Genomic DNA, 144179 nt, shown 5'->3' on the forward strand with positions numbered 1-144179 from the left:
TCATTAGAGACAAATAAGCATTCAAATATCTCCATGACTTCACTCAGAGCATTCTGTCATGGAGCCTTGTGGCCTTGTGAAATGGGTGGCAGAGGGATTACCTTTAATATTAACTTTCTAATTCTGTTAAAGTGCTAATTACTATAAAGCATTCACAACACCATTTATGCTGATTAATACAAAAGTCCACTTTTTCCAGTCAGATCCATAAAAGAACAATGAGAAAAACCTTACGTGGAGGAGCTTTCCTTCTGAATACCTGTATGAGTCAGCCTTCCAGTGGTGATAAACCAGTCCCAAATCTCAATATAACAATAAACTTTTCTTTCTTGCACAATTCTATGTTGGCAGCTGTACCTCATTGCTGTGGCTTAGCTCCATGTCCTTTCTCATATCAGGAACCAGACTAAAAGAGCAGCCCCATTTGGGACACAACATCATTACTGAGGCAGAGGGGAAAGGGTAAGAGACAGAGCCAAATCACACAACTGCCCTTTAATCTGTTGCTTGGATGTGGCATTAGCACTTCCACTGGCTAAGCTGACATGGTTGCAGGAAGTGTATTTTGCCCATAAGGTGGCTCTGCAAGTCACATGGCAATGGAGAGGCAATGGAAGTCATAATTATTCTACAAGGAAGGGAATGAGTCTGTGGGAACAATAGTGCAACCTTCCACAAACACAATCGTCTTAAGTGTATCCTTTTCCTCAATAGGCTACACCGAATTTTATAAGATTTGTGATTCTGAAGCCCCCTGTAGTTTTTAACTCCTTAGTTAAGTCCTTGATCCTGAGTTCAGTTCTTTGCCTCTGCTCAAGTCTGTTCTCCCAAGGAGTACAAGGATTTAATCCATCTTTGCTCTTATCTAGACCATACTACCAACCTACTAGGTATCACATCCTTTTGTCATCTTCTGTAATCCTCCCAGGAATCTCTGCGTATTCAAATGGAGTGTCTGAAAGGCTAAATGAAGTTGCCAAACTTCTTACTTCTAGAAATTAATATGTCCAGGATATGCATTCTATTGACTTTCTGATACCTCAATACCTACTATGTGGATTTGCCTTATCTAGGAATGGGAAAGGCCAGGTATGGGATGGGTAGAAGGGGTTTACAGGGTTATTTTAAGACCTTGGTAGGCACTGAGTTCTTTTACTATGGAGGCTCTACTCTGAATCATATAAAACATATATAAAAAAAAACCTTCATTCCACACTAAAGAAAATTTTTGGCTGTAAATTTTTTGAAAGGATGTTTATAATTTTACTTTTGAAATTATTTGGTTCTATGCAGGATTTGATTTATGGTTGGCTATCATTTGTCAGCTATTACCATGTGTAGTTAAGACATGTTTCAAAGTACGAAATTCCAACTTTCAAAATTATATTCACATGCAATGAAATTTGTATAAATACTAAATTTGACAATGAATACAGTTGACACCGTGTTATATTTGTAGGTTTTAATTAAGCACTCACTACTTTCAATTTTCCATTTTTCTTACATTATTTGGAGCCGATACATATTTTTTTCAGGACTCCAGCATTTTTGGGAGCCTCTGAAAAGCTCATAAGCTTCAGGCTTTGTGCCTATGCTGCCCAATGAATTAAATAACCCTGAAGATGCTTTATCCCAGAACTATCTATTCTGGGTGAGGAAAAAACACCTCCTCAAAACATGGAGCCCAGAGAAACTAAAATAACAAGTCAGGTATTGTCCAAAGGTCAGAGAGTAGATCCATGTGTGAGACTCCAGGGCAAGTGAGACATTTGAGATTAAGCCTGAAAATAAAATTGAATTGAAGGAAGGGTGGGACAGTGTGCCAGGCATTGGTGCCTCTATGGCCACTGTGGAGGTCGGAGCTGCTGAAAAACTGGCCTTAAGTATAGCACATTTTTTATGGTTGATCTTGGCAAAAAAAAAAAGTGATGTTCACTTACTAGCTCCAAATGACTACTCTCCTAGTCTCTAGAACTCCTTGCTGATGCCATTCTTGCCCTCTCCAGTTTTCTGAGAGATCCCTGTAGCTCCTCCATTAGATACTTTTTCTCCTGTGTGGCCCCAGGATCCTTCCCTTGGACATTTGGCTGTCCTGAACTTTCAATGAAGTGTCACTGACTCCAATCTCAGGAAAGCCTGTAACCTTTCTGATGTGTTGCTCTCTTGATTTGACATCTCTAATGGGAATTGTCCTTCTGCAGGAGAACTATATTTCTGCTCCCAAGATTCAGTGATTTCCATGTCCAGTTCTCACTCCCTTATACTTACTCTATTCCCCTTAGCAGTGGTTCTCAACCTTCCTAATGCCCCGACCCTTTAATACAGTTCCTCATGTTGTAGTGACTCCCAATTTCATTGTTACAAATTGAACATAATTAAAGCATAGTGATTAATCACAAAACAATATGTAATTATATATGTGTTTGCCGATGGTCTTAGGCGACCCCTGTGAAAGGGTCGTTCGACCCCCAAAGGGGTTGCGACCCACAGGTTGAGAACCGCTGCCTTAGAGTCATGCGGCCTTGATGATTAAAGGATTTGCGTGACTGATGGAGCATCTCAGCCCTCTGACTTCTTCCATTTCCCAATGAATTCCTGTTTCCAGGCTGAAGAGGACCACTAGGTTTCCAATTGATTTTGAATCAGAGATGATTGACATACCATCAGTAAAATTGTTTCCATAGCTTCTCTTTAATGATAAAAATCAGGTGTCTCTTTACCTAATCTCAGCAAAAGAACTTCTAGATTCTAATTCCTGTTTCTTTTTTGTTTAATAAAAATATTTTTCAAATTTAATAACGATGCCCTGATGAGGTCCAAGATTATGAGCCTGACCCCAGGCCTAATCTCATGAAATGTGAAGACAAGACATTTTGTCAAGTGAGCTTTTATGGAGATGTCTGTTCATAGTAGAGCTTTTCTGGAGAGAAGTAATATCAGAGGAAACATCCCAGGCAGATTTGGAGGGAGGTTAATGAGATGCAAGATAGCACATCATGAGTGAAGCTGGTGGTGAGAGAACCTGGAGCTGAGGATGTTCTGAATGGCCTGACCCACCAGCCAGACTTTAGTTAAGGTGTCTGAGTGACATGACAGTATCACTGAAACCTCTGGTGGCTGTGAGTGGTGTCCCCTGGAGTTATGTAGTTTGTACACTGTGGGCCTGACAAAGGGAACTGAGCCTGGTAGCTGAGAAATGGTGTTAAGAGTAGGACAATCTAGCAGAGGGCAGAGCCTCAGCTGTCCTGGATGTCAGAACAGGAGGAGCCATCCTCCGAGGTCTAGAAGTGCTCATGCAGTTCGAGACTTCATGAAAATAACTACTGCTGTATCGTCCAGAATGTAGCCACTAGCCACATGCCATTATTGATACTTGAAATGTGTCTAGTGTAACTGAGAAGCTAATTTGAAACTTTATTTAGTTGTGATTAATTTAACTTTAAAATTGATAATCAATTCAGTTATTGGGAAATTTTATGTGTGATTGGAATAATGGTATGTAAATGTAATTTTCAGCTATAAATTATATGAAATTTAAACACAAAAAATATTTCCTACAAAAATTAGTGTCCAAATTGAGATGGACTATAAGTGTAAAACACACACTGATTTCAAACACTAAGTATGGAAAATTTAAAATATATCAATTTTATATTTATTTCATGTTGATATAATAAATTTGTATTGGATTAAATAAAATCATCATTAATGTATTTTGTTATATAGATTAATATATTATTAAAACATTCATAAATTGATTTAAAATATATCTCAATATAAATATGATAAACATTTATATATTTTATGTAAAATATATAATTATATAAATTTGAAAAAAGTAATTTTAAAATACATTAATATACCATTATAATTAATTTTACCTATTTCTTTTTACTTTTTAAATCTGACTTCTAGGAATTTTAAAATTACTATGTGATTTATATTGTTATTGAACAGTGCTGCTCTCTTACATATTCATGTACATCCTCTAGATTTTTTAATAATATAATTTTAATGGTCAAATACAATACAAATAATTTAATAACCTTTTTCTACTTCTCAACATGCCAAGAACATTATATGAATAGATATTCATCCAGCTTTATAAGGATTAAAATAAATCAGATCCTTGTTTGTTGGGATAAGCTTCTTACTGAGCCAATTACATAACTTGAATCTCCATTTCTTAATTAAATTTTTCCTAAAATATCTAAGGCAGAAAGCTAGCAGGTAGGGAACTCTGGACCATTCAATGTATTTCCAGGAATCTGAGTAGAGACTTGGATGAAAGGAGTATGTATATATGAGCTAAACCTTTCATATTGCATTTGCCCTGGTTGCAGTAACAATAACAGACTATTGTCTGTCAATAGTATCTATGAGCTATTCTCTCATACAGGTTTATGATCAAGCAATAATACTATTTTTAGAAGGTGACTCTATATTGTTGACAAATCAGGTAGTAGCCACAGACTGCCTCTAAGCAACCAATACAAAACAGATGGATGGTCTTTCTGCATTTAAAGTCTTATAAGAGAAAAGGGAGTAATGAAGACTCAAAATAGATTTTTTATAAGAAAACTTAAATGTCAATTTTTGAAGTTCAACTCAAATATAGCAAATCTGGACTTCTCATACATAAGGGATAATTATTTTGTACGTATGCCTACATATACTGGCATAGAAAGAAAGACTAAATTACTTCACAAATTTCCAGATCCCAAAGCAATAGTTAATGGTCTCAATATTCCTTGCACAGTAAAAATTGTCCAGAGACAATATTCACTATTGCTTCTTCTTCTCAGAGAAGTATTACGGCACTGTATAAAAATCATGAGTTTCTAGTGCTTCGAAGATTGGCATTTAAATCCTAGATGAGCATTTACTGGTTGTGTGACCTTAGAATGTACTTTAACTTTCCTAAACCTCAGTTGAAAGGAAGAAATATACTATTGAATATACTTATGAAAGGAAGCAATAGTATATGCCTTGTACATCGATGTGAATATCAACTTTAGTATTGCATTCAATAGACCCTTTAAGCATTTATTATGTGCTACCCCATAATAGTAATATAAGATAAACCATCAGTAAATATTCTTTTTTTCTTCCTTTCCACCTTAGGTTACTTAAACATCTAACCTGGGTACATTAGAGAATATGGAAGTAAGAGAACAGAGATAATAAAAAAAATAGAAATAAAGCACAACACACTACCACAACAGGCTAATAAAACTATATATAGTTTTGGGGTTTTTTTTCTCATTTCACTTGCCTGGAATAATTTATTTTTAAAAGACATTTGAGAGGGAGTTTACTGAAATATATCATTTACTCTTTCCTTTAATTACACCGACATTGGTGGTCGTCTCAACATAACTGGAAATTGACGATTATTATTCCCACATTTTTAACCTTCATCTGTAGGGCTGCTATATGAAGACTTGACTCTCTACATTCAAGAGTTAAATAACAAAACAAGACTTAAGTATATATACTTATTTTGGAGGCTTTATTACACATCATATCAAACATTAAAATGCATGCATATTTCCAATTAAACAATTAGATGGATAGTTATAAGAACTGAAATTAGTTGACTAACTACATTGTTCTGTATTATAGATAGTTGATGAACTACTAATTTTGATTTAGTTTGGTACTTTCTTTTTGTGACTTGGAGATAACATTTTGTTTTTCAAATTACAAACCTTTTTTGTAGGCTTTCATAATCTTATGTCCCTGGGAAAGCACTCTATCTAGATTACTTAGCAGATAAAAGGCTGTCTGTATTGTATGGCAAGGTTTCTCCACCTTTCGGGAATCATCAGAATCCCCGCAAGGTTTGTTAAAGCAAAGATTGCTGGTCCCCACCCCTAGAATCTTTGACTCAGGAGGTCTGGGGTAGGATCTGAGAACTTGCATTTCTAACAAGTTCTCTGGTGATTCTCATATTCCTGGTCCATGGACTACACTTTGAGAGCCACAAATGTGTTTGCAACTACTAGAATCCAGAGGATCAAAAACACACCATTAGTGAGGGGAACTACACTTAAATAAGTCAGGGCGCAGGTAAATATACAGAAGATATTTGGTTTTTACCTCAAACTGCTTACTGTGTGGCAAGAGTTAGTGTCTGGAAGACATGGTGTTGGTGCCGAGAACAGTGGAGTTCCAGTTTTCCATTCGTTTGCAGAATTCTCAGGGGAAAGTCACTTCCCTTCTCTCTGGCCCTCAGTGCTGCCAGCATAGAATAGGTTTTGAGTATCAATGAATTATGAGATGCTAAGGCACTATATCAATGAAAGTTATTATGTTTATTAAGTGAGAAGTCAAATAAATGGGGAGCTTAATATCCTTGGAAGTAATATATGCAGTCTAAACACTAAAGCAAACGAAGAGGGGCAGGAAGGGTCTGGGTGAGAAAGAGCTGGTTTGGCAGAGTCCTTGGCTGAGGCTAAAAGGCCCTCGGTACCATCTACTCCATGAGAGCTTTAGAAAACAGTTGCTGAAAATCTGTGAGTGAACTAAAAGAGCTGCAACCTAACTACCCAAGCCAGGGTCCCAGCAAATTAGAGCAATGAACAACTGGCCCCTGGACTCTTCAGGGACTCACGCTCAACAGTGACACCACATGACAATGACTGACAATAGTGCTGAGGGACAGACAGGTTCTCTCTGATTCCCTTTGTATTAATATCCCTAGGGGTTACTGAATAATTTTTTGGAGAGGGGAGGCATCAGAAGAGAGATACTTGTTTAATGAAGGCAGTTAGATTTAAAGTGATTACACAGGAAAATACAAATAAGGGATCCATATTTGTACACTGAAATGGGTGAGTTGAGTCATGCCTGGAAAATAGTGTTTCTGCCATGGGGAGAACCATCCAGGTCCCAGTCTTCTGTATCTACACCTGTAGAGATACAGATAAATCATATAAGGAGCAGCTGTCACAGGTCTCACCCTATTGTATGTGTCTATGGATGCTAAGGACTGCTTGAATGATGTTAGGTATTAAGGATTTGCTGGATAGATTTCTGTTTCTGGGCAGTAGATAGTATTCTCCCACTAAAAACCTAGAAATTCTGGGTAAATATAGCCAACGTTCTTTAAAATGCATTATTGAACTCTCGAGAAAAAATGGCAGTTCCATAGGGCCTTCAAAGCAAAAGAAATTAAAACTACAGCTATGAATGCAAATAACGTGGAGGCTACCTGGAGGGAAGAGGATTTCCAGTCCTAGTAACCAAGAGTCTGAGGTCAATACCCACATGAGCACAGAATATGAAGTCCTGAAGCCAGAAGGTAGAGATGAATATAAGACCACCAAGCCATACCCCTGCCCCAATAAAGCCAGAATACTTGCTGTAACAAACTGCCAGTGAAAGGGTAAACCCAAAAAAATTCACTCACTAACTCAGGAGAAACAGTGTGGGTTGCCTGGATAGTAAAAACATTTCCTCTGGGATATATAGCCATAGGCTTTCCCATAAGCAGTTTGAGGTTTGAAATAGCATTGCTCGTGTAGTCTGGGAACCCCCAAAGCTGGGAAATTTATGTAAAAGTTAGTCCCAAGATGCTAAAGCAAATTGGAAACATTTTTAGAAGGCATATTCCCAAGCCAGGCTGTGGAGGATTTCCATAGATGAAGATGAGTTCACAATTCAAAATTATAAAACAAATATTAAAATAATCTTTCACAAGGGAACATTGGGGCACACACACACACACACACACACACACACACACACACAAATCACAAGAATTTTAGACCCCCCCCAAAAAAATTAACAGAAAGGAGCAACAGAATATCAGTTAGGGACGGAGGTGGGGGTAAGAAGTAGGTCTTTGCTCTAGGCACATGGTATCTGATGATGGTGGCTCCCCTGAGCTCTGAGTTGAGAGGATCTGAGGCCATGTCCAGGCTCAAAGGAAGAGCATAATTGTCATGTATAGTGTTGTCTTCCTATTGGCAAAGTTTGTTTATGTTCTCTCTCTGGACAAGGGATGCCAAGAGCTATCAGGCAGTTATTGATAAAGAAAAGTTTGTGTAAAAGAAAGAAGTAGCATTGAAATGTTAAGTCCTCTATAATGTCTTCCCCAACCTACTCCCTGTATCTGTTCCCATTGCATTTTGTACAGTCATTTATTATTATAACTTATCAGGGACCAAGATTGGAGCTTTACAAGTCTGCCTCCAGCACTAGGCAGTGAGCTCTTTGGAGGAAAGTAGAATGATGTTTTGTTCAAGTAGCTCTAGGGCCTATCAAAGCACTTGGCACATAGCATGAGTTTAATAAAAGTGTGCACAACTGAACTAAAGGACAGGAGTGAGAATTTAAAATCAGAAAATAGTATTATTTTTAATATAAGCAAGCACTTCATTCTTTATGTTGTCTTTTCAGACAAATGAAAACCATTCACTTTATCCAAAGCACTAAACAAAAAAATTGACATCACCTATTTATTTTTGTATCCCCCCCCACCCCGCCCTCCTCCAGCATCTGTCACTGTTCTTGGCATGTGACAGGTGCTCAGCAAATTCTGATAGATCAGCGTTTCTGAAACAAAGCTTCTTTAACTCTTGATTAAGCTACCTGTCTCCCCGGAATCCTAGAACCCATGGCCTGAGTAGTGGCACCAGCTGGTTGGGAGCATCAAAGACAGCCATCAGCCCCCAGAAGACAGTCCCGGTGGGGCACAGGAAGTGAACTAATGAAAGGGTTAGCAGCAGAACTGCCTCATATGCCTTCTAAAAGCCACTATTTTTACTCTTCACAAGATATTTTCCACTTCAAAATTGTTGCCCTTTTCGTCTTGATATATCTTTTACTTCTCAATTAAGTTTCAGGCTTTCTTTCTTCCAGTTTCAAACCAAAATTCCCTCCCCAGAGATATGTCTCCAAACATGGTTTTATGGGGAAGACTAACAGACCTGGACTGTAGAGTGTTAACGGCTCCTTTGATATGGATGGGAGCACAAACAGCCCTCTCACCTCCAGGGAGTGCTGCCAAACAGGCAACCACTTTAAATAGACAGAACTCAAGCCCTCCTCCCCTTCATTATACCCCACATCCGAAATCTCTATCCATCATTCACACTCCTGTTTGGTCTGGACAAGGGAGTAACTTTGGCGAGGTTCTCAGAATATTCTTCATGAACTCCGGCATTCCGCTTTGCGGTCTAGTCAACCACAGTGGATTATTTCAGTTTCCCCTTTTAACGGAATTTTAGGAGTTAGTGGACAAATTTAAAGACTCGTGCTGTTGAGAGATCAGATTACTTGGAGTATAGCAGAATGGAAAGGACAAAGAGAAAAAAGCTCCCCAGAAGAAATAGCATTTGAGCAAGACCTTGAGGGAAATGGGGGAAGACAGTTCATGGGGACAGGGAGGAACACACACAAAGATGGAGAAGAAGATGGGAGGTGCCCAGAGGGCACACCAAGACTCATGGTCTGACCAAAATGTAATAAATATAACAGGATGAATGGAGATGAGAAATTAAAAAATGATGTTAATACATTGGTTGGGATCAGATGGTGAATATAAAAGAACTCCAAGTCCTTCTGTGGCAATAACCAAAACCACAGCCATTTGAGTATCTACCATGTGCCAGGTTCTACCGTAGCTATGAGGTTACAAAGTCATCTCAGACACAGGCCTCAAAGTCCCCTCTAGGAACTCACAGTCTAGCGTCTAGCCACTAGACTCTTGAGAAACACACATAAAATAAGGGTATTTTACCATGTGACTTAACAGAGTGCCTTAGAAGACAGAAGCACAGGGGAAGAAATAGCAGGGGTTGGGAGAGCAAGTTCAAGGTCACTGCAGGAGAAACTGAATTTGCTTTGTTTTTACCTTTTGACCTCCTTCATCCATTTCCCCCACCCCCTACCTCTAGCAACCACCAATCTATTCTCTGTTTCTATGCGTTATTTTTTAAGATTCCATATAAAAGTAAGAACATTATTTATCTTTCTCTGTCTGACTTCTTTCACTTAGCATCATACCCTTAAGGACCATATTATAGCAAATGGCATTTTTTCCTTTTTATGGCTAAATGATATTCATTGCGTATATCACATTTTCTTTATCCATTTATCAATTAATGAACAGTTATATTGTTTTCATGTCTTGGCTATTGTAAATAATGCTGCAGAGAACATGGGAGTGCAAATGACTTTTTGAGATAGTGATTTCATTTCCTTTGGATATATATCCAAAAGTAGAATTGTTGGATCATATGGTAGTTCTTTTTTTAAATTTTGGAGAAACCCCCATACTATTTTCCACAGTGGCTGCACCAATTTACATTCTCACCAGCAGTGCACAAGCGTTCCCTTTACTCCACATCCTTGCCAACACTTGTTATCACTTGTCTTTTTACTGATAATCATACTACTAGGTATGAGGTGACATATCACTGTGGTTTTGGTTTGCATTTCCCTGATGATTAGTCATGTTGAGTACCTTTTTGTTTACCTGTTAGCCATTTGGATATCTTTTGGAAAAATTTCTATCCTTTGCCTATTTTTAAAGTGGATTATTATTATTATTTTGCTATTGAGTTGTATGAGTTCCTTATATATTTTAGATATGCAGTTTGCAAATATTTTCTCTCAATCTGTAGGTTGCTTTTTCATGTTGTTGATTATTTCTTTTGTTGTGCAGAAGCTTTTTAGTTTGATATAGTTCCACTTGCTTATTTTTGCTTTTGCTGTTTTGTCTTTTAAGTGTCATATAAGAGAAAAAAAACAAAAAACCACATTTCCAAGTCCAATGTTAAGAAGTTTTTTTCCTATGTTTTCTTCTAGGAGTTTCATGATTTCAGGTCTTACGTTTAAGTCTTTAATCCATTTTGAGTTAATTTTTGTGGGTGATGTAAGATAGGCATCTAGCTTCATTCTTTTGCACATGAATATTCAATTTTCCCATTACCATTTGTTGAAGAGACTGTCTTTTCTCTATTGTGTATTCTTGGCTCCCTTGACAAATATTGGTTAAACATGGGAGGAAGTGAATTTCAACTGGGCTTTGGAGAGTGAGATAATCTGAGGTTTGGGAATGGATGGGATGTGTGAGCAGGACAAGAGGTATTGTTAAAGGCCAAAGCAAGTGTATTTTGGATCAGTGGAGTACTGTAAGTATTTAACAACCAGCAGGAGTTAATGGACGGTCTTGGTTTGTAACAATAGAAGATTTCTATTGTAAATGCTTCTATGATAGCCAATTTCAAACTACCAAAGCAAAGTCAAGCAGCTTGCAAAATCTCTGGCAAATTATCAATGGGCTCTTATGAGCCCATAAAGCAGCGGTTCTCAACCTGTGGGTCGCGACCCCTTTGGCGGTCGAACGACCCTTTCACAGGGGTCACCTAAGACCATCCTGCATACCAGATATTTACATTACGATTCATAACAGTAGCAACATTACAGTTATGAAGTAGCAACGAAAATAATTTTATGGTTGGGTCACAACATGAGGAACTGTATTTAAAGGGCCAGAAGGTTGAGAACCACTGCAAAGGCTGCTGTATCCAGCATACCACTGCCTGGTGTGAACATGCCGAATTTGAGATGACTCTCAGACGCCTAGGTGACTAGAGAGAATTACAGGTGGGTTCCCATGAGAGGGTGAGCCAAAGCAGGGTCTTCAAAGTCCCAATGGTCTGATTTATTTGGGCAGAATGGCACTGAGAAGTTAAGTTCCAGGCCCCTAAAACAGCTCTGCTGTGAATCTTTTTTAGGCTTAAAAGGCAGGTACCACTTCGCCAGTTTAAAGGCACCAAGTAAGACAGTATTTCAGGTGATATACAAATTAAAAACTAACTTCAGATGAGCATGATGACCAATATGCTCTTGGAATTAGCTTTTCCAAACAGCCCTAAGTAAACCCCAAGGATTTCCACTGATGCCTGTTACAGTATTTCCCATAATCATTTACTGCCATCTGCTGGGTCAAGCGATGCAACACTCAAGGACAAATTGCAGCTCAAGAACCAATTGAACTCTAAATAGGTAGGCTCTTAGTCTTCTGCTGTCACTGTTATTAAAGCAAAGCCATGAAAATACACCCAACCAATTTTTGTCAGAAGTCTAAAAGTGACGCAATAGAGGAAGGGTAGCCTTTTCAACATGTGGTGTGGGATATGCAACTGGATATTCATAGACAAAACTATAAAACCTGCCCTAAACCTCACATTTTGTGCAAAAATTAATCCAAAATTTTGGGTCATAGAAAATGGAAAACATAAAACTATAAAACTTTTAGATGAAATTGCCAAAGAAAATATTCAGGATCTAAGGCTTGGTGAAGAGTTCTTAAACCTGGCACTAAAAGCATAATTTATAAAAGAAAAGGAAAGGATACATTAGATTTCATCAAATTAAAACACTTGTTCTTCACAAGACCCTGCTGAGAATGTAACTACAAGAACAGACTAGGGGAGAATATGTGCCAACCATGTATCTGATAAAGAACGCCTACCTGGAATTTATAAAGAATCCTCAAAATGCAAAACAGACAAACCCAAACTGTTTAATTATTAAAAAGGCAAAAAAAAAACACAAAACAACAAAACAACATGAAAAGGTTTTTCACCAAGGGACATATAGATAGCAAATAAGCAAGTGCAAACACATTGAACATCATTATCAAATAGGGAGATGAAATAAGATCATCCCCCCATCACACACCCATCAAAACAACAACAATGATTTATAATGACAACCCAGAATTCTGGGGAAAATTAGGAAAACCTGGGTCTTTCATACATTATGGATGGCGACATAAAATGACACAACCACTCTGAATAATAGTTTGGAAGTCTCTCAAAAAAATGAAACATACACTTACTAGACAACCCAGCAATCATCCTCCTGGGCATTTATCCAGAGAAATACAAACTTAGCTCCACACGTAAACCTGCACATGACTGTATATAGCAGTTTTATATACTAAAAGGAGCTAAAAACTGGAAATAACCAAAACACCCTATAAGAGGTGAATGTTTAAACAAACTATGTACATCTATAACAAGAATACAGCTCAGCAACTTAAAAAAGAAGAAGAACAAACTGTGATATATGCAACAACTTGGAAAGACCTCAAGGACACTGTATTGTGAAAAAAAAAAGCCAATTATCAACAACTCGCATACCATACGATTCCATTTATATAACACCCTTGAAATGATATAGGGATGGTGGAGGGAGGAAGTGGGTGTGGCCGTCTAGGGGTAGCACTGGAAGTCTTTGTGGTGATGATGTACTTTCTTTTACCCGTTGTCGAATTCCTGTTTCGAAGATGTAATACTTTTTGTAATACTTTAAGCAATAAAAAATAAATAAATAAATAAATAAAGCTTTGGCTTACAAGCTGTGTCACTGTTTCCTCATCCAGGCACAGTGATCCACCTAGTCCCAACTGTAAAAAAAAAAAAAGAAAAAAGATGCAATCACTAGGAAAGTGGGGTGAAGAATACATAGGACAATATGCACTATCACTGCAACTTCCTGTGAATCTGTAATTATTTCCAAATAAAAAGCTGTTTTTAAAAAATCCAACTAGAAAAAAAGAATGCTCTTTGACAATTAATGTACTTGTGTGCCCAAATATGATCAAATTAGCTCTTCGTAGTGACTTCTAAGGGTAGGATTCCAGTTTATTAATCATACTTCTGCTGAACCTCTTTACTACCTCCTCTATGCCTCAATTCTTGTACTCTAGTACATGGATGAATTCTGCCACAGTTAGAACTTTTATTGCATCTGATTTAAGGATTTAAATATCTAAGTCATTCTATTTGATGTCAAATATAGGTCCATACCAATGTCATTTTTTAAATATATATTTTTATTGATTTCAGAGAAGAAGGGAGAGGGAGAGAGACAGAAATATGTATGATGAGAGAGAATCATTGATCAGCTGCCTCCTGCACACCCCCTATTGGGGATTGAGCCCACAACCTGGGCATGTGCCCTGACCGGGAATTGAACCATGACTTCCTGGTTCATAGGTCGACGTTCAACCACTGAGCCACGCTGGCTGGGCAACATCATCATTTTTGAAATGTGTTTTTAGCAAAGTGCCTAGCATGTATTAGGGGTTAAATAAAGGTTGGTGAGTGCGTGAGCTATATACAAATAAACTGTACATTCATTTTAAGAAATAGAAGAATTAATGAGTAAATAATTTCAGAAAATAGCTATGGGAGTTTAGTGTTTCTACAGGAAATATTTTAGAGAATGAAAGCACCTTATCTTACAGAAACATGCAGTCCTCATTTCCTAAAGCCGAACAATTTCAAGATGGCCAGCAGGGGGAGAACTATTCCTTAGTTTATAATTGAAATCTAACTATCTGTGGCTACAGGAGTTTCCTATGTTTAATTTTATCCAAGGCTTACATTTATAGAACTAACAATGTTTCTAAAATGATGGTTGTTTTTGTTATTCTTACTGCTGTTATATTCATAAACTTGCAAATTCCCCATCTACCATCAGGACTTACCACCTATCCTGTCAATATGACCTTCCCCCTCCTCAATTATTTTTAAATTGCGGTAAAAACCAAATTTTAAGAGAACGTTATATTACATGCGTATACTATTATTACCATTTCTCTAATAAGAGTCAACCATTTAGACTGAGCATCACTGTATTTTCCTACATAGTAAATTGGCTTCTTCAGAATAAATCTCAAGAACTGAAATATGAGTCATGGTTTATGAACAATTTTTAGACCTTCGGAGCACAATTATCAAATTGCCTTTAGATATATCATAGCATCTTGTGCCACCAATCTCAGGGCATGACTGCCTATTAACACTGGAGATCTGCATCTTTTAATCCTTTCCCATATGGTAAGAACAAAAATGTCATTCGAAATTCTAGGATCTAATTAATGAGCTAAGACATTTTTATTCATGTTTGCTCTCTGCATTTCTTCCCTATGAATGTCTTAATCCAGATTTTTGCCCATTTTCCAATTGAGAGTTAACATTCGGGGGATGTTTTTTGTGCTTTTTTTATTGATGATATTTCATGCTATTAATACGCTACTAATACATTTATTTCAAGAACTGGTTTAGAATTCAACTACTGATGAAGTAAAACTTGATGAACTTGAACATTTTTAATTTTTTTTTATTTTATTGAATTTATTGGGGTGACCCTGGTTAACAAAATTATACAGGTTTCAGGTGCACAATTCCACAACACATCATCCGTACACTCTATTATGTGTTCACCAATCCAAGTCAAGTCTCTTTCCAGCACCATTTATACCTGCTATTCCCTTTTCCATCTCCCTCCACATCCTCCCCACCCCCACCCAAGCAACACACTGTTGTTTGTGTTCTTGAGTTTTTTTCTCTTTTGTTTTCTTTTCCATATGATCTCACTCATATGTGGAATCTAATGAACAAAATAAACTAACAAACACAAGAGAGCACTTGAACATGCCTAATCACTATTTAAGGAGGCAATATAATATACTGTTTTGAGTTTGCCAAGACCTTCGTTCAAATCCCTACAAGGGATAACCCACTAACCAGGGTTAGGATTAATATTTTCACATTACAGAATTGTTGAGTATATATATATATATATATTTTAACACAATGTCTGAAACAAAATAAGCAGCCAGTAAAAGTAGCTATTGTAATTATCACCACATTTGATCTAGTTTCAGAGATCTTTGTTATCACAGTAATATAACTGATTCATTAGGTACATGAAAATGTGAGTTTTTTCACTGTCAACTGTCATCAGACATCTGATGGATGGAATGAGTTCACTCACCTCTAACACTCCTTGTTCAACACATCTCCACCAATGCTAGATTCCATTGCCCTGGATTTCAAAGAGAGGAGGAAGGGGTAGGAAAATCTCTCTCCTCTTTGGTAAAGCGAAGTTGCCTGAAATGTGTTTGTTTCAGATGTTCCACCTGCTTATATCCTTCCAGGCTGACGTGCCTTTCCTCACAGCAGAAGGTTATCTGGAGTTGATGAACGTGAGAACTGAGATGCTCCTGTGCGTCTCCACCATTGCCAGCGAAGGTTTACAGCAGCAGCTTGTTGCTGGGGAAACACTACACACTTTGTAAAGAGGTTTTCATTTGAGATGTCAAAACTCTGAATAGGTCATTCTTTCCTGTTCACTTCATTAGGCAGCATACTCTCCACAGGATGCAGCCAGTGTAACAACTGTGAATGGCCCTTGAACGGCATTACTTGATCTCTATGTACTATTTTTTAAAATTCTGCCTTGTGCTCTAGGAAGATATCTGTAAATGAACTTCTTTTTAAACATCCCATTTGCATCCCCATCTGGCACTTAAAAACTAGGGATGCAAATAATAATTAGTTTCTGTGTGATTGTTCTAGTTGCCTTCCTGTCACCTGCGATTCCTTAGCTGTTTTAAATGGGTGTTTTGGTAGGATCATGTCCAGTGGTTCTCAACCTTGGCTGCACATTAGAATCACCTGGGAATCTTTTTAAAATCCTGATTTCTGGGCCTCATCCTCCGGAAATTCTGTTTCTTTGTTATGGGGTGGGGCCACAACATTAGTAACAAAGAAACAGAATTTCCAGAGGATGAGGCCCAGAAATCAGGATTTTAAAAAGATTCCCAGGTGATTCTAATGTGCAGCCAAGGTTGAGAACCACTGATCATATTGTTGGTTTTTACTCATCTGAACAGTGGTTTTTAATTGAGCAACTACTCTCTGCCTGGCATTGTGCTAGAAATAGGGATAGAAAGATGATTTCTGTTGTCAATGACAGATGACTTTGGAGACAAGGCAATAAACACATGAAAAGGAATCTACTGATTTGAGAAATATATTATACATGCCAAATGAGAGTTACCACCACTGGGGGGAAATATCCCACAGTATTGAATTATAGTCCTTGTGAAACAGCTGTCTTCACATCTCATCAAAGTTACAGTTTTGGGGAATAAGGCCAAAGGATACAGTCTCAGCAAACTTAACAGAACACGGGCTGGAAAACGTTTAGATAGTGCAGCTTCTTGGAACTTCTCAATTTCCTCATGAGGTTTGTGGTAATGTGTTCTCTTTAGGATACAATCTTGCCAGGTCCCTGGAAGCACCAAGTGGACACTAACAATCCTTTTATACCTATAACCACACCATCCTGAAATTATTTTCTTTCCTTGTATGGTTTCAGACTGCCTCTAGTAAGCACTGTATTTGGATCTAGCATCAAGGGTCTGGGTACTGTTGACATAAGAAATATCCACGCCTGTAGAGAATTTTATAAGATTTTATTTGAGCCAAATTGACGACATATGCTGGGGAGCAAGTTCTCAAATGATCGGGAGAATAAGAGGTTTGCAGCTTCTTTTATGCACGTGAAATTAAGGAAAGAAGGAGCAGAAGATTATCTGAAGGTGGGAGACATCAAATAATTGGGTCAGATTACAGGTTAACAAGATTAAGTGCTCTCTGGAGGATTAATACTCTCTTTGAGGGGTATTTCAACAATGTGTTAATTCAGATGCATAAGAACAATGGATAGGGCTAGTTTAAAATGTTTCACTAAAGAAGTTAACAAGATTATGTCCTCTTTTGAGGGTGGTTACACCTTCAAGGGGTCTAGAAAAGAGGACTGCTTCTGGCATTTAAAAGTGTTAACCCATAAGCACAAGGAAAATGAAAAGGGCTTGCTTAAAAAACATTTATTATACAAGTTATATGCCTGAGGTGTGACTACCCACCATTACCTGCCCAATACAAGGTTATGATCAGATCATTGCGTAAGATTATTTTTGGTCACCAAACTTGTATATATCCCTTTCCATCCACAATGAGCAAATATGAACTTAAATTTAAAATAGCCTCTGATGGCCCTAGCCAGTTTGGCTCAGTGGATAGAGCATTGACCTGTGAACTAAAGGGTCCCAGGTTCGATTCTGATCAAGGGCACATGCCTGGGTTGCGGGCTAGGTCCCTGATGGGGGGTGTGCAGGAGGCAGCCACTCAATGAACCTCATCATTGATGTTTCTTTCTCTCCCTCTCTCCCTTCCTCTCTGAAAGCAATAAAAATATATTTAAAATAAAATAAAATCTCCTCTGGTGGAATAGGACTTTTTTTATGTTGTTGTTTCTTTTTGGCATCCCATAGATACACAACCTATTCCAGAGATTATTTTTATTTCTAGTAGGCTAAAACATACTTTACTGCATCTATGGTTTCTGGTATGCATATGATTTCTAGTAAACATCTTTATTTTTTCTCCAATCACTATTTATGTACAATGGAGAGAATAGATGCAAAAATTTCATGTTGAAAAAAATATATGGAAGTCACAAGTTGGAAACTTTCCCTCTGGTTCCAAACCATTCTAAATACTGGAAGGATATTTATATATGCCTGTTTCTTGCTTTTACCTGGAAGTATGATTAAATGTAATTAAAATACCCAAAACAAGAATATAGGTCACAGATCAGAAAAGGATGTTTACTCTGTGTGCCTAGAGTGAACTTTGGATCTTTTTTCTCCTTCCAACAATATAGATGTGGTTTATTGTCTACAACCCTTGCCCCGGATAAACACCACCACCCATGCCCTGCCCCCACCCTCTAAACACACACACACACACACACACACACACACTCCACACAGGAAAGCAGCCAAGCTTCTGTATATACAACTTTTATTGGTACATCCACATTTCTTAGCTTAGAGACTCTTATATTCTGTAGATTATTTTTTCTACCCTACAATATGGACTGGCCAAAAAATCCAGGGAGAATGTCCTTAGACTGTAGCCATAAAATTTTACTTAATGCTCATGAGAGTGCCCACCCACCAATTCCTGTGATAGGCTTCAGCATGAAGTGTAATCATATTTAGTTTCAAAGTTCAAATGCCATGTTCTGTTATAGATAAGCACGTACCCACAGGACAGGGCAGGACAGTTATTGTAACAAATGAGAGAAAGATGTCCCAGAGGGTAAGAGCCTCTCCTGTAGGAGAAGGCGGTTCAGCTCCTTCCCTATCTGTCTTATCTCCTTAAACAGGACCAGGCCAACTGGCCTAATAGCCCTCTTATCTACTTACCCCACTGGACCCTGAACATTCCACTTCTTCCCCTAAGATCTGCCCTCTTTCCTCTGATATTTTAGCATATTGTTAAGTTCCACCTGGTTGTTTGCCTGCTGTGTATAAATTGACTAGCTATGCGATGTTATATGGAAGTTACCTCATTTCAAGAAATACTGACCAGAGGCATGGCAGTAAAATTAGGAATAAAATTTTTGCTTAGCATTTGAGAAGCAACGAATAGCCTTTGTTGAAGTAGAAGTGTTTCCATATATGGTCATATGAATTCACCATTCAAATTGGGAAAGTGGTAACTAGTTACATGCTTTAAATTGATGAAATAGTGAAAGGAGGGATCTCTTTCAAGAGACACAAGGAAAAAAGGAATACTCTATAAGAGCAACTGGGGGGTGGGGAAGCTAAGTAGAAAAAGATATGGATGCTGTTTCCTTTAATGAGTCAGCACAGAATTTATAGTCTGACATTTCCTTTAAGAACAGGAGATTATTATAACAAAGCAAGAAAAATAAAATAGTTGTATAAGTTGGTCACAGTGATACTTCTAAAAAATACTAGCAATAGCGGTAAATGGCAAAATGGCAAAAATATATCCATCCAAGGGAGGCTACAATGTCTATTTTTCATCCATTCACTCAAAGAGCTTCAGTTCATCCTTCAAGTCCCAGCCCCAATGTCACCACCTCTGGGAAGCCCCCCTGATACTGCCAAGCAGCACCTACTGCTTCCTTTGTGCTCCCTGGCACCTCTCCCCTAGCTCCATTATAACATTTACCACTTTTTAGGCGTCATTTACACTTTTGCTGCCTCTTCTCTCTCTCCACGATGCTAAGGATTGTAACTTTTCTTTGGATTCTGCTGTCTGGCAAGGTGAGAGACATCTGTCTATTTCATTAAGATCTGCTAAGATGTTTCACGTAGAGGAAATCATGAGCCTGCATGTATTTTGAAGAATAAAGATCAATGAGACACTTCTATGAAGAAGTAGATATCCTTCTGCTAAGTATAGATAAAAAGCTTGGTTATTATATATAAAACAGGAAGATTCTGAAAGGCAGAGAGAAGATAGACAGAGTACTTGGGACTCAAGGAACAAAACTGTGATGAGTTTCTGAGTTTTCTTGTTAGCTCACATATTCCAGACATGGAAGTGACTAAGTCAGCAACCTGGAAAAGCTGAGTACAGAAAAAAGATGCCCTTAAAATAGTCCATGCTCTCTCTCTAGCCAAAGGAGCAGAAGAAGAGAAGCCTAGCAAGAGAAAAAACAATAACTGCTCCCCCTTCAGCCAAACACCACAGAAAAGGTCATGACCCCACTCAGGCCAGCAAAGACAGAATGGGGAGCCTAGATTTCCACCCCCTCAGGCTGCGAATAGGTGCCCCAACTCTCCTGCATGGTCACGATAGAGGAGACTGAGTAGGGAACTGGTGATTTCCTTCCCACCTGGTGGTAATAAAGCTTCCCCTGCCAACCCAGCCCACAGTGTCAGTGGAGAGACCACATGGGGGCACCCTGCACATCCCAGCCAGGGAGGCATCAATGGAGGTCAAGCAGGGAGCTTAAGTCCCACCATGTCCAGTAGCAACAAGGGTGCCCACTCACCCCAAATATCAATGGAAACTGAAGAGGGAACACACCTATCAATAATGAGGCAGTGACCCCAATTTCCCTGCTAGGGTATTAGAGAAACTCAGCTCAAACAGGTTTAAAGAAAGTCCATAGTCATATAACATAATACCTAAAATATCCAGATTTCAATTGAAAATCAATATTGCACTGAAAAACAGGACAACCATTTTGAATGAAAAAAAGACAATAGATGCCAACATAAAGGTGACAGAGATGTCAGGATTATCTGACAAGGATTTCATAGCAGCCTTTATAAAAATGCTTCAATGAGCAATTACAAACATTCTTGAAACAAATGAAAAAATACAAAGTCTCAGCAAAGAAATAAAAGATACAAAGAAGAACCAAATAAAAATTTTAGAAATAATAATAATATAACTGAAATATATTTTTAAAAGATGAGCTCAACAGCATAATGGATTAGACAGAGAAAAGGATCAATGAACTTAAAGATAGAACAATAAAAATTACCCAATTTGAACAATAGAAAAAAAATAAAATTTTTTAAAATAAAAAATAATGTACTGAGCATCAGAGATCTGTGGGGTTAAAACAAAAACTCATGAAACTTTCTAAATTATTAAATAATTTTCAGATACAAATTGTATTATCTAAAGGCCTCTGTGGCCCCGAGGCTGTTGAAGAATAAATATCATCTGAAGGACAAATGCAAATCTTTGGTGCACTAATAGAACACCTAAACTCAGGGAACCTAAAAGTGAATGTAGCCTTCGAAGGTACACAGGTTGGCACTAAAGGATGTAGTCTATGCAGTGGATAAATCAAGTTCATTTATTGTGACCACCACGGAGATAGGAAGTGATGGTACCGTGTTCTCTTCAAATCTATGGAACTTCAAATAAACAGCTCAGTGCAGTATAGCTCTGCTGTTGGTGGAGTCATATTTATGTACAGAGGAAAACATTCCTACCATCTCGATGACAAATGCCACCTTGCATGTGCTGACAGGTTCTCTGAAGTTTCACCAAGAGAAGACATTTTTAACAGTCTAAACACATCACTTTTAGAGCTGTTTTTAACCTATGTTAATAACCAGTGAGCAGGATGGGAATATTTTTCTTTTTTGGTACAAATATAGAGTAAAATTTATAAAGATTGATGTACTCAATTCACAGATCTTCCTCAAAGTTTAACTTGTTAAAGCCTTTTAACCTGGAGAAGCCCAATCATAATTTTAAAAAAAACAACAACAGAGGATTACATATTTTGCCTTTTGAGAACCTCAGAAAAATTTTGTTTCCATTAATTTTTTTATTAAAACTAAAATAAATGAAATTTCAAAATCACTTTTTAAAAAACATCATGAATCGTTTTTAAAATCTTGTGAAGATACGAATGTAACATGGATTAGTCCAATCCTATTCATACTCCTGCTGTTGCCAGCTCCATAAAAGTTTATTCATGATAATAAGAGTCGAATATCTGGTATCCAGACAATGTTCACAGGCTACTTCTGCCTTTTAGAGAAGTAGAAGAGCAGTTTTAGGTTTGGTCTGTCTTTATTCCCAAATTTGAACTGTTACACATTCAAACATGTGCGAGACTCAATAGGAACACTTTCCTACTGCTATGCCGAGGCCACGCGTTTCCCTGAGATGGTCGTATCACAGAGGAGTCCCAGTTCTAACTGTGGTCGACAGTTTCCAAACAATGCAATCGTGTGAACAGAGGACTGTGTCAAACAGAAGGTTCTTTCAAAAAAATTTATGGTCTGTTTTTGGAATAAAAAAATATGTATCAGTCTTCTTGGTTAAAAGTTAGCAAATGTGTTTTCAACTTTAAAATGTCTGAAATTGGCTCTTTTCTTTCTTGATAGAAGCTGAGTCCAGTGATGTGTTCAACATCTGTGATCCGAGCTCTATGTAATTTCAACAACTCTTCCACCCATGAGGATTCATGCTTCCCGTGCTGTGAGGGTAGAAAATAAAGAAGAAAAGTCACTGGAAAACAGTTAGTTCACTTTCCCTACCAGCCTTCCATGTCCCCCATTGTAATCAGCTTTGACACTTTGGCTCCCAAATAGCAGATGCCACAAGATTTGTTAAACATAATCCCTGCTCTTGAGTAATTTACCATTTAATATATAGGATGCATGTTTGTTTAATCAGATGTATCAATTTTTGGAAAAGACAAGTATACCTGGATTAGATGCTCATTTATTGCATTGGTGCAAGAAATTTCAATGGTGTAGGGTTAAAAAATGTTGGAAAACAGAAGCAACATGGGACGGTAGAAAGAATGTGGGAATTAGCATAAAGAAACTTGGATTCAAATTTTGGTTCTACCATCACCTTATCAGATAAACTAAGGCAAGTTATTTAACATCTGAATCCTGATTCTCTTACCTTGCATCTTTCTTAGAGGGTTGTTTTGAGGATCCAATGCAATGATGTGTGCAAATGCACAATACAAACACTAGTTCTTATCAGAATCAGTTATGTACATATTTGCAATGAAGAAAAGGTTGAGGGAAGTGGTAAAACACAATCGTTTCTGGTGAGGTAGTAAAGTCTCAGCTGCTATGAGGTCAGTAAAGAATTAAAGACATATGATCTGCTCTGGCACATGGAAGCAGGCAGAGCTGGTAGCTGAAGCAGGTAATAGAGGTGGCAACTGCACATCTATGTATTAATGTAAATTTTTCTGAAAAAAGCTTTCAGAGAAGGTCAGATGAACAAAGTATCCATGGATTGGTGGGCTATGAGTGTACTTTAAAGCCATCCCTCAATAAGGTTCACATACCCTTAGGACATTATTATTGAAAACTAGAGGCCTGGTGCATGAAATTCTTGCACTGGGAGGGGTGTCCCTCAGTCCAGCCTGGACCCTCTCACAATCTGGGACCGCTGGCTCCTAACTGCTTGCCTGTCTGCCTGCCTGATTGCCCCTAACCAATCTGCCTGCCTGCCTGATCGCCCCTAACCACTCACCTGCCTGCCTGATCACCCGTAACTACTCCCCTGCCTGCCTGATTGCCCCTAACCACTCTGCATCCTGCCTGATCGCCCCTAATTGCCTCTGCCTCGGCCCCCGCCACCACGGCTTTGTCTGGAAGGACATCCAGAATGATGTCTGGAAGGTCGTTTGGCTGTCTGGTCAAATTAGCATATTACGCTTTTATTATAATAGATGATAAATATAGACTTTTCACATAAAAGGGAAATAGGCTAATCATTTCCATTTTCTCATTAGCCTCCAATCATCCACTACTTAATACTGCTCAGCCTGCTTCTCTGCAAATGTCTTCCTTCTGGCTCTCAAGGTAACAGCCCTGACTCAGTAGACTGCTTGGCCAGTAGATATTTTCCATCTGTTCCAATGTTTACAGGAATATATAAAAAGTACACATAAGGCATCTGTTCTGCTAGGCCAATATCCAGCCAAGCCTTAGTCACTACTTGTTTATGTTTAAGATATCGGTACAATAGCTTTTGGAAAAGTAGAAATGGAAAAGGAACTCAACACCTAACTCATGGCATTTAACATCATTTTGGTCAATGTGATGTAAGCATAAGTCTGTTGATGACTTTTTTTTTTTTTTTGATGTAGGGTCCAGCATTCAGACACAACACCTAGAGAAGTAGAAACCATCTTTAGCCCACACGGACCACATGCTAAGAACAGTGGCACAGAAAGACAGGAAGGTCTGGGTCCCTAATGGTGAAGCTGATCAGTGCACTGTCCCAAGACTGTCTACCTCTGGACTTTCTATAATATGAGGAACCTTGTATTTGCTCAGTCACTATAACTAGGTTCTCTGTTATTTGTTGCAGAACACAATACTAACTGATACATTAATGACTATTTAATCTCTCAAGGAAGAGAAAGCAATGAACAAGGAAATATTTGGTATGTGTCCAACAGCAGCCACAACACTGACCAGTTAGCAGTGTTAGATGCCCAACATACATCCAAATAGCTAGCATCTTATTATTCCATACTTAATTCTGAAGAATAAGGGGAAAAGATAACTTAATGAGAAATGTGTTCTAAAATGACTGGTCAATTGGTTCTGAAAGTTTATCAGAGAAACAATTAAAGCGAGACATATCCTCATTCATTTTAATGAATGATATAGAGAAAGACCACTAGGTCAGGGATGGCAAATGGGCCACTGTACTCTACTCATGGGCCCACCACAGAGCATTATCTGTTTTGTTCACTGCTATGTCCTCAGTTCCTAGAGTACCTGGCAACAAGTACTTATTAAAGGAAAGAATAACTGGACCAAAGAAGGCTTAAAAGAATGAGTGAAAGGGGTAAATGAATGAGTAACACAGCACTCTCTCCAGCCAAGCTCAGACTGGGCCTTGAGATCCTTTTGACCATAGGACTCTACATGTCAAAACCAATCCATTGAGACTGGTAGAAAAGCCAAATATATTTGCCAATTTAGGTCTAGACTTACTTTGTATAACTTCAATGGAAAAGAAGAAAAAAAGAAGAAGAAGAAAAAAAGAAAGAAAAGAAAAAACCAACTAGGATATCTTAGAAGTACTCTGAAAAAAACATTTTGACTCACCATAAGGAAAAGCTTCAAAATTGCTAAAATTTTAATGCAATCTTGATGCTCAAACACTACAGTTTAGATTTTTTAAATTCTGAGCAAATAAAAGAACATAAAACAATTATTTCTAAACATTTGAATGACAACAGAATAAGAAAAGATAATTAGGAACAAACATGATTTTTATAATAAAGTGATATATAGAAAATTAATTTGAAATGTTGTCTAACCAGGTCTCTCTGAAGATATGTCTGTTTATAGGATCAAATTTAAAATCATCCTATAATTTCAAAGTATATTCAAGTTACGTTCTCTCCCACAATAATGTTAGATATAAGACACACACGGATATATTTTCAATGTTTAAAGTAAATTAACAAAGGCTACTTACCACACAGCTCTCACTGTTATCAGTCCTGTGAGGCAAAATGAAAGCTAATGTATCTAAATTTTCACACTGTGAGGGAGTCTGGGATGTATTTTTACAACTTGTTAGCACAATGAAAAAGTGGGTTGGAATCAGAACTTCTTGATTACGGATGAGTCTGCTGTTTCTGTAAAACAAGACAATATTCACTTTCAGAAAGAAATAACGATCTTCCTTGTAACGAATATTTCAGTAAAGCATTTTTTCATACAATATTTCTAAAAATCAAATTCAGTCAAATAAGTAAGTATATTATAAGAAGTCAGTCATCATAACACTTCAGCCTATTCTGCCAGGTTGAGAGAGTGAGAACTAGAAGACAGTCAGATAAACTCAACCCAAATAATTTTTATTTTCTATAGAAATTTATTGAATTTGGAATGTTAGAAATTCTACTGTAACACACTGGAATTGAGACATAAATATTTTTTAATACCTACAACTAAGATACTAAAGCAATAGTCTTTTAAACTCTGTGTAGTTGTGGACAGACAGTGGACAGAGAGAGAACAGGGTTGAGATTTTTAAATTCTGGCTCCTGCAGAGAAGCCACGTTGCTGTGAATTCTGTTTTAACTGGATTTTCTTTTCTGTACCAATACCTTTATATTTTTTCATAGCAGCATATTCTCAAAGATATCCCAAGTTACACCTTTGCCTCATCTTAATTCTGTTTCCTTTGGTCTGAAAACTAGGTTAGTTTTGTTTTGTTTTTCCAGTATCTTTCAAAATTTAAGGTAGTGGTATCATTGTTTTCAAATACAATCTTATGTAGAACCATAATATATAAAACACATTAAACCAGAGAGCCCTGGCCCAACTGGCGTGGCTCAGTGGTTGAGCTTCGACCTAAGAACTAGGAGGTCACCATTCAATTCCCAGTCAGGGCACATTCCTAGGTTGCAGGCTCCATCCCCAGTAGGGGACATGCAGGAGGCAGCCAATCAATGATTCTCTCTCATCACTGATGTTTCTATTGCTCTCTCCCTCTCCCTTCCTCTCTGAAATCAAGAAAAAGATATTAAATAAATAAATAAACCAGAGAGCTCTGGTTAAAGCTGTGAATGGGAAAGGTATGAAATTGTTATCTTTACCCATTTTATTGCTGTGACTTATGAGGCACTTACAGGGGACCTTGATGCCTCAAGGGATATTAGTAAGAAATTGTGATTTCATAAATTAATAAGTGTGTAAACAGTAATCCCTAAATCAGCCTGCAAGAGACAGTCTCAGAAAGGACCTCAAGCTCAGCAGAGGGTTCAGTCCCTTTTTCTCAGAGCCTTAATAGCAAAATTACTCCAAAAAATCTTCGAGTTACTGTTTTAATAAAGACCAACCCATCTCTAAAATGTTCTCCACCTCTCCTCTATAGAAACAGCCCCAATGATGTTTCCTCAAGATGATCACTCTATCATTCCCCTCCAGCCAGAGTTGGGTAAAAGTTATGACATTCACTCCGGCCTACAGCTTTATTACCCTGGTGATTCCTAGACTCAGGATGCCTCTGCCCCATATGGTTCTTTATCTTCTAACTGGAAGTATGTTCATTAAGATAATATCCCAGCTACACATAGAGATTTTAAACACTGATGTTCTCTTCTTAGTATTGAATCTGAGCTCAAGAATTACTCATCTGAGCTAAGTGGTGGAGGAACACTACTTCTTCCAGCTAAAAAATGTTTCACTGCCCGGAACCAGCGTGACTCAGTGGTTGAGCATCAGCATGTGCCAGGAAATCAAGATTTGATTCTCGGACAGGGAACATGCCCGGGTTGCGGGCTCCATTCCCAGTACAGGTAGCGCAGGAGGCAGCCAATCAATGATTCTCTCTCATCATTGATGTTTCTATCTCTCTCTCTCCTTTCCTCTCTGAAATCAGTAAAAATATATATTTTTTAAATATACTTTATTGATTTTTTTACAGAGAGGAAGGGAGGAGGATAGAGAGCTAGAAACATCAATCAGCTGCCTCCCGTATACTCCCGACCAGGGATGTGCCTGCAACCAAGGTACATGCCCCCAGCCGGAATCGAACCCGAGACCCTTCAGTCCGCAGGCCGACGCTCTATCCACTGAGCCAAACCGGTCAGGGCAGTAAAAATATTTTTTAAATGTTTTACTGAACACTGAGCAAACAGTAAAACTAATCAGATATTTCAAGGGCTGTCAGTGTAATCAGACATGTCACAAACATAAATCTGAATCGTAAAGGTTCTGCTGACTCATCCAGAAGGTAATTCCACTCGATAGCTATTGTTCAGAGTTAATGAAATATGTTCTTACTGTTTCAGAGTCTCTGAGGCATCATAATGTCCATCGTAGTCAGAGTCAAACACAGGGCCACTGACAACATTGACGCCGTTTCTTTCTTCAGCATACCTTGGCAGTAGGGTGCCATGAAAGTAGCGCCATATCGCTGAAACAAGAAGGACAGTGCAGTTTCAAAAAAACAAGGAATCGTGCTGTCATGTAAGATAAATCCAACACCATGACTCAAAACTAGCATTTGTAGTAATTAGAGATAAAAGTCAAGTTTGGCTCCAGTCTTAGTGTGAGGCCAAAAATTCACTGTTCACCTTTGGCCTTTGGGAAAGACTAATACACAAATGTTATATTCAACTCTATTTCTGCCTTCCCTGGACCTGGGCAGCATCATGAACTTGTGGTCACATGTCATCACTAAGCATTAAAAAGAAATGACCAACAGGAACAAGACGGTCATTCAGATTTATTCTCAATATCTGAATATTCCCTTTGAAATATTCACAAGTATTCTAGATGTAAACTAGAATAAAAATCTATTTGTATGCTCTATATTTTGAATTCCCTATGTCACTTGAAGTACATTTATTCTTGTAAGAGTCAAATGCTGCAGTAATCAATCACGATATAAAATCTATTCATTTCAAGATTTAAAAAAAAATTATCAGGAACTTCCAAATAGTAACACAGACTGAAAGTTAATAGACAATGTTAGCTTGGTAACTTAGAAAAAAACATTACATACTTTTTATCACCAAAAACGTTTATAAACATTTAAGGAGAGAGCAGAATAATTATATTGGGATATACCATAATTCTAATACTGGTAAAATTTTTTGTATACTGGAATTCTCAATATCAAACAAACCAATAAGAATGTATTTGATATTCAGAGATTTCATTTAGAGCAGGTCTTATCACATAAATTATAGCTATTATATATAAACACAGAAATCCATTGAAATTATGAAATGTAGAGTTAAAAATTTTTACCTTGAAAACTTGGGTACATTGGTACTATGTTAGTGGTAAGCAATGCTTCAGAATATATTTTATTTGAACCTTTGTTTAGTTCTACAAAGAGAATAAAAAGAACAACTATTTCATTTTTCACAAATAACATTGGAAATTATACTTTCTCATAGGATGTATTTAAAAAAATAAGCTGAGTATTATCCCAAACCTATAAAACTTTCTCAGGTACTGGTTCAAGGGAGAAATTCAATGCATTTGGTCAAGTCCCTCAACAAAATAAAAATATTCAGATATGTTCTTCTTCAAAGAAAAAACTTTACAAAAACTTTAATAAGAAGGGCCCCAAATTAAACATTTTCATATTTTACCTTATTTGTCTTATTTCAACTAAAGCATATTGTGTTGACAATCTTCTGTCCTTAAACTCTTTCACGGTGAAAAGAAAAAACACAATATCTGGCTTCAGAACAACACCTACTACCAGAAAAAAACATCACAGGATGTCTGCCTGGAAAAGCTGTACAAGGCTTCTTTGTATGGATTTTCAGCTGGGACCTGGTCTATTTTTATAATGCAATGGCCAGGTTCTGACTTCAGACACTTACTCCAGGGACTGGACTGGCTATTAAGGGTATTTGAGCACCGAGAGCCTTCTGATTTGTGCCTCTTTAGGGCTGCCTCAAAATGTGTTCTCATTCACATACAAATCTGCCACTTTTAAAAACAGAACATTTAACTTAGAAAGAAAAAAGCCACTCACTAGGGGCTATGTATTGGTGAGAGAGCAAGAGCATTTAGGCTCTACCTTTACCTAATTCTTTGACAAATTAGATTTTTGCTTTCAAACAACAAAATGATATCTCCTTCTAAAAAAATCAGATGCATTTTTCTGACCTCACTGAGATTTCTCAAATTCTGGTTAGAAGAAATGCAGAAAAGTGAAGAGTGCCTCACCTACAATATCTGTACTGAATCAACTACCCTTTCGATCAAAAATAAAGTTTTCTAAATTTTACATTTGAGACCTAGTTTTAAAATTTTCCCTAGTAGTTGTATTTCTCACTCACAATTTTCATCAATCAGTAAATATGATGATGTACATTGTCCCACAAGAAAGGAAAGGAAGAGAGAAAGAGGATGGGGGAAGAGGAGGTCAGGGAAGAAGAAACTTACGTGGCGGAGAGAGGAACCCATAACTCATTTTAGCATTATTTTTATAAAATGAACATTTATGGACAGGACTAAGGGAAATTCGAAGATCCTCATAAAGGCAGTTGGAAAAGTCTTCTGTAGAGAAACTGTCCTGAAGATCAAAATGAAAAGCACCATCAGGTATCAGGTATGTAAAAGGAAGGAGATGACTTTGTAAGTAGCTAAAGGTGAACTGCATCATAAAATTACGGAGTTCTTGCTGTCTGTTCATGTCCTTTATCAGTTTTCCATTTCCTACTATGGTATTCATCTCTTTTCTATCTGAAGTGCACACTCTTTACAATATTAAGGACATTAATCATTTGTCATATATGTGCAAATAGTTTCCTACTATGGTGTGCTAATTTTGCTGAAAACAGGTGTTTGTTTTTTTTTTACTCGATTTCAAACTTTTATATAGGGAATTGCTGATCTGTAGAAATTTGAGACTACCTTCCATACTCAGTTACACAACCAAGAGTTTGGGGGTGGGCGCGTGTAAAAAAGCCGCTGCACAGCAATGTGCTGTGAAAACCCTGGGAGTAGTGATGACTCGGAAGTTTTGCAGCTTTGGTTACATAAGAGAGCTGATAATAAACAACCAAAACACCATAGCTGAGGTATTAAACAACAATAAATGGATGGGCACCGACAAAACTGTGTAGAATGCTACATAGTACAAAGTCAAGTTTAAAAAAAAATGTGAAAAGTGTTTACTGTGTTTGAATATAGTCTTCAAAATATATATATTTTTTTAATTCAAGTTTAAGGTTGAAATGTTATGTAAATATCTGAATGTGTGTGCACTATATATTTTTAAACACAGAAATTATATATATATATATATATATATATATATATATATATACACATACACACACCCTTATATTTTTATTTAGCTATCTCAGTGATATCAACAATAGTTTTATTTTTTAAGTTCAACTGATCTAAGCTCTCTATCTTTTAAGGACATCGCACAGCTTGCCAGATACTTTCAGTTTCTGAAAAGCTGGTCAGTCTAGTTTAAAACTTCCATCCCAAGTAAGATCTAAATCTCATCTCCACCCTTTGTTCTCTCTTTCAAAGCCCATCTCTGATTATTTCTCTTTCCACCACAGCCCCCAGGAGTGAGGAGGAATGGTGGTCTTATTCTGGGACATTTTCCCTCACTCCTCTCAAGGCCTGACTCCTCTGGTTTGGGGGGTGAACAGGACCCCCAGCTTCTCCCTGGTTTGGTTCAGGGGTCCTCCTGTGGGTGGATGGTACATGCAGGGAGGCGACTGAGCCTTCTCCATCAGTGAGAATCTGCTAAGAGTTGAGCAGTTGAGGGAAATCCGTGTACCCACATACTTATGCATTTAGAGGTGAATAATTGTGACTGATTGTAAAAATGATTTCATAAAATTATAAAGTAAAATCGTAAAGTATTTAAACCAAAGGCCAGAGAGAAGCCTTTACTGCACATCCCTCGTTTCACAGAAAACAAAATATTCTCCAAGTCTCAATGTCACGAGCTAGTTACTGGCAGAGCTGAGACCTAATTTTCCTGACTCCCAGTTCAGTGACCTAATTTGAGAAGTGATTACAGAGCCAAGATTAACAGTGATAAATAATGCTCTCAATGTTTTGCTTAGTGATAATTTGAAGTAACCACACAGAACTAAAAAGGTGGCAAATACTTGCATTTCTGTTCACGGTGTAGGATGACCAGAGGGGCATCTGGATGTCTTGGCTGTAACCACTCACGAACTGGTGCTGGTAGAGCAGACAGACAGTGCCGCTCTTCTGGAGAACTCTGGGTCTTCCGTAGGGTAAAGTGCCACGCCTAATAACCTTCTCTTGGGTCACAGGAGGAAGACAAAACCCCCTTTTCAATGTACTTAGAGTGCATTACATGATAATATATATGATACACTCATCTAATTCTTTCCCCTACTTAAAATACTGAAACAATAGTTTTTAACAAACAAAAAAATTCAAAGAGCAGCACCATAAACAATTAAGGAAACAAAAGGGATTCAGTAGCGCACTTTTTGTCCATGAAGATTCTAAAGAGCAATGTAATATGAAGATATCACAATAAACATGAAACTGCTAGAAATTTCAGCAATTTAGAAATTCCATTGCTAAAATTCTTTAACATTATTGCAATTCCTTCTTGTTCAGGATGGACTCCAGAAAGAAAATGCGTGTACTTGGAAAGCCAAAGTGCAGACCTGAAATTATGAGACTAAGCTGAATGAATCAGTAATAGTATAGACTGTTTTCTTGCCCTTTCCCCAAGTGTCATGTGCTTTGTAGAGTTCTTTGTAGACACCATCTAATTTAATTATTAAATAGCCCTATAAATTAAGGTTATATAACCATTTTACAGGTGAGGAAACAGCAGCTGGTAGGAAGTAAATACTTGTTTCCATGGACATAGTTTCTAAGCTCATATTCAAACCCAGTTCTACCCAAATTCCAAAGTGTCATTCTTTGCCACAACACTTTAACACCTTGGGATCACCAAAGGTTTTCTAACCTGAACATGTATAGAATTTTATACAGATAAGATCAAGTAAAGAACAGTGCAGAGTTCACCTTTTACTCCAGCAGGAAAATAACGTGAGACAAGTAATTTAATCTATTAGAGACTCTGTCAAATGTACCAGACACTGTATATTGAAGTGTCACTGAACATCCAAGTCGAACTAACAAATTTCATCAGATGTCTGCAGTCTTAATTTTCATTCACAGGTGATGAAGAAATAACTTTAGATAAGTGATTCAATTTATACTCTCTTGTAATTAACTAAGAACCCAGTGAGCTAGACATTTAACATGTATTTTAAGTGGAAATTGGAAGATTTATTATAAACTTATAAAAATCTTCAAAATCTCAAAAGATCTCTACTATGTTCATAAAGAGTGATTCAGTTTCCACTAAACATACTGCATACTGTTTCCACTATAAATATCCCTTCTTTCCTTATGATTAACCATCTAGACTGTCAAGCAAAGAAATCTCTATGTTTTATATCAGGTGGTCCTCCACTACTCCTTTTATTTTATTAACTATTCTAAAAATTGCCACCAAACAAGTTTTCTGTGATTCACACCACCGAGAAAAAGCCTGCTTCCCTATTCCAAGTTGAAGAGTAAACATGCCTTACCTTCTGCCATGGTGAGATTCAACTGTGTCTGAAAATCCATGACTGGAAACATCTATAGAGTTAATAATACTACTTTTAAGGAATGAAAGACATGTTTTAATTTTGTAACAAACAACATCTATAGATTAATTATTCCATTGTAGAACAAAGACACAATTTAAAACCATCTTGTACAAGTCAAAATTATTATTTTTTTTTTATGTTGAGGATAAAGGGATAAGGATGACAGTTGAAAAAAGACAAAATTGTTAGCACAAGCACACTACTATTGAAAGATGAGAATATAATTGCTACTTTAAAATTCTTAGCCCTACTCCTCAGTCTTTCTAAAAGCCTAAAACAAAATAGAAAGAACAAATTCAACTACTCCCCAAATTTCCATCTTTAGGGATCTCATCAATTTTGCTCATAACCTGTCACATATTTTCATCCTTTTACGACAACTATAAAAGTTGGAGAAAACTGGAACAGTGTCATATATCCATTTTGTACCCCAAAAAGATATATTTTCCCCCTAAATTTAAAATAAGGTGGGGGTGTACTTTAGAAAATGAATATGGTGACTGGTTTATAATCAAGACCTCACTGCTGGGATAACAGGACTCAGCTAAACTTCCCCCAAACTGCAAGTCAAGTCACAACACCCAGGGATAAAAATAGAGGCAAAAATAAGGTAGAGGAAAAATAAACAATAAAAAGTCTGCATGTGTCACTAGAATTAGAAATAAATATTATTTTTACTCTCACTCATAAATTTTAATTTGATCATTAAGTCTTTCCACAGCACATGCTATGCAGAAAGTGCTATGAAAACATACACACTGGGCGCAACTTCCCAGCAACACTTACTGAGGGATCACACGAGCAGCCAAGGTTGTCGCTGGGGGTCCTTGTGAAGGGGCACTGCACTGGGGGGCGGGCTTCTTTGGGATGCTTTGGGGTGTAAACAGGATTCTTTAGAAGGTGGTTAAGACTTCCATGAGTTCCATTATTAGGAGCAGGTGTCAAATTCAGTAAGTCTGCATAATTCCAAGAATGGTAAAGATTACTTAAAAGTTTCAAAATCAAATAGACTTGTACTATGATTTATATTATTTAAAACCATATTTATATGAATCCTTAATTCTTTACCTGAAATAGAACTCTAAAACTCTCTTGGGATTTAGAGTATTTTTAACTATGCTAGTCTTTATGGAAATACTGAGGTATATGCTGTACTTCTCTATGAATTTTTATGAACTTTAATGTTTGTAATAACTATAGTTAGCATATGTTGAATGCTTATTATATGCCAATCACCGTGCTAAGATATTTTTCTTACTTAATCCTCCAAACAATTTAATAAGTTATTGTCAATTTTGACAGATGAGTAATCAGAGCCTTCGGCTCAATGTCTCAAAGCTACTAAGATAATAGACCTAGGATTCAAAACTAGCTTTGTCCAAGTCTAAGATTCATGCTCTTAATAATAGTAATAGCACATACTTACATAATAAAGCACTTACTATATGCCAGGCACTGTTTTAAGTGCTTTAAGATCTAGTAATTCATTATGTAAATCAGCTCCCATTGAAAGAATTATACTTAGGACATATTTAAGGCTTTGTAAATGCCCAGTATCATTATCAGAAAAAGGATTTAATATTTAAGATGTAATATTCCACCCACAAAGTACTATTTTGGGCACAGAATTCCCTGGTCGGTTTTGCTCAGTGTTTAGAGTGTCAGTCCGAAGACCAAAGGGTTATGGTTCAATTCCTGGTCAAGGGAGTGTGCCTCAGTTGTAGGTTTGATCCCCGGACCAGTCCTGGTTGGGGCCAGCTTGGAGGGCAAAGCCCTCCCAGCACAATTATAGCCAAAGGCTATGGTTGTAAGCTTGACTTTATAGTCCGACCTTGTAGTCCTAGGTAGCTGAGGGATGTGGGCTGCGGGAGGTGCAGCAAGTGCTGCCAAAACAAAGCTTGATAGAGTTCAGAGAATGGTAACAACAGGAAAGAAGCAGATTTGAAACTCGCAAGAACACTGTAAACATCTTGCCCTTGTTTTGCTTTGTGTGATCTGACTATAAAATAAAGATCCTGCTTACAGGCAGGGCCACTGTTTCCTCATCCAGGCACAGTGACCCACATAGCCCCAACTGTATTCTCTTGGCTGTTTTTTTTAATCCTTCACCATGCCTCCTCAAGTTCACCATTGGCCGTGCTGGACACAGTTCACACACTGATCTGATTCAATGGTCATATAATTGAGCCCTGGCAAAGTACCAAGCACTGAGGATGTACAGACCTCCCTACTCTGGGTATTGTACTTTACCAACGTGCAGCTTAGTGGAAGAATCAGATAGTATGTTGGGCACATTTTTTCAATGAGTTGGGGTCAGGAAGGAAAAAGGTAGAAATGTGAGGGTCTATCTTGCCTCATCATCATCTTCACAAAAGTGCCCATCAAGTAACTTATTTTTGATCATCCTATCTCAGCTGTTTTCAGAAGGGATGAAAGCTGCCTGTTCACTTACCACACATTAAGTTATAGACTTCAATATTTTCAAAGGAATCAACTTCAAGACCGTGCTTGAGTCCAGGTCCATAGCCAATAAAGAGGGCCTAGATTGACCAGGAAAGTAGCAGTTTATGAATTCCAGTTATGAATATAGTTGGTCAAATGTAAAGTACAGTATAGAGAGTATAGTCAATAATATTATAATAACTATGTATGGTGCCAGTTGGGTACTAGACTTACTGGGGAATCACTTAGTAAGTTACATAAATGTGTAACAGCTATGCTGTAACACCTAAAACTAATTGTAATATTGAATGTTAACTGTAAATGAAAAATATTAATTATAAATTTTTAAAGTGAATTTATATTATTTACATTGCACATATATAAACTGATTATGTTAAGAGGAAAAATACTATGCCCAATGAACTTGGTGGGAATTTTTTTAACCCCTGTTGCACAGATATTCTAAGGACATCTAGAATAGTTTTCTTAACTTCACCGTAATTCCTGAGTTGACATTCAGAACAATAGTACAATGAAATCTAATTTTATCTATGAAATGGGATATACACCTCACCCTGCCCATCTCACACAGTGTTGCAGGGATCAAATTAGATAATTATTGTGAGTATATTTTTAAAAATTTTAAGTGCAAAGTAAATTTAAGATATTATTTTCATTTAGAATATAAGTATGATGTCTTCTCAAATATTAACAAATTGTCTTTCATTTACTGTGGAGCAATATTGTTAGTGGAGCATAATATATATAAAATAATTATTGGAAATTTAGTAGGAGGTATATGTCACACGTTCATGAACTATGAATATAAATTTTAACAAAAATCTATTACTTTAATTAATACCAAAGAAAAATAGCTATATGAAAGTATATTTTTCAGTATTCTCATTCAAGACATATAATGTCAGTGTTTTTAAGTCTAAAACTTTATATACAAGCTTTTCTTCAGATATAACTATTATTTTTTAAAAATATAATAGGTATACTCACTTGCATATTTGAAAATAGGTTGTCAGAGCCATGAAATCCATCTCCACAATATTTCCTTTCTGAAGGATTCCTAATTTTCACATAATATGAATTAATAATGTAAAGTCAATTCACAAAGCAAAATTTATAACCATGGCATTATTTTCATTAATAAAGAATAAGTAACTATTTTTTAAACAAACCAAGAAAAGGTAAATAAAATCACTTGGCTTTGAAAAGCATTAAAAGCCACCTTTATCTTTTATTTTGTAGACAAATCAACTATGAGCTATATGGTATAGAGGAAAAAAACCCACTATCATTGAGACAGAACTGATTTTGAACCTTGATTATGATAATTAGCTGTGACTCTGGAAATTTACTAATCTTCTCTTGATTTCAATTTTGTCATGTTACATAAGACACTGGGGGGTAAGGGAGGGTAGGGGTGTGTCAAGGGCGGGGGGGGGAAAAAAGGACACTTATGTAATGCCCTTTGTAATACTTTAAGCGAAAAATAAAAAAATATTAAAAAAAAAATTTTTGTCATGTTAGATTGTTTATAACAATTAAATGGTTTACCCTAAAGAAATGCTTGATGCATAATAGATGTTCACTAAATATTAATTCTCCCATGAGGGTAAGAACCATCTGGTCTTTCATATTTCCAAACACTACAAGCGCAGGTCTCTCATAAAGTAGAGACAGTGCAATTCTGTTAACTAAATTCCTCAACCCTAGCTTTCTGGCACCATCAAAAGAGTTAATGATCAAATTTTGAGATGTTAACCATATTAATGGTCCAAATAATTTGCTGAACACACCAATAAATGAGATTTATTGATAGATTAGTATAACAAGAATGAAAAAATAACTGTGTATAATGATGAAGCTAATTGGTCATTATAAGGTAAAGAGCTTTTGCCAATTATCTGCTGGACTTTGAAGACATTATTAGGCATAACTGTAATGTGCAGAAGAGATACAATGGCAAGTGGCAACACAAATCTGGAGCACAAGAAATAATCACTGTGGAGTAAGTGGACAGAGCAGTGCTTCTTAGCTGTAGGTGATCCTCCCTCGCTCGGGGACTTTTGGCCTGTGTGGTGACAATCTGGGTTGTTACAACTTTTTCATCTAGTGAGCAGAAGCTGGGAATGCTTGCAAACACCCCACAATACACAAGACAGCTCCCCACAATATTATCTTATCTAAAATGTCAAGAGGCCAAGGTTGAGAAACCCTAGAATAGAGTCTAGAGAATCATATTTGTGCAGTTTTCCTATTGAATTACTAATAGATCAGGCTAAGTTTACCTGGGAGGCTATCAAACTTACAATGCAAGTTGCCACTGAGGGTCCAAATAGAATGTCAAGGGCTCAATCCTGTCACTTTTGGCAAAATGCAACCGCTTGGGTAAGAACTGTTTTAGGTAAGGTTTGAAGTGCTGGTTTGGCTCCCGGCACTAAAATCATAGAAGGCAAAGAAAAAACATTATTTGCAGATTTTCTTAAGTGTAAACTTCTTTTGAAAGTGCTTTCTAACTCCATATGAATTTTTCCTCACAAATATTTTACCAGCATGCCCAGTAAGTCATATGTGGAAAAATAAATGAGTTCATACTATTTGTATAATGTACAAGTTAAATATTCCCAGCTATTAAATATTCTTATTTTTACATGAAACCATAATCACTGCATAGATGTCCCAGGATACGTAGACTGTGTCACAAGATTATATTTGAGTTACTGCTGATGATCCTATTTTCAAACACTCATATAACTACAATTGTAAGAGTTTTCTCCAAAAGAGAAAATTTTATCCACCAATTTGGCTCAGTAGATAGAGTGTCAGCCTGCAAACTGAAGGGTCCTGGGTTCAATTCCAGTCAAGGACACATGCCCAGGTTTCCGGCTGGATCCCCAGTAGGGGACATGCAGGAGGCAGCCAATCAATGATTCTCTCATCATTGATGTTTCTTCTATCTTTCTCTCCCTCTCCCTTCCTCTCTGAAAACAATAAAAATATTTTTAAAGGAATTTTTTTAAAAAGTGAACATTTTTTATCAAGTAAAATAAAATAGTCTAGATAATTCAGCACCAGGACAAAAACTTACAAAAATAGGCATTAAAAAAGACTGGTAGAAATATATTGTGGTGCTAACAGTGTTTATGGTTGTACAGCTGTAGGTTTTTTTTCCTTCTACTGTTTTCAATTATGCTTTTCTTGTACTATCACATAAATTTAACAATGTCAATAAACAAATTCTTAAAACTTTCAAATCTAAATTATTGGGACATGTCCTTAAAGATCTTTAAAATCTACAATACATTTAATGTTGGCCCAGTTACTCAAAAATTCTAATTCTATAATCACAACAACAAATACTGAATGTTTTATAAATATATATTATACAAAACTAACAGTAATTAGATAATAGAACAATAAAGATACTCACAGAAAGATTTCTGACAATGCCTTCATAATTAACTGAAGGGGGACAAAGATAAAAAATTAATTATTGGTAGTATGCTACAATTAGAAATAAAAATAATACAAACATATAGACTGTCAGATTCAAGGCCAATATTTCTAACAGCTCATTTAAATCATTATATATTAGTCATTGACAGAAATAAGATAGATGTTTAGGAATCCCCACCCAAGCCAATGAAATTATGTCACATGGTCAAATGAAAAGGCAAGTTACAGAACATCCACCTAACCATCCAATTGTCTCCACCTGACCATCTATCCAAATGCCTATCCATCTGTCTACCCACCCATTAATCCATCCATCTATCCGTTCATGCAGTCAAATACTCATGCATCCATCTACTAGAGCTAATATGATTTCACTGAATAAAAATGAAAATGAATGTGTTTTATATACTCATAGAAAATATCTGAGGAGACACATTCCAAACTTAACAGTGTTCATCTCTAAAGAGAGCAACTGAGCTGTAAATTAGGGGAGCTTAGGGTGGGAAACTGTTAGTTTTTGTTTTATATACTTTGATAGTCACTAATAATTCCAGAATTTCAAAATAAGAGGGATAGAGAGAAACTCAGAAAAAAAGAATAAGTAGAATAGTTTTGGAATTGTGTTTGCATAGCAAGCCCACAGTTACCTAATTCCAGTCTAGCTTTCTAATTAGTTAGACTTTACATAATTTTGACAAAATTATCCAGATAAAAGAATATGTAATACATATATATATGTATTACATATTTTTATATATATATACATATATAGATATAGATATAGATATAGATATAGATATAGATATAGATATAGATAGATAAGTATAGGTATAGTTTTTGCTTTAATTTGGGAAACTTGAGGGCCTAACTGAGCTAAGAGTGTGGCTAAAGCTTAGCCATCCCATCCTAAACATTTCTGGGACTGCCATTCCTCTACAGTTTTTATAAGAGGTTTTATAGCTATTGTATGTTACTCTTATACATTTAAAAAATACTAATTAGGGGCCCTGGCCGGGTAGCTTAGTTGGTTAGAGTGTCATCCTGATACACCAAGGTTGCGGTTTGATCCCTGGTCAGCGCACATACAAGAATCAACCAATGAATGCATAAATAAGTGGAACAACAATGATGTTTCTCCCTCTCTCTCTATCTCTCCCTCCCCGCCCCCAATCAATAAATAAAAAATACTAATTAAAATTTGTTATGCATATAGAGTCTATGCTTTGGATCACTATGTAGTCTATGCTTTGGGTCACTATGCTAATACATTTACATAACCATTTTCCTGGGACAAAATCTATTTTTTCATCATAAATATTCAACAGTATCTATTAGCAGATATAGCACTCAGTGCCCAAACCTAACTCATTTTTTGTTAGTGGCTATTTGATGTTTATCCCATCATTGTACATGTGGTTCCAATTTTGATAACTGTCAGAAGAGCTTTCTTCCCCCTCCATTTTAGAAGTTAATTCTAACAAAAAGATAAACAAAATGGCCCTAAGTATCTGAAAGTTACCAAGACAGTAATCAAAAAGAGGGGTATACATAAAAATTCTTGAGGAAAATATCCTCTAATTTTAGAAAAAATTGATAGCCTTACTATTGTGAATTTTCCAATGTATAACAATAATATTTTACAACTTGTCAAACAAACAAAGAAAAAAGAGGGGTATAATAGAAGTGCAAACAATTATGAAATAGGCTTGACTTGCAAAAGAATAAACATTTAAAAATATTTCTTGGTAGTCTGGGTGGTCAAGAGAGAATGTAAAATTTCTTCTCTGTTTACAAAATACACTCTTATTGCTTTTTTAATAGGTTTAAAAGAACGTCATTTCTGAGGACAGAAATCAATTGCTTATAGAATTAATCATCTCTGCCAGCATTCTTCCTCATAATAGAATATTATTCTATAACCTGAGTAAATTATTTTAATGGAATGTCATTAATTAAAGTTGAATAAATGTAGCTAAACTTTTCTCTTAAGTTTTTTTGTTCAAGTAATTTTGAGCCTAATATAAACAAAACACACAATACAACATAAAATTGTACGAAGCTCATGAATACTATGGTGGTCAGACCTAACCTCACATCCAGTCCCCTGAGGGGAAGATTTGCACTGGAGATTATTTAATCATGAAAAGGAAATTAACTTCAATTGATTCTCTTTTTATTTGTTGTTAATCCTTACCCTAGGATATTTTTCCATTGATTTTTAGAGAGAGTGAAAGAAAGAGGGAAAGACAGAGAGAAACATTGACGTGAGAGAAACACATTGTTTGGTTGCCTCCTGCACAATCCCTGACCAGGGTCTGGGTTCAGAAGAAGCCTGCAACCAAGGTACATGCCCTTGACCAGAATCGAACCCAGGACCCTTTGGTCTGCAGGCCAACACTCTATCCACTAAGCCAAACTAGCTAGGACTGATTCTCTTTAGTTTAGACATATCATGATTTAGAGGAATATAGTCTAGATATTCAAGGTCAGCACATTCAAGGTCAGCATAAAGCTATACTTACATGAATAGTATTTATCTGGGACATCAGAGGGTCTCAGTCGAGCTGCAGGTCCATATACAACTTTAATATTTTTAACATCCCCCAGATATTTATTCAGATATACATATTTCTTACAACTGCCTTGTTCCATGCCTAGGTAAAAAAAAAAAAAAAATCCAAAACATGTTGCAACTTGAATGAAAAATTTAACATGTAGAACAAAATGTCTTTCACTTCTTGAATTTAATTCAATAAACACGTGCTCAGTATTCATGTTAAATATCTAATAGGTAAGACACAGAATCCTAGCTATATCTACCACTTTACTTTTTTAAAAAATCTTTTCCCTTTCCTTTATCCAAAATTAGTTTAATGTTTCTTCTTATTTATGTACTACTAGAGGCCCAGTGCACGGGTCCCCTGGCCTGGCCTGAGGGGATTGGGTTGAAACCAGCTCTCCGACATCCCCCGGATTGTGAAAGGGTGGTTCTCGAGTGACGCATCCAGAATCGGCCTCCCTCCTCTCTGGTTCTGGGTGCGTTACCTGAGAACCGCAGCTGCCAAATCATCACAGCTTGGCAGCTCCTGCATTGAACATCTGCCCCCTGGTGGTCAGTGCGCATCATAGCTACCGGTTGAACGGTCAGATAGTCACTTAAGCTTTTATATATATAAATAATATCTTTATGTCTTTATGAGTGAGGGGGAATATCACATTTTTAGAATAAACATGAAAGCCTCATTATTTTCCCCAAATCACCTAGAATATGAACTGGGAGTGTAAAATTCTTATTCTCATTCCAGGCCTAGAGTTTCCTTAGGATATGACTTTTTAGGACTGTTTCTAGAAATAATTTTCAGTAATTATTTCTGAAGCAAACAACAATAACAACAAGAAAAAAATAATAAAAAGAACTTGTATTCTATTTTCTTGTATCCACACCACTTCTATAGTCCCAAGGCTATATAAAAACATGCATTATAAAGATCACAGTGAGTAAAAGTGAAATTAAAATAGTGCCAAAATTAATATTTACTCCCTCCAAAGTCAGACTTTTTGCTGGGTGAAGGGGGTCAACGGGGGAGGGGGGGAACACATCTGTAATAATTTCAACAATAAAGATAAATTTTTTTAAAAGTCGGACTTATGCTAAAACAAATAGAAAAGGTACATAATAATCTGTTCAAATTAAATCAAAATTGTTAGAGTAGATTTACCAAAATTTAATGTAAAATAATTTTTTTAACTATTCAAATTCCTGGTGTAAGTTTTCCCCAAATCAGAACATGGGTGTAAGTATTTTTATTGATAGGCTCTTAGACTTCGGTGAATTCTGTTTAATTTGTACTTTATATTTAATATTATCTTTTCCTAAAGACTTTCCACATGAAACTATGTTTTTAAAAAAAGAATTAACTCTAACAATAAGATAAAATAATGAAAGAATGATCAATCAAGTAAATTGGGGGGGGGGCACTTGAAGGGTAAATGATGAAAATTGAGATACCATGATCTGAAATGAGGATGAGGTTCAGGCACCGATGCAAATTCAGCTCTTTTAGACCATCCATCAGCATGCCGACCATATTGTCAACCCTCTGCAATGCTTTGATGACCTAAGAAAAAGAACCAATCTTATATGATGTATGCCACACTAATGGCTGTTCCTATATAAAGCTATTTCTGTTGAAAGAAAAACGGGAAGGGAGGGATGGAGGGAGGGCGGGCTGGCTCGGTGGAAGGAAATACTATGATGAACTGATTCACATTTAGCCTCAGACAAGTCAGGTAACACAGGAAGGGCAAAATAACTGCTGACAATTACCAGTGAAAGAGCCCAAATTCCACACATGCTTCATCCTAAATCTTGGGAATGGTGTTAGCTGAACTGATTAGCTCTCCCTCCCTGGGTTCAAATGTTTCCTATGCTCCATGATACAAAATGATAAGGCCACCCAGAAACTGAAAGCAGTATTCGAGGTTTTAAAGCACTGCACCAATTACAAACATAGCCAGGAGTGGGCTAAGTTCCTAAGATCAGTTCAAATAAGATGTTACATTTATTAGAGAGATAGGGAACAGCCTTAGTCCGTGAGCTGTTTCCCTATCTCACACTTCCTAGTAACCACTCAATGAAACAATGATTATTTGAAGCTCTCTATACTTTGGATAAAATCACCACTCCTTTGATGCCCCAGCTCTGTTGTAAGCATGGTCTGAGATGGTCAGAGAAATATTTCCTAAGGTGGAGAGCCCATAGGAGGCTTCTTCTGCTATTTGACATATCACCCTACATTTTCCTAGAAAAGTGGAGTCTTACCCATTTACAAAATGTTTAAAGGGCACAAAGTTTTAGGCCAACGTAGGGGGATATGGAGTGGATAAAGGCTTTGGAATTGAAAATATTGAATTTAATTCATCATCAGTTCAATTTAGCACTGTGAACATAAAAAAAAAAAAACACAACAATCCGCCCAACTCTTATTTTGACTAAAGTGCATTCTGTGGTTTAGTAAAATTGTGCTTAATACTCACTCTTTCCAGAAAGCATGGAATCTTACAGAATAGTCTAGAAACCAACTTCAAATCAAGGTTCAGCTACCCATTACCAGGTTTAAGGAAGTAATCACTGATAAGAGGTACTTACTCCACTGCTGACTGGTCCATAGGCATGACCTGAAGAATCTGGTTCTTCTAAATACAGAGTGTAAAAGTGTGGTCTAAATCAAACAGTATCAAAATGTAATATTTTATGAACACATTGTACAACAGAATGAAAAGAATAATTCAACAATCGACAGTGAACAAAAATTATACAACACTGGGGTAACATTTCTAAACTTGCTGGGAAATAATTTGCAGGTTGCAAATTCTTCAAAATGTGACTGTAATAGCTCAACAAAGAATTCATTTGGATATCAAACCTCATAGCCAATATCAAAGTTTTCTTGCAGTCTATTTTAAAATAATTGTGTAATTTCTATAAGACAAAGGAGTATTTACAATACATACCTTTTATCTTTAGGAAGCTGTAGCCATTTAAGAACACCTAAAATTCTTTCTTCAAATGGTACTGAACTAAAATTAAGAATAAACAAAATGAAACAAATCTGGGACCATTGTTTAGGTTTAAAATATAAATGTTTTTCTTCACAAAATTGCATTAAGAAAGATTAAAACAATCTAATGCATCAATTGTGTCTGAAGCCATGTAAGAGTTTTATTTGGAAACTTAAATTTGTTTTCCCAAAAAAGGAACGAAAGTTAACCCATTGTACGCCATAAGCGTCTTAGATGCAGGCGCCGGACCTTCCCCACACACCATGTATGTCTATAAAAAAATAAATGTTTGCCCTAAGTGGCAGCCCTGACCAACTTTAAAATCATTTTTCGTGAGAATTTTCAGCTGAAAATATTCAAGAACACCTGAATTGTGAGTAATATATTTATTTTTATAATGTTCATTGCAAATTGATTTTTTAAATTAAATTCAAAATATCATGGCATGTGGGGGTGGTTTTTTTTTTTCTAATATATTTTATTGATTTTTTACAGAGAGGAAGGGAGAAGGATAGAGAGTTAGAAATATCGATGAGAGAGAAACATCAATCAGCTGCCTCTTGCACACCCCCTACTGGGGATGTGCCCGCAACCAAGGTACATGCCCTTGACCAGAATCGAACCTGGGACCCTTGAGTCCACAGGCCGATGCTTTATCCACTGAGCCAAACAGGTTAGGGCTGGTTTTCGTTTTGGACGCATGGCAGTTAACTGGTAAGTTTTTCACAAATGAAAGTTGTCATTGGGCTTAAAAATATGCTTCCTAAACTCCACTTGAGGATATTTCTCCTATACCTGAGAATAGCAATTGCTACCATATGAAAAACCCATGTATCAGTACACTCTTCAAAGGCACCTCATGAAGACTCACTTATTGATGACTCAGTAAAAGAAGGAAGTAGGCAGCTGATGAACAGCTAGTTCCCCAAGCAACATTTCTTCAGCAGAATTAATGACACCTTCCTCCAGGCACAGGATTTTGTTTACAAAACTCCACCAAAGTGCGCGCTTGCCCAAACCCATTACAGTTGCATGAGTTGTATTCTCTATTAGACTTTGAGAAGCCGGAGAACATATATCACTAATCTTTGAATCCCCCATGCCTGGTATAGTGAATGGCAATAAAATCTCAATTACCATCCATGGAATGAAAATAATCTTCTATTATATAAAAGCCCAGTGACCCTTACAGCGGAACGACCAGAACGACCGGTCGCTATGACGTGCACTGACCACCAGGGGGCAGACGCTCAGTGCAGGTGCTGCCCCCTGGTGGTCAGTGCTCTCCCACAAGAGGAGCGCCGCTCAGCCAGAAGCTGGCCTCTCTTGCCTCCGCAGCAGCACTAAGGAGCGGCAAGCCAAGTGGTAAGGAGCAAGCAGGAGGGCAGTTAGGAGCAAGAAGGTGGGTGGTTAGGAGCCAGCGGTCCTGGATTGCGAGAGGGCACAGGCTGGGCTGAGGGGCCCCCTGCCCCATGCACAAATTTTGTGCAAGGGGCCTCTAGTGGTAAATAATAAGGTGGGAAGAGGCACTGCACTATGCTCAAGTGAACCATAGAGAATTAACAATGGCATAAGATCACCAAAGAAGCCCGACTGGTGTGGCTCAGTGGTTAAGCATTGACCTATGAACCAGGAGGTCACAGTTCAATTGGTTCAATTTCGGTCATTGCACATGCCTGGACCCCTGTAGGGAATGTGCAGGAGGCAGCCAATAAATGATTCTCTTTCATCACTGATGTTTCTATCTCTTTCTCCTTTCCCTTCCTCTCTGAAATCAATATTTCTCTTTCTTCCTTTCTCTCTCTCTTTCTTTCTTTCTTTCTTTCTTTCTTCCTTTCTTTCTTTCTTTCTTTCTTTCTTTCTTTCTTCTTTCTTTTTTTCTTTACTTTAAAAGTGATTCTATGTTATAGTCCTAGAAATCTGGGAAAATTCCATTAATTTCCACATCTGAGCCTGGCCAAAAATATGTGGCAGTCCTCAGGCCTTGATATTTCGCTGTGAGCCAAATCTGGAAAAGATCACAAAGAAAAGTTAGGAGACTATGTAAATACTAGAGGCCCAGTGCAAGAAATTTGTACACGGAGGAGGGGGTGCCTCAGCCTGGCCTGTACCCTCTCACAATCTGGGACGCTGGCTCCTACCTGCTCACCTACCTGCCTGCCTGATTGGCCCTAACCATTCTGCCTGCCTGATCACCCCTAACTGCTCTCCCCTGCCGGCCTGATTGCCACTAACCACTCTTCTCTGCCGGCCTGATCACCCCTAACCACTCTCCCCTGCCAGCCTGATCGCCCCTAACCACCTCTGCCTGGGCCCCCGCCACCATGGCTTTGTCTGGAAGGACATCCGATCTAATTAGCATATTACCCTTTTATTAGTATAGATTATTAGTATAGATTGATTTCTTTTTTTTTAATATATTTTATTGATTTTTTACAGAGAGGAAGGGAGAGAGATAGAGAGCTAGAAACATCGATGAGAGAGAAACATCGATCAGCTGCCTCCTGCACACCTCCTTCTGGGGATGTGCCCACAACCCAGGTACATGCCCTTGACCGGAATCGAACCTGGGACCCCTCAGTCCGCAGGCCGACACTCTATCCACCGAGCCAAACCGGTTTCGGCATAGATTGATTTCTTAAAAAAACATGTGTTTAGGTAACACCAATGCATTCTTCTCAAGTGCTAGGATGTTTTCAAGGTTAATAAGATCCAGCAGTTAGATTTTAAAATAATAATGTAATATGACTCTGAACAGCAGCAAAAATAAATTAAATAATTAGAGACTAAATTAACCTAAAAAATATGGGCATAAGTCAGTTGGCAACTACTGCAACTTTTAGAGCCTGACCCCTACTTAACAGGTTCCTCTTGAAAAAAAGAAAAATTCACAAATATGTATATCCAATTTATCAACATTTTAACTTATATAACTAATATTTATAAAGCATTTATTATTGCCAATTACAGTTCTAAATCGTAGTCCAATAAGTATCCTAGATTATTAATTTAAATAACCCTCAAAAAACCTGATAAGCTACTTAACAGTATTATCTACAGTATAGACATGAGAAAACTAAGGCCCAGAAAAAATAATTTGCCCAAAGTCACAGAGCTTTAATATCAGCGCTAAAATTTGAATTTTATAACCTATAAATTACACATCATGCTCTTTTTCCAAGAGGATTACTAAGACTATCCAAATAGACCCCATAGAAATATTGTAACAATTTTAAAAAATAGAAAGGATACATCTAAATCACAATCAGAGAGAATCTTCTAAGTTATCATATGCAAAAGAAGTCAAAGTTTACCTCCTTCATAAATAATTAGCTTTGTGTAGATCAAAATATTACCTCCCATTCACCTACTGCCCTATGCTACTAATACAAGAAGATAGAATCAAGCAGAAAGAAAAATGGCCTGGAATAACCCGAGCCCAATTCTGAAATAAATTACTACTCTCATTATACAATTACCCAAACTGCATTTAGGATTATCAGCATTCATCTACAAAAGGATGGCCATAGACATAGTAAATTAAGCCGATTATTAAGAGCGCCAGGGAATCTGGTATTTTACTCTGATTGTAAGAGATGAGAATAACAAAAGAAACGGCTTTAGTCGCTAAAACAAACAACTTACCGGTTCTCCTTTGTACCACTCAGGATTAAATTTCTCTTTACTTTTAAGTGCAAAGGAAGCATTCATTTTTGGATCGTACATTTTATTGTCAATTATGCCATGGGATTCTGGATAAAGACCCTAAAAAACATAAAATGCCGGTTTTATGCAAGTAATGAGTGTTTCAATGTTAAAGTCACTGAACAGTTTCATCAAAGAAAAAGAGATTACTGAAGCTATAAGAAACTTAACACAGTTTAAGGAGGGAAAAACAAAACAATAAGTTTTATCAAAATACAACCAACCACTCAAAATGTTATGTAGTATTTGTGTTTTTCATTATGTAAAAGGAGGTAATAAGTTAGCAATGCTACGAATGAGGGGCTATATAAATAGACAGCCTCCCAAATTGTGAAAAAAAAAAAAAAGTACTATGCTATCTTTTTGCATTGCTGAGAAAGGCATTTCTGCAGAACAAACTTTTTTTGGTTGGGATCCATACAAGCTAAAGTATTAATTTTCTGGCTTCAAGGCCAAATGAATTCTACTTTTTATTTTCCTGGATTCAAATTAAATCTGGAAACTTTAAAACAAAAACAGGACTGTAATCCTATCCAAAGTGAGTCAGAGTGATTTGCTCAAATTCATCCATCAAGATGATTGATTGGCCATGGACACAGACAGCAGAGTGGTGAAGGCCAGGGGAGGGGTGGCGGGGGCTGGGTGGAATTAGGCAAAGTGTGTGTCGGGGGGATAGGAGACATCTGTAATAGTGTCAACAATTTTTTTAAAAAAGATGATTGGAAAGATAAGTTACAAACACGCCAGTGTGAGATAGTTTGGGGGCTTAAATAAAGTAAGCTACAAAACTAGTCAGAAAAAAACAGGATCTAAGAATCAGAGATCTTAAAACTAAAAGGAACCAAGAAAGCATTTATTGAGGTCTTTGGCCACCTATTTTCAGGTGAGAAAAATGAGACTCAGAAGGTAAAGTGACCTTCCCAAGGCCAGGACTAGTTAGTAGCAAAGACCCACAGAATCTAGGTTTCTTGGCTTAACTATACATTGGAAAAGAAGTTTGTTTGTTTCTGATCTGATATCTAATTAATCTCTCAAAAAATGCTACATTGACATCTCACGTCTGTGAACACATAAAAGTTGAAATGCAGAGCTTACCGTGACAATGCTGTAGTGATTGGGGAAAGTTTTTGATGGATATACTGGTCTCAAGTTTCTAGCATATGTTCCACAATTTTCTACAAAGGAAAAAAATGAAAGATGGTTATTAAATACAACTGACAATCTGTTTACCTTATTTGGCTGTGGTACCACAGCAGTCTATAAATCGTATAAAAACATTAACCCATGAGGAGTTTATAATCATATACAAATTCAGCGTGAATTATAAAGCAAAATTATTAACTCAAATTCAATGTTAAAATAGAGTTAATTTTTCTCCTAGTCAAAAATATTGAACAAAATAATTAAGCCAATGAAGTAATTATCCTATATTAATCAATAACATTAAGTTCCAGATGGACCATTTATAATAATGATGCTTGCTAGGTCTTTGTGACTATTTAGTGGTCACATACCTAAATTGCAAGAGGTAGTCCAAAAAACACACTCAAAAACACACACAAGACAATAGCAACAACAACAACAAAATTGAACTAGTAGCTAAATCTGTGTAAAATTAAAACTAGGGTGAAATGGTAGCTGGGGTGACCATGTCCCAACCCATAGATTCAGAACTAGCTCACATTGGACAAACTCAATGCTGCTGAAAGAAAAAAAGGCATATTCTGTTTTCAAGTCAGAGAAAGAGTAGAAGTCAGATTGTTCCTGAATCAGCTCCTTCTGCATCTGCTACTGAGGAAGGAACATTTTAATACCTCATTGATTCTAGCATTTTAATACCTCATTGCCTCACAATGTTCCTTAGATTGGCATGTGTCTATCTCACTGCCTTCCAAACACTTCATAATGACAGACCACATTCCCCAGTTATTTCAAGCTAGATGGGCTAATTACGTATTGGTATCTTTTAAACTTCACATATCAGTACCCACAGCTACTTAATTCTGAACTCAGGGTGCCATGTTTGATGCCATCAAGAAAAACCTTCCTCCCACTAGTAACAAAGGGCCAGATGCAAGCTTGAAGGCCCATGGTCCTGGCTGGTGAGAACAGGGCCTTCCTTGCCTATGCAGGCTCTTCACTAAGGAATTTTTATGTCAAATGATATTTCTAAAAACTATTTTCTTCCAGTATGAAATAAAAAACAAATTTTAGCAGTATTTAAAAGGCAACTTTAGAGTAATTACAATATTAAACACTAGTTCCTTATTATCAAGTTCAACCACTCCATATCAGGGAAGTTTAGTGAAACAGTCAAGTTCAAACTGCCAGTACTTTTCCAAAAAAAGACTGTGTCCCTTGACTATCTCATTGAAATCGTGATACTCCAATAGTAAATTCAGAAGTTACTCACTTAGTTTGCTAATAACAGGAAGAAGTCCACCCCAGGTGTGTAAATATTCTGCTCTGAAACCATCCAAAGAAAATAAGAGGGTAGGAGGTGTTTCAAACCTGGGCAATAGGAAAAAAGAACATGTTTAAAGAAAGAAGACACACATCCAATGAAGATTTTCCACTGAGGTTGGTGTGTAATCTAGAGTTAACCAGCACACTCAGCTAGCAACCTCATGAAGGATATTTTATAAGCATTTATATTCATATACATGCTTTTACATTTTATTATCTATCTATCTATTATCAAACAGTATTTATTAAGCACTCATACCATTGAGTCACCATACAGAGAATATCACTCATGGTTTCTTCTATTCTACAAGCTAACCAAATGCTACTAGAATGCAATATTTTCCCAATATGCATCAGAATAAATGTTAACACAAATTATTTTCTAAATTATGTTTTTATTTCCATTAATTTTTTTTCCTGAAAAACCACTTTCTTATATTGTCTATACTTAAATCTAATAAGTGGCACCTAATATCACATAAGTTATATACAATAGTTAGTTTTTAGGTTTAATATATTTAAAAGATATTAATATTTAACAGAGAAGTTTAAGAGGTATTTACTGCATTTAAATATAAACAACAAAGAAATGATCCAAAGCTAGGAATGAACAATGACAGCACACACACACAGTCTGTGGTGTGAAAATCTAAACAGGGAAGCAAAGAAGGAAAAAAAAAAAAACCCACACACATACAATGATATACTCAGGAAAAGAGAACAACTATGGACAACCGTTACGTGACTACACCAAAACAGGCATGGTTCAGAAATCCTGCAGCTTCTAATGCTATCTGGTAGATGGCAGGAGAGTTATATATCATTGGATAACCATGGGAAAAACTTTCCACTGAAAATGTACTCAGTAATTCAAACTTTGAGAGCTAATGTTTACTTCGCCTTGCTTTTTTCAACTCTATCTCCTCCCCAGCTTACTCTCATATACAAACACAAATAGAAAAAGGAAAAGATGTGTATATAATTTATATAATTTACAGGAGCTAGTGTTTATACCACACTCTGTTGGGTGACTCTGCAGAATCAGCTGCATGTAGTCTCAATGGCCTGTATCTTTATAAAGTTATTTATACTCAATCAACAGCAAACATAAAAACAGTTTCCTGAATCACCAGGTAAATATACTGGCAAATCAATTTCCAGTATAATAAAATGTGTTTTAAATTATGATCTTCTTGTAAAGAAAGAAGGTACGTTTTTCCACTAAAAAAACCTCAACATTATAATTGAAAAATAATGATCAATGTTTAGAAGAAAAGGAAAAAGGAAAATTCACTAAGTCAAAAATTTCCTGTATATCTTGGAATTAAAAGGCAGCTTAAGGTACATGAGAAGTGTCCTTTTAAAAAAAGTCTCTTCTTTTGGAACTTTTTGGTTGGAGTTTAGCTTTTTCTATTGCTGTTACTATTGTTTTAAACAACAAAATATATTCTCCCATCCCAAAGAAAGAAATACATATTTTATAAAGCAAAAATAAATTATATATATAAAAATAAACTAATATTTTTAATAGTTTGGAAAAATTATCATTTCAAAGAGGTAAAAATATATTTCTTGAAATTAATAACTCAAGCCCAGCTGGCATGGCTCAGTGGTTGAGCATCGACCTATGAACCAGGAGGTCATGGTTTGATTCCCAGTCAGGACACATGCCCGAGTTGTGGGTTTGATCCCCAGTGTGGGGCATGCAGAAGACAGCTGATGAATGATTCTCTCTCATCATTGATGTTTCTATCTCTCTCTCTCTCCCTCTCCCTTACTTTTTGAAATCAATAAAAATATATTTTAAAAAAAGAAATGAATAACTCAAATTATATGGGGTAGATCTCAAGTGGAGCAAAGCTAAATGTATCTAACATCTTTTATAAAATTTCCATTCCCTGAATTCCACAAAACCTTTATTTGATGGCCTAGTAAATATAAAATACTCTAAGTGCCAAATACTCTAAGGACAAAAAGAACAAATATGAATTGTAAAAATCATGTAACATCCTCTCACAGACATATTGCTTATCCCCCAAATTTATAAAGGAACCAAAAGCAAAAATACAAAGAAGAAGCTGTAAAATAATTTGCTACAAGTTCAACTCTCAAAATTCCATATGAAAGTAAAGGCGCCCTTCCTTCTAAGAAGGAAGATACAAATATTTCCACCCAACACTCACGAATACTAAATACTACATATTCATGATTTCTCTTTTTTCCACTACATTCCAGAGTGGGGATCACACCACTTTATACCATCTCTATACGCCCAGTGCCAAATATGAGGCCTGAAATTCATGTTTAATGAACCGATGAATAATAATTATTTTATCTTTTCAATTTGGAAAGAAAAATTATTTCTAAATAGAAAAAATTTGTATCTCAGAATATCATCTTACCCTGCTGGACACTGTGGCTCATTAATGCTCTCACACGTTTCTTCTACCCAACTTTTCTCACCTAAAATATTTTAAAGAAATAAAACAAAATGAACACACTTAATAGCAATAACAATATGATGCTTGTGAGACATGGTTCTAGGGAAATATAATGAAAAGAGGGAGGTAATCTATTTCAAAATAAAAATTTGTTTCCAAAGAGTTAGTTGATATCACGAAAAAAAAATGAATGTATCATCACAGGACTAAAATATATTACATTTGTGAGATCTTCAAGGCATCTTTTCCATTTTTAAATTGTTCATATTTTCAGCCAAAATTTATAACCCTCCTTCTATCCTACCCAACAAAATATTCTGGTATTAAATCTATGATGTCAGTTCCTCTCAAACAGAGCTAGATAGTGCCAAGGAATTTCAAGGAATCTGTAACATCTAGACAAGACATCCTAATAACATCAGTTTACATACTAACTAATCCTTTGCAATAATTTTACATCCACTCTCTCAATGCATGGTAGACTTTTTTTAAAATATAAAAGTGTGAGATGCTGTCTATTTGCTAAGAAGTCATAATCTAACTATGGAGAGAAAGTAAACACATGAGACAACAATAACTGACAAAAGAGAATATGCAATGAGTTTGAAATGAGTGACACAAGCAATATATGAGAGAGAGGTCAGAAATGAAGTAGACAGGATGAAACTCCTCTTCCTGTGTTTTAACATAAGCTTCTTTTAATGATCTAAAATATGACCTACTGAAGTCTAAGAACTTAATGTTTTTTTTAAAAAAAAGAAAATGTAATCTTAATAATATGCCTTAGGAAGTTGAGTTTTCAATATTTTCCCACTGTACCTTTCACAAAATGAACAGATTATCCTAAATGCCTAAGTCATTTCCAGTAAGAATTTAAGCAATGTGTAGTCATTTTTTACCCAGACATGATGTTACATTTGATGCAATGCAATATTCTTGCTGCATTTTCTTTTTTTTTTAATTTGAGGAAGAGATCACTGCCCTTCCTGAGACCCTCTGACCTGGCTCTGTGCTGTGGATTCTCAGACAAACTGCCACAGCTACCTGGCTATAATTTTAGAAAATTAGGAGACAGAATCCTGTGGAAAAATTAAAGTCTCATGTTCATATGAAACGAGCCTCATGATTCCTAAGAGAGGTAGAGGCCATCATAAAGGACAAATTTACTTTTATGCAGTGAGGAATATAGAGATATTGTTCATTCTTTGAGCACAGTCCCTGAAATCCATGAGCCAGCTCTCTCTCTCGCCTCTATCTCAGAATGTTGTGACCATGCTCATATTTACAGAGCTATGTCAAGCTATAGTGGGCCCAACAGTAAACCTATCATTTAAGCTCCTCCTATTACTCATGTCATAAATTCAGCATCTAAGTTGCTGCTATTTTTTTAATTGAATTTGTTGGGGTGGCATGGAAGTCATGATCCTTGTGTTTTTACAAGGGAACCTGGGACACAGGGAGTCAGCCGGGATGACCTTTCCACAATACGGCATTAAATATAAAGCTAATGTCAAAACAACAGGAGGGGGTGGTAGCTGGTGAATGAATCACTATAGACAAAACATGGTTAGCCCTGTGCAGATAATAATTATTAATCTGGGTGTAGGTACAATGTTCACAATACACTTTCTTTTCACTCATTAAATGCTTGAAATTTTCTTTAATAAAATGTTTAAAAATATTTTTTCAGCTAGTATGGTTGGCCAATAAACATGACTCCTAATGTGAAAAAATAAAACGTGTGCAAAAGCCAGCTAAGACCTAGGAAGACGTCAGGCTGTAGAGACGGCTGAGAACATGGAAACCTGACCTCGACACACAGGGCTGTAGTTGATGCAGCAGTCACCATGGTCCCTGCAGTCATCTGAGCAGGAGCAGAGGCTTCGGGACAGCCTTTTCTCACCACACCTGAATTTGCTGCAAGTCCATATGTGCTCTAGGAATAAATATCAACAACAATTTCAGGGTCCAAACTCAACACAGAATTGTTGTCTTCTGGAGTAGGACCCGTAAGAGACAACAAACTGGTCCATAACTTTCAGTTCGTCACAGAACCTTCCATCACAATGTCAATCAGAACAAACAGAGCAGTTGTTATTATTTCACTAAAACCCCAGAATCTCATCATTCTACAATGTGGACAAACAATTCTTATGATGGAATTCATAGGAAGGTCTTGGCTTTTTCCACCAGCCATTTGCAGGGTTCTCAAACTTGAATGTAAATCTGGCTCACTCCCACTTAAATATTATTCCATGTCAGACGTAGAGAAGTCGACATCAAACTGAGAAAATTTTCCATGTTCTGAAGGTTTTATCTTAAAGTTTACATGGACATTCAAGAACTCTTGCTTTAATAAAATAGTCACATATGTTCCTTTGACCTTAGTTTAAATGCAAATTAGGTTGTACATTAAAAATAGGCCGTATACATCGCTTCTAGGCCTTTTGGCTAAGATCAAGTGTAAAAATAGGCCGTATAGTGTTTAATGGCCAAAATATGTGGAATTTTTTCCTCTATGGAAATATAAAAGCCAAATTTTTAAAAATCTCAAATGAATTAGGTAATCGCGTACCTAAAAGATTCAGAAACATCCTGTGGTTTTACTAATGCCTATGACTGCCTTTTTCCCCAGCACATTTTTACCTGGTTCTATACACGTCTCCTGGTAATCGAGGCAGCAAAGGTTCTTTCAAAACAGCGACCTTTGCAGCTTTTAACTGAAAATATGGAATAACGAGTTAGATGTTTCTAATCATTATAGAATTACAAAGCAAACACCAACTGATACACCTAAGTGCATCTTCTCTACAATTCAAATACTACTTTAGGAAACACAGAAGGAATAATAAAGTTACCTAAGAAGCTTTCACAAATACACATGGAAACTGATACAAATAGAAGGTAACCTATATACAGAATTCATGATTTTCTCTCTTGCCATAGAAAAAAAGAGAAGTTTTTTCTTTCTTATTACAACCCTACTGGGTTTGCTAAGACTTAAATACTTTATGGGATAGTAAAGACAAGTCCAAATAGGGGCTTGTTCTGAAGGTTGGCTTAAACAGCCATGGAGTTCTCTAAAATTTCAAAATGGGAGAAAAGATTTTTAAAGTGATTATCTATGAATCTTTCAGAAAGAGAGAGAATACCTGACTTACCTTACTCTCTGTCTTAGTGTAAAGAAGTAATGGGATTATGCAGAACACATTCTGCAGGACTGCCCACCCCCTCAATCACCATCACCTTGAACACCCATTTCACCTTCAGGTCCAGCCTGGCTCCCTCTAAGAAGCTCTCCCAAACTGCCCAGTCTCAATCCACTTTGCTTTCTTAAACTTTTATAAAATCATATCCTTCCTCTCAGTGACTTAATTCCATTTGTAACTGGATTATTTGATCAGTATCCCAGTCTCACACTAGACTACAAACTTCTTAAGAACAAAGACCACACCCAAATTTTGCCCAGCACAATGTATCCCTTGTACCCACAAGACACGTGACTATCATCGGTACTAATAAGTTTTCCCTAAATAGATAAATGGAGGATATGGAAGAAAATAGTTTTCACTAAAAACAATTTTACACTGAAACTCTTTACTAGATATCTAGAACAACCTAGAATTTTTATTGGATTTCTAAAAAATCAGGATGATGAGAAAAAAATATACATGGAAGTCCAACAGAAGAAAGGAATAATCCTAGCTCTTGACTTGAATAGTCTCCTGACCCAGCAAGACACTGCCACAGAACTTAACTCTTATGACACTGGGATTTTAGGCCATTTTAAGAACATAAAATGACAATACTTTTTAGAGTCAGAAGTGCTTATTTTCCTGACACAGGGTGGGGAAAAGCTATTAGAATAATAGGTATTATTTTAAGCTCATTAATATGCACCTAGAAATTTTTTAAAATACTATGCACACACACTATGTCAGGTTTAAAACTGCTATGTTTGCATATCAAACTGAACTCAAGGTAAATTACTGCATGCCAAAAAGCTACACAGCGAACACTAAAGTCTGCAGCTTCTTAATTTCTGCTCTGAATACAGGCACATCTCCTTTTATTGTGCTTCTCATTATTGTGATTCACAGATGCTGCATTTTTTTTTTTTTTACCAACTGACAGCAAGAACCTTAACCAGCAAAAAGATTACAACTTGCTTTATTGTCATACTGGCTCTATTGCTGTGGTCTGGAACCACACCTGCAATATATCTAAGGTATGCCTGTAAGATTGTTGACTAAATACATAAAATTACTACATTTCATTCATTTCAGCAATAAATAATAGCTTAATAATCACTAAATTTTTTAATGACTAATAGTACAATTACAGAATCGTTAAGCAGGAAAAGAATTTTCAAAACTGAATTTTCTAATTTTCAATGACTTTTACAAGGGGAAAACAAACCTCAGAGGCAAAATAATGACTCCTACAATGAACTGTGATTCGGTTTTATGATTTATAGTGATCTTATCAATGCTGGATAATTTCTACACTCGATATAAACACACACACCACACATGTATTAGCTTAAAAATACCACAATTGCTTTGAAACCACTAAGTGCACAATTTTAAGAGCCATGAGAACAGGTTGCCCAGGGATGCTGACTGGTCACCTGGTAACCTCTGGAGTTGCTTTGCAACTCACAGCTCAAGGAGAAAGGAGTGCCTGGGGGAAGGCAGCGATCGGCTACAGGAGCCTGATGCCATAACCCATGGACCACGTCTGCTTGTTTGTTTCTTTTATTTTCTTAACCATTGGCTTAATTTATTTTGTTGTTTTGGGAGTTTTCTGTTTGTTTGGTTGGTGTTTCTATCATAGCCCCTCTTTATTTTTTTAGGATGATATTTTCCAAGTAAATAAAATATGGATAAAATAAAAGAGTTTTAAGGCGGCTCAAACCAGCATCAAATATGCACTATCATGGAGCAGCCATAGGATTAGAACATAACACTTATCACATTCTGAAGAAGGCTGAATATCAACAGACATACACAGTACTAGTTACCTTCTTTGGCACAGCTTGGTTTCAACCCAAATATACAGCCAAGGATTATTGTTAAGACACAGACTGACAATATCTGTGGGGAGATAAAAAGAAAATTATATAGCTTCAAAACTCTTTATTTCTTTAAATGTTTCTAAACTTGCTGATGTTACTCTGTTTCCTGATCAAAGCACAGGTCAAACAATCGTGTTCACTTTCTGACAATTCAAACTGCACTTCTGCATTATGAACTTTTCTGTATTTATGTTATACTTCAACAAAAAGACTACTTATGTCCGGCCAGCATGGCCTAGTGGTTAAGCGTGAACCTATGAACCAGGAGGTCACGGTTCAATTCCCAATCAGGGCATATGCCTGGATTGTGAGCTCAATCCCCAGTAGGGGCATGCAGGAGGCAGCCAATCAATGATTCTCTCATCGTTGATGGTTCTCTCTCTCTCCCTCTCCCTTCCTCTCTGAAGTCAACAAAAATTTATTTTTTAAAAAACACCAAGAAAAACCAAAAGACTACTTAAATGTTAGCAATAAATCTATGCCATCCAAAGTTAATGTTGCTAGAAATTTTCCAGTTGATATAAATTAATCCAATTATAGAACTTACAACAAGAGAGAAAAAGAGGAAAATCTAGTTAGTAAATTTCCTATTTGAAAGGCAATGCGAACATTAGCTGTCTCCTTTAACAGCTGAATCACACAAACCTAAACAATACCTTCATATGCACTGTGGCACCTTGTGGGAAAAACACTGGACAGGTTTAGGTGACTACATCTCTGGTCCAAATGTTACCACAATTTGGTTGTAAGATTTGGGGCAAGTCATTTAAGCATTCTAGACAGCAGTTTATTCACCTGTAAAATTAAATGGGTTGGACTACATGAAATTCCTAAAAATATTTCCGGTTCTAACATCTTGGTACTTCCTCATTCTCCACTCTCCTGGCCTTTGACATTTTAAAATTAGTGGATACATCATACAATACCAAAGGACAACAGAACTTTTATTTGTGAGTCAGAAGAAAAAAAAAAGAACTCATAAAACAATTCTTAATATTTTTAGTGGGATAGAGTTTCCTTGACAGCTCTCTGGAATGTCACTTTACAGGACAATCCAACAAAATATTCATTGAATACCAACTGTGTGTAAGAACTATGTTACACATTGAAGGAAAGAATGAGAGATTCCTCGGGGAGCTTCTATTTTTGTGGGAGGAGGTAAATATAACAGCATAAATGGATCATACTTGGTAGCCTCTGCAAAGCAGTTGCAGAGGTCTATAGTTGTTTAAAGGAGAAAGTCTGGGGTGGTTGGGGAGAGGGAGATCAGAAAGTAAGTCATAGAGTAAGCCTTTGGCGGGGCAATGATGGTCTGGGACAGCAGGCAGAGCTGAGGGAAGCAAAGAGAGGTCAGAGCAGAGCAAACATCTAGGAGGAAGGCCAGCATAAGGAGACGTTCAAAGAAAGGAAGGCATATGAAAGGCAGCAGATGAACAGTGAGCAGTCTACTTTGTCTGGAACAAAGAAAATGCACAGGGAAATGGACGTGGATGCAGGGAGAAGGCATGGGAAGGTGGAGTGGTATTTCCCAAAAGCCAAAATGAAGAGGTGGTAGAGAAAGGAAGGATGGATGAATGGGCCAGGGTGAATGGTGGGTAGTGGCTTTTATGAACACATTTCTTTAAATAAAACTTTAAGTATTGACCTTATGTCAATATCTAGGCTAGGTACTGGCTTCTCAGTAATAACACAGACATGTCCACTGTCCTCAAGGTGTCTATTCTTAGATGACTGCAAGATCTAAGAGGAGGAGAATGGTAAGTAAACTGAAGCAGTCGGTCTAACTTATTTTTTAAAAAATGGGGGTAAAGGAAAGGAGAGCAAGAATATCTAAAACACAACAGGGTTTAGGCCAGCCCCACCCTTTTTTGGAAATCAAAAATCTAAGTGTATTTTTGTCCATTAAAATAGGAAACAGAGGAAGAGCTTGAACAAATAGCTGAAAACAGCAGAGACAGAACGTGGTATCAGAGAGAGTACTAATAGATTCTCCTGAACCTTTGATGGTGGTGTAAATTGACACAACCATACAGAAGCATCATTTTAAAGCATCTATCAAAAATATTAAAAAACTCTCTTATTGTCAATTATAAATCTATAGGAAAATGAAGAAACTAGTAAAACTAACCTGTATTTAATACACTGTAAGTTAAAATGTGGAGAATTAAAGTTTTATTTCTTCGTAATAAGCTTTTCAAGAATAGTTTGAACAGTGTTTTGTCTTCTCATCATGTAACTTACAATACAGAGTGAGAATTTTTCTAAGTTTTTGTGAATTGTCACATTCCTTTCTAAGTTTAGATCAGTTTCCAAAGCTTTAACCTTTGCCCTTTTACTACCATGAAATATCTCCAAGAGTTCCTTAACTATGAAATTTTTGGGCCAGTGTCACTTCCTCTAAGTCAGTGGTTCTCAACCTTCTGGCCCTTTAATACAGTTCCTCATGTTGTGACCCAACCATAAAATTATTTTCGTTGCTACTTCATAACTGTAATGTTATTCCTTTCAAGTTTAGATCAGTTTCCAATGCTTTAACCTTTGCCCTTTTACTACCATGAAATATCTCCAAGAGTTCCTTAACTATGAAATTTTGGGCCAGTGTCACTTCCTCTAAGGCATCTTCATCCTTTTCATCACAGCCATGCTCCTTATTTGTCAGTAAATTCTCGACCACTACGTTCCTCTGGCTGTGTATCTAGAGCCTATTAAACAGCAGAGTGTTAACCTTCCACAGTAGCTTTTTCTTCCATCACCTCATTTACATTCGATTTGAAATTCACTTCCAGCATTATCACTTTTATTTTCTTAACCATTGGCTTAAAACATACATGGTATATGCAGACTTTTACCCTCTTGCTAAGCTGCAGAAGAGGTACACTGATTTTTTGAATCACCTCTTCTTTGATAAATTATGTTACTTAGATTTGCCTTTTATAAGATAATGGATAGCATGTAATTGAAACAAAAGTACAACAAAAGCAATCATTTCTCATCTATAATCCCATCCATAAAAGATGAAATTTAGATTACCTACTACTCCATTACACAACACCCAATCAGAATAGTTTTCAGTAGGGAATTTCTCATCAACAATTTTGAGAACTTTGAAATCTAATTCGACTTGAATTATCCTCTCAATGTAGTTTAATTCTACAACACAATAGCACAATTTCTTTACAGAGTAAAATTATGACTTCAAAACTTTATCTCCATTTCTAATTCATGATAGCTTTCAAAAAATATCCTTTATATCTCTGTCTTTCCAACCCACACTCAACCTCATCAAATTAGATTTAAGAAATATTAATGACTGCCTGTACTGTGCCAGGGAATATCTAATATAGTAACTGTCTCAAGCAGAATGTCCTTTATCCTCACAATTATGTCAGCTTTGGCAAATATGGGAATAGTGAGATTATTTATTATCTCATTAACAGATCTCAGTTAAGAGTCAAAGAAATCATTATAGCAGTATCTATCAACTTATGGCTTAGCATAGATTGAAGACTACGATGACAGCAGCAAAGGTGCTGAAATAAAAGTCATGTAAGAGTTATTTTATAAAGTTTTAAGTGCACGCACACACACACACACACACACACACACACATACACACACACACACACACTCATACAAGATGACAAACTCTCCAAATATCTATGGTCTTAGTGGACAAACCACTGCTTGTAAAAGTAACTAAAGGGCCAATCAGAGGCTAATGACAACATAACAGAGGCTAGCCCTCTGGTGAGTTCCTTTGGCTCTGAACAGATCCAGACAGAGGCAGAGCTTGTCACTACATGATGAAACCCAGTCGCTAAGGCACTTGGAAGACCCTCTACTACACACAAGTTAAGACCACAAGCCATAGAACTGTTCCTCAGAAAGGCTCCTATTTCTGTGGATAAAAAGAATCTCCTCTCTGCGGATACCAGTATAGCACTTTCCACAAACATTAAAGGGAAAAAGTGAGATAGTAGTTCCACAAAAATAAGCTTCAAAGACACAGAAATTTTGTTTGGCTTTCCAAGAATCTACCATCAACATTTTTTTTGCAGTCATGATTAATAGAATTGCTGGGTGTATGCCATAATTTCAAACAGTACTTGCTTCTAATTTATGTCAGAAATAGTGCCATGAATCTGGTGCCGTTTTTTAAATGGCAAATGCTTCTCATATTTAGTAAGTGGGAAAATCAGCAGCAGCAGGCTGAGGTCTAAAAGACTCCACCAAAGTGGATTCTAGTTATGAGTAAAGAGAATTATATTCGTATTTTAACAAACCACATGCTTTTCTTTGGTATCTTTATGCTCTTTTTTTCATGTTTTTAAAAAGAAAACTGAAGAAAAATACAGTTAGAAGGAGGTAGAGCAGTTTTGTAAGGCACAAAATAGAAATCCTTAAATTGTTATTATTTTAAATACTGGCTCTCCATCAGCCTGCGGACAGAAGGGTCCTAGGTCCGATTCTAGTCAAGGACACAAGCCAGGGTTGTGGGCTCGATCCCCAGTAGGGGGCGTGCAAGAGGCAGCTGATCAATGATTCTCTCTCCCTCTCCCTTCCTCTCTGAAATCAATAAAAATATATTTTTTAAAAAGACTGTCTCTCTTAAATGCCCCCATGTGTCACTCAGGGGCTCCAGGCTTTTAACCATTTCCTAAGTGAGAAAGACAGATAATAGCTGACACATTTTTTTAAATTTAGGTATGAGACTATGTACATGAAAGATAGAGAGGACAATGTCTCCAATCTCATATAAATCTGTTAGGAGTCTCTAGTAATAGAACGTGCAGTTAAAACAATTATTTTGAAGAAGCACAGTCCACATTTGGTTGAACTAGTCTCTTGGGAAGATAAAACATGAGATTCTTCTTCAAATGAATATTCATAGTCCAGAAAGTTTTTCTTGACACCTTTGATATTTAAGCAAATAGTCATTTCATCATTTCCCTGATTTTCAATAAATCATCCTGGTAAATAAACATTTAAAGAAAAGTCGCAAAGAAAGTTCCTATCAGTAGCCTATGGGAGCTGGTAATGATCATTGAAAAATATTTTTTTAGGAGGACAGGTTAAAATAAAATATCAAATTGCCCTGGCTGGTGTGGCTCAGTTGGTTGAGTGTTGTCCCTGCACTGAAAGGTTGCTGGTTCAATTCTGGGTCAGGGCACAAGCCCAGGTTGTGGGCTCCATCCCCAGTAGGGGGCATGCAGAAAGCAACAGATCAATGTTTTTATCTCATATAGATGTTTCTCTCCCTCTCCCTTCCTCTCTCTCTAAAATCAATAAAACCATATTTTTTAAAAAATTTCAAATGAAAAGGCTGACTTAAAAAATAATCCTAGTACTTTACCATGAACTGTAAGAAAATTACTAAAGTTCTAGCCATTTTTAGATTAAAAATATAAGTATGGCAAAAATGTGGTCCTAGTCACAGAAAGACCAATAACTCTTATGCCTGTATATCCAAAATTAAGATGTGCGGCATGGAGGGACCTGGAGAGTAATATGCTAAGAAAAATAAGGCAGTCAGAGAAAGGTAAGTGTCACATGATCTCACTCATATGTGGAATCTAATGAACAAAATAAACTAATAAACAAAATAGATCCAGAGATACAGAAGCAGGAAGCAGACTGGAATCTCAGAGAAAAGGTGGGGATGGGTGGGTAGGTGGGAAGACCTTGTATGCATATATGCAAAACCCATGGACACTCATGGATGGAACTGGAGAGCATTATGCTAAGTGAAATAAGCCAGTCAATGAAGGAAAAATACCACATGATCTCACTCATTCATGGATAATAGAGACCATGATAAACTTTTGAACAATAACAGATACAGAGGCAGAGCTGCCTCAAACAGATTGTCAAACTGCAGCAGGAAGGCCGGGGAGGGATGGGGGGCAGGAGGGAGGGGGGTAAGAGATCAACCGAAGGACTTGTATGCATGCATATAAGCATAACCAATGGACATAAGACACTGGGGGGTAGGGGAGGCCAGGGGATTGTCAAGGGCGGGGGGAAAAAAAGGACACATATGTAATACCCTTTGTAATACTTTAAACAATAAAAAAAAATAAAAATAAAAAAAAATAAAAGATGATTTGAGCAGAAAAAAAAAAAACCATGGACACAGACAATAGGGTGGGGAAGGCCTGGGGCAAGGGGCGAGGGAGGGCGAGAAGGGGTCAGTGGGGGGAAAAAGGGGTCATATGTCATACTTTCAACAATAAAGATTTTTTTAAAAAAAGGTGTGCATTACATTTGCAGTTTTGTGGTATTGAGAGAGCCACCTCATCTATAGTCCCTTCATTGGACTAGACTGGATATTCTCTATACTCCCTAGTAAATCTGAGATATCTATGAGTCTACTTCTCCCTGGCAATTGATCCTACTTTTATTTGGATCCCTCCCGACCCCACCCTACATCTTGAGCTACATCCTTCATATTAGACATTTTTCCTGGGACTTTGCAAGGCCTCCAGAAAATTGATTTATCTAGGACAGTGATTCCCCTTTCCCATCATGTCGATATATCTTTGTTTCAAAAAGTACCAAGCATTTTCAAAGGAAAGACTATTCAGACTATTCAGCACTTAGAACTTTTGCCTGAGTGAGCAAATCACTTCTCCCAGTTCTCACCTGGTACTTTCACAGACCATTTTCTCTTTGAAGTTCAAGGTCAACAGATAAAACATCCATCAGAAGTAGAGACTCAGATTGGATGGCATCCTCTACCCCATGACTTGTGCACCCTCACTAAATCTGGAGGCACAAGCACGGAATCAACAATGTCAGTAACAGAAACTAGACAGCACAAAGCAAATCACTTAGGAAGGCTGGGGAAACTCCGCGCACACAGCCTCTGGCCACAGTGTTTCTCTTTACACCCACAAACGGGGAATGCCACAAGTGACCACAGTATTCATAAACACCAGCACTCTCGTTTTGGTCTCATGGCTTATGTAACCGTCTTTTGTCTCCAGTAGGACTGTTAGTACAGCAAATACGTTCTCATGGCCTTTATATAATCTTCTGATTTACTTAAACTTCTTAAGAAAGGCAATCTATTGAGAATAAAGATCTTGAGGGAAGTGTAGTACACTGCATTTCTACCTCTCGCCTTACAACAAAATAAAATGACAGATGGGGTTGATATCTCTAGAAGAAATTATGGGAAATATTTTTTATAATTTTAGGGTGGTGAACACCTTTAAAAGCATTGTGCAAAATTCAGAAATTATATTGGAAAACTTGATACATTTGAATCTCTAAAAATCCAGAGATTTCTGTAAAGCCAAAAAAACAAAATCTACCACAAGCAAAACTGGGGTGGAAGAAACTAAGATAAATCATTTTCAACATATGACAAAGGTTATGTCCATGATAGATAATAAGTGTATAAAAATCAAGTAGGAAAAGATAACCCACAGTTTTATAATACCAAAAATAATAAATCAGATGTTTAAATAAATAAAACAGATAAAAATATAGGATATTTGCCTTCACTAAAAATCAAAGAACTATAAATCAGAGTCCTTTTTTTTACCCAATAATTGGAAAATGTTTTAAAAAATTAAAATTTCAATGATGACAAGAATGTGAAGTAAAACAGGCATTTTCACTGTCTTTGTTGAAGTATAAATTCCTTTCCAAGGAATTTATATGACTCCACCTAAATTTAGCATGTGCATACCTCCACTCCTGCAACTCCAATTCTATTCATTTAGCAGATACAAATTTTCACATAAGCATATAAACATATACGTAGATATTTATTAGCATTGTTTGGGTAGAAATAATGTGCAAACAACCCAAATTTCTGTTAATAAAAAATTGAGTAATGCAATAATAAACCCAAACAATACAAAATACTATCTAATTATTTTTAAATTATGTAGATCCATTACTGGAACACTTGCTCTTAAAGCCTTCAGCCCCCCATCAGCAGTCTACTCTGAAGCTATCATGCTACTCTGAAGCCATCATGCTATGAGTAAGCCCAAACTGTCTATACCTAGAGACCACTTGGGGAAGTCCTAAAACTACAGAAAGTGAGAGTGATACCTTGCCAGCTCCTCGATGTTCCATCCCCTGCTGCTGCAACTCCAGCCATCATCTATCTGACTGCAATTGCAAGAGAGTCTCTGAACCACATCTTCCCAGCCATGCCTTTCCAGAATTCCCAACCCGTCAAAAATTGTGAGAGGTTTTGGAATCTACAGAGCTGATGATCAGATGCTGAACAGAGATAAATTTATCACGTTGGTAGACCTAACCAACATGACTCCCTGACCACATGAGAGAACACACTTGCTTTCCTCCTTGTCCCAGATTATATGCCTAAATCATTCCCAAGGTGAAGCAACCCATGAAGAAATCTAAGGATTGGCTCTGATGAAAGCGCACAAGCGGCCAGCTTCACTCAGTGGTTCTTCATCACTTCATTGGAGGAAATGACTACAGGTTGTCTCATTGCCACAACATCCCTAGTTTGGCTTTCAGCTCTTCCAGCACCTTTGTAACTTGTTTTTTCTATTGAATGCTCCTGATTCGATTACCAAGTATAGCCTTTGTTTTTCTGATTGGGCTTGGGCCCTGGCCAGCACAGTAAATAATCAGACACCACACACACACACACACACCAGAGCATACTCTAAGCTAAATTTAATATCGGCAAAGAACTTTCCATTTTGAGGATTCACTTGTTTCAGGTTTTTTAAATTTGATTTTAGAGGGGGGAAGGGAGAGGGGGAGAGAAGAGAGAGAGAGACGTGAGAGAGAAACATCGGTTGCCTCCCCCATGTGCCCCGACCATGGATTGAATCTGCCACCTCTTGGTGTACAGGACAGCACTCCAACCAACTGAGCCACACTGGCCAGCGCAGGGTCACTTGTTTTTAATTCTCAATCTCTTAGATGCAAGAAATATTTTAACTACAGCTTGCTTCATATGAATTTCAAGGAAGAGAAAGAAAAACAGCATGACCAAAATAATCCTGAAAACAGTTTGTTTCTTTTAAAGCTATGATCAACAAAGAGGTGACTCATTAAATAAAAGTAGTATTAAATGATTGAGAAAAAACAGGTAGTTTAGTTAAGCTCATGAAATGGAGAAGAAGTTTATTTATGCCACAGGACAGCCCTTCCTACCCCCAGGCAGAGGATAAAACAGACTAAAAGGTAAAGCACCATGGGTTTTATCTAAAAGACGTTTTTCTTGCCTAGGCAGGGTTCTTGCCTTCACAGATAGTAGGTCAGAGATGAAACAAAAACGGGGGTGGGGAAGAGGGGGAAATAACGCTCAGTTAAGTTTCTGTGATTTCTTTCTTTTTATTCTGAAATAAATTTTAGAACATAATGACTGGAGCTAGAAATGAAAGCAAACAAAAATCTTCAATAATTTCCAATTTCTCTTAAAACAAGAACCAAACTCTCTAAAATGGCCTGCAAGGCCCTGCCTGGACCTGGCCCCTGATCACCTTTCTGGTCTTCTTACCCATCACACACTTCTCTGTACACCAGCCCCCCTGGTCTTCTCCCTTTCTGGGATGGCCCATGCTCCCTGCTCTCCCAGGGCCTTTGCCCCTGCTGCTGCCTCCCCTCAGAATCTTCTCCTGCTCACCTGTTACCTCCTCAGACCTCCAATACTGAGCCCTGTGTATAGCTTCCAATCAGCACTTGTCACAGCTGCAACGTGAGACAATCTTTTGAGATTCTTTGATAAATATCTGGTCCTGGGAATATATTCGATAATGTGGTAATCACTTTGTACAGTGGCATATGGTTACTAGACTCACTGGAGTGATCACATCTAAGGTATATAAATGTCGAAGCACTATGTTATACATCTGAAACTAACATGCTACTGTATGTCAAATATACTTTAGTATACATACATAAATAAATAACATCTGGACCTATGGAATGGATCACAAGGTCAGGGGATAAATCTTTCCCCTCCCCTCGTCACCATTTAGCCCTCACCTCTTCCCAAGAACTGCTCACACAGTAGGAATTATAAATATTTGTTGAATAAGTCACTAACCACAGCAATAAACCCCAATCTAGTATCTATTATCTCTCAGGCACTTTTACAATTAGTTTACATATAATAATTCATTTGACCCTTAACATAAACTTATGAGGTAGCTACTATAATTATCCCCATTTCACAGGCGAGGAAACTAAGGCACAGAGAATTGAAGGGACTTGCCCAAGTACAGAGAGCAGTTATTGACAGACAGGATTCTCAGCCTGGCAGTCTGCCTCCAGAGTCTGGCCCTGAACCACTAAACTCTATGGCCTCGATATGCTTGTGTGACAATGGATCAGTTCAGGGACAGGGGAGAGCTGCCCAAAGAGCAGCTAAGGAATGTTTCCTGTGGGAGGATAAATTGAGTTGGATCCCAATGTGTTGCATAATAAAAAGGGAAGTGAAAAGGTCACTCCTGGGGTAGAGAACAGAGTGTGTTGGGAACAGTACAAGTCTGGGCCGAGGGTAATGGAAGGTGTGGTTTAGCAGAACTAGAGCATCTATCAGGCATGAGCTTCTTGAGCCCTGACTCTCTAAATCAGTGGTTCTCAACCTTCTGGCCCTTTAATACAGTTCCTCATGTTGTGATCCAACCATAAAATTATTTTCGTTGCTACTTCATAACTGTAATGTTGCTACTGTTATGAATCATAATGTAGATATCTGATATGCAGGATGGTCTTAGGCGACCCCTGTGAAAGGATCGTTCAACCGCCAAAGGGATCGCGACCCACAGGTTGAGAACCGCTGCTCTAAATTGACAAAGTGCAATAAGAGCAGAAGTTGACTGAAATATACCTGAGCCCTTTGAACTCCTAATTCCATGTTATGCATATAACACACATGGCCCATGTAAGATAAAGGACACAAAGTCCCACTGAGATGTGGGACTCAGACCAGACTTATTCACCAGCCAACAGGTTTGTTCCCTCTTACCTCACACACTTGTGTCAATTAAAGGAAATAAAGTGCTAACATAGGGTCTGACAAAGAGTAAACTCAATGAAGGCATGTATGGATTCAACAAACATTTACACAACACTCACTGTGTGCTGGACAAACACTGCCTAATAAATGACCACACATGTATGTCACAGAGCTTTAGGAGTGCTGTGAACAGATGAAACTGCTCATGCTAGGCCCTCGAGTTACTCAAGCAATAAGAAATCAGGCTAAAGAGAATATTAAGTTGAGGAGTACACATTTCCCCACTCATGTGGCATCTCTGGGAGACTCTAAGTGGATTCATAATGAAGGGAAGTCATTATTTTAGGAAAACTAATAATAAACCATACAAAAAAGACACAACCAATGTCAATGAAGTTGAGAAGTGAATAAAACAAAAAATGTGTACTAAAAAAAAATATTGGGGACTGATTATGCCTGAGATACTACTAAGGATGGTTTCAAAGTTTACCCCATGAACTAAGGTTAGTGCAATAAAAGTCTCAAATCCTATCCCTGAAAGACACACTGAAAAGCTTTCTAGCCAAAATAAATTCACAACTGCACATAAGTGAAAAAAGGAAATGGTACCATATATGCAGTGTGATCCCATTTTTAAAATAAATAAGTGATCCATTGGGAATAAACCACAATATAAACAGCATATAATAAAACAGCACTTTTTATAGTCTTCTTTATACTTTTTTTTTGCATTTTCTGAACTTTCTGTGATATGTATTATTTTTATAACAAAGGCAAAATATTGTAAGCTCTCTCTGCAAAGACTTTAGACCTAGAAAGAACACACGTAATCTGAACCCCTCTTTTTATGGTTAAGGAAACCAAAAGTCAGAGGAGCAAAGCAACTGTTCAGAGGTCACCAGGTAAATCATTCCCGTGACTCCGAGTTTAGGACTCTTTTCCTGACCCCTGTCTCTCAAAAACCTTTGTCTGAATCATCCCAGAAAGATCAACGTTCTTTTTCCCTTTGAAAGTTTCCACGAGATGACACATGTAAAGCACTTTCATATGTCAACATGCTTTGCATTTACTTCCCTTGAGTTGATCAGTAAGATATTTAAATAAGCCCTAGCCAGTTTGGCTCAGTGGATAGAGCGTTGGCCTGTGAACTGAAAGATCCCAGGTTCGATTCCGGTCAAGGGCACATGCCCGGGTTGTGGGCACGATCCCCAGTGGGGGACTTGCAGGAGGCAGCCGATCCATGATTCCCTCTCATCATGGATGTTTCTATCTCTCTCTCCCTCTTCCTTCCTCTCTGAAATCAATAAAAATATATTTAAAAAAATAAAAAATAAATAAAATGCACAAAAATTTAAAAAAGAAGATATTTAAATAAATAGTGTACAAGTATAGAGTTGTTTTCTACTTATTTCCCTGGTTAATCCAAAAATAGAAAAGACCAACACAGTCTATTCATAATGCTCCCAACCCACACCCTTCCCACTTGAGTAAACTTCATTCACCGGTTCCTACTCTCCATAAGGTTCTAATCTAAATGATGCTGGATGGTACTTTATAGGAAGCCAGTGTGTTTGGCCCAAGTATTATGGAACACACTGTGCCAAGGACATTGAACCTGATTCAACATCACTTGAAAAGCCCTGGTATAAGATTTCTTTGTTTTGGTTTTGCATCAAGTATATTGTTGACTGTGGAGAAGGTGCTGTCGTGGAAACTTTGAAGACCTCTATTGGTGGTGAGGTGTAAGGTGAAATCTACTTGATATCCTGATAGAGAAGTGGTTGAATTGGAAAGAATGTCGGAATGTTATCAGATCACACCAAAGGCAGAAGATTGGCACAGCTGACAGCAATAAAGAATAATTAAAGGACAAGCCAGGAAAGGGTAAGGAAGAGGCAACTGCAATACGTACATGAAAGCAAATGAGAACACAGGTAGGATCCTGAGAAATAGAGACTGCACAGTGAAGGGAGTAGGAGACTCTGTATCCAGTGTCCTGCACACAGGAGAAGAGCAATGGGCTACTTTCACCAATGAACCCTGAGGTCCAAGGAAGGAAAGGGGCAAAATGCAATCAGCAGCAGCAGCATTTGAACCCAACACCAATATGGTTGAGGTCAAGGAACATTTTGTAATGTTTTTATTTTTTTATCATAGCATCATGTATGAAGTCAATGGCTGAACAAGGGTTGATTAGAAGCCTCAGCTAAAGAAATTCCAGTAGCTATGCCTCTGTACCAATCAGAGCCTATGGGTGCTGCTCCTCACACTTTCAGAGGCAGACACATCCCTGGGGATCTGTGGAAATGCTGACTCAGGTTAGGTCTGGGAGGAGGCCCAAGATTCTGAATTTCTTACAAGTTCCAAGGAGGGGTGCTGGCTACTGGCCTGCGGATCACACTTTGGGTAGCAAGGATGTAAAGTGGCTTCTGAGGAAGGAAAAGTAAAAAAACAATCCCATCACACTAACGCTTAGCAATAACAAGAAAAACAACCACTTATTCAGGGCACACTATGTGCCACTTTGTATAAGATATCTATTTAATTCTCCTACAACACCTGACATGGTTTTATCACCTCTCTTTTGTGCTTGTGGAAGCTATATTCAGGAAACATAAGTTATTTGCTTACAGTCAAACAGTGCCAGTATTTAAACCCACATCTGTCTGCCTTCAAGACCATTTGTCAATAAGCTACAGTGATGAGATTAAGAAGTTTATTAGTTCTGTGATTTTGGAAAGTCCCCCAAATTTCTCTGAGCTGTGAGTTTTTTCATCTCTGGCATGGGAATAATGGCAGAGCTGTGGTTTGGACCAAAGGAGGTACTAGATGTAGGAGAATTTTAAAATCTATAAAGAGCCTTATTTAAATAAAGATACAATTGTTGTAACTAACTGATTCCTTTTTGAGAAAACATGCACCAAATACCCAAGTCTGAATAACCACAGTTTGTCAGTTGTTCTTTCTACTAAAAATAATGCTCCATGAAAAGAAGCAGCTATATCAACTTACAACTCAATTGCACAACTGCTTTTCCTCCAGAAAACAATGGTACCTCAGTATGCAGCAGATGTGCTACGCACACACCTACAATTTTGTCCTACAGAATACTAAACACAGGTAAATTAGGGTTGACATTTATTAAAACCTGCTTCATTGTGGACATTTTTACTGCTTCATCTAGTACATTCTTATAAGCAAAATATGTTTTTGTATTGCAAGTGCATGACTACTTGTACAATTGGTGCCATTGCCTTGATTTCCACTAAGGGGACAGCAGTTTTACTGCCACCATGTTTTAATACCATCAGTGTAAATGTCAATATGGTGAAAATGGCAAACAACATCTTACTATTGATGTTAAAGTACTTTGGACTTCATGGTCCCCCTGAAAGACCCCCAGTGATCCACAGGGAGCCTTTGAGTACTGCCACCTGAAATATTTTGGCTGAAACTCTACCTGTGTTATCTTATTTATAAACATATTTATCCAGAACCACATAAAATTACTCTGCAGAGCACGAGGCCCTATTTAAAAAAAATCTCGTGGCATTTGCACAACAGCATCACAGAAAACCACTGGAGTTTCTTTTCAGTTCTCTCTCTCTGTGAGCTACCATACACTCTGGATGCTCACTCGCATCAAAGAGCTTCTCAAGGGAAAGAACCACACTTCAGAGCAAGCTGCATTCTCAGGATTCTGCTCCTGAAAACCAAGATAAAAGGATCTGTAAGGGTCCCCAATCTCACCTGTGAGAAAACGTCTGCCACCTAAATGTGTGTAAAGTCCTAAGATAGGATGAGAAAATGATCCGTCCACACATGAGAAACTCCCTCCCTCCAAAATGACTTTCTATCATAGCTATTATCCTAGTCTAGGACAGTTTAAATGTATTAAGAAGGAAACTCAAAATAAGAAGAAAGCCACTTTCCTGTCTATACTGGAAGCTCACAATAACCCAGGACCATTGACTTCACACAATGCACATGGCAAATGGATGAGATGGCAACAGCCATTAGTCCAGAATAAATGAGCTAAAAGTCCTTTCACTTATAGTCTATTTAGGTGCATTCCTGTCTTCGTCTGCTCAGCTACTGTAACAAAATACCAAAGACTAGGTGGCTTAAACAACAGAAATGCATTTTCTCAGAGTTCTGGAGATGGAGAAGACTAAGATCAAGAGGCTGATCAATTCTTCCCTGGTTTGCAGATGGCCGCCTCCTCCTGTCCTCACGTGGCCTTTTCTCATTGCATGCCCCGAAGAGAGATACAGGGTAGATCGCTCTCTCCTCTCACTCTTCTCATAAGGCCACTAATCCCACCAGGAGAGTCCCACTCTCATGACCACACATAAACCCAATTATATCTCCCAAAGGACCTACCTCCAAATACCATCGCACTGGGAGCAGGGCTTCAACATATGAATTGAGGTGGGGGGGCGGGGGGAGAGACACAAACATTCAGTCCATTACAATTCCAAATATTCCAAATCACAATCTCTGGGATTGGAGCCCAGGAATCCATGTCTTTAAGTTCCCAAGTGTTTCCTATGCACACTAATGTTTGAGAAGCCTGACTGTAGCCCTGTGAGCCAGATAAGTTTCCTTCTTTGTAAAGTAGATTGTCACCATACTTTCCTACTTCAAAGTTGTTGAGGTATTGAGGATCAATTAAGAATACATGGGAAGCCCTCACCAGTTTGGCTCAGTGGAAAGAGCATCGGCCTGCTGACTGAAGGGTCCCAGGTTTGATTCTAGTCAAGGGCGCAGGCCTGGATTACAGGCTCAATCCCCAGTGTGGGGCATGCGGGAGGCAGCCAATCAATGATTCTCTCTCATCACTGATGTTTCTATCTTTCCTTCTCCCTTTCTCTCTGTTATAAATAAAAATATATATTTTTAAAAAAGATGTTTAAAAGAACAAAAAATAATATATGGGAAAATGCTTTCAAAAACTGCAAAGTGCTATGCGGATGATTATAATCATCTAAGCTTTTACTACTGACATCTCAATCAAATCTTATTCTAAAAACTACAAGTGAGTGAGGAAGCCCTAGCCCATTTGGGTCAGTGGATAGAGCATTGGCCCAAGGACTGAAAGGTCCCGGGTTTGATTCCGATCAAGGGCACATACCTGGGATGCAGGAGGCAACCAATTGATGTGTCTCTCTAACATCATGTTTCTCTCCCTGTGTCTCTCCCATTCCCTTCCACTCTCTCTGAAAAAAAAAGAAAGAAAGAAAGAAAGAAAGAAAGAAAGAAAGAAAGAAAGAAAGAAAGAAAGAGAGAAAGAGAGAAAGATGAGTGAAGAAGAAGAAAATAATGAAAAATATAAAGATGTTATCCTAACTCTTGTAATTCAATCTCGGATACGAAAATACTCGGGAACTAGAGTGATCTAGTTAATATTCAGTTGAACATTCTAGTCATTTTTTTAAATCCCTCTTAAATGTACTTTCTTTCCTTGGTAAACATATAACTTAGCTCTGATTTGATGCCAAAGGGTTTTCATGTTGGGGCACCATTCAGATGATCAGTTCTTGTTGCATAGGATTTAGGCTTAGAAGAGTAATCTCTGTTCCGCTAAATGCATTTTTGCTTATTTTTTGTTGTTTGGAGGATATTTCATGGTTGATAGAAGCATGTTTATTTTAAACAAAGGCAGAGCTCTAATTACAAGTTGTATTCCAAAAACTTATTTGTCCCTAAATTGTTTAGAATTTGAAATGCCCTTCCTCTGGGCCAAAAAAAAAAATTATAAATCACAACTAAGTTCTCTGGCTTGTCCAACAAGCCCGTAGTATAGATAAAACACATTTGCTATGTCTTAAAAGTCCCAAATGTTTACAATAGAATTATAAAAAACAAAATTAGGATATGATGGGGCAGGAAACAGCAAAACAGAATGTCCAGAGTTAACTGGAAAAGTAGAATAGAAGGGGAAAAGAAACATGTTGAATGGGTATCTCTGAGAAAGAGACTTCATCAAGTAGAAACAGCTAACATATAAATGCTGAGAGAGAAAAAGACTAGAATATGACTCAAATCAGAAGATAGGAAGTAATAGAAAGCAAGGCTGGAGGAAAGAGTTCCTTACTAGACCCACAAAGACTGAATTTGGAGTGTGGCAGCAAAGTCACGCGAACAGAAGAGGCCTTGGTATAAGGGAAGGAGAGTCATGTTTGTACCTGCAGGATGGCCTTACTTGTACGTGCCAGATAGTCACATTGAGTTGTTTGTACCTGAGCAAATGCCCAATGGCTAGATCCTAATTCTGAATCCAAGTTATTGTAGGGGCCCTGTTTGGTCTCTTAAGTAGATTGGCCTTAGTTGTAACTTTTATTTATAGTCCATTCACTGTCTTTTCCTTCTCCCTTTTATAGCAATAACTAGAGGCCCAGTGCATGAAATTCATGCATGGGTAGGGTCCATAGGCCTGGCCAGTGATCAGGGCTGATGGGGCCTTCCGGCTGCCAGCAGGGGCCTCCCTTCCCCAACTGCTGGCTGCCAGCCGCCGGCCTGGGCCTTTCTTCATTCCGCACCACCCCCTGGTAGTCAGCGCATGTCACCACAGCGAGCGATAGAACTCCTGGTCTCCCGGTTGAACTCCCGTGGGAACACTTTGCATATTAGCCTTTTATATATAGAGATTATATTACATTATTACATATATTATTATATATTATAGTGATAATTGTTATTATTCATTAATAAAATACTTAATCTTCTTCCTGAATTTACACCTAAGTGTCATCTCTATTAGTGCATCTATGTTTGAGTTCATGCCCTTCAACTGGCCATCTGAATAAGTAGTTGCACATTTACTAGTAGTCTTTCCATCTTGCCCTTTTCCAAGTCAAAGTGTCACTAGGTCTAAGTGAAAACACAGTGCATTCATTCATTCATTCATTCGACCAAAGGCTGACCTTGAGTATAAGGCACTGTGTTAGGTCCCGCAGTAAACACAACAGTCTTGTTGGGTTCCCAGAAATCTTTGGCACATTTTATTAGAAAATGTAAAACAAATACCACAAGGAGCAAATAGAAGACTTCTCTGGCCTCTAAAATGCTCTGGTTATCTTGAAATAAAATGCAAAACTATCGCTGGATTGATGCAATGCAAGTAAGATTAAGAGCAAAGAACTATCCTGAATATTCTCCATGCTGTATTCTTAGAGATAAGATAATGTGTTACAAGAGGAAGGACAGAGAAGCTAACATTCACACCCAAATTTCTGATAAACAAGGCCAACTACTGCTACTTACAAAGATGCTCTGGTCATTTTGCAATAACATGCTAAACTATGGCTGGACAGATGTTAAATTTCATAAACCAAAGAGCAATGTCAATTCCAAGTCAGATTAAGAGCAGAGAATTATCTTGAATATTTGCCATGCTGTATTCTAGAGATAAAATAATGTATGGTAAGCGGAAGCAGAGAGAAACTAATAAAATTAATAACATCCACACCCAAGCCCTAGCTGGTTTGGCTCAGTGAATAGAGTGTCAGCCTGCGGACTAAAGGGTCCCAGGTTCGATTCAGTCAACACTTGGAGTGCGGGTGAATTTCCCGCCAAAATATAAGATGGCTCTGTCTTTTGGTTTTGTTCCATCCACCAAAAGGGTGGATTACAAACAAATATTTGGTAATACGCAGTTACAATCGGCCCGAGTTTACACGTTTCCCGCACTCCACCGCAAAGCAGCCTTCACTCACCACCACTGAGACACAGGGGTCTATGTATTCAAAAGTACAGCAGAAGGTCGCAAACAAAAATAATGCTGTAGAACAGCAAACGAGAATAAAGAAATTTACTGCCGTGTGATTGAAAGTTATCTGACCCTAATTACGCCAGGGACAAGGACATTTTAAATAAATGTTCAAGTCCAACCTCAGTGGAAGTGGACATTTCAGTTCAAAAGTTAATTTGGAATCAAACAAAGGTATTTAACATGCCTACTGAGGCATCTAGAGAATACTACTTTCTATACAAGTAGAAAACGCTTGTTGGAGTTTTCTGCAGAATGGCTTAGTGCCTAGAAATAAGCATTTCCAGGGCCTACGGCCAAAAGTCCCCAGAGCAGAGCCAGCTGGTCTCCCCCTGGGATCAAACTCGATTCAGGAGAACCAGGGCGGGGCAGGATCTTCCCCTCCGTACCCACCCTCACATACCTACTCCTCATTTAAGTTTATCTGAAATATCTTCAGAAAAATGCAACAGTCATATTGTCACTGATTATCTCCTGCAAGGCGAAGCTTGTGTTTATCCTGCTAGGACCTCCCCAGTGGCTGGCCTCATCACCTCAACACCAGATGCAATGAGTCAACCCATTTCTCCAGCTTTGTGAAGAGTGTGCTCATGTTAAACCTGAAAAAGGAATCCCATAATTGCAGCTCCTTTCCAGAAGACATGTCCCAGAGCTCTTTGATGACAACTGTCACGTTCCTTTTGTAGACTTTTCCCTTTGGAACTGCATCGTTTGGAAAAGGTCTGAGGGGGAGGAAGGGGATTGAAGTAGGGAAGGGAAAGAAGAATGAGTAAATTAAGAGTTTCAAAAATACAGCAATGTGTTTTGGTGGATATTAATGCCCACAGTACTACATTGAAAGACATGGGGCAAAAATTCTTTCCAATTCAATTTGTGTGAGAGCAAAAGACCCCACCTCATGAGATTTAAAAAAAAAAATTCAGGATTGTCCTACTTGTGGAAGTCCTAGCACACTTCCATGTCAAATACCGAGTTGTGTCATCAGAGCATAACGGAATGTGGTTTCACCAGGGGATTGCAGAGGCCAAAGACTGGAATGCATGTTCCAAAGGTACACCTTCACTGACGCTGATTGTGGATCTCTGAGTAAATGAGCAGGAAAGATTTAGAAACTAAATTCAGCAACTGGAAATTTAGCAACCTTTCAAGAGTTTGGGCAGTTAGATATGATTTCACATTGGAGTGCACATACAGATTCAATGTATAATTGCTGAGTACCTTGCAGTGTGCTAAATACTGAAAGTACTGATACTAAATAATTTAAGTGATCTGAATGTAAAAGCTAAGGTCTCCCATTAACAAAAGCTAAAAAGATGACTCCAACTGAGTTCTCATCAATATCATGTGTTCTAGACTTAAACTGTGGTACATGATGCAAAAATATATCATGAGATAAAAATATATGTGATCTGGGACACTACTCTTTGAATCTTAGGCTTATTTTTTTTTTTAATCCTCACCCTAGGATATATTTATTGTATTGATTTTAGAGAGGGAAAGAGAGAGGGAAACATTGATGGGAGAGAGAAACATCGATTGGTTGCCTCCCCCACGTGCCCCAACCAGGGATCGAACTCTAAACCTGGGTATGTGCCCTGACTGGGAATTAAACCCGAGACCCTTCCGTGCACAGGAGGATGTTCCAACCAACTGAGCCACACTGGCCAGTATATGACATTATCTCTTTACTCTAGGAATGTTGGTTCCTCAAAATTCATCTCCATGATACCCAAAACAGTGAAAATGTAAACTCCTATGAAAGGAAAAAAAGGTTTCAAAATCAGAAGAGATATTCTCTACACAGCATTGTTCAATCATAATATGTAAGTGAGGATATATTTTAGGGTACACTGTACACGGAAATCTGTTCTTTCCAAATAACACAATTTACTTCCTCATATACATTGTTCCATTTGATCCTCACAATAATCCTATGCGTTGTGTAATGGGTTGATGTCTTCATTTTAACACAGAAGAAACTGAGTTTTGGGGAGAGAGAGGTTACACAAGGCCTCAGCAATTAATAACAGCCATAAAACCAATAACACGTGTTTCTGACGCTCAATCCAGCCCTTCTCACCACAAATCTAGACTGAAAAACAACCCCTTCATGTCATCAACTTGACTGTTGATCCTGCAACTATCATCATAAAACAGCTGAGGAATAATGAGGATTTTTGTTATCAACAAAAACCGTGTAATCTATGGTTAAAAGAGTGGACACTCACATGACATGCATATTGATGGGTTTTCTGAACAGCTGCAAGAAAATTCCTAAACAGAGCCCAAAGAAAAAGTATTTTCTAAAGTTCCTGATAAAACCTGAGCTCTGTTAAATCTTTTCGAGTGGAATCAGTTAAGAATCAGAAAAGTCATTAACACTGCACCCCGAGCCGCCCAGAGCCCGCCCTGCGGGGTAAAACACCATGGGTGGTTCCTAAGACCAACAGCTTTCCAGCTGGTCACTTCCCCTCTAAACACCTGGTACTCTCTGTGGGTTACAGGTGACATTTCTAAAGATCACATTATTTGTTTTAGCAGCCTGCTTTCGTAAACAGACTCTTTTATGAGCATCAGCTAATACCACTGAGAGTGAACTATCCCCCTGGGGTAAGAAGGAGGCACGGGAGTAATAAGCATGTATTCCGCCTGCAGAGCGGAGCGTGAAGGTGAACATCTGAATACAGGCTGCCTCTCTCCGGACCCCCGGTGCTGACGGCGGGGGGGACCGCAGCAGCCGGGCGCCGCCCTCCCCGCCCGGGGTGCCGCGCGGGCCGCGGACCTACCAGCGACAGCACTTTATAGGTGTTGGGGTCCTTGGCCGGCCGGGCGCGCGCCGCCTTCTCCAGCGGCTCCTCCCCCAGGTCCATGGGGGCCAGCAAGGACGCGGCCGTCTGCGGGTCCCCGGGCGCATCGGCGCCGTGGCCGCGGCTCGGGTCGCGGCCGTTCCCCGCCGGGCCCTCCCGGCGGCCGTGCCCGCCCTCGCCGCGGCTCCCACCCCCTGCATAGCCGTCGCGATCCATAGTGGCCCCGGCGCTCCCGCCCCGCCGCCCGGACGCGCCTTTAATAGGCTCCGCGGCGGCCCCGCCCCGCCCCGCCCGCGCGCCCGCCCCTCGCCGCCAGACCCCTGGCCACTCGCCCGCCGCCCGGCGCTGGAAGACGGGGGAAAGCAGCTCAACGCCCCGGATTATTTGGCTTCCTGTCTGATTTCGGCCACTCGGCCTGTCGGTTATTTTGGGTCCTGGACGTGGGCGTGTCTTTAACTTTCCCCAAAGCCTTCCCCGCCCCGCGCCCGGGCACCTTCCGAACACTTGGAGGAATCGCCCTCCGTGGCCTCGCGTCGCGGGCTGGACTGGAATTGCAGTGTGGTCTGCAGAGGGCATGAGATCATGGGGCCCCAAAATAGAGCAGGAGGAGAAGGATGCAGCGGCCAGGGTGCAGGGTGGGAGAGTGGAGCCGGACAGACCCGTGTTTCTGGATGCACATGCAAATAGACCACAGGGACGAGCATGGGGCACGTCGAAACGAACAAGAATCCCTTCAAAGCCCTGCTACCCACTACCTACCCTAGTCAGACAGGAGCGTCCAACCTTGAAGATCTGGTTTTACAAAACACACACGAAAGGAACACTTAGTTTTCTGTGTGTGTGTTGTTTTGTGTTTGTTTGTTTTTTGGGGGGAGGAGGGGGGCTCTGGCTTTTTGTCCTTGACCTTGTTTTAAAATATTTACTTATTAGTTCTTTTACACTTTCTATATTGAAGGTTTCCAAGTATCCTGTTGCCTGCCCTATCCTGAAGTTGACGCTGATACTTGATAACTAATATCAAACAGTTAATTCAATCTGAAATACTTTCATAGTTTTTGACCAGGACAGGAACAGTAGGCCATAATTCTTGGTGGGTGTTGATTCACCTTTGATTCTACAACTTTTACATTTCCTTGCTTGTCAGTTAGAAAAGCCACAAATGTGTAGTGAAGGGAGTCTTGCCTGTCAAGGGGAAACCAGTGACTTCCAGCGGCTTTGCAATACTCTGGACTGCCTTCCCTGACGAAGGAGACTTATACAATCCAAAACAGTTCATTTTCAATGCATTTTGATTACACAAATATATTACACAAATGTTTCTAAGAATGAGAACTGGTGTTTAACAGATATAAAGCGTGTGTTGTCCCCTTTGAAGTAGTCAACTTGGGATGGTTTCCCTTTATATTGACTCATTCATTCATTCAATAACAATCCTTCAATTCAAGCTTTGCATACCACATCAAAGATGAATAAAAGTAAATCTTTCCCAAGTGGCTTTCAGTCTGGTCCAAGGGAGTGAAGGCAATAAACAAAAAATTAAAACCCAATTCATATATGCATTGTAGAAGCACAAATAGGATATTTTGAAAGCTTGCTGGAAAGAGTAATAAAGACCTGGAAGAAGTAAAGACAATCTGTCAAAGCATTATTGAGATTTTCTTTTTATTATTTATTACTTTTGAGTCAACTTACAAGCCACCCAAAAGAAACAAGTTTTCACCATTTCGTAGTCACACATATTTTTTACCCCAATCTTGGCTCCCAATTTTCCCTTAACTGGTTCCAAAAATCAGAGTCAAGGACAAAGATTTGCTCAAAGGTGACTGGTCAAATGAGTGTCAAAACTTCTAAAAGCAACTCAACAGAGCCATTCCAAAGTGGCTTTGAACCTGACAAAACAAACGGAATAAGTGTATTGTCTGCATCCCAAGACCATAAATCACTTTAGAGACTTGTACTATTGGAAAAGTCAGCGCACACTCCGAACTCAAACGTCGGGGCGTCCGCAGGAACAAAAAATAAGTGAGGCAGCCTGCCCCCTTCCAGTGAACAATGGGCCCCGTTAAAGGGGGCAACATTTGCTCCTCAGTGAGGGGATTGTGTGCCCCTTGTGGCAATAGATTTCTCAAGAGAAACAGGAAATTTAGATGTTTGTATGAATTCTCCAGATTGCAAAATCTTGTCTACAAAATTCAGAAAAACCATTTCTTTAAACACTTTAAAAGCCAAACAAAATGTAACACATCTGCAGGGTGGGCCTGGCACACAGGCCACCAGGATGTGGCCTCTGCCTTACGCTCAGGCCTGGCCTGTGCCAGTTGCGACTTTTATGGGCAACTATAAAAATCCAATGGCAATTCTAAAATCAGAGGAATAAAAACGAATCAAGTATGCCACTCATATTGTTGAGCTGTAGGCATCGCAATGCCTGTCATTAAGCCTTGCCTTGGTCTTATTTAGATTCTAAATGGTCTGTGGGACAGCTTTACACTCCAAAGTACAATGAGGTCATGAGATAGAAAACTGCAACACAACTGGGTCCTCCAGTTAGTACAAAGTGAAAAGTGAAGGAGACTTATACAATCCAAAACAGTTCATTTTCAATGCATTTTGATTACACAAATATATTACACAAATGTTTCTAAGAATGAGAACTGGTGTTTAACAGATATAAAGCGTGTGTTTCACTCTTAGTCCTAAAACTCTCTGCTCTAATGATCGAGGCCTCTAGTCTAGTGCAGCAGTGAAGATGACAGTTTAAGATTTTAGAAGACCTTAACTTTTAAGACCTTAACAGACGTATTTAAATATTTTTTCCCCTGGGTGCTTTAGATGTAGATCAGACCAAAACACCAAACAAACCCCATGTATCTATGTTTGAACTACAACTTCTCAAGGCTGAGAAACAACTCCTCAGCTTTTAGAAAATGAAACATGCTGTAGAGTAATTATTTTTGCAGCTGCTCCAGAGCTTCCCCACTTCCCCCCATTCTCTGGTGAAACACCAACGACATCTAGCCCAGGCTAAAACAGAAAAAACCGCAAGGCCCTTTCATCCTTACGAGACTTAGAAAAAAACACTTCTGTGACGTTAATTTATGTTTAAGATGTTTTATATGACATCTTAATTTCCCTTTCTTTTTTGCAAGCACAGAAATAGGCCCTCTGGAGGAAGCGTGGATAACTATGTGACCTGGTACAGATTCCAAGAACTCTCTGAGATTTGGTTTTCTCACTTATAAAATGCCATTACAGCCCCGCTAGTGTGGCTCAATGGTTGAGCGACAACCCATGAATCAGATCACAGTTTAGTTCCTGTCAGGGCACTTGTCCAGGTTGTGGGCTCAAGCCCCAGTAGGGGGCGTGCAGGAGGCAGCAGATCAGTGACTCTCTCTCAATGATGTTCCTGTCTCTTCCTCTGCCTTCCTCTCTGAAATCAATAAAAAAATATTTTTAATGGATTACAAATAATATCATAAAAGTACACTGTGATCTCTAAATGCCAACAAAATGTTTAACATTTCCCAGCTTGACATAAAAGTTTAAACGTGTTTTTTTATATTCGTCACCCAATTCTTACCTTTAAGACAGAGAATATCCCTATTTCATTGTTCCATAAATTAAGCATGATTTATACATAATTTTTGGGAAGGCTTGAGCGCTACTTTTGGATATGCATCTATAGAGGGAGAGCCTGTGGGGGCAGGAAGGACTTCTTGCCCCTCTGGGGCAAGCTGTTGTCAGAATGAGTGAAGTGAACCCAAAAGTGCAAGGTGCAATTGAGAATACTAGAAACTGTGGAAAAATGGAAGATGCATAATACCCCCTCTAAAGGCACCTGCTATCAGTTCTTCACTTTTTGCTTGTCCACACTCTCTGGCCCTCCCCACTGTCTCTTGTACCTCATTTGGCACAAAATCTAGAGTTGCCAATAATCTGCATTTATGCCTTTCACTTTGTTATTGTTTTCTTTCCCCCCCCCTCCCTTCTCCTTCCTTCTCCCTTTGCTATTGTTTTCTATATGCTTCATGTCTTTTAATTTTTTTATTTGTCCTCTGTTTCTCCTTCACTTCTTTAAATTTGTCTTAGACCTATTTTTTATTATACCACTAGAGGCCCAGTGCACAAAATTCATGCATGGGGAGGTGGAAGGTCCCTCAGCCCGGCCTGCACCCTCTTGCAATCCAGGACCCCTCGGTGGATGTCCAACTGCTGGTTTAGGCCCGATCCCACCTCTTTCAATCCGGGAGCACAAAATTCATGCATGGGGAGGTGGAAGGTCCCTCAGCCCGGCCTGCACCCTCTTGCAATCCAGGACCCCTCGGTGGATGTCCAACTGCTGGTTTAGGCCCGATCCCACCTCTTTCAATCCGGGACCTCTGGCTCCTAACCACTGGCCTGCCTGCCTGATCACCCCTAACCACTTCTGCCTCAGCCCCTGCCACTGTGGCTTCATCCAGAAGGACATCCAGAATGACATCCAGAAGGTCATTCGGCTGTCCAGTCTAATTAGCATATTATGCTTTTATTATTATAGATGTTAATTTCTCTGTTGGATTTTAGCTTTTTTTAAAATGTGATTTTCTTACTAGTTGCTCTGGAGGTTATAATGCACATTAGTTTATCATCTACTTCAGATTAATACTGACTTAATTTTGATAAAATATAACATTTTTCCTGTGATACATCTTCATTTTCATTGGAGAAAATAAAGCAGAGCCTTTGGGCTCTAGGACTCCAGGCCTGAGATACAAGAAGTTACCATATCAGAATTGACATTCAATAAACTGCACATATGTAAAGGATAAAAGAAAAAAGACATTACCATATTAATATATTTAATTAGTTACCATATAATTACCAAAGTAATATATTTAGTATGGAAAATAGATTGAAAATCTTTATACAGAATGCTAATACACCAGCCCTCTGAACACCCATTAACCGATTACCTACTGTACACTGCACTAGAAACACTGGGGATAAAGAAGAAAAGCAAGAATAATCCATCCTGTGGAATCACAGAAGGAAGGTGGAGGAGGGTGGGTAGGTGAGAAGAGATCAACCAAAGAACTTGTATGCATACTAGTATGTGCATAACCCATGGACACAGACAATAGGGTGGTGAAGGCCTGGGGCAGTGGGATGGGGAGACAAGAAAGGGTCAGTGGGGGAAAAGGGGAACATATGTAATACTTTCAACAATAAATATTTTAAAAAATACAATAAATAAATAAACCTTTAACTCATAAAAAGAAAGAAATTAATGTAAGATAAATGGAATAGTAATTATTCACAAGTCTCAAACTTTCCATGTGGATCTAAAATCAAGTAATTCTGAGTTCTTGCTATCAATACATCTAGAATCAAAATTAAATTAACTTTATTGTAACGAAAATTAATTATCCAGTAATTCCCATATTATTGGGATTACCATACTTGTACTAAAGAAAAATGAAAGTCTTGAACTTGTAAATTTCATTAAAGTGTTCAAATTAAAATGAAGAAAATCAAAGTTTCAAAAAAATGTATGACTAGCCCTAACTGGCTCAGTGGATAGAGCATCAGCCTGCAGACTCAAGGGTCCCAGGTTCGAGTCCGGTCAGGGGCATGTACCTTGGTTGCGGGCACATCCCCAGTAGGGAGTGTGCAGGAGGCAGCTGATCAATGTTTCTTTCTCATCGATGTTTCTAACTCTCTATCCCTCAAGCTTCCTCTCTGTAAAAAAATCAATAAAATATATTTTTTAAAAAATGTATGAATAATTAACTATTTACTCTATGTTACCTAGTTCTTGATTGTGGAAATTTTGATAACTGATAAATCTTATACTAAAAATTTAACTGTTTTTAATAAAATTAAATAAAATTAAGGTGACTATACACTTTAATGTATTCATGATTACGAAATAAAAAGATTATTTCATATTCTTTACATCTAAAAATATTGATTTATTCTTTGTTAACATACATTCACATATACACACACACAGGTGTTTATCTTTATCTACATACTAGAGGCCTGGTGCATGAAATTCGTGCACAGGTAGAGTCCTTAGGCCTGGCTGGCAATCAGGGCCAATTGGGGCCTTCCGGCTGCTGTCCAGGGCCTTCCTTCCCCAGCTGCCAGCTACTGGCTGGGTCCTTCCTTCCTTCCACGCCACCCCCTGGTGGTCAACGCACGTCATAGCAAGCGGTCGAACTCCTGATCAGTCGAACTCCCAAGGGGACAATTTGCATATTAGCCTTTTATTATATAGGATCTGTCTATTGCACAACAATAGAAAGCAATTAAACTATAGAAAACAACATACTTGAAGGAGCACATAACTTTCAGTTTTTGAAGCCATAGTCAGGTCTTCAATAAACTAAAATACTCAGCAAATTGATTTGATCTGGAATGGAAACTAACAATATTAACATTAATTATCATTTTATTGAGTGTACTGGTCATGTTTCCATGAACTTCAGTCATTCATCCATTTGTTTTACCTCTTTATTCTTTCATTTATTTATTCATTTATTCATTAACTATTTATTGAATCATTAATATGGGCCAAGAATTATTCTAGGCGCAGTCTACAAGGGTAAGAGAACATCATTCTCCTCAAGGAGTTTAACAATCTAGTGAAGGTATCTGGATCTTAATCAAATAAGTATTGAGAATTAAAATAACAAATGATAATAAATACTACAGTGAAAATGTATGGGAGGCTAAAATGAGTGTCTGAACCAATCTGTGGTAGGGGTAGGATGTGGTCAGAGAAGATTTCCCTGAAGAAATGAGGCTCAAGCCAAGATTTGAGATAAATAGGGCTTAACTAGAGGAAGTGGAACTAAGACCACAGAGCCAGATGATTTTGAAATATGGCTTTTGTTGGTTGTGTAAGATCTGTATATAGGAAGAAATGACATAGATTGAGCATGAATCATAAACTGGAGACTATCCGTTCTTAATCCACCAATTTTTATTCATTCTCTTTCATACATGAGAACAATTCAAGAACCGCTGCCCCGCCCTTCCCCTCCCACTCCCCCCCCCCCCCCCCCCGCCCCAACTCAACATTGCCAGAACTAATTTTGGTATCCAGAGAGTAAGAAACACTTGAATTAACAAGTTAAATTTTTTTCAAAGGGATTATAATAATATACGTTTGAAATGTAATTCAGGTATAAACATTTTGAAAATAGGAAGAGAGATTGTAAATTGGGTAAAATATACATTTGAACATAGGATCAAATATATATTTTGAAAATAAGGAGAGTCACATTAAATACAAAGGAGATTCAGAAAGAAGGCAAGTCACAGAACAATGTTGAGGATGGAAATCAGTAAGATATTTTTATTTTTATTTAACTTGAGTTGTGAGACACCATAAGAAATAAATGGCAACTCAGCTGGCCTGGTTCAGTGGTTGAGCATTGACCTATGAACCAGGAGGTCACCATTGGATTCCTGGTCAGGGCACATGCCTGAGTTGTGGGCTCGATCCCCAATAGGGGGCATGCAGGAGGCAGCCTATCAATAATTCTCATCATTGATGTTTCTATCTCTCTCCTCTTCTCCCTTCCTCTCTGAAATCAATACAAAAACTATTTTTAAAAAGAAACAAATGGCCTATAGTAGGTTATAATAGGAAATTGAATGTCTTGTGTTTTTTTCTCCTCAATCATATAAAGTTAAACTTACAAAGACATTTCATATGAATAAATGCTTGGCAAACAAAAAAAATGCAACAAAAAGATTCACTTTGGTTATTTTTACACTTTCTTCAGAATAGACATGTTTGAACCTTATACATATGAAGTGGTAAAATGTATCAAAATCTCATTTTAGCAAATTATCATGTGTCTTCCCAGGCAAGGGGATGTGGACGCTGTGGGCCACAACGTTTAGGCCTTTGTCTGACTGTCCACAAGAAAGCAATTGGCTTCCCAGCCTGGAGCAGCGGCTGCCACAACAACAGAATGGGCCACCCTGGTCTCTAGCAGCTGCTGTATTGTAAACACAAGTGAAGTCACCCCAAGTGGAGACAAAAAGGACTTTAGGGATTCACTCAGGCATGCTCTCCTGCTCTGGGGAGTAAGCCATGACTGGGCCTGGCTGGGAAGCAGCTGCTGCTGGCAGACCTATCAGGCGAGCCGCTGAGACATGGAGGTGCTCTTTCTGAGCAAAGGCTTAAAGCCCATGGTGTCTCTAAAAGGCTCTGACACAAGCAATGGTAGGTGCCTTGTTGCGATGTGACTCTATTACACGGAGACAATAAATGATGGCAAATAGTAAAATGATACTAGGTATCACTTTAGGGGTGTTTACAGTATGCTAGGCATTGAGCTGTGCCGTTTACAGATGCTCTGTGATCACTTCTCTGTACTGTTCACAAACCGGCAACAGCTAGAAAGCTGTGCCGCCGCCACCCACAGGCAGAAGGCAGGTCTCATCAACTCTATTTACGGGTGAGGAGATGAAAAGTTTTCACTAGGTTCACAATGTTCAGTTGTACCAAGGAACCACATTTTTAAACCAATTCCTTGTGGGTGGAGTGGGCTATTAGGTTGTTTCTAATCTCATTACTTCAATGATACAATGAATACCGCCGCATGTACCACATTTCTCACATGTGTGGCTACATTTGTAGGAAATGCTGGATTGTCACTTATTTTAGTTTCTAAGGGTCCTGGCAAATGGCCCTCTACTTAGGATAAATGAGTTTACTCTCCCACAGGCAATGCATGAGTGCTTCTGTCCCTATCCCCATTGGTAACATGTTTTCAGGAGGTGACTCTTGGTGGGCTCCTGGATGGCGGCTGGCCACCAGAAAGACCAAGCGATGATTACAGGCTTGAAATGTTCAGCCTGTGAGATAATAGTTAATATAATTTGTGGTCTCTGCCCCCGGTTGCTGGCACGGGGCTCCTAAAACACTTGTAAATTCCTAAGTGATAAGAGCACTAGGAGCACCTCTTATTTTAATGAGGTGACTCTAGGTGGGCTCCTGCATGGCTCCTGGGTCGGGGCTGGTCACCAGAAAGACCAAACCATCATTTAAAGCTTGGAATTTTCAGCCCTGCCCTCCCCACTTTGCCAAAGAAAGGAGAGGGGATCCAGATGGAGTTTTATGGGTCTGAAAACTGCTACAGTTCTGTAAACTAGGCTAGGGATTGTGACATCTTATTGGGCTCTGTGCCCTCACCCTCCTAATTAATCATTCTTTATTGTTTTTTTCTAGTTTACATTGAACAATACCCTTGTTGCCTGCCCACCTACCTTGCCCTAGGAACATCATGCTCCATTAACCATCTTCATACTCTTGGTGTCCCATTGCCAATCCTACCACACTGTTCATTGTGATAATTGCACCCACTTGCTTCAAAGAATTAAATGCCATCATCTGGCTTCATTTTTCTGTGGCTTTCAGGGAGCCCAGTTCTATAAAGCCATTCCCATTCTTAGAAAAGAATGGCCTCCAGAAAAAAATTACATTGAGCTCTACACAACACTGGTGCACCCTCAGCAGTGCATTCTTTATAGATTTAGTTAAATGCATTGTTCTGGTCTCTCCCACAGCAGATGGGCTTTCTGGCCTTACAGAGTATATTCACTCTAGCATGCCCACATCTATAAGCCTTTGATTCCTTGCTCAACCTTTTCTCACGGACTGCCGGAATTTCTACTTAAGTGAATGTGAGCCATCATTTCCCCAAAGTCTCCAAAGCCAGCCTAAGTCTAGCAATGTATTAGCACCCTCTTCAGTGGATCCTGCCAGTTTAAATCCCGTGTCAAGAGAGAGGGTTCCTGTATCAATAAACTCTTATTTTACTACATTAATATTATATATTTTATGCCACCTGATTTGGCTCACTCCCAAGAGTTCTCTTAGAAACTGCCAATATATGTTAGCATATAGTGTAACTAGAGGCCCAGTGCACAAAATTTGTGCACTGGAGGGGGGGATCCCTCAGCCCGGCCTGCGCCCTCTTGCATTCTGGGAGCCCTTGGGGGATGTCCGACTGAGAGCTTGGGGAGCGGGCCTAAGCTGTCAGTCAGACATCCTTAGCACTGCTGTGGAGGCAGGAGAAGCTCCCACCACCACTGCTGCGCTCACCAGCCGTGAGCCCAGCTTCTGGCTGAGCAGCACTCCCCCTGTGGGAGCACAATGACCACCAGGGGGCAGCTCCTGCATTGAGCGTCTGCCCCCTGGTGGTCAGTGCACATCATTGCGACTGGTCGTTCTGCCATTCAGTTGATTTGCATATTAGCCTTTTATTATATAGGATGTCCCTTTTCTCCTCTAGGAATCCCAGCAGTTCCCCAGCTAGATATCATTTCCCCTAGTTATTGGTCTGGCTGGCAGGTGTGGGGATAGGAGGGGGTGGTTATATCCTGAGGTAGGCATGTGTTTTTCTTTGCTAGGCCTCAGCATCATCTACAAGGTGAGAATACTAGTCTTTAAAAAGGAAGAATGAGTCCATTCTGCTTCTTTGGAGCCCTGCTTTCCATTCGAGAACAGGGAGTTTTTGAAGAATAGTAAGATAAATTCTTCGAGAGAAGAGTCATGGACGCAAAGTAGAATACAGACACAGCATATTAAAAGTTGTTGCCTAATTTTTCTGGTCATCTCTGGGAAGAATGTGAAACTATATTTTTGACCCTTTCAAGAAACTACAAGGAAGTTATTTCTGAGTCAGGATGCTTAAATTACTGCTTAGATACTTCACATAATTTTCTAGTTTTGTTTTCTTTATATCATTCCTAGGATGTTTTGAAGACATCCTAAGTATTTATGCGTCTATCTGTTTATATGGACTCTTAGGACAATCACAAAACCTATCAAAAAATAGTTGTTTCACCCTAGCTGATTTGGCTTAGTGGATAGAGCCAATCTGCCTGTAGACTGAAGGGTCCCGGATTCATTTCCAGTCAAGGGCACATGCTTAGGTTGTGGGCTCGATCCCCAGTAGGGGGTGTGCAGGAGGCAGCCGATCAATGATTCTCTCTCATCATTGATGTTTCTATCTCTCCCTCCCTCTCCCTTCCTCTCTGGAATCAATAAAAATATATTTAAAAAAATAAATGTTCCTCAAACTTCAGCATTTGGAAAATCTATTTCCTAAAATATAATTACTCACACTACTTCCTCCTTTCCTAGCAGATATTTTATTGGGACATTTTTAAAATATGTTTTTATTGATTTTAGAGAGAGAGAGGAAGGGCAAGGGAGAGAGACACAGAACAGTGATGAGAGAGAAACATCATCGATCAGCTGCCTCCTACAGGCTCCCTACTGGGGATCCAGCCTGCAACCCAGGCACATGCCCTGACCAGGCATTGAACCCATTCATGGGCCAATGCTGAGGCATACCAGCCAGGATATTGGGAGAGTTTTGTTTGAAGAGTGGGTGAATAGAAGAGGAGGGGGTGGCAGGAAGGAAGTACATGCTTAGGTTGTACCAATATCGGTGAGTGTCAACTGGACTGTACCCAATGTAATTTATTTGGGGATTGAGGGGGGAGATCTGTGGCTGTTTGTAAATAAAGGTAGTTGAAGAAATATTTTGTGGTGAGAAAAGCTCTGGATTCAGTACACCTTTGCTAAAGTCCTAGTTTCTCTCTTTAATAGTTGGATCACCTTAGCCAAGTCACTTCTTTCCCCTTTGGTTTCCACATTTTAAAAGTGAGGATAATAATGCTATGAGATGTGCCAATCTCAAAAAAAAAAAAGCTGTTAAAATGTTAATTAATATTATGGACATGAATGTCTTTGTAAATTTTTCAAGTCCCATTTGGGTTGTGACAATGTTCCTGTTGTAATTACTATGGAATAGTTGTAAACGGAAGGCAAACTGTTTATTCCTACAGTGTGAATTTGCCACTATGGGGTGGTGCTTTGTTTCCTTTAAAATTCCTAGGATTTTTATTTTTTAGTGTTTCAAACTAAATATGTATTGGTAAAAATAACTTGTAAACATTGTATGTTTAAATGAATGTTCATTTTTCATTTCCTACCATGACTTTTGAAATATATATATATATATATATATATATATATATATATATATAATTTTTTTTTTTTTACCCTGGAAAAAAAATCTGCAGGTCTTAACCACAGAGAAGGCAAATAGGCTTTTCTTAATTGCTCCAAAGGACATTCTTTGTATAAATTTTTAGATATGTCTGAGGATCAAAAGTAAATTTCTAAGTATGAAAAGTTCTATACAAGAAGATGACCCTTTATTTCAAAGTAAAATTTGAGTTTAAAAAGAAAAAATCAGGGGGGGGGGGGGAAGGACACTTATGTAATACCCTTTGTAATACTTATAGCGAAAAATAAAAAATAAAAAAAATTAAAAAAAAATAAAAAGAAAAAATCAGTGTCTTTTTTATATATGTTGAGGTAAACAGATCTAACCTTTCTTTCCTTCCCTCAGCCGTAATGATCTTCATTCCTAAAGAAATCACATAAGATTTGTTTGCTGATGAACATTATTTCGACCCTATCCTGGCCTATTGCCACTTCTTTTGAGTCTGTTATTCCAAGGTGACATCAGATAATAAGCAGCATTCAAGTATCCTATATAATAAAAGGGTAATATGCAAATTGACCCTAACAGCAGAACGACTGGGAATGACTGGTCACTATGACACACACTGACCACCAGGGGGCAGACGCTCAATGCAGGAGCTGCCCTCTGGTGGTTAGTGCGTTCCCACAGGGGGAGCTCTGCTCAGCCACAAGCCAGGCTGATGGCTGCCAGTACAGCAGTGGTGGTGGGAGGCTCTCCCGCCTCCTCAGCAGTGCTAAGGATGTCCGACTGCAGCTTAGGCCTGCTCCCCGCTGGCAAGTGGACATCCCCCGAGGGCTTCGGGGCTGCCAGAGGGATGTCTGACTGCCAACTTAGGCCCAATCCCTCGGGGAGCAGGCCTAAGCCAGCAGGTGGTCATTCCCCGAGGGGTCCCAGACTACAAGAGGACACAGGTCAGGCTGAGGGACCCCCCTGAGTGCACAAATTTTTGTGCACCAGGCCTCTAGTCCTTTCATAAGAAAGATTCTAGATAGTCAGTCCTTGATCCTCTTTCCCCACCCTTAATATCTCCTGTTTTTTCCTTCCAGAGATATGTTATTGTTATATGATATACATAACAATTAGATACAATAATAGAAAATTGTATCATTACAATTTCACGTGAAGTGAAGGTTTTGCGGATTTTAGGTTACTCTTTGACTCACGGTAGAAGAAGTCCTTGAAGGATATCATCCTGTTAAATAAACAGCCCTTTAAAATGACTCTCCTGTATAATAACAAGCTTACAATGGGAAATAATTAAGTTCATAAAAAATAACTACATGGCTTGTATAGCATCCCATGTTTTTAAATTTTTCACCAGTATGAGGACCAATCTGTCCACAAGTTTTAAATTTGGGAATCATCCAGTTTATTCCAAAAATATCAGGCAAACTGGAAGGGGAGAAAGAAAATAATGTTTATCAAGTTGAATTATTTCAGTTGGCTGTTCCCTTAATCAAAGCACTGGGATAACTGCCAAATTCATTCCCGTGGGTGGCATGCCACACACTCCTCGTAGAACCAACATACCAGGAGTGTTTATAAAGGTGAGCCCTCTGCTCAGCAGGGAACTGGGAATTCCAGTGGTTCTATACACCTTACCCTCAAACCCCATGGGGACTAGGACCCCTGATGAAATCCCCCATATTTTCAGATCAAAGGGTATATTAGATTTAGAGGATGTGTGTTTCAGGAGGGAAAAAACAGCCCCCCAAAAATCAATATTATGAAGCAATTTTATATTTGGAAAACCAAACAAAAATGCTTATTTTGAAATTTGTTCTTGTTCTTCATTTGGTTTTCTAGGGGGAAGATGGATTTCGAAACATTGAATGATGTTCATACTTTTTCATCCTTTCTGCTCCTGTGAGAATTTGCCTGATTTTCATGCCAGAGCCAGGACTTGTACTGAGAGTCGATGTCAGCAAGACCACCAGCTTCCCAGGGTGCAAAAGAGAGAAATCCAGCCCCAGTCAGCTCCCCGGCCCAGGGCACAGAGGTCCTGTGTTTGTCCCACCCTTTTTTTCCTCGATCAGCTTTCCTTTTCCCAATGCCCGGGGCCCCACGTGCAGCTGAAGCCATGTGCCTAGGGAGTGAGCTGATGGCGCTCTGGATGAGAGCTTGGATACCAGGAGGTGGCCATCCCAGGCAGAGCAGTTTTCTTCCTTCCCAGTCTCCTGAGAGAAAAGTAGGAAGGAAGAGAGAGGGGGGAAACCCAGTTCACATTTATCAATATGTGCTTACTTAAGTGTTTTGCTAAGTAACCATAGTAAAATACATTGAAACCAGACTTCATTACTGCAACCGGAAAGAATTTGTCATGATTAATTGCTTTAGAGTCTTCAACTCCTAAAATATAGCTCTGCTACTGAGAATGTACTAAGAGTTCTCAGAAAACCTAGGGACAAAGTTAAAATCACATCTGCTGGAAATATCAGGAAATATTAATGCATACATATAATCGTGTAATCTTGATTATTTCTTATGGAGAAATAAAGATGGAAGTCAGTTTACCACACAGAGGAACCAACAGGAATTGACAAAAAGGATGATGAATTGGATAGATTTCTATACCTAAGATTTACTGAATATTCCCACTTCTTCTCAATCAATGTTGAGTCCAGAGGAGTAAAGTCTAAAGATTTTGTGGTCTCTATGTTCTCTAATAAAAAAACAAACAAACAAAAAAAGCACCTATTGCACATAGATTAATCTTTTGAGAGTCCTGAGGACCCCCAGCCTCCGGAAGCACAGATCTGGTGTCAGATAAGAGCGGCCGAATCTCTTCTATGCACTCACCAGCAGAGACTCTGATGTCAGAAACCAAAGTCTCCAGATTCCCGCCAGCATCCCACCATCACCCAGCAGATGCTGAAAGGGCATGATTACTGCATTAGAAATGCCTTTGATCGGCTTAGTGCTTTATTTACCTCTATAGACAGTCCCTGACTTACGATAGTTCCACTTACTTTAGACTTTACGGTGGTGCTAAAGCAATATACTTCGAATTTTGAATTTTGATCTTTCCTTGGGCTGGCGATATGAGGTACGATACTGTCTAGAGATGCTGGGCGGTAGCAGTGAGCCACAGTTCCCAATCAGCCACGCCATCAAGAGGGTAAGCAACTGATACTCTAATGCATTGTGTGGCCCGCACTCTTTGGATGTTGTGCTTCATGTGGTAGGTTCTATGGTGAAAAATAAGCAGAGAGGAGGAGAAAGTGTTTTAGGGAGAGGTGGTTGCAATTTTAATCATGGTGGCCAGGAAAGGCCTCACTGAGAAGGTGACATTGGACTAAAGACCTGAAGGAGGTGAGAGATATCTGGGGGAAGAGTGTTACAGAAAGAGGGACTCAGCAAGTGCAGCTCTGAGGTGGGAGCTTGTTGGAGGGATGCCCAGGAGGCCCATCTGGCTGGAGCCCAGTTAGTGAAGGATGATCAGAGCAGATGAGGTGAAAGAGGTAAAGAGGTGGGGCCTGGAGGTGAGAGGCAACCCCGACCATCCCCAAATCCCGTTTCTACAATACTTCATCTGTATATTGTATTGTGTGTTTACCACCCCAAAGGAAACATTTCTGCATCAAGCTTCTATCCCTTTAAGAACCATGCTTATCTTCGAATTCATCTTAGTTTATAGAGGCCGTCCTAAACAGCCATGTTCACGAAGAAAGGAATCCTTTCAGAAAGACCTCAGAGAATATATGAAAAGGTTCTTTGAAAGTCATCACATTTTGCAACTGACTTTCAATGCACTGTTGCCAGCTGCAGTGATCTGTTTAAGTAGATTCAATGGCTTTTTTAAAATTTTTATTTAATAGTTGATTTTTTCCTACTATTCTTAAATAACCTGAACATTCTGAGCTTCCTGGTGTTCCCTTTACAAGGAAACTGACAGCATGAGAAGAAGCATTCTTTTTCCCTGGTAATGTTCCCAGCAGATGTCGGACCATCTGAGGTTCTGTGGTTAAAGGGCATAAATTTAAGAAAGACTCAAGAAAACAGACATCCAAAACATCACCTCATGAGTGGTAGTGCTGTGTTAAATACTATGGTTTGGGGTTTGGGAATTGAAAGAAGTACTTTTACTAAAGTAACTGCCTAGCTGACTCTACTCGAGGGCGAGGGAGGGGTGGTCGCATTCCCCAACTCAAAGAATTCTGGTCATAAACTCAATCCAATCTGCCCTTTTGCTGCCTCTGAAACCAGAATCAAATCCTTAGCTCCTCCAACGCTGTTCTTAGCTCACATTGACTTTTATCAAATACTTATTACATGCCAACACTTACGGACACAATGAGATTTAATCCTCACAGTAACCACTTGAAGTGGTACTATTTTTATTCTCCTTTTACCAAGGCAGAGACGGGGGCTTAGAAATTCTGCTGAAACAATTGTCTGCTAAGTGGTAACTCAGGCCCAGAGCTGTGAATCTTTATTATTAGACTAAAATGCCTCTTCCAGACACACTCCTTCCATGCAGTGTAGGTCCATGGGCTCCTGAATTTAATCTAAAGTATTCTAATGGAAAGGAAAATCCTGGGTAGGAAATGAGTTAGTGGCACCTAGAAGCTCTAACCACTAACAACAAAAGGATCCCTCTGGCAGAACATGTTGGCAATTTCCAGGTGGCAGGTGGTTTGGGGGAATGGGTGAAAAAGGTGAAGGGATTAAGAAGTATAAATTGGTAATTACAGAATAGGCACAGGGATGTAAAGTACAGCATAAGGAATATAGTCAATCTTATATAATAAAGAGGTAATATGCAAATTGACCATCATGCCCTGGCACAAGATGGCCACCCCCATGTGGTCACAAGATGGCTGGCAGGGGAGGGCAGTTGTAGGTGACCAGGCCAGTAGGGGAGGGCATTTAGGAGTGACCGGGATGGCAGGGGTGGGCAGTTGTGGGTGACCAAGCCAGCAGGGAAGAGCAGTTAGGGATGACCAGGCCGGCAGGGAGGGCAGTTGGGGGTGATCAGACCAACGGGGGAGCAGTTAGATGTCAATCAGGCTGGCAGGGGAGTGGTTAGGGGGTGATCAGGCTGGCAGGCAGAAGCGGTTAGGGGCAATCAGGCAGGCAGGCAGGCGAGCAGTTGGGAGCCAGCAGTCCTGAATTGTGAGAGGGATGCCCGACTGCCGGTTTAGGCCCGATCCCACAAGAATTGGGCCTAAACCGGCAGTTGGACATCCCTCAAGGGGTCCCAGATTGGAAAGGGTGCAGGCTGGGCTGAGGAACAACCCCTTTAGTGCATGAATTTCGTGCACGGGGCCTCTAGTAATTTCATAATAATTATGTATAGGTGAGATGGGTGCTAAACTTATTGAGGTGATCACTTCGTAAGTTGTATAAACGTCTAATGACTGGGTAGTACACCTGAAACCAATATAATATTGTAAATCAACTGTAACTGAAAAATAAAAAAATTTTTAAAAAGAACCTTCTGGCAGGAGAGACAGTATCAGGTGTGAGATCAGCTATTCTGGCTGGTTCGTGCACAGCCATGGCCTTGGCCTCAGCTGGGAAGAAGAGCTGGAGGGTAGCCGCACACACACTGAGGAAAGAATCCAGTCTTTTTCTGTCCTTTTTCATTTTTATCTTTATAGATTTCTGGGCTTGGAAATCTGCCAGCAAAGCCTGAGAACAGCCTTAGGAGACCTGTTGGCAACTCCCTTAGGAGTTGTTAGCCAAAAGCGTTAATCCTTGCCTCATCTTGAGACTTGTCTGCTGGGAGTAACTCAAAGGTATTCTTTCAACCAAGATCATTAGTTGAGCAAGGGAGTCATTGTGGCTTAAGTGTTCACCTTTGATTACTAGGTCGAGATAAGGACTGTTCTCTCCTTTTTTCCCCCCCTTGAGACCTTAGATAGTGAAGTACTTTTGACCTTGTGCATAGAGATCCTCTTTCCCACTGAGAATAACATGGGGAGAAAGAGGTGAGAGGCGGCAAGCTAAATGTCCATTGCACCACTTCTCAGCATTCATGTTTACAGCATCAGCCTTCACTTAGGCCACAGGCAAGTGGTTCTCACCAGCAGTCAGGAAGAACCATAGCATTTCTAAGGTCAGCCATGCCCCTGAAGGGTTTCGGCCATGCCAACCCAAAATATTGGTTATTTGAAGCTAAAGGCACTGGAGATATAGGAGTTGTAGGAAGGGCTCTCTGACCTCTCCCTTTATACCTAAAAACAGACCATAAAACCTCCCATGAGAAAGGTGCCCTCCCCGCACCAGGGAGAGAACATTCTTTTTTTTTTTTTTTAATATATTTCTTTATTGATTTCAGAGAGGAAGAGAGAAGGAGAGAGAGATAGAAACATCAATGATGAGAGAGAATCATTGATTGGTTGCCTCCTGCATGCCCCCCACTGGGGACCAAGCCCGCAACCCAGGCATGTGCCCTTGGCCGGAATCGAACCTGGGACCCTTCAATCTTCAGGGTGACACTCTATCCACTGAGCCAAGCTGGCCAGGGCAGAGAGAACATTCTTATCACCAGAGACTTGTATACAAACAAACCTATTAAAACAACCCCTAACTTCCACTAGTTTCCCCCAAGCATTGTCTCCTCACTGTCTCACAGTTTACTGCCCCCAGCCCAACCCCCTTTGTCTTATTACCTCCTCCCAACTTACCATTCTTAGTTTTAAAAGATATATAAGCTGTGGGGATTCTTCTGCTTATCATTTTTCTTTTGAAAACTCCCATGTACGCATAAAAATATCAAATAAAATGTGGATGCTTTTCTCCTGTTAATCTGTCTTTTGTCAGTTTAATTCCTAGGCTCAGCCACAGAACCTAAGAGGTGAAAGGAAGTTTATCTTTCCCTCAAGCCCTCTTGGAATGCACGTTTTTTTTCCAAATAACTGGTGACATAAACTAGCCAAAGTGATGACAAGTCCCTTCAAAATATTTTTCTCCCTTTTTGTCCTTATGCATTCTATTCATGATCATTGAAGAAAATTTAGACATACAGATAAACAAAAAGAAAATAGGTAAAATTAAAACCACTCAAGGTACCACTACTCTCCCCCTGGCAATGGGCAAGGAGACACCTGATTGGTGGTGTTGCTCTTATATCAGTCAGGGGCAAAGCAGATGTACAGTCCTTAGTTCATCCTAGCTTGATGCCTGTGTCGGTGGCCAGAGCTGTTTCATGCCTGAGGCACATAAACAGAGAAAAAAAAATACCACTACTCAGAGATAATTGCTATTAATAATTTCATACAGATTCTTCCAAGGTTTTTCTATTCAAATACAAACATATAAAAGTTTCATCTTTTTTTTTTAAAAAAAAAAGGGGGGAGGATCAAATTCTACACACAGTATTGTAACTTGCTTCTTGCTTAACAATATGCCATGAAGAATTTTTTATGTAAAAATTTCTCTTACCGCCCTAGAGATTGAAATGTATTAGCACCCCATCATTTATTGATCAGTTTAATATTGTTGACCATGTAGGTAGTGCCTTTTCACCATCTCACTTAGCAACAACATTATGGAATCATACAAGCATGTTTAAGCACTTGCCATTTTTACCTCAAAATAAATTGCCAAAGCTGAAACCAGCAGTTTATTAAGGTTTCTGAGACACCACTGTCTTCCAGAAAGATTATCCCACACTGACTTCATAAGCAATGTTTGCAAGTATCATAAAGCCTTCAGCATAGCAAACCAAGGAACCCCAAAATAATCCCAGGAGAGGGAAGAGGCCCCTTCATAGCTTTGTCAGGAGCCACCCCCCAGCTCTCACACATCACTAAAATAATGTAAACGATTGTCACTCAGTTGTCCCCATCCCAAACGTGTAAAATGAGACAAGAGCAGAGTTAGATTATTATCCCAGAACAATGCAGAGTCCCAGGGGCCTTGCAGTGAGAAAACAGAGCCAGCATTTGGTGTAAAACTCGTCTGCAGTAGCTGGCGAAAGCTCAGAGGTACAGAGTTTACTTACTAATCCAATATGTAGACAGCACTTATTGTGCATCAGTCACTCTAAGTGCTTTATAAATCTCAAAGTATTTAATTCTCACAATAACCCTACAAAAAGGCAGATACCACTTTTATTCTTATTTTACATATGGAGAGTAAGTAACTTGGAATTAGTTCTAGAGCTTGTGCGTCTAACCCTGTTGCCTATCAGGGAATATCTCTGATCCTACTTTGAACACCCCCAACTGCTCCCATATATGTAGGATAGTAAACACTCAATTTTCCAATCAAGCAGGAAGCACCATTCAACTGGTATTGTCACAGGAAAAAAGAACGAAAACTGAACTTTATGCACAAAAAGTCATACTTAAGATAATTTAAATGATTTTAGATAACAATATGTTCCCTGTACCTGATTTAGCCCAGATTTCATTTGCCATTTATTAATTTTAACTATTTCTTTCCTTGGGCACATTCAACTTTTCCTTTAGTAAATTGGATCATTTAAGGCCTTCTACTTTCTTCCTTTTTTAATATACATATATTTTTTAATTGATTTCAGAGAAGAAGGGAGAGGAAAGATAGATAGAAACATTAGTGATGAGAGAGAATCATTGATTGGCTGCCTCCTGCACGCCCACACTGGGGATCAAGCCTGCAACCTGGGCATGTGCCCTGACCAGGAATCGAACCATGACCTCCTGGTTTTGATCAACCACTGAGCTACGCCTGCTGGGCAAGGCCTTCTACTTTCCAAAGCTCTGTGACATACCATTGAATTTCCCAAACAACAAATTTTGGAGGTAATGAAGTTTAGAAAAGCTAAATGGTTTGTTTATGGTTTATGGTCACTTGGGTGTATAGATTAGAGAGGCAGGACATGAACATGTATCTTCTACTCCACTCCCATCATATCTCCTGGTCTCTATGAGCTGGCAACAGGCATCGAAACCAAGCAGAAATGTAAAGAAGTGCACTGATATATTAAAATACATAGTAGTTAGATTGATAGGTAAATGTCTACACATACCCATACACTATAATATTTCATAGATTTTGAATGCAACCATCTGGTGAACTTACCTTCCAGAACTCAAGACCACCTGACCAATTGATTGATTGACTAGCTCACCTCCAGTCAGCTTCCTCTTCCATACAACACAGCACTGATCCTTAAATTTCACCACATCTCATGCTCTTTGGCTTCTTTTCTCTCTGCATTGACAGAGAAAGTTAAGGCCATCTTTTATTCGTTTATTCATGTGTTCACTCATATGGGTGAATTTACCCTAGCACCTTCTACCAACTTACATAAATACCCTTAGTCTCTCTCAACATATACACACACACACACGCACACACACACACACACAAGCATGTATGCATGCATGTACACACCTACACCCTGCAATCTTGCATTCCTGCTGGCTTCTATAGTATACAGCTGATATCTCAAATTTTCTCTGATTTATTAAAATATTATGTTAAGATGTCTCCAGCATACACAGGGCCCCATGTACTAACCACCTAGCTTTGATGAATCATAATAGTTTACCTCAATTTTTCCCTCTTATTAGAGGAATACAACATTATGAGTACCATAGAAGCTCTTGGATACCTCTCTTTAACCCTTTTTCTTTCTCTCCCTCACTGAAGGTAGCCATTGACATGACTATGTCATATATGGTTTACATTTTTTATTATTTATACCTGTATGAACTATTTAATCCTTTGTACTTTTAAAAATTTTCTTTAAATGGAACACTGGAATATCATTCTCAGACTTTCCTTGTTATTTGAACATTGCTTTTCAGGTTTACTCATGATGATATTGTGGCAGACAGTCAGATAGGCATGAGCAGAGCAAGGAAGATGGGCCAGGTACAGAAGGTCACCAGGGCAAGAAAGCCCGGGTGCCTAGCCTTGGGAAAAACTGGAAAAACAAGCACCTTGTCCCCAGGATAACCTTTTCTCCTGCAGCATACTGCTGGTCATATGGCTCTCAGACCCTCTCCTGACCACTCCTTCTCTGGCATGTCGCTAGTCATATGGATCAGACCCCCTTAGAGGGGGAACAAACAAGGAGTCTGGAGAATAGCCCTGAAGCATTAAGCCCCCAGGACAATGAGGTTCTGACCTGCATCAAATATATCTAGGCATCAGTTATGTTTCAGCTTCAGGCACAGAAAAGCAGAAAAACCAGACAAGGGACATCTTGGCTGATGTCAGGAGCAGTTGCATTGACAAATGGCCCCGGCCCTGTGCCAACCAATCAGTAGAGACCACAGCCCTGAAAGGACACACCTGGAAAGCTGATGAATATTCTGTTGGATTCTCCCCTGAGACCTACAGGTAACACACTGAAGACAAGAACGCATTGTGGCTCTCTAAGGAGCACCCCTGTGCCTTTCCCCACCCCATTCCCCCAGGCATGTTTTCTTTCTAGTAAGCTCCTAGGGCTCTTCTTTTGTCTCTGTAACTTGTTTCCTGAGCCCATTTCTTCTATGGCTCACCTCTACCTCTGTGACTTTCTAAATCTATTTTATCTTATAGCTTGAATTTCATCTCTGAATTCTTTTTTAGCCAAAATTCAAGTACTGAGGTTGCTAAACCAAGGTCTCTGGACATCTAACACTGGTGCCATTTCACCACCAACAATACATGCAGTCATAATTGTAACTGCATTTGGTAGTATGCCATCGTATGTACATGCTATAATTTGTTTATACAGTTACCTTTTTATGTAGGTTATTTCTATTTTTTTTTTAATTCCAGGATTTTATTATCTGCTCCTTCACAGAAACTAAGCCCCTCACCCAGAATGGTAAACTCCCCGGGCTACAACAGCACAAGCTCACACACTCAACACTCAGGTGTTGAGCTCCCTCTCAATGTGTAGACCATGAGACTGTCTCTCACTTTTTGCAATTTAACACATTTAAAGCATGTTTTATTATCTTTTATCCAGTACTAGAGGCCTGGTGCATGAAATTCTTGCACTGGGGTGGGGGCAGCCTCAGCCCAGCCGGCGCCCTTTCACAGTCTGGGAGCCCTCAGAGGATGTCCAACTGACAGCCAGCAGTCGGACATCCTTAGTGCTGATGAGAGAGAATCATTGATCAGCTGCCTCCTGCACTTGCCAGCCGTGAGTCCGGCTTCTGGCTGAGCAGTGCTCCCCCTGTGGGAGCGCACTGACCACCAGAGGGCAGCTCCTGTGTTGAGTGTCTGCCCCCTGGTGGTCAGTGCATATCATAGTGACTGTTTGTTCCGCTGTTCGGTTGATTTGCATATTAGCCTTTTATTATATAGGATACTTAGGTGTTACTTAGCAAGGATGTTTTCAGGTTAGCTGGTCCTTCTTAACACCTGAAATGGGAAGTCACTACCTTTCTTTCTCAACTTCCCTTTTCTTTGGTGGCATCACATTCTATCACTTCTCTTCCTCTTTGCTCCTCTTCCGTTCCTTGCCCTTTAAATATAAGAGTTATCATAAGTTCTGTCTTGTCTCCTTTCTTACCCTAATGTGCACTTCCTGTGTGGTCATTATCAGACAACAATGTGCCAATGACTCAGGAATCAGCAACCCAGAATTCTGTACCCAGAATTTTGACTTTCAGATTTGTAATTCCAATGACATGCTGTATATTTTCATCTGAATGGGCCACTGATATTTTAAATTCAGCATTTCCAAACCTAATTCCTTCCTTTCCTCAAATCTGCTTTTCCTTTTGTGCCTCTGAGAGGCAGGCAGTCAATCCAGTCCACACAGAAACTTAAAGTCTCTCTCGACTCCTCCCTTTCTATCAGCCTCCACATCCTGTTATCCCTCCAGAGTAATCAACTATTACATTGCTCCTCTTTTGCTCAGTCCTCCACTCTCCTTCCTTTTCAGGCCTGTGTCATCTGTTTTTAAGCAATAGTCCAGAGAGAGAGAGAGAGATGACAAAAGCCTGAAAAGTTAGTTCCCCAAAATGGGTGAAAATACCAAGGATATGCATTCAGGTAGGAAACACGAATATGTAAAATACACATTCTATTCTTTAATTCCTGCTCTTGCTCTTGATTTCTCTTCTTTGGCACCCACTTTCCAGGACATCCGCTTAAACATCCTGGAATAGTGAATCACCATGCGTAAGGAAACCCAAGAGTATTGGTTTCTTGGAAGTCTAGCAGGTGACTCATATTTCATATACTTTGCCTTTAACAATTTCATTTGGAACAACATTTTCACTTTCTCCAAATATATAATGTCTGTTAAGAAATTTAAACATGATAAACTAGTACATGGCTTGTTAAATCTGGAAAGTGTTACATACTTTTTGTAGCCTATTTTCACTTCGGCATACACTCATCTACATTTATTTCTGAAACCATAATTATTATCAATAATTGTATTAATTATGGGAATGCTAAGTATTTTTTACAAATATACCAAAAATACATAATGTCCAAACACAACAATTTTATTTGGGATGGCTCAGCATTTTTTCCAGCGATCCTAATACTTTCATATTTGAAAACAGGCCAAGTGTGAGAATGTGTTCTACTGTATTCCAATAAATGAACACAGAACTCTTAGTACATTAGATATTCCTGAATTTTTTCCTCAGTAGACTAAGAGGTTTGGCTTTGGTCTGGATTTCTTTACATTCCTGAAATATCCTTATGAAATTCTTCAACTTAGGCCAGTGTCTGGCGAGTGCTGTAACATAAGTGACAATGGAGCTTACCTATATAATTTGTCATTAGCCATTGATAAATAAGAGGACTGCTCTCTGGAGAACTCCCAAAGGCAATATAGTCAAATATTTCCACACATGTAAAATATCACTTACCTCATAGTGTAAAAAGAGGTTTAATGAAATAGTATATGTAGAGCACCTAGCAAGTACTTGGATATAGGAGATAGATAAATCAACATGCTGACTATACGCTTATACAGGCAGCACTAGAAGGCTATGTACCCAGATATTAGCAGTGATTTTCTCTGCTTGGTAGTACTTTGAGTGTTATTTCTTTTGTCTATCTGCATTTTCTGTTTATAGTGAACATTTATAGCTTTATAACAAGAAAAATTAAGAAGTGGTTTATAATTTTAAAGATAGTATTTTAAATTCAGTGCAAGTATGTATTAACTCATCTCTCTTTACACCCCAAATTTCCCTGTTAACTGAATAGTCCAAATTACCCATTTGAAAAATGGGTCCTATTTTTCCATTAGGAGTTTACCGTGTGTTTAAATTTTTGCTAGTGACATCCAGATATCACCCTAAAGCATAGATGAGAGAAAATGCTTTCCACCTAAGTAAGTATTCATCTTTTTGCTTCAACATTGTAACTTGGAGGGAAAATACTAATGGCAAATAACACGATCATCGGAACGGCATTTTCCTTAAGAGTTGGATCACTACCCGAAAGTCTAGGTAACCCAGATGTGCCTGAAATTCCACAGTGGCTTCTGTTCCACCCTGTGCCTACTCTGAGCCAAACTCAGCTTTTGCCACATTCCCAAAGTCTAACACTACACTGTATTCTTGAATAATAACCAATTTTACCAAAGATTTATAGAGGAAATGAGGAAAAGAAATTATATCACATATAACCTAGGGAAACTTAATAAAAGCGAATCTTCCCAGTTTGCCCACAGTCTCTTCTCTTGCCTGCCAATCAAAAAATGTTTTCTTATATTCTTAACTTACAAATCCAGTCTTTGGCTTGAATTCTTCAGTTACCAAAAAGATACCCAGTCAGGTCACCAACAATACTCCTCACAAACAACAGCCATCACCACCACAATAAAAAACAGATCAATAGCTAGTGTTAGTCAAGTCTGGCCTGTGAGTGTTTTGTGCTTCATCTCAAGCCGCTTATCAAAAGATTGACCATACAAACAGGTACATGTATGGTGGTGGTGGTGGTGGTGGTGGTGGTGGTGGTGGTGGTGGTGAAATTCTTCAGTTAAGAGAATATTATTCTCACTAGATAAATAAATATACAGTGTAGTCCTATATCCTTAAACACATATGGGTAAATATAAAATATTGTGATATGGCCTCTTTCAATTCTGCTCCCAACCTGCCTTTGCCCTGAGCTTTGGCTTCTGATGAAAATGAGCTGGGCAGCTGTGGAGCCCCACGTGACAGGACTGGAGCTCTTTGACTTAGAGTGCAAGAGTCTCTCTTCTCTTTCTTCTCATAAAGCACGTTGCCGTGGCTTCTGAGAACACATGGAGTCTTAAGTATTTTATTAAGGAAACTTTTTTGAAAACTTAAAAAGACAATGTCTATACTTTCGTATAACACATTTGACTGATCAAGATGAATTTTCATTGGAAATACATAGCAAACTTCTGCTTTCCTTTAATAGTGTGTTTCCTATTATATAGAAAACTATCTATAACATGAGAGTAAGAAGACTTACCTTGAGAGCTGTCATAAATCCAAATTCAAGCCTTTTTCCAACTATTTACCCCATCACTCAGCAACCATTTAGTAATTGCCCAGTTACTCTTTCCAAGTATGTGGGCTCTGGCTTGTAAAGTCAGAGTGGGGAAAGAGGAAAAGCCAGCCTACAAAGTTTCCATCAAATACGTCTACACTCCAGACATGGCTTGAGTCACTCACTCTGACTCTACTTGGTTATTAAAATTATATGGAAACTTTTTCTCCTCATTGGCACTGCTGAAACCTCCACACAGCTGGTTTCCAGTCTAATGTGTTTTTCTCTTACTGCTTTTTGGAACGTAAGAGAGTTTAATTCTTCCACTTTCATCCTTGCTGAGTAGGGATTTCAAAATTTATGCTTGCATGTTATCTAGGCTATTCCCATTTTAAAAGAAAGACACAATTTTAGATTTTATGTGACTTCTTCATTTGCTATGTCTTCTCAAAACCTAAGTCACCCACCCTGTCTGAGGTGGCCACTTCCGCAGTTGTCCTAGACGTACCTAATGAATACATATTCCCCGCAGCAGATCTGTTGGCCCTGGACCGCCCCAGGTTCTCCTCCTGATCCTTCCCCCGCTATCAGCATCCTATCCTCAAAGTTTTACCAACAGGTCTCAGGCAACTATCCTCTCATGAAATCCCAGAAAAAGAATTGAGTGAATCAGAAGAAGGATTAAAATTAAACAGGATTTGTTCTCACTCAGATTTAAATATTTTGCAGGATAGATTGTGTTATTGCATCCTTACATCTGAAGTCTCTCTAAGCATAGTTCAGTAGAACCGAAACTCTTAGTGCTTTTATAATAAAGCTTAAATTGGAACAGATAAGTTTACTTAGTATTTGCTAAGCTCCTTCTCAATGAGACACATTGATAGTTACTGGTACAAAGGAGAATAAGACAAGGTTCCTTCCCTCAAATTGCTCACAGGCATCTACATAAATGTGGTACAATATATGCACCTAAATTACTTTTAAGAGCAATGATGTCAACAGAAGTTCTGAAGTTAAGGTACAAAACAAACAAACAAAATAATCCATTAGCTATTTTTTTTACTAGGTCTCTTGCCAACAATGTAACTGAATCCATAATATGTCTTATAATAGGACACCCATAGTTGTTAAAAAATTATATTTTAAAAATTGTGAATTATTTTATAGTTTCAATAAAATACGTTCTTTCTCTGCAATCTAATTTTTAAGACTAGTCTAAATTCTTTTCACATTGAGGTATATAAGCTCATGGTAATTTTCAGAGCAAGTAACATTATAAAAGGAGCACTTATCACTTTTCTAAGTATGTTTTATGTGTTATATCACTTAATCCTTACAACAGCTATTAAACTATCTAATTTTACCCATGAACATGAACCACACAAAGTTTATGCAATATGATACAAGAGCCCTGTCTTTAACCACTGCGCAGCTCTTCCTCTTCCTTGTGTTTTTCCTAAAGCACTTGGCAGGCCCTTCTGGGTATTTGTACAAATTGGCTCCATTCCTCCACATTTACAAAAGTGTATTCTTTAGAACACTAGAACTATATGCACAGGTTGCTGGTACCTTTTGTTTTTAATTAAATTCAAAGTATTTTTTAAAAACAAAAAAGTATTCTTGGAGTCTTTTCAAAGAACAAATGATGCTTAGAACTTTTCAAACATATAAACTTTTTGTAATTAAACATCCCAGGTCTATTAGTCAAGGTTCTCCAGAGAAACAAAACAAATATCTTATTGTATATGTATTCATTATATACTCACTATATATGTATATGCTATATATAGGCTCCTTCCATAAGGGAGGAGCCAATATGTAGTTCAAGTCCAAAGACCTGATGTTGCAGATGAAATCTGAAAGAAGTCTTCTGGAAAATACTCCCTTGTTTGGGATGGTCAGCCTTCCGTTCTATTTAGATCTCCAACTGATTAGATGAGGCCCACCTGCATTATAGAGGGCAATCTGCCTTTCTCAAAGTCCACCAATTTAAATCTAAATCTTATTCAAAATACCTTCACAGAAGCATCCAGAATAGGTCCAGCCAAGTTAACACATAAAATTAATGATCACACCCGGAGAGTAGGATCCCACAAACTCACGTTAGGAAATACTGCTTTAGCTGGATTATAGGCAATTGAAACTCTTGTCTCCCTAAATATCTTGATTAACTGATAGTAATAGGCTGTAATTGTGGGACGATAGAATGAGCACTGGACGTGGGGTAAAAGAAAATATATATTATCCTGGCTCAGCACTCTAGTAACTTTGTGGTTTAATAAATAATTCAAACTCCATTCTTGTCAGGTTTGTTATATGTGAGCTGAGAATAATCAAACCTGTATCAAAAGTTGTAGAGTTAAATAAGGAGACATGTGAAAGTGTTTGATACATAAATTGAAAAAAGTGTTTCACAAAGCAATCATAAATCCAAAATACGACAATGCCAAAGTATATCTCTGGCAGTCAACACACTTTGCATTATTTTAATATCACCAAAATGGGGTATAAGTTAAACCATATAAAACGGACAATGGTTAACAGTTTTTGAGTTATAAGAATGGCAATTTCATATGGCTTATCTTAATATTATAATTTGACTAGAAGGTAACATGCGGAGTTATATTTGGGATTATTGCTAACAAACTTGTTATTGCCAGCTAGAACTTGATATACCCCATTTATCATTTGTCTCTGACTACAAAGAAATTTTATTTTGGGACAGGATGACCCAGAGTACCTGTGAAACACAACAATAACAGAAAAATATTGATAATTTATTTGAGTTGAAAATTTTTAAAAATATCTCTTTTATCTAGCTTTTTATTCTTAAGGTGGATTCCAGGAAATGGTTATGAGAACTATGAGAAGAAAATAATTTTTTTTCTAACAACCATGCTGGTTTCCTACTGGTCTTTGAACACACCAGGCATGTGCCTTGATAGCTTCCATGTACCTGCTTGATTAACATCTCATCTCCTCCAAGTCTTTGCTCAGATCTCACCTTCTCACAGGGGCCTAGCTTGACCACCCTGTTTCACTTTTTATTTTTATTTATTTATTTATTTGCTATGTGCCCCCTTCTCTTTAATGAATAATCAAAACATGTTGCTGATTGACTAGGAAAAGATAGTTAGTTTCAGATTCAAAGGGACAGCAAGAAAGACATATAGTATCAAAGCAATGAATTAAAGATCTCGTTTTAAATTTCAGTTCTTAATTTGTGGAAAACTCTGCTTAAATGCTATAAGATGCTGAAGTCAGAATCTGAAGTGATAGTTGATGAAATCTCTGCAGAATGAACCCATTTTCTGAAATGAGATCCCGAGAGAAATGGAGGCCATGAATCTATTGCCAAGGCCAGTTCATCTGAGCCACTGTGGCCAATCTATTTCTCTGTGTGGTGTTTTTGTTTTTGTGTTTTTTTTTTTTTCAGTATTCCAGAGTAACGGGATTAGACATGCCATGGTTCCGTTTTTTGTTTTTTTTTTTTCACCTTAAATTGCTAATGTGGTCATAACTTATAAAAATATTCTTGGACCTAACCAATGAATAGAGAATGTAATATCACAGGCTAAATTTAAAGATCGGGGCAACCACAAACCATGATGGAGGATGCTACTAATGTGACTAACTCATCTGGCAGGAAATATAGGACTCAGTGCTCCAAATCACAGGGCAAAGATCAACCAGACACAATCCACAAATTTAAGTCACGGAAATTGTGCCTAAGCCGAAGTGAAGCAGAAACAATTGCCTGGTTAATTCAAAGAGGATGCTTTTGATATGATGAAGAGAGGGCAGTGTTACCATATTACAGCCTCAGTGGTACATATTCTATATCTGGTAACTTACTGAATCTCCACAACAACTCCGTGAGGTAGGTACTAAATGAGTCCCCTTCCACAGATGAGAAAACTGAGTTGTGGAGTTTAAGAAACTTGTTCCAGTTTTCACAGCTTAAAAGCCAGGATTTAAACCCTGGTGTCTGTAACTTAGGGACTCATGTTCTTATCAATTTACTCTCACCGTATCACATTCAAATGAGAAAAAATGATGCATTAGGATACTATTATATGCAAACTTGACAGATATCACATTAAATAGACAAGACACTGCTAATTATTAGGCAAAACTTCTTAATCTCAAGAAATATGAAAAAAATGTTTAAGGTCTTTGTTCATCCTTACAGGGGTGGGGAACCTTTTTTCTGTCAGGGGCCATTTGGATATTTATAACGTTATTTGAGGGCCATACAAAATTACCAACTTAAAAATTAGCCTGCTATATTCGGTCAAACATTTAATTAACTCACCCCTACTGCCTTGGCAAGTCCAGATCAAACTATTTTGTGGGTCATATGGGCCCATGGGCTAGACGTTCTCCACCCTTGCCTTAAAGATATAGAGCCTTATCTATAATAATAAAAGCATAATATGCTAATTAGACCAGACGTCCTTCCAGACAACCTTCTGGACAAAGCAGGGGCTGCGAAGGAAGCCCGGGTCCCAGGTGCCTGCCAGTGGCCAGAGGGATGCCGGTGCTGGCAGCCAGGGGAAGGAAAGCCTACTCTTGCATGAATTTCGTGCATTGGGCCTCTAGTTCTTTTAAAAAGTGAACTTTAAGAGATGGATTAGCTGGCCTCTCCAGATTTCTTCTAGACCTGTGAATCTTTAACTTACACATTTAGAAACATAACATCTTAGGATAACTGAACCAGCCTAGCTCTAAGTCCAGTGTCACACTTTACTAGTTGTCATCAGCTACGTTGACACTGCAGATTTGGAACAAGTCAGAACAGCACGAATTCTCTGTCACTGGAAGGCTGAGGTTTGTTCCTGTCTGGAAGTTTGTCCAAGCGTGAATCCACTGATTGAGGGAGTGATTGTGGTCTGCCAAGGGTGCTGTGTAAAAAGGAAGTCGTGTCTTCCAATAGCCTTGTTTGTGTTTTTGAAAACTGTTTCAGTTTATGTCCTGTTTCCATTCCCATGCCCAGCCCTCCCAAAGTAAACAGATGACAAGTCGTGGTGGTGGGGTAGTGGTGATGCAGGGGCGGGGATGGAGGTGGAGGAAGGAAAGAGATTTCCCCAGGGCAAGAGGATTTTCAAAGAACTCAAATGCAATTTGGAAATAAACTCTAGTGCCAAAACCAGATGAGACTTATAGCATCAAGATCAGTTCAATCTAAAAGGAGAAATACAGACTTCATGGACATTCTTATACTAAAGTCCAGCTAGCTTAGTGGCTACAGAGGAATCATTGGCACATCCATCAGTGCACCTCCTTATTCCACTCATCCCCATCTATCTACTTCTACTCGCCCAGAAAACTCATTTGTTTCTGATATTTTCTAAAGCAGACACTGAGCTGTCTTAATTCCAACTATGATACTAAATACCCTGAACATTTACTTTTTTAAAAAAAGAAGCAAGTGAATTGAGAAAATAAATTTCCAGAATTTTAACTAAGTCTGCAAAATAAGCCAACATTTAGAATTTCCCTTCTTTCTAAGTCTGCTCCCAAGACCTTAGTTGACCTCACTTTGATTGGAAAGTTCTCTTTCTACAAACAAGAATTAATTGTAATCCTTGATGCAGTAACATTGGAACTCACAAAAATGTCCCTCTTATATGCCTGTTGTACCAAAATACTTATAACTAAAAATAGGAATAATATGTGGTCTCTCTACTTAAAAGCAAGAAACACTGTTATAGTAAATTATCATGTATATAAAAAACACTTGTCAAAAATGTAATTGATCAATATTTCAATGTCAGCAGAAAAAAAAGTAAAGATATTACATCACCTGAGATGGCATAGTTCTATTGTCCAAAAGTAAAAAAATAATAATAATAACTCAAGAAGACTGGGGTGATGATTGTTCACCACCCACATGAGTCTTCATTAATTCTCAGCTACACATCTCATGGGTACAAATTTGTAAAAAATATATATATATATGTTTATTGAAATGTCAAGTAGTTATTTTCTTACTTGCTCCAATAAGTTACACTTTCTGATAAAAACAATTTTCTAAATCTCCAAAATACAAGTATTTTTCTGAGTAATTTGAAGTTCCCCTGGGGCAAAAACAAAACAAAACATTTGAATCTGAACCAAAGGAACATGGATTAGCATTTCCTCAAATAACATGTTCAAATATTACATTTAAAGCAAAGCTATGCCCAGGAGCCATGGGTCAGTAGTCTTTTTTAATATATTTTATTGATTTCTTACAGAGAGGAAGGGAGAGAGATAGAGAGTTAGAAATATCGATGAGAGAGAAACATCGATCAGCTGCCTCCTGCACATCTCCTACTGAGGATGTGCCCGCAACCAAGGTACATGCCCTTGACCGGAATCGAACCTGGGACCTTTCAGTCCGCAGGCCAACGCTCTATCCACTGAGCCAAACTGGTTTCGGTGGATCAGTAGTCTTTAATAGTTATAATCATTGGTTGATAAAATTATGTGATAGTTTATTATATATATTCCCTCCACAGCCTATAAGGAGGGAATATGCTAATTGAATGCCCCGTCCTCAAAGATGGCAGCACCCACAGCCAATAGGAGTGAATATGCCAATTGACTTCCCCACCCTGGCTGGTGTGACACAGGGGGTTGGACGGTTGTCCTGTACACCCAAAGGTCGTGGGTTGATTCCGGGTCAGGGCACATACCCAGGTGGTAGGTTGGCTCTATGGTCGGGGAGCATATGGAAGACAACCAATGGATGTTTCTCTATCTCCCCCCACTCCCTTCCAATCTCTCTAAAATTAATAAAAACGTATCTTCAGGTGAGGATTAAAAAAAAAAGAATAAGAACATTTTCCATTATTTTGTTACCTTTTTAAAAAAGCCATTTAATATCCTGAAGCCAAAAAAAAAAAAAAAAGAAAAGAAAAGAAATATTCTAAGGTGTTCTGTGAATTCAAAACTTTCATACAAAAAACTATGAAAACATTTTAAGGACCAGTAGCTCAACAATTTGAATATTCTAAACCTAATCCTAGACAGGATTAAAAATAAATGTTCAATCTTGACTTCCGGGAGAACAAAACTGCATCTCAGAGACCAGAATTAATCCACTTGGTAGAACCAACATTTTATTAGTTAAAAGGCATAAAAAGTACTTGAAAGTCACTAAAAGATTAGATCTTAAATGTTCTTCCCATAAAAAAAAGAAATAGTAATTAGGTGGCATGATGCAGGTTTTAGCTAACATTATGGTGGTCATCATTGTACAATATATAAGTGTATCAAATCAACATGTACACCTTAAACTTACACATGTTATTATATGTCAATTATATCACAATAAAGTGTGTGTGGGGAGCCAACAAATAGTTGTTCTCAATTTTTCCTACACTCTTTTTAAAGCCTTAGTTTTCACAGATATGATCTCAGTCACAAAATAAAGACCTGTATAGAATATCACATCACAACTGTGAAATCAGCCATTTTGTGAATTGGCAGAGTAGTCTGCCACAGCTATTTTTGTTAAAATTCATACAGCAACATTGACTCATTCAGTTCACACTTCTATCATTCACCAACCTCAAAATTGAGATCCTGGCTCCAATATTTCTGACATTAAAACCTAAAACCTACTCTTAGTAATGTACATACATTGTGAATAACAAAAAAATTAAACTTAGTCATTGACAGCCTGTAAGTAAAGAATTAATAGGTTTCTAAAATTAAGATGAAGAACAGACATATAGATCAATGGAATAGAATAGAGAACCCAGAAATCGACCCAAACCACTATGCTTAATTAATATTCGACAAAGGAGGCATGAACATACAATGGAGTCAAGACAGTCTCTTCAATAAATGGTATTTGGAAAATTTTACAGATACATGCAAAAAAATTGAAACTAATCCACCAACTTACACCATACACAAAAATAAACTCAAACTGGATAAAGGACTTAAACATAAGATGGGAAACCATAAAAATACTAGAGGAATCCACAGGCAGCAAAATCTCAGACATATGCCAATGCAATTTCTTCACTGATACTGCTCCTAGGGCAATGGAAACTAAAGAGAAAATAAACAAATGGGACTACATCAAAATAAAAAGCTTTTGCACAGCAAAAGAAACTATCAACAAAACAACAAGAGAGCCCACTGCATGGGAGAACATATTTGCCAATGTTATCACTGATAAGGGTTTAATCTCCAACATTTACAGGGAACTCATACAACTTAACAAAAGGAAGATAAACAACCCAATCAAAAATGGACAATGGACCTAAATAGATACTTTTCAAAAGAAGACAGAAGGAAGGCCAAGAGACATATGAAAACATGCTCAAAGTCACTAATCATCCAAGAGATGCAAACCAAAATGACGATGAGGTACCATCTCACACCTGTCAGAATGGCTATCATCAACAAATCAACAAATGACAAGTGCTGGCGAGGATTCAAAGATAAAGGAACCCTCGTTCACTGCTGGTGGGAATGCAGACTGGTGCAGCCACTGTGGAGAACAGTATGGAGTTTCCTCAAAAAACTAAATATGGAACTCCCATTTGACTCAGTGATCCCACTTCTAGGAATATATCCCAAGAAACTAGAAACACCAATCAGAAAGAATATATGCACCCCTATGTTCATAGCAGCACAATTTACCATAGCTAAGATTTGGAAATAGCCTAAATGCCCATCAGCAGATGAGTGAATTATAAAACTGTGGTACATCTACACAATGGAATACTACACTGTGGTAAAAAAGAAGGAATTCTTACCATTTGCAGCAGCATGGATGGAACTGGAGAGCATTATGCTAAGTGAAATAAGCCAGTCAGAGAAAGATAAATATCACATGATCTCACTCATTTGTGGAATATAATGAACAACAAACTGATGAACAAAAACAGATCCAGAGACAGAGAAGCATCCCAGGGGTCCTCAAACTTTATAAACAGGGGGCCAGTTCACTGTCCCTCAGACCATTGGAGGGCCGGACTATAGTTTTAAAAAAAACTATGAACAAATTTCTATGCACACTGCACATATCTTATTTTGAAGTAAAAAAACAAAACGGGAACAAATAATGCCCTTGGGTGAGCATTAAAAAAAATTAATGAACATCTAGTGCTTCCAGAGGACACTTTATCACTGAGGTAGTGCTCCTGCTAAAAATACCACACAGAGATCAAATCATGAGGAAATGTCAAACAGACCCAGATCAAAGGGCAGTCTACAGATAAATCCCCTGCCCTCTTCAAAAATGTCAACGTATTTGTTAAAAGCTAAGAAATTGTAGTGCATTATAAAAGATCAAAGAGAAAAAATACTTAATGCTATGAATGATTCTGTTTTGGATCCCAGAATGAAAATTGTAAAGGACATTAATGAAAATATGAGAAAATTTTGAATTAGAGCTATATATTAAATAATAGTATAGTATCAAGATTGAACTTCCTGACTGTGGTTTTGTGAATTATGTCCTTGATCTTAGGAAATACACACTGATGTACTGGGGAGGGGGAGGGGGGTAAATAGGCATTAAGACTACAATGTATTCTAGGAAACTTTAGGGGAAAAATAAAGATGTACATAAAGATACATAATGAGAGTGTTAATAATTAATGAAGCTGGGTGAATGTTATACAAGAGTCCTTTATACTATTCTTGCAAACTTCCTGTATCTTTGAAATTGTTTCTAAATAAATATTTTTTAAATGCGACTAACTTTATTGTTAACACTTTCAAATTTAAAAAATAAAACAAGCTCATTATAAAAATAGGCTACATACTAAAAGTTAAAAAGTAGCAGTTACAAATCTGTAATTCCATGACCTGTTGGAATCGGTGTCCTTCTTTCAGAATAATTTCACACATAAATATTTCTTTTTAGGGGGTCAGTGAGTATACAAAAGGAAAATAGAATATCACAATATCTGTGAAAAATGTAATTTTAATTTTTCTGACTGAAAATTTATATTTCTTGGTTGAGTAACAATCTAAAAGTGATTTAGAAAATGATTTAGCCACTTTTAGAGAAACTCAGAAGCAATGAGGACACCCAGTTAGACTCAGTCCAGGTTTATGAATGTCCTCCACTTGTCTCCCCACACTGGGGCCTACATTCTGGGTGATTTTATCTAGTGTCAGGCCTCAGTCGAGCAGCGGAACATTGTTTAGAGGGATTTTATCTATCTCCACATTTTACTATATAGCTGAAATAGTTTTTCCAGTTTGTGTCCTGTCTTTCAGACTGTCTGTATTGCATATTTTTCACTGCATAAATTTTAAAACTAAATCCTACAAGTAAAGAAAACCTTTCTCTCTCTCTGTTTTTTTTTAATACCAATGGCCCGGCCCATGTTGCTCAGTGGCTGAGTGTCATGTCGACCTATGAACAGGGAGGTCACAATTTGATTCCTGATCTGGGCACATGCCCGGTTGTGGGCTAGATCCCTAGTGGGGGCATGTAGGAAGCAGCCAATCAATGGTTCTCTCTCATCATTGATGTTTCTCTCTCTCTCTCTCTCTCTCTCTCTCTCTCTCTCTCTCTCTCCCCTTTCCTCTCTGAAATCAATATATATATATATATATATATATTCTTGATTAAAGTATTACATATGTATCCTTTTCCCCTGATTGACACCCCCAATAAAAATATATTTTAAAAAATAAAGTAACACATTTTCCAAAAGAAGTATAAGAGAAAAGAGAACAACGAAAATAATAAAATATGGCTTACAGAGGAATTAGGGAAAAATAGAAAACTTTATTTTATGATTCCTCAACAGAAAAAATCATTTACATATTGTCAACATTGTTTTATATATTTAGTTAAACAATGGTTTCAAATGTGGGTAAATACGTCTTTAGCTGCAAGATTTCAGAGACAGGCTGTGCTTTTCCTTGATAGAAATCTAGCCCAGTAAGAAGTTCCACATCTCGGACCCGGACAACATGAGCTTTCAACCTTTCTTCAATCCAAACAGCTTCTGGTTTATGTTCCTAAAAAGGAGAAACAAAAGACCATTTTTCATGGGGCATATTTTTTAATTAATAGAAAGATCTCTCATTACTTAGAAGTTGTGCTTTTTCCTGTGATTTTTGTTTTGGTTTTTAAAAATGTTGGTGTAATTGACATACAATATTCTATTAGTTTCAAGTGTACAACATAATTCGATATTTGTTCCTGTGGTTGTTATTGCCTTAAATCTTAATTTGATACAGCTAAATTTTGTATATTAAACTAAAAAGATCAACAGTACAAAGTATATTACAGCAAATACAGACCACCACAAAGTCATCAAACTTAGCCATTTTATATCCACTTCGGATGTACATTTTAAAAAATGAAATATTACAGACAGTTAAGTCCCCAATGAAGTTAATATTACAGATGAACTTAAGTCTACTCTGAACTTATTATTTTGTGAGTCATTGTGAAGCCAGTAGGTGCATATCAATATACAATATATACTACTGATTTATGGGTTTTCAAATTTACATAAGTAATATAAGTGGTATTTGATAATTACTTTTTCATTCAACATTGTTTATAATCTATTCATAATGATATATCTATATCTAGTTAAATCATCTGTTTTCAGCTGTGTTTTTTAAAAGCACAGTTTATTTCTTATTGCCATATTAATAGTATTTTGGGCATTATAAATGCCCAATAATAATGCTGTAATAAGTGACTTGGCACATGCCTCCTGAGTTCAAGAACATGAGTTTCTAGCATATATAAATAAAATTTCTGGGTCAAGAGTCCATGAAACTTTAACTTTACCATATATAAGCCTAGCACAAAGTGTTTATACCAATTTGCACTTCCATTGGCAGTAGGTGCTACCTCTGTTTCCCATCATCCTCCCCAAACTATGGTGTGAAATAGGATTTTATCCCTGCACTATTGCAGGTTGGTATCTTTTCAGTTATTTCCTGGCTATTTGACTTTTAATGGGTTTTTTACTATGCAAAAGTAAGTTCAGTAATTTAGAGTCATGGATTTCTATGAAATCCCAAATTCTTTATTTATTCATTTTCTAATATTCATATCATATTGGTAATTTTCAGTTAAAATTTTTCAAGTTAGAAAGCCTTAAATTTTGTGTAATTAGATGAGTGTGTCTTAATAACTCTCACTTGACTTTAGCACAGTGGCATACTTGTTTTTTAAATATGCATGCTCAAAATAGGCAGCTATTATTTGAGCCAGAGGGAGTGTAAGAGGAAATTACTTTTTGTTCCTAACCACTAAAGCATTTCTCTATGTGAGATTCATAATATGTTAATTTTTTAAAATAAATATGCAGTATACCAATTAAAGTTCCTATTTCCAATGGGATTCTAATTCATTCTTTTTTTTCCTGCCTTTACTATTTCACATTTCAGTAGCATTTAATATTTTTTATTACTATTTTTTTTCTTTTTTTGTGTGTTAATCCTCACCCAAGGATATTTGATTTTTAGAGAGAGTAACATGGAGAGGGAGAAACAGAGAGAAACATAATTTGAGAGAGATACATCAATTGGTTGCCTTCTGCATGCACCCCACCAGGGCTGGGGAACCTGCAACCAAGGTATGTGACCTTGGCCAGAATCGAATCAGGACTCTTCAGTCTGCGGGCTGATGCTCTATCCCCTGAGCCTAACCAGCTAGGGTGATTACTTTTTTCATAAAGTTTTCTCCCACTGAGTTTACATTACTCTTCTCTCTCCTGGCTCATTTGGTACCCATCCAACTAAATGTTTACTGAACATCTGACAGTCTGCCCTCTTTTAAAATTGCAATTAAATGGTCTTAAAATATAACACAAAGCTTTACCTTGCAGAGGTGATACTCAAGCTCTTTGATACCAGAGAGTTCAATAGCACCAACCAATCTGAAGAGACCCAGCTTTAGGCACTGCCAGAGGAAGTATTGGCTGATTTGGACTTATTACTGGTACGGTTTGCATATGTACTGTACTTTTGCAGCGATTTGATTATACAGGGTTTTTACCTATATACAATTTTACTTCATGCTGACTTTAGAATGTTAACTTCATAACTAGAAGTGATTTCTTGTTAATGGCCACAATTTGCTTATTATTTATTGAGAAATCTTAGGATTTTATATGAAATATCTAATTTAATCCTCAACAGTTTCATAAGGGAGCTGATTTTTTTTAATACAGTTGAGGAAAATGACATTCAGTTATTTACCCAAAGAGGCCAAGTAAATAACTGAACCCAGGATTTTCAATTCTAAAACTTGTTCACTTTATTCTATCCTACTCATATATCCTCTTAGACTTCCAATCTGAAGACCATCAAGAACAAATTCATCCTTCCCAAAACAACTGATGGTCTTATATATATCCTGGCCAGTCATGCCTCAATTTTAGTCAGTTTTGACTCTCATCTTGCCTTTCTCTTCCCTCATACCTAATTCACAGCCACATCTTATTAACTTCACAATTTCTCTTACAATAATAACTTAGTGTAAGTTCACTTGGTACTTATCATGTCTCATAAGCATCTTTATAGATTTTATATACTTATTACTATAATGCAACTTCCTCAACATTTTGGAAAATGTCCAATTCATTAGTGATGATGTCCTACTCAATAGAAAGGACGTCCTATTAATATGAGATCACTTCTACTTTGGATGATCAGGGAAAGTTTTGATCATTTGTACTTTACCTTGGAGTATAAGTAAAAAATTTTAGAAGATGGGAAATAAAAGGGCATTCTAGAGGAGAGAAGAGCATGAGCAGTGCTGTTGAGGTAGGGAAACCCAAGATCCATTAAAGTTAAGGACTTTGGTTGGCCCAGAACTTGGGTCAGCAAGGGTCAACTGAAGGTAAATGTATACAGGTTGGGAGATTTGTGTTTGTTTATTCTTTTATTTGAGGTAGATGGAGTTTGGGTATAAGAAAGTATGGTACATGATAATAAAAAACTAAATTTTAAGTAAGTTGGTAGTGGTGCACAGAGATGAAGAGAAGGAGGAAGAACAAAAGACAATGAAGCCACTTCAGATTGATTTTCAGAAGGTGATAAGGGCCTAGACCAGGGATAGCAAATAGTTCCTTTTTTGCACACCTATTCTAATCAGTCCATAATGGCTAACTAGAACCCCTGTGATAAACAACAATCTACTCCTCCTTCAGGGATAAAGGGGACCACCCTCTTTCTATCAGTAACCCATGTCTGCCACTGGGAGAGGAAGTGAAGACTAATGGCTTACTCTTATATCAACTAAATAAAACTCTGACAAGAAAAATAGGAAGAGATTCTACACTAGACTCTATCTAGTCTATATATAGACTATATCTCCCGAGAGCATCATGTTTGGAAACTCTTTCTTACTCTAGGACTATGAGTGACCCAATGTGTAGCCTCTAACCTTTGCCTTCTATCTTTAGTCAGTAAAAGGCCACACAAAACACTCAAGTTCAAATTCTATCTTCAAGGTCTTGTTAAAATGTCACCTGCCCTATCAGGAAGTATTTTTCCTTTGAAATGTTATAGCAATTTGGTCAGTACCACTGTGTGCCACTGATCTCTTCTTCTATTTGGCTAGGCTTCTAAGTGCTAGACAATGAGCCTTTTGATAGAATTCATGTCTGATGTATCTGTGTGTCTCCCATAGTACATAGGATAGTGAAGACAGTTATGTGGGGAACACCTAAAAGAACAGAGATGAATCCTAATCTGGCCTAAGACCTAAGCTTTAATTTCCAGTCTCTACTAACCTATGAGATTTCCATGTGAATGTCTGTTTCTACAAACTGGACATGCCTGAACTTAATTATTCTATCTACCTGCCCAAATAGTTCTCATTCCTAATTCCCCTCTTTCTTTTTCATAATTATCTACATTTAAAATCTCTGATTCATCTTTAAGTCTCTCTTGCTTTCCCTTTGGCTCTTGCATCCAGTAAAAGAGCAAATCCTCTCCATTCTCCACTCCCTTCTTGAAAGATTCTTCCTAATCCTTTCAGTCTGTTCAAGTTCTGCCCATCCTTCAGGGCCCATCCCTACTCTCGCCGCATTTTATGTTACCCTTATTGATCACTCCAGCCAAATGTGTTTTGAATTTGAAACACTACATCCTTATTTGGCAATTAATTCTAACTTTGTGACATCTCTTACTTTTTAATTTGAAAAATAATCCGTCTATTATCGACTGGCCCATTTACATGTCTATATTTCATTTATATTTATTTATATTTCATTTATGTATCTCATTTACATATCAAAGTTATTTGTGAATTTCTTCAGGGAGGAAACATTGTATTCCTCCTTTGTGCATTCTAAAAAGTTTATATTACAATACTGTGCACTTAATAGGTGCTCAGTATAATTGTTGAATAACTGCAGTAAAACACAATTATCAGGATACATATTTTTTCTACAAAGAACAAATATGCACTTAACAAAAGGAAGATAAACAATCCAATCAAAAATGGGCAATGGACCTAATTAGACACTTTTCGAAAGTGGACATACAGAAGGCCAAGAGACATATGAAAACATGCTTGAAGTCACTAATCATCCAAGAGATACAAATCTAGACAACAATGAGGTACCATCTCACACCTGTCAGAATGGCTATCATCAACAAATCAACAAATGACAAGTGCTGGAGAGGATGTGGAGAAAAAGGAACCCTCATGCACTGTGGATGGGAATGCAGACTGATGCAGCCATTGTGAAAAAACAGTATGGAGTTTCCTCAAAAAGTTAAAAATGGAACTCCCATTTGACCCAGTAATCCCACTTCTAGGAATATATCCCAAGAAACTAGAAACACCAATCAGAAAAGACATATGCACCCCTATGTTCAGAGCAGCATAATTTACAATAGCTAAGATTTGGAAACAGCCTAAGTGCCCATCAGCAGATGAGTGGATTATAAAACTGTGGTACATCTACACAATGGAATACTATGCTGCGTTAAAAAAGAAGGAACTCTTACCATTTGCAACAGCATGGATGGAACTGGAGAGCATTATGCTAAGTGAAATAAGCCAGTCAGAGAAAGATAAATACCAAATGATCTCACTCATTTGTGGGATATAATGAACAACATAAACTGATGAACAAAAATAGAGCCAGAGACATAGAAGCATCAAACAAACCACCCAACCTAAGAGGGAACATGGCGGTGGGGGAGTTTGGTGTAAGAGATCAACCAAAGGACTTGTATGCATGCATATGAGCATAACCAATGGACACAGACAGTAGCGGGGTGAGGGCATGTGTAGAGGGAGTGTGGGAGCAGCTGGGGAGAAGTCAATGGGGGAAAAAGGAGACTTATATAATACTTTAAACAATAAAGACTTTAAATTAAAAAAATAACATATATGCAAGTTGCAATAATTATCCTATATAATAAAAGGGTAATATGCAAATAGACCAAACGGCAGAACAACCGAACAACCAATCAAAGTGTAATATGCTAATAATATGCTAAGGCTGCTCAACCGCTCACTATGACGTGCACTGACCACCAGGGGGCAGATAGTCAACCAGTCACTATGACTTGCACTGACCACCAGGGGGCAGATGCTCCAACCGATAAGTTAGCTTGCTGCTGGGGTCTGGCCGATCAGGACTGAGCAAGATGGGCCGGACACGCCCTGGAGCTTTCCCGCTGTCCTTCCCTAGCCACAGTCGTGCACCGGTGGGGTTCCTTAGCCTGGCTTGAGCCTTCTCGCAATCCGGGACCCCTCGGGGGATGTTGGAGAGCTGGTTTCAGCCCAATCCCACAGGCCACTTCCCTTAGGAGGGCACCAGATGCAGGGCTCATGGCTGGCAAGCGCAGCTGCAGGCCGATTGGGACTGACTGGGCACAAGCCCGTGGCAGGCAGCGGCAGGTAGGAGCTGCAGGCAGCATTGGACTGTGGGTTTTGGCCCGATCCCTACAGACCATCCAGAGGGACCCCACCAATGCTCGAATTTGTGCACCGGGCCTCTAATTTATACATAATTTGCCTTGATCCAGAAAGATTTTATGGTGGACTAATACATGATATTTGAAAAGGAATGTTACTTGAATTAAGTTATTTTGTATATTTATATTTTTATATATGTATATTTAATTTCAGATCTCATGTTTCAAGTTGATGAAGTTTTTATATTTACACATTCATTCAAGAAACATTAATCTAGTGCCAACTTTGGGACAGAACCTTCAAGTTTGTGTTCAGAATCAAAATATTAATAAGACACCCCCCTTTCCCTTATTAGTGAGTATGAATAAAGTGTAAGTACATAAAATATGCATATATAAACACATGTTCATGTAGGCACATACATGTTTAAATTGTAATTAATTACATAAAGACCAATAGTCTAAGGAAAAGTTTTTAAGTTAGATATTTTTCATACACCTCCACCCAGAAACACCTAACAGAATATACTGTAGTCAGAGCCACTTTTATGAGAGTCCAGATGAGCTCTGACAGATTGTTTCCTTAGGTCCCAGGGACTCTCCCGCTGCATACTCACCGGGCAGCTCTCCACGTTAGTAGGTCGGTGAGGAATGACAAAGGATAGGACGTCCAGCCACCCAGGGCAGGTGTCGGGGGTGTAGCTCTTATTTTTACAACTAGTCAGCACCACAAAGTAGTGTGTTGGGATGGGAACACTGCTGTTGACGTATCTAAAAACATAATTGAAAAGATTTGATATCATACATTTACTTCTAAAGATTATAAACGCCTTGATATATATTTTAAAGAAATGCCAAAGTAAAAAGAAAGTAAATGACTAGAAAGTACAAAAGCACACCATGTACTTTTGGGTGGCAATGAGCAGAACAGAGATCTATTGAAGTCCATTATGGGGAAACATTAAACTACAAAGAAAAGTAGAGCATGATATCATGCCTCCTGTGTTTCCTAGTTTTGTTGACTTTGTACTTCATAGTGACATTGTCTAAAAGCAGAGGCTGAGAAAGAAGCCCAGAGTAGACTCCAACTCTAGCTATGCACTCCCACTGGATGTCTGGATGTGTTCTAATCCTCCAGCATTCCATGCCTTACTAAGTTTCCTCAACTTCACAGTGTAGACATGGGGATAAATCCATACAACTGATATGACATTCTTTCATTTTCAGATAAAAACCATGAAAGTGCTTTTGAAAGTTTTAAGTGCAAAATAAAGTTAAGCTAGTATGAGTCCTCTAAAAGCAATATGAGTTGGTGTAAGTAGTAACATATGATTGTGACTTAGAATTTCTGCATGGACTCAGCACTACCCTGGCTTCGTATTCTGGCTTTTCCACTTACCAGTTGTGGAACGTAGGCAAGTTATTTATTTTTTCTGTGCTTCAGTTTCCTCATCTCTAAATGGGGGCTAATGGAATCTAACAAAGGATGTTTTGTGGACTAAATGAAATATATGTGAGTGCTTAGAAAACACCTAGCGGGTAGCAAAGTGCTATCCAACTGTCTGCAGAATTATGAAATGGTGTAATATACAATGGATAAACACTGAAATAAGGACAAGGCAAACAAAACACCAAGGGGCCACATACTGAGTAGTCATATATGTTACTTTATCAGAAGGTACAGGTAGAAATCATTGCTTTACTTACATGATCTAGGCTTAGACAATACAATTGTTTAGTTTGGCCTTTTATACATTTTGATAATAAAGAGAAATAATGGATGAAACTTTTAAATCTCTCTATTCCTCTGCGCTGCATTCAAAGGTAATTCTTAGCAACCTATTATGACCAGGTTTAGTACAAAAATGTAGTGAAGTAGGACTAGCTTTCAACATGAAGCTTACACCCTCTCCTGGAAGATACTTTTATGAGTCATCTACTATTGGACAATATTATGAATTGTCACTACTTGCTTTTTTCTTTTTTTTATTGCTGGACTGGTTCTATATTTATCAGCAGTACAGTGTCTTCCCCATCTCAACCTTTACAAAATTACACTTATTCCTTTGCCCATTAGTTCAGAATTTTTACAAATATAATTTTGCTAAACTTTTCCTAGACTTCATTATTTCTTTGCCCATTAGTTTAAATTTTTGCCATATAAAATTTTTGCTAAATATTTAGATAGACTAGTTAAAAACAGTCAACAATGACGTTTTTATGTAAATATACTATGTAATGTTTAGAATACTGAGCTTTTATTTAAAATATTGAGACTTCCCTTCATGATGCTCAATTGCTAAATCAAAAAGTCCACTTGGTTTCAAATTACTTACTCTGTAATTTCACTTGGATCATCAAAATGACCATCATAATTATAATCAAATACTGGTCCACTAACAACATTTACTCCATTTCTTTCCTTGGCATGTTCTAGAAGAAGAACACTGTGGAAGTAATCCCATATTTCTAAAAATAAAAAAAATAAGGTGTTAAAAATATCTACCTCTATTGAACATGCAAATATTTTCTATTACAGACATGTACTTTAAGTAGCATCAAGTTCTGCTTCAATAATTATCAACGCTAATTGGGTAATTCTGCAAAATAATCCATGCAACAAAAATAAACAGCCACACCTGGCTGGTGCAGCTCAGTGGTTGAGGTCACGGTTCGTCTCTGAGTCAGGGCATATGCCTGGGTTGCAGACTCAGTCCCCAGTAGGGGGCATGCAGGAGGCAGCAGCTGATCAATGATTCTCTCTCATCATTGATGTTTCTATATTTCTACCTCTCCCTTCCTCTCTGAAACCAATGAAAGTATATTAAAATGAATAAATACATAAATAGCCACATTGATAAAAAGCCTTTTGTTGTGAATGTAGTGCAGTCTTGAATTACTATAAAATATGTCTCCAAATTTCTCCTCAGGGCTGAGTTGCTTTGGAGACAGTGAATATTAAAAAAAAAAAAAAAAAAAAGGTCAGAATAAACATATAGCCTTATGACTCTAAGGACAAATACCTTTTATTTACTTATGGTGAGTGTCAGTAAAATGTTGTCTTGTGAATAGTTCTTCACAGTTAAGTTAGGATAAAAAAAATTATCAAAATTCTGCCCTTGGCTGGTTTTGCTCAGTGGATAGAGCATTGGCCTTCGGACTGAAGGGTCCCAGGTTCGATTCTAATCAAGGGCACATGCCGGGGTTGCAGGCTGGATCCCCAGTGTGGGGCGTGCAGGAGGCAGCCAATCAGGCTGGATCCCCAGTGCGGGGCGTGCAGGAGGCAGCCAATCAATGATTCTCTCTCACCATTGATGTTTCTATCTCTCTCTCCCTCTCCCTTCCTCTTTGAAATCAATAAAAATATATTTTTAAAAAAATATCAAAATTTTAACAAGTCACCTAAAGGTGAAGTAAGTTAAAAAGAAATTATGTCAGAGAGCCTCTTGTTCCTATATTTAAAACATTAAAATGAGATGACTCAGTATCAGGAACAAATTTCAATAAAAGATGTTTAGTTTGTAACGTTAAAGAGCCACTTCAGTATTTTTAAGTTAATAATCTAAACATATACTTACTTTGGAATGCTTCATACATAGGGACCAAATTACTTGTAATTAAGGCATCATATTGACTATCAGATGTTCTATTGTATGCTGCAAAACAAATTAATTGTATTAAATCTAGCTACAGGAGAAAATATGACATACTACATAATAGGCAAATTACTATTACATACTAATGTAAATTAGCAGTACTAACAAAAATACTAAGTATTCTCCGATAGGGGCCATCACTAATGCATGCAGTTTTAGGCACTTGATACCAACCTTCCTGTATTTGTGAATCTGATAGCTAGGAAAATAGAATCTTTGTAGATGCAATCAAGGGTCTTAAGATGAAATTATCCTGGATTTAGAGTGGGCTCTAAATCCAGTGACTCAAATCCTATAAAGAGGGAAAGGTTGAGAAAAGGGGAGACTCAGGGAGAAGGCCATGGGAAGCCGAGGTAGAGATCAGAGGGATGCAACTATAAGCCAAGCAACACCTGAAGCCCCTGGAAGCTGGAAGAGGTAAAGAATTCTCCTCTCTCTATTCTCTCCTTCAGAGGGCACATGGCCCTGCTGACACCGTGACTTTGGACCTCTGGCCTCCAGAACTGTGAGAGCAGGCATTTCGGTTGTTTCAAGGCCACCAACTCTCTTACCGCAGCTCTAGGAAACTAGTATAATGCCAATATGAATGCATAGTTATTGAATGTGCACAAAACAATAATGCTAAAGAACTCTTCCCAAATAAAATTTTCTTTAAAAGTGAGTTTTAACTCAGTGAGGACTGCCGATGACACTCCAAATGGTTGGCTCTGAGGACTCATGGATTCGTGCTGAGGACGCCAGCATGGTGAGCGCTGGGTATGTGCTCTGGAGCCCCCCTCCCTGCCTGCCAGCTGAACCACTGAGCTAAGTGCTATGTGCCTCTGTTTCATTTGTCTCGTGGTATCTATCCATGGAAGTACTGTGAGGGCTAAAAAAAATGCAAGCCTATACATACATGTGTATTACAATACTTTTTATATTTAAACTACCTTTGGGTGTTGGAAGTAAAACTGAAATGAAAGGCCAGTGGGTGGGTACCAAAGAACAAGGAAAATACAAGTTGTTGGTTGACTTCACGTGCTGTTCACGGTCCTCAGATCCCCTATAAGGCTCTTCTACTTTTAAACTAAGCCCTGAAAGTTGGGAGGGCGATATAGCATTACCCCCATTTTCAGAGAGGAAAAAATAAAACCCCACAAGAATTAGCTTATTGTGGCATTTTTAACAGAATTTATAGTGAAGAGTTAGAAGAAAGTTTCACTTTATCCTTAATATTTTTAAGACAAACTGTGTAGTTACAATTTCATTCCCTTGTTGAGGCAAATATATAGGTACCAACCAACATCCCATGGCTTAACAGATACAATTTTATATGCCAATTTAAAAAACATTTATTAATAAATTGCTCAAGTCTTTTAATGTTTATCCTAGGGTTTGCATAAATTCAGTAGCTCTAATTGTCTCTAGATATTTTAATAAGATATATCAATTTACTTATCCTGATTCTGTGTTAGAAGTTTACATTGTAATGCTACTTGCTGTCATTAATCCTTTTCCCTCCAACTATGAATTTCAAAATCTTAAAATTATAGATCTCTGCATTGATCTCTTTGGTCATGGCTTCAGAAAAATGAAGCCAGCCTTAGCCGGTTTGGCTCAGTGGACAGAGCATTGACCTGCAGACTGAAGGGTTCTGGATTCAATTCCAGTCAAGGACACACACCTAGGTTGCAGGCTCAATCCCTCGCCCTGGTCAGGGTGTGTGTGGTAGGCAACCAATCCATGTGTCTCTCTCACCTCAATGTTTCTCTCTCTGTCTCTCCCTCTCCTTTTCACTCCCTCTAAAAATAAAAAAAAATATCCTCGGGTGAGGATTAATAACAACAACAAAAAAGAAAAGTGAAGCCAAATAGCAGGAGTAAACCCATTCCCAGAAGCTGAAATGGTTGAAAATCTCATAGGTGAATTAATTAAAATAACATTTCCTGCTGAGCAGGGAAGAGAGGTGAGTTTTAGAAAAATCACACTGGTTTTTGCATGTTCCCAAAAGAGATGCTTTCTAAAAAAACAAACAAACAAACAAACAAAACTTCAAGTTCATTCTGCTGCTCAATCCACAGTTTGAAATTGTTGGCTATACAGCATGAGTGAGTGAGAGGCCTGAATTCCAGCCGGATTTCTTTTCAGGGGCACAGCTGCATCCTCGATACGGTCCTTAGCTTGGGCAGCAGCCAGAAAAAATGTTTTTTCAGACGCTTGTTTCCCTCTCCAAAGAATCTTCAGTTTTAAAATTAAACTTAAACCTGCCGAACTTTCTGAACATCTGGGCCAGATTAGAGCTCATGTGTGGTTCCCGCTGCAAAATTTATTAGTCTTTATTATAGCTGTTGCCCTGCTTCGGGCCAGTCCACAACCACTGGAAGCCTCCTGGGCAGCTGCTGCAGCCCAAGCAGATAGTTTCGCTGGCGAGTATATGTTTAAGGCACAAGCCCACATCCAGCTGATGAGGGCTTTCTAAGCTGCTGCTCTAAAAAAGAGTTATACTAACCCGGAGGATAGAGGAAGCCGTGGGTGATATTCTTGTGTGGTAAATAGAAGGAACATTTTTGGCTCTCAGAAGGAGCAACCCTGACATCAGCCCGCAGACAGTCTGGGACAGTGGGAGGAAGAGGTGATGTGTCTCCCTGTTGAAAGAGAGAAAAGAAAAAAAAAAATTACGCCCACAGCTGTGGCTCACCATCACCTTATATGGTTTGTAACTTCCCTAGAATGTTTTTCATTTAACCTTTTTCCTATTTTCTTAGTGAATCAGGTCTACGCAAGCAATGAAAATGGATGTCTTCAGCAATGTTTTCTTCTGTGGTTCCCTTCTGGCGAGGGACACCAGGAGGGCAAATCAAATACACCTTGGAAAGGAATACTTGTGGTATAAAACCTGAATTGAGAGCAGAGGAATAATGGGAGCTACTGCTAAAAAACAAAATCCTTTTCAGGATCTAACTTTAGGGGGGTGATATATGTTGTACTTGCAAATAAAAATTGAAAATAAAATATAAACTTTAAGAAAATACATATTGAACTAAGGATATTATTCTTCCATTGGGCAAGAACGTCTATGAACCTAAGATTAATTCACAGAAGCTGTAAGTGGTCTAAACATACTTATTTGGGGATTTCAATAAATTTTAGTTATGCTTTGTTCATCATGAAATATAAAAATTTTTTAAATAATTTTCTTTGTAACTCTAATACCATAATGTATTCCACTAGTAAGCATCTTATAAATATGCTAACACCAATATTTAAGGTAACATAGTATGAAGTTATTATTATATTTTGATTAGCATATAATCATGAGTAAGTAAACACTTTGCTATTCATTTATTTTTTCCAGAGATTTTTGACTTATATGCCCTCAAATGCCTATAATGTATATATTTCTTAACAAATTTTATAATTTATAAAAATAATTTTAAATTATGATATCCTTCTTCTATTTACTGCTTTGACTAAAAGCAAAAATTAGCTCTGGAGTCTAAAATTCAGTAATCATTTTGTCAAACATTCGCAATGAATACCTTAAGCTTACACAATGTTATAAGTCAATTATATCTCAATAAAGCTGAGAGAAAAAAAACACAGATCAATTCACTAAGGAAAAGGCAACATACACTGTGTGCTATAATCATAGACAGAAAATACCATGAGGAGATACAGAATAGGTAGGACATGAAGATACGTCTGGGGAAAGCCAAACAAAGAATGGACCTCTTAACATGGTGCAGTTGGAATACACGATATGGCCCTGGCCACTGTGGCTTAGTTCATTGAGCATCATCCCATGTCACGGGTTCAATTCCTGGTCAGGGTACATGCCCAGGTTGCGGGTACATGCCCATTCTCAGTAGGGGGCATCCAGGAGGCAGTAGATCAATGTTTCTCTCTCCCCCTTCTTCCCTTTCTCTCTCTAAAATCAATGAAAACATATTTTTTTAAAAACCACCATAGTGGAGTGAGTAGACTTCTCCACTTGACTGAATACACTTTTCTTTGCTCCCTTCTGAAATCCTATTAAAAGGACAGTAATGGTAAAGGTGTGTAACGGATGACAAGAAGCTTTCAGATAAATATATTTGTTTACAATTGTATCCTGACTTAGACCAGTAAACACCTACAAATAAACGTCTATGGTTGAGGAAAGCACAAAGAAGTAGATTCCTACTACAGAACCTCAAGGTAGAACTCGATGTCTCTTTAAGACAAGGGATGTGTATAGGGATGTAAAGAAGAGGATAGGTTGAAAGTCCGTAGAGCTAAACAGAATCTTCACTCACAGGAGAGGCTGAACCAAAGGAGTAATCAGACTAAAGGACACCCCAGAGAGCAGGTGCACCATCCTAAAAGCAATGGAATTAAATAAAAATCTATATACTAAATGATAAGATTCCCCCCAGTCTCCCTGTCCCTATGTAGCCTGCCAATCCTACACCATGGGTTAGATTAAAAGTGTCCCTTTTTGGCCTTACCTGGTTTGACTCAGTGGCTAGAGTCAGCCTGTGGACTAAAGGGTCCCAGGTTCAATTCTGGCCAAGGGCATATGCCTGGGTTGTGGGCTTGATCCCCCCTCCCCCAAGTAGGGGGCATGCAGAAGGCAGTCAATTAATGATTCTTTCTCATCATTGATGTTTCTATCTCTCTACCTCTCTCCATCTCTCTCCCTTCCTGAAATCAATAAAAAAATATATATTTTTAAAAGTATCCCTTTTTGGAAAACACACCATCCTAAAAGGCAGATTAGATACTGACAATTGGGAGTTCTTGACACATAGTCTGATTTTTATCCAGATCAACCTATAGCAAATCCTATCAGCTGGCAAGCCCAGCTATGCAGCTTAGTGCCTCACCATCCTACCTAATAAAGTGGGAATATGCAAATTGACCATCATGCCATCACAAAGATGGCAGCACCCACAGTGGAGGTGGGGTTTCTGTAACACAAGATGGCTGCGCCCACAGCAGAGGCTGAGTTCCTGTAACAAGCCTTAATGAACAATCAGCAGGGACCTGAGGCTGTGTGGCACTGGGCCAGGCAGGAACCTGGGGCTGCGCCCCCTGCCCGGTGGGGCTTGACAGGGGACCTCAGGCCGCTCCCCCTGCCCCGGTGCCAGGTCAAGGGGACCTGAGGCTGTGCCCCCCCACATGGCAGAGCTTGATGGGGGACCTGAGGCTACGCCCCCCCCCCACCCAGTGGGGCTTGACAAAGATGGGGCCGGCCGGGTCTGGATCTCACCCAATGGGGCGGGTGAGCCAGCTGGGTTTGGGTCTCGCACGATTTTGAGGTGCCATGGGTGGGTTGGGACTTGACTCTGGGTCTCGCAACATGCCCCAGACTCTGACAGGAGAAAAATTTTCATATACATTTTACTAATTTTCTTTCATCTCTGACACTTCTATTATAGAGAAAGGGCAAATAGCAATATTAAAATATTTCCTCTAATTAATCCCCTTTTAATGTGCGTGAATTTTGTGCACTGGGCCACTAGTTAAAATATGAGCTGATAGCCAGGGACCACCAGACATTTTGTGGGGGTGGCTAGCTCCTCAGAGAGGTGAGAGTATTTATAGCATCCACATAGAAGAAGCAGAAAGCAATAGAAAAGGATAGAGATCACAGAAAGAGCTCTTGGGATTTAGAACTATGACAGCAGAAATAAAATATTCCAGAAAATCTGTAAGATTAAGTTGCTAATGTCACTCAAAAAGTTGAATTAAAGATGAGAAATAGAAAAAAGTAGGGAACATGTGAAAACATTAGATCAGTCCAGAAAGTCCACTGTCCTAGTAATTTTGAAAAAGGAGTTATTTCTAAAATTCTAAAGCTAAACCATAAATTAAGCATATAGATAGAATAAGAACCTTTTGAGACACACAAAGTCTCAATAATGTATCTTCTCTTCTTTTCTCAGGAAGCTGCTGAGTAAAATAAGAAGTAAACCAAGAAATATGAAGATATTTGTGTTAGAGGCAGTGGATTATCTCTCACCATTCATTTCACTCTCCTGGTGGCAGACACCAAAAAGCTAAAAACATTTGTTTATATTCTTTCAAAAAAAAATCCATCACAGCAAACAGTTCTGAATGGCTAAGTTTCTCTGGTTGGCATAAATGGAGACACAAAGATGCTGTGAAATGGGAGAACCAGGACTATTGATCGCTGACTGAGTTAGCCCCACAGACTCCAGAACATTGTGAGTTGATGTTTCCTACCACACATCTTTATCGTTTTACGCTAACACCTCATATGCTTAAGTTTTATTTGAAGAAATGCACAATTGAGAAATGCATCCATTGATGCATTTTCCATAATGTGAAGAAAATGAAATGGCTGTCTTCAACAGTTAAAATTATGAAAATGTTAAGGAAGGAAGTTGATTATAATTTTCCATGAGACTGCAACTGTGAAAGTTGGGCTCAAAATGTTTACTATTTTCTCAAAGTGGCATAGATTTTGGATTGGGGGAAATGGACTAGGATGATATTGGCCAGAAAGTACTGCAAAAGCGTTACATGTTCTGTGCTAACTGAAAATCTTACATACCAGACTTGAACTCCTAAATATAATAAGTGCATCAAGACTAAGAAAGACAGGATGTGGCCTCCTTTGCAAAGGTAAGCTTAGGTAACAGGCAGCCCTCTAGAAGGATGGAGAGGAGGTAAGGTCACTTCAATTCTGAGTCTTGGGCTACCCACCAACTCCTCCCGCCCTCCCCCTGCCGCCCCCGACACACACACACACATAAACAGCTCCAATTTTACCATCTTCTCAGAATTCCTTAAAGTTTTTTAAGCCAGGGGATAGAAAGTCAAGAAAACAATAAATAGAACTTAATACTCGGGTAAAATCTGATCTCTCTCCAAATTCTTTAAGAGAAGCTGATAAGTATATACAAGAAATCCAGATGCTTTCATTTCTAATCTGGCATGGGAATCAAATAAAACTTGAACAGAGAATAAAAATATTTCTATTGAAGGTATAGACTCTCTTTACCTATAGACTGAATGTAAAAGCTAAAAGTAATTGAAGATTAGGTAGTTATGATCATGCCTTATGGTAGGATAATAAAACTATATACATTTTTAATTATTTTTCTGGTCATGTAATGTGACTTTTTTTGTACAGGGACAGTATTTCTTATGGTTAAAAATAAAAACATTTACAATACACAATAATGTCCCTCATTTTTAAAGAGACATTACATAAACATAATTAGGTTATCCTATCTAATAAAAGAGAAACATGGTAATTAGCCGTACCTCCGCTACCCTTCCCATTGGCTAATCAGGGCGATATGCAAATTAACTGCCAGCCAAGATGGCGGCCGGCAGCCAGGCAGCTTGAAGCGAACATGAGGCTTGCTTGCTTCAGTGACGGAGGAAGCCAACATTCCCCGCCTGCTGCTGCCGGCCTCTGAGCTTGCAGTTTGAAACATTGTTACAAATATAGAAGCTAAACAAAACCCCAGAAACCTGCTTTCAGCCAGCTGGGATCTCAGAACTGGAGTTAAAACAGTGTTTCAATTATAGAACCCAAACAAACCAGATACCTGCTTTCAGCAGCCGAGGCCTCAAAGCTGGAGCCAAGCCTCAGAGCTAAAGCTGGCTCAGAATAAAAAAAAAAAAGAAAAAAAGGACAGGTTGGGAGCTTCAGTCACCTGTCAGCCTGAAAACAGCCCTCAGCCCCTCACCCAGACTGGCCAGGCACCCCAGTGGGGACCCCCACCCTGAAGGGGGTGTGACCAGCTGCAAACAGCCATCAGCCCCTCATCCAGGCTGGCCAGGCACCCAAGCGGGACCCCCATCCTGATCCAGGACACCCTTCAGGGCAAACCAGCCGGCCCCCACCCGTGCACCAGGCCTCGATCCTATATAGTAAAAGGGTAATATGCCTCCCAGCACCGGGATCAGCGGAGCCGCGAGGCCTCCCGGCACCGGGATCAGCGTGACAGGGGGCAGTGCCCAAACCCCCTGATCACCCTGCGGCTCTGTGTGTGACAGGGGGCGGGGCCACAACCTCCCTATCTGCCCTGCTCTGTTCGTGACAGGGGAAGGCGCCCCAACCCCCTGATCAGCCCTGCTCTGTTCCTGATAGGGGAGAGCTCCCTAACCCCCTGATCGCCCTGCGGCTCTGTCTGTGACAGGGTGTGTGACAGGGGGTGGCGCCGCAACCTCTCCATCGACCCTGCCTTGAGTGTGACAGGGGGCGGTGCTCCAACCCCCCAATCGGCCCTACCCTGAGCATGACTGGGGGTGGCATCGCAACCTCCCGATCCGCCCTGCTCTGTGCATGACAGGGGGCGGCGCCCCAACTCCCCAGTCAGCCCTGCTCTGAGCCCGACCAGGGGCTGCACCTAGGGATTGGGCATGCCCTCTGCCACCTGGGAGCAGGCCTAAGCCAGCAGGTCGTTATCTCCCGAGGGGGCCCAGACTGCGAGAGGGCACAGGCCGGGCTGAGGGACCCCTTCTCCCCCCGAGTGCACAAATTTTTGTGCACCGGGCCTCTAGTAATTTTTAATATTGCAACTAACAAGCTTTAGAAACAAAAAAGGCTTTTAAAAAACTTCAATGATATGGGAGATATATACATTTATAGATAAAGAGAGAGAAAGGGAGAGATTTTTCAAAAAAGGAAAGTTTAAAAAATTGTAAAATATAGATTCTAAATAATAATCATAATCCTTGCTCTTATTTTCAAATTTTCACCTAGCAACAGAAAAAAACAGTTCACATCTTCCAAGTTGGCCCAGAAGCAAGACCCACCCACATACAGTCTGACCAATCTTAATGGCTTTGAAGCATTTAAGAACTATGATTTCAAATCACAACTATTCCCCCCAGAACTCTTTGGAGATAACAACAACAATTAGAAAAACCCACCCAAACCACAGAAAAACAAAGCTCCATAAAACTTAATGGCACAAGCCAAGTGGGCCCATGGTCCAAAAAGTGCTTATTTAAAGTCTGATTTTTCAAACACAGAGCTGATTTACAACATTTTTAGGTGAATCTCAAAACATCCTTGTATGTAATTTTCTTGAGCCACAACATACTAACAGAGTAATTTCTGAATTAGAAAGCAGAAAATTGCTAGAATTCCATCCTGTCACATGTAGGGAGAAATACACAAGCAGTTCTGTGGGATCAGTGAAAGGACAGGAACTTTTGGTAACAAAGAAGCTACTTTTAAAACAATAACAAAAGAGAATTGTACTAAACTCCCAGTCTGAGTCCACTTAAAACCTCTCTGCCCTTGGTTTCCGCCAAAACTCATAGAAATTTAGGAATGCAAGACAGCAGGGGAACGTATTAAAAACATGAACATTCCACATAATCCCTGATACCTGGATTAAAATACTTGGATTAAAATACTTGTTTCTCTATTTTCAAAATAGAGAACTGAATATTAAGACTGCCCTTGAATATACTGCTCCTCTCAAAAACAGAAACAAATAGATACTATTTTAAGGAATAAATAACTTCATATTGTTATTTCTTAGTATGTTTCACAGTATGCTGAAGAAAATCACAAGCAACTGAACATTGTGCATATTAAGAAAGTGATGCCGCCCTTGTGGGGGACAAAGAAACTTTCCTTCACTCTCTAGGTTCTTTCAGCTGGTCTAGTAATTAAATCTACATGAGACAGATTCACAAGAGAAAATAACCAAATTTAATTGCATCTGTGTGGGAACCCCTCGTATATGAGAGGCTCAGAGCCAGAAAGGGAAAATGAGGTTATATATGGCATTCTGAGCTAAGGATGAGGTAAGGCACCTTGGGGCTCCAGAGAGGAAGGCCATTCACAGGATGTTAAGAGCAGCTGTTCGGTAATTAGAAGTTTGCCCTGCTCTATAGGTAGGTCATAAAAAGTTCTGGTGATAACTCTTAATATGGACAAGTCCCCTAATTTAAGTTCTTTAAGGGAGAGCTAAAAGTTTCTCATGAGCTTGCAGGGTCCCTCTTGCCTTCACATCAAAATAATTCACATGCCAACGTGGTCTATCTTGGGAAGGCCTGTCCTAAACCCCTTCACCATTAACCACACACATGGACTCAGGTAACTGTAAAATATTTGCCCACATTGGGAATCAACATTAGTGCTCTTCTACCACTGACCACAATTAAGCCATTGTCAGAGCACAATTGGTGTTCAGAACACACAAAGCTCTAATTAGTAGTGGAAAATCATGCTTATTTTCTCCAAAAATCTTGAATTGGAACAAGAGTAAATAAATCAGATACAATCAATCACTTCTCTTCCATAAAAGAAGTAGAACATCTGTACCCTTAATAAGAATAGTAATGGGTTGAGGTTTGTCATCTGAATTCTTGGATTAAAATACTTGTCTCTATAAAAACAGTTTCCTGGTTATTTCCTTACCCTTCTAGTTAAAAGCACTGCTTTGTCTTTAAGTCTTTAAAAATACTGGTTGGGATCAATTCATCCAATGCATTTATTCCTTAAGCATTTACTGGGTCAACACCAATGTGTTGGGGATATCCTATATAATAAAAGCCTAATATGCAAATCGACTGAACAGCGGAACAACCGGTAGAACGACCAGTCGCTATGACACGCACTGACCATGAGGGGGCAGATGCTCAATGCAAAAGCTGCCCCAAGCCTGCAGGGCCCAGGTCAGCCAAGGCAGGTGCCAGCGGGAGCCCCCCGATCACCCCACCAGTTGCCCTGCCGAGGGAGGTGACCAACAGCGGCGGCAAGGGGTGGCGCCGGCCGGCAAGCGGCGCCAGGCTGGCCAAGGCAGGTGCCAACAGGGGGCCTGCCCAATCGCCCCACTGGTCACCCCATAGGTTGGCCCTGATCGCCAGCCAAGCCTAGGGACCCTACCTGTGCATAAATTTCGTGCACTGGACCTCTAGTATTAAATAAAACTATCCCTGCTCTGAAGGATTGTTTCAACTGATTTTTGACAGACTTTGACTTTTGCTTTAATTTACATTTCTGATTGCTAATGAGGTTTACTTTCTTGTCTCGTATCCTTTGCTCATTTATTAACTAAGATACTTATCATTCTCTTGTTTATTGGTAGAAATTTATTAGCTATTCTAGAGCCCAGTTATTATTCTGGATCCTCATCTTGTTTCTTATATGCAAATATATTGCCCCCTTCATAACTTTGTCTTTTTGTAACACAATATGGTCAAATTAATCCATTTCCTTTGTATTTTGTTCTTTGCCCTAAGAACTCCTTCTCTGTCTTAAGGTTATAAAGATATGCACAAAAGAAAATATAGATTTGCTGTTCACATTTAGGTCTATAAATCTAGCAGCAATTTAATTTTGTATATGGTGTGAGGTAGAGATCTAGTATTTTCTTTCTTGTGGTAGTAAAATGTCCCTGTCATTTATTGAAAATGAATTTTCCAAATAGTGAAGAAGGAAGAGGGTTTAAACAACTGGATTCTCAACCTGTCTGGAGAGATCTGAAAGAGAGAACACCTGTACACGTAACTCTAGTATGACATACTAGAGTGCGGGATCCTTCAGGGAAGAATCACCTCTAATTCACACTGGGTTACTTGTAGTACACAGCAGATAGCAGATTATCTGTTAAATAATAAAATAAACACAAAGGCTTTTATAATCTAGTTACCATCCCTTCTAGGTACACCCACCATATACAGGGTGGGGAAAAGTAGGTTTATAGTTGTGAGTATGCAAAACACAGTTTATTCTTGTATTATTATTATTTGTTAATTATTGCATTATTTTCCATACAAACAAATATAAACCTACTTTTTCCCCACCCTGTACTTAGAATACATGAAATGAATAGTGTGCCTCTGTACTTCCTGTTGCTTCTCTTTGAAATCTTTTCTACCTGCCTTACCAATTGGAAATTGTAAACAATTTTTCCAGTCAAAGCACAATGTGTTCCTCTTTTGCACCCACACAGTACCTATAAATACCTTTAAACAATACCTGGGGCATTTTCTTACAAAACACAGGCCAGTGAAATCCCTTTGGGATCTCTACCAAAAATCAAAATTTAAGTCTTAAGATATTAGAGAACTACATATTTTTCCCAGCTTGTGTGGATCAAGGGACACAGGAACTCACCGGTTTGGGGATTGTATATGAGCTCCACATGGGCATTCGGGTAGCTTTTCCAAATCCACTGACATATTCCCTGTGATAAAGGAGACAGTGCTCCTTGTTCTTCTGCAGAACCTTGGGCCTCCCATATGGCAAGTTTAGTTTCTCTGTTGCTGTTACTAAAATAAAAACAACAAAATAAAAATGTTTGTGAAATTAGCAAATGCTTCTTTCTATGCACAATAACTACCATTCTCAGATGACTTATTTATTATGTGCCAGGTACTCTGATAAATATTTTATATCTTTAACCTCTTTTTTGAAAATATTTTACATCTTTAACCTCTTTTTGAAAATGTTTTTATTGATTTTGAGAGAGAGAGGAAGGGAGAGGGATAAAGAGATAGAAACATTGATGAGAGAGAAATATTGATTGGCTGCCTCCTGCATGCATGCCCTCTACTGGGGATCGAGTTCACAACCCAGGCATGTGCCCTGACTGGGAATCGAACCAGTGACCTTTTGTTTCATGGGTCTATGCTCAACCACTGAGCCACACCAGCTGGGCTTTAATCTCTTTTAATATTTATAACAATCCTGTGAGGATTATTATTCTATTCTACAGATAACAAAACTAAGATTTAGATATGTAATTTAGCCACGCAGCTAACAGCTCACAGGACATATTTAAAGAGATAAAACCTCAAAAGTACAAACTTTATGACAAAGAGGATCTACTTTAATAATTGTCATAGGAAAGATATTGGAATTGTATGATAGGTATATCCTAATGTATTTAGTTTTACTTATTTGTTATTATAATCTAAAATTATATCAATTGTTGATATTTTAAAAAACCTATGGGGTATTTGTGCTGTGAAATAACACTCAACAGGTTATAAGATTATCAAACAACCAGCATACTTACTGAACTCTTACTGTGTGCCAGGCACTATTCTAAGGGCACACATATATTAACTCATTTAATCTTCAAAACAACTCTATAAAGTAGGTATCTCCATTTTATAATTGATGAAACAGGCCTAGTGAGTTTAATACAAGAACTCTTAAAAGATATTAGGTAATAATAACATTGCTCTAGGCCAGGCACTGTTCTAAATTCTTTCCATGGATTAACTCTTTTAATATAACTACATGAGGTGAATACCATTGTTATAGATGAGGAGATGGAGGCACAGCGAGGTTACATGATTTGGCCCAGGTTGCTACTGTTGTTAATAGTTCTGGGTTTGTTTGTTTTTCCTCTTTACATTGGCAATAAAATCTTTATGAACAAAAGTCCCTGTGAGCTTATTTTTGAAGGATTCCAAAAAGGTAATATTGTATTTTGTGAGGTCAAAATACCAAAGACTTAACATGTATTCTATTCACTTACCTGCATCTTGAGAGAGATTTAGCCTTTGATTCACCCATTCTACATCAGCATTCTGCAAGATAATGTGGTAGGGGGAAAAGTCAGTCAAGATAGTAACACATATTTTAGAAGGTGGTCAAAATTATTTCTGCAGTAATCACATGAATGCTTTACTATTGAACAAAGAAGCCAGACTAACTTGAATTTAAAGACTAATTCTGCCACTTAGAAATATAGTACTATTCCTTGGAATACTTTTGTGTGGGAGTTTGAATAGCAAAGAGCTTTATAGAGAAGAACTTGGCCTTGCAGTTAGGTAGACCAAGCTTCTGTGACCTTGGACAATTTATCTAACTTCTCTGAGCCCTCTTTATCTTTAAAATGGGGACTAAAGTGTCTGCTTTGTAATGTTTTATGATTATTACTAGAGGCCTTGTGCACAAAATCATGGGGGGGGGGGGGGAGAAGATTCCCTCAACCCGGCCTGTGCCCTCTTGCAGTCTGGGAGTCCTCAGGGGATGTCCAACTGATGGGGAGCTGGCCTAAGTGATCAGTTGGACATCCTTAGCGCTGCGCTCCCCAGGCGTGAGCCCAGCTTCTGGCTGAGCGGTGCTCCCCCTTTGGGAGCACACTGACCACCAGGGGGCAGCTCCTGGGTTGAGTGTCTGCACCCTGGAGGTCAATGCTCATCATAGCATCTGGTCATTCCACAGTTTGGTCAATTTGCATACTAGCCTTTTATTACATAGGATTATTTTAAGTGAAATTCCATTGAGGTTATCTGAAGTAGTAGGTAAGAAGCCCACACTTGTATTCTGATCTTTGCTGTGTGTTTGCTTTTTATTGGGAAGCTTGACTGGATTTTTGGCCCTTGAAGCCTCTTTTTATTGGTTATTTGTGTATTTATTTACTTATGTGGTGTAATGTTATTTTGAGGCTTAGGGAATGTAAAGTCTTTGCTGACTCCTGGCTATAAACTCTTACGTGAGGCAGCAGGTGGTTTATTTAGCTCCACAACCACATTTTGAACTTGGCCCCTTGACATTCATTTTAGCTTCATAGTCTCCTAATAACTGGGCTCTCACTCCATTCTGAAATCTTAGCCCCGCCCATGGGCTCTAATTCTCACAGATAGGCTTGATCCTTGCATTTTAACCTCCTGTACTGACTCTGAGCAGTTGGGGCTCCTTCCTTGAACTGGAATCTCCCTTTGCTGAAAGTCTCCTGGGATCTAAAGTTTTGCCCCTGAACTCAGCAAGTCACCCAGCCCACTTAAATGAAATTCCCAGTGCCGTTTGTCAGCCAGCCTCCAAGTACTGCCTGAAGGACAGCTCTCACTGTTACCTCCCATTTTGAATGCTAGGCGTTTGGCTGAGTAAACTCCACAGCACCTACCCCAGATCACCATCCCTGTACCCTCCCTGCTCTTTCTGCTCTAAATAACCATCCAGGACCATCTGATCTTACAATATAAGAAGAGAGATGATTTAGGAGGGAAATCAAGAGAGCTTCAAGATTCTACTGTTTTAAATGGTTAGGGACAGTTAGCTCACAAGAGAATTAACAATTTCCAAATAGTGCTTTCCAGTTTACGAAGCAAATTCACGTACTTAATCTTGCGGTGTATCTCTCATTTCCAACTGAACCCACTTAGATTTATCTAGTCAATATCTGGGCTAGAACACAAAGCTGGTTGACAGCTCCCTCCCCTGCTCCTAGATTAGCTTGCCCCCTTTACATCCTTACAGATACATAAAGTTATTACTTACGTTGGGTAATGCTGCGCATGAACAATCTAGAGTGTCTGTGGGCAGTGGAACAGTAAAGCCACAAACTGACAACTTGGACACTTCTGCCGCATGGGACGGCTCATAAAAAGGCGCCTTCAGAAGATGGTTTAAACTACCGTGGGTACCGTTGTTTGGTGCTGGCTGAATGTGTAGAAGGTCTGTTTTGAAAAAGAAGTTCAAAGTAGATTTAGGTTGGAAGGCAACAGCATCTGTGTGGGAGACGGAAGAGCACAAACACCCACTGTGCGCATCCTTTAATAAATGCTGCTGTGATGCAGCCGCAAGCTGCATATGCCACTCGGTTTCCTGACTTTCGGCCCCCAGAGTTTCCGCCCCCTAGTCTTTCTAGAGAATAGGAACCGTTGCTGTGGATGGGCTGCGGGAACTTTCTGGAATGTTTCCGTTTCTCCAAAGAAAAGCATCACTGCTACAATGATCACTTTGTTCCTTATACTTTTGGCAAATCTATACTTTTGGCAAAACAAGTTTAAAGAAGTTAAGTGATCTTACTTCTAGTATGCTTACTTAATTATGTGAAAATTCTCTAAGGACAGGTACTTTTTAAAAGCTTTTAACTCTAATGTTCTCTAATTTTTTCCTATACAAGCAAAATACACAGATATTTTTACAGACATAGCTTTAACGTGGCTCCTGATGAGAACGACCAAACAAATCTCTCCGCGAGCTGCAGCCCACCTGGTTCCCTAGGACCCTCCCCACACAGGGCCAGCAGCCCTGACCACACACTCAGCAGGGGACCCAAAATTTAAATTGCTAAGGCAATGGCACATTATATTTAAATGGATATGCTTTGGTTTCTAAGTCATATTCAATTGCCATAGGCCTTGGTAAGATTAAGAATGGCATAGTGTCACCCAGCCGGCGTGGCTCAGTGGTTGAGCATCTACCTATGAACCAGGAGGTCATGGTTTGATTCCCAGTCAGGGCACATGCCCCAGTCACAGCTTCGGTTCCCAGTGTGGGATGTGTGGGCAGCCGATCAATGATTCTCTCTCATCATTGATGTTTCTATTTCTCTTTCTCCCTTCCTCTCTGAAATCAATAAAAGTATATATATTTGTTAAAAGAATGGCATTGTGAGCATATTTATTTCTGAATTCTTTTTTTAAAAATATTTTTTTAATATATTTTATTGATTTCTTACAGAGAGGAGGGGAGAGGGATAGAGAGTTAGAAACATCGATGAGAGAGAAACATCCATCAGCTGCCTCCTGCAAACTCCCTATTGGGTATGTGCCTGCAACCAAGGTACATGACCTTGACTAGAATCGAACCTGGGACCCTTGAGTCCGCAGGCCGACGCTCTATCCATTGAGCCAAACTGGTTAGGGCTATTTCTGAATTCTTAAAGCTAACTTACTTATTGCCTTACCTACATAAATATTTTGTTAATACAATGATCTGAGGTAAGCATGTAATCAGGAATGTAGGTTAGATTCCCTAAAACTAATTATAAGTGTCTATCCAAATAGGACTTTCTTACTTTCCTTTTATGTCAGAAACATTCTCTCTGTAATTATAAGAAAATACTTATGTTTCTAAGTGTATTTTTCCTGCTTTGAAAAGTTGAAAGAGTCATTTTATTCATCTAAGTTTTATTCAATTTTCATCTAGTGCCTAACTAACAGAAAAGCTGGTCTCCTGAGATCTAATGTTTAGCGTTACAAGAAAAAAAAGAAAGAATTCACTCGTAGGATGAATAGTTCTGGATAATAAATAATTCTTCCTCATTTTTTCTCCTTTCTGTCTACATAGTGCATAGCCTCCACCTCTGGGATTCAATTTAGCACCAATTTCAAAATACATTTAAATTATAGCCACATTTTTCTATTGAATTTATGTAGATGTACTTACCACACATTAGGTTATAGACTTCGATATTGTCAAATGGTTCAACTTCAGTCTTCTCTTTAAAACTGGGTCCATGTGCCAAAAAGATAGCCTAGGTG

At 38.5% G+C, this 144179-nt stretch overlaps 2 protein-coding genes and 1 pseudogene across 2 annotated transcripts in view; 1 reads left to right on the forward strand and 2 right to left on the reverse strand.

Annotated features, from left to right (window-relative positions):
• Positions 1-20923: 20923 nt before the first annotated feature.
• Positions 20924-80245, reverse strand: ENPP1 (ectonucleotide pyrophosphatase/phosphodiesterase 1). The gene is given in 27 exon segments (XM_023750263.1): positions 20924-22653; positions 25644-25806; positions 27962-28094; positions 28934-29014; positions 30089-30218; positions 31790-31944; positions 33262-33313; positions 34111-34280; positions 35777-35864; positions 36775-36844; positions 38091-38218; positions 39212-39243; positions 41760-41891; positions 43247-43355; positions 44387-44459; positions 44752-44817; positions 45009-45023; positions 46713-46807; positions 48445-48564; positions 49600-49679; positions 50918-51015; positions 53373-53433; positions 55222-55347; positions 56058-56096; positions 56099-56131; positions 58435-58507; positions 80009-80245. Coding segments are annotated over 27 exon segments (2730 nt in total). The 3' UTR covers positions 20924-22482.
• An 18874-nt stretch (positions 80246-99119) lies between these two features.
• Positions 99120-99264, forward strand: LOC111825036 (annotated as a pseudogene).
• A 17966-nt stretch (positions 99265-117230) lies between these two features.
• The window catches only part of ENPP3 (ectonucleotide pyrophosphatase/phosphodiesterase 3), an 82054-nt gene continuing 55105 nt past the window's right edge, over positions 117231-144179 (reverse strand). The window contains exons 17-25 of the mRNA XM_014451919.2: positions 144085-144172; positions 142189-142367; positions 140441-140492; positions 139069-139223; positions 129478-129613; positions 126912-126989; positions 125670-125802; positions 123951-124104; positions 117231-117447 (exon numbers count right to left, since the gene is read on the reverse strand). Coding sequence (XP_014307405.1) covers positions 117277-117447; positions 123951-124104; positions 125670-125802; positions 126912-126989; positions 129478-129613; positions 139069-139223; positions 140441-140492; positions 142189-142367; positions 144085-144172 — 1146 coding nt within the window. The 3' untranslated portion in view covers positions 117231-117276. The remainder of the gene's footprint in view (positions 117448-123950; positions 124105-125669; positions 125803-126911; positions 126990-129477; positions 129614-139068; positions 139224-140440; positions 140493-142188; positions 142368-144084; positions 144173-144179) is intronic.

The sequence above is a fragment of the Myotis lucifugus genome, unplaced genomic scaffold (genome assembly GCF_000147115.1).
Source record: "Myotis lucifugus unplaced genomic scaffold, Myoluc2.0 scaffold_11, whole genome shotgun sequence".
NCBI lineage: Eukaryota > Metazoa > Chordata > Mammalia > Chiroptera > Vespertilionidae > Myotis > Myotis lucifugus.